This window comes from Carcharhinus amblyrhynchos, chromosome 14, assembly GCF_965287045.1.
Source record: "Carcharhinus amblyrhynchos chromosome 14, sCarAmb.v2.hapA, whole genome shotgun sequence".
Taxonomy (NCBI): domain Eukaryota; kingdom Metazoa; phylum Chordata; class Chondrichthyes; order Carcharhiniformes; family Carcharhinidae; genus Carcharhinus; species Carcharhinus amblyrhynchos.
Genome location: NC_137337.1, coordinates 59,704,528 through 59,848,706, shown reverse-complemented (window position 1 = coordinate 59,848,706; position 144,179 = coordinate 59,704,528). Strand labels below are relative to the sequence as shown.

General features: G+C 44.9%; 4 protein-coding genes and 1 non-coding gene across 6 annotated transcripts in view; 1 reads left to right on the top strand and 4 right to left on the bottom strand.

Annotated features, from left to right (window-relative positions):
• The window catches only part of LOC145352276 (serine/threonine-protein kinase PAK 4-like), a 64,984-nt gene extending 17,222 nt beyond the window's left edge, over nucleotides 1-47,762 (bottom strand). Inside the window, exons 1-6 of the mRNA XM_080202018.1 lie at nucleotides 47,701-47,762; nucleotides 30,673-30,912; nucleotides 24,932-25,624; nucleotides 8,149-8,613; nucleotides 7,110-7,243; nucleotides 4,791-4,917 (exon numbers count right to left, since the gene is read on the bottom strand). Of these exons, the coding sequence (XP_080058144.1) occupies nucleotides 4,791-4,917; nucleotides 7,110-7,243; nucleotides 8,149-8,613; nucleotides 24,932-25,624; nucleotides 30,673-30,879 (1,626 nt within the window). The 5' untranslated portion in view covers nucleotides 30,880-30,912; nucleotides 47,701-47,762. The remainder of the gene's footprint in view (nucleotides 1-4,790; nucleotides 4,918-7,109; nucleotides 7,244-8,148; nucleotides 8,614-24,931; nucleotides 25,625-30,672; nucleotides 30,913-47,700) is intronic.
• An 8,277-nt stretch (nucleotides 47,763-56,039) lies between these two features.
• trnas-gcu (transfer RNA serine (anticodon GCU)) lies at nucleotides 56,040-56,121 on the bottom strand. Its single transcript has one exon. It is a non-coding gene; the product is annotated as a tRNA-Ser (tRNA).
• A 9,606-nt stretch (nucleotides 56,122-65,727) lies between these two features.
• Nucleotides 65,728-82,983, bottom strand: oip5 (opa interacting protein 5). 2 transcript variants are annotated; one of them, XM_080202016.1, is made up of 7 exons: nucleotides 82,916-82,983; nucleotides 82,213-82,276; nucleotides 80,887-81,022; nucleotides 75,650-75,716; nucleotides 71,260-71,382; nucleotides 67,759-67,840; nucleotides 65,728-66,534 (listed from the first exon to the last, which is right to left on the bottom strand). In XM_080202016.1, the coding sequence occupies exons 3-7, from the start codon at nucleotides 81,020-81,022 to the stop codon at nucleotides 66,379-66,381; spliced, it is 564 nt and encodes a 187-aa protein (XP_080058142.1). In that variant the 5' UTR covers nucleotides 82,213-82,276; nucleotides 82,916-82,983; the 3' UTR covers nucleotides 65,728-66,378. The 2 variants fall into 2 exon arrangements, with proteins under 2 accessions (XP_080058142.1, XP_080058143.1); XM_080202017.1 differs by having other exon boundaries at nucleotides 82,867-82,942.
• A 12,262-nt stretch (nucleotides 82,984-95,245) lies between these two features.
• On the top strand, nucleotides 95,246-121,501 carry nusap1 (nucleolar and spindle associated protein 1). Its single transcript, XM_080202015.1, has 11 exons — nucleotides 95,246-95,323; nucleotides 100,448-100,516; nucleotides 104,924-105,103; nucleotides 105,239-105,434; nucleotides 106,554-106,664; nucleotides 109,083-109,189; nucleotides 114,228-114,421; nucleotides 114,777-114,949; nucleotides 118,007-118,111; nucleotides 119,952-120,039; nucleotides 120,992-121,501. The coding sequence occupies exons 1-11, from the start codon at nucleotides 95,249-95,251 to the stop codon at nucleotides 121,077-121,079; spliced, it is 1,386 nt and encodes a 461-aa protein (XP_080058141.1). The 5' UTR covers nucleotides 95,246-95,248; the 3' UTR covers nucleotides 121,080-121,501.
• Nucleotides 121,502-129,510: 8,009 nt separating this feature from the next.
• ndufaf1 (NADH:ubiquinone oxidoreductase complex assembly factor 1) lies at nucleotides 129,511-139,722 on the bottom strand. The gene is made up of 4 exons (XM_080202960.1): nucleotides 139,034-139,722; nucleotides 137,958-138,143; nucleotides 133,507-133,581; nucleotides 129,511-132,197 (listed from the first exon to the last, which is right to left on the bottom strand). Exons 1-4 carry the CDS (start codon nucleotides 139,673-139,675, stop codon nucleotides 132,057-132,059), a joined length of 1,044 nt encoding a protein of 347 aa, XP_080059086.1. The 5' UTR covers nucleotides 139,676-139,722; the 3' UTR covers nucleotides 129,511-132,056.
• Nucleotides 139,723-144,179: the final 4,457 nt, after the last annotated feature.

The following is a 144,179-nucleotide window of genomic DNA, read 5'->3' as shown; positions in this document are numbered from 1 at the left end:
ATAACCATGTGCTGCACTTCTCCGACGTTTTCTGACTCTACATTCCCCACCCCTTCAACTCTCTGGTTAAAATAATTTTCCCTTAACTCCCCTTTAATCCTTCAGCCTATCACTGTTAACCTATGGCCCCCTGGTTGACACCTCAGCTTTTGGAAATTGGTCCTTTCATATCCACTGCACAACTGTGGTGGCATGGTGGCACAGTGGTTAGCACTGCTGCCTCACAGCGCCAGGGACCCGGGTTCAATTCCTGGCTTGAGTCACTGTCTGTGTGGAGTCTGCACATTCTCCCAGTGTCCATGTGAGTTTCCTCTGGGGTGCTCCAGTTTCCTCCCATAGTCCAAAAGACGTGCTGGTTAGGTGCATTGGCCATGTTAAACGTACCTGAACAGGCGCCAGAGTGTGGCAGCTAGGGGATTTTCACAGTAACTTAATTGCAGTGTTAATGTAAGCCTACTTGTGACATGAATAAATAAACAAACACTCTGTCAAGGCTCCCTCATTATTTTGTGTACTTCAATTAAATCTTTCTTCAGCTTCCACTATCTCAAAGGTAAAATATCAGCCTATCCAATCTTGAAGCTTGTCAGAGTTTAGAAAAACACTGAAGGAAAAACAGTGATTATGAAGCTTAGGGGTTCAGTGACAAGCTTTTCAATCAAGAAAAAATACCAATTGTAAAACAAAAGGTATGAGAAAGCATATGTGCTTTCTAGGAAGGGTCGGAGACTTGAAAAAAACTACAGCATCATAAAAAGGGACCAAAACAGAATAGGTGTGGTAAAAAGAACTGGTACTTCAGGCTTAGAGTGTGAATTGGTTATCTCAACTATTAACTCTTTGATCTGTCCTGGAGCTGTAGGTCAAAAGGCTTTTAGCAGCTAATAGACCATTCCTTGTGTAAAAAATCTCAGTTAATCGCTTCTTTGATCTAATCTGGAGCTGTCAATCAAAGCAGTTCTAAAAGGTTTCAAAACTGCTGGAACTCATTCAAGCTAGAAAAGAGACTCTCCCGAGTGAAGTCGACAGCTCCTAACACTCAAAACACTTCAAAGAGGTCTGGTAACACCTGGGGCTTCTGAAATCAAACAAGGGCAATCCTTACTGTAGAATTGAGTGCTGCTGTGATTTTGACAGTGTCCAGGTGTTCAGCGGGCATAGATTTTAATGTGACCAGGCCTCTTCAAAGGTTTTACAGAAGACAGATAAGGATAAAGAATTTTACCAGCAAGGTACCTGAAATCACTGTCCTAAGAGTTATTAGCAAGTTCTTCAGGGCAACAAGCAAAAGTCCAGCCATGAGAGCCTCATCCTGAGGGGAAACCACACCCCCCCCCCCTCGCAAGGTCAATCCCTTCCTTCCAAGCCCGAGCTCCTCCAGCTTCCAGGTCCCCTGACAGACCCCCATCACCCACTTGCAGCGTGACAGGAGCAGAGGTACATTTGGAGGACTGGAGGCAGTACTTACCTCCTTTACCACCACCACCACCAGAGACCATGGTGCCTGGTTCCCATTTTTCAAGACCAAGATTAATTGGCACCTGCGGGACTTCCCGCTTGGGAGGGGTTGAGGGGAGGTAGGAGCATCCCAGGAGGCACTAATATAGACTTCCAGCCCACTAATTGCATTAAAGTGCATTCAAATCAGCTATAATCAAGTTCTCCCCTGTACAGGACAAAAACCTGATCTGGCCAGGAGACTCGCAACGGGTTCAATACCCAGCGAGAATCCCAATTTGGCCTGATTCAATGGATCATCGGAAATCTTGGCTGGGGCCAAGATTAATGAACTAGTTTGTTAATTAAATTAATGAACCAGAAAGGCAGTTCCCTCCATGAGTGAGAGTGAAAGTGTTTGAGAGAAAATGGGACACAGTGAGGTAGAATGATAGAGTATGAGGGAGAGGGAGAGAGTATGAGGGAGAAAGAGAGAGACAGTGAGAGTATGAAAGAGGTTGACAGCGTATGAGACAGCATGAGACCAGGTCAGAGAGAACGAGAGATAATATGAAAGAAAGTGAGTGAGGGAGTGTATGAGAGAGAGAGTAAGACAGAATGAGAGCAAGTGAGACATAGCAAGCATGAGAGAAAGAGAGACAGAGCATGAGAGAGAGTATCAAACTGTGAGAGAGTAGGAAGAGTGAGAGAATGGGCGAGACATTTTTGATACCTTTTCTAATTTTTTTTATGCTAGTAAACTAAAATTGTGGCAGGGACACAATACGAAGCTTTCTTCCCTGCGACAGAGTTACCCAACAACACTCTAAAAGGACAACAAGCTGCCTGGTACATTTAATTGCCCAGAAGCCCCGAGGAACAAGCTGAGATCAGAGCTGCACTCAGAGTTCTGCAGAACTGTCAACATGGAGGCACAGCGACCAATGGGGACTTGGTGAGCCTTTGCCCAACAGTGGTGTATCAGTAACAGGTAGTGGGCATCCTGTCCCAGGCCGCAGGTACAGGCGAGTCCAGCCTTACAGGCACTGGATAACAAGGTAGTGGGGTGGGAAGTAAGGGGGGGATGTTTTGCACTCAGGTCCCGTTGAATTTAACACACCGACAGCTTTCATCACCAGGTCACAGCCAGGGAGCCAAGAAGGGTGTGAGAGGGATCAGGAGGTGCAAGATTGGAAGGGTCAGGAAGAGGAGGAGTTGGGAAGAGTTGGAAGAGGAAGCAATCTGAAGAGTCGAAATGAAGAGAGATCGGAGAATAGAGGAATAGGAGATGACAGGTTAGGTGGGAGATTAGATGTGAATGGGGCATGTTCAATCGTGGGTTTGGGTTGGGGTCTGGTGAACACAACAGATTAGCTTGGTGGGCCAAGGGAAGGAGTCCAGGCCCCTCTAGCATCACAAGGCATTTCCCTGCTGCATTCAGCACTCCTCCCTTTTAACTGCCTGGTTTCCCTATTTCTGAGAAAATCAGCCAGAATTAAACCTAAAATAGAGCAGAAAAAAATCAGATGCAGACAATCTCATTAAAATATTCAATTTAGCAACCCAGCTCCAGCGAGCGAATTGGTTGCTCACACCCAATCGTGTCTCCATTAAAACTGGAAGTGGACGGGCTCAGGGTGGATTTGAGTGTTTTTACATTTTTATTTCCCACCTAACCTAAATCCACACTTTTTTTTGAGGTGTTAAAATTTCTCTCAAGAGCCATCAGTTAGTTCCCTCAGCACACCCACAGCCTTCTGTTACAATTATGGTTGATGTTACTATTGAACGGAAGGGTCTCAGAATGGAACCCTGGCTCAAATGATCGAGGCCAGAATATTACCACCCTTCAGACCGGTGGGATTTGCCCATCATACTGCAGTGAATGGAGATTTGGCTGGGCGCCAAATTTTTCGACTACGCTGCAGCAGGAGTGTGGCATGAACAGTTGGTAAGATTGTACCCCATCAGTTTTACTTTTTAAAAGAAACATAGATGAACAGAGTCACAGGACTGCCTGCCGATTAACTTTTAACAAGAGAAAAATAAATAATAAACGTGAAAAGTTTGACTATAATGCAATACCCCTTCACTCCAACTTATCTTTACAAACATATATAGATTTTAAGTTCGCCGGTTACAAAATAAGACTTGTGCTCCGATGTTCCCAGTAAAAACACAGTCCCTGTAACCCAACAGGTTAACTCTGGTCAGACAACACCCAGTCTGAAACCAAGTGATATATGTTACCCAAGTGTCTTCTCAAACTCCCCCCACACGATTGTCGCATGAATATTTCCAAACTTCACTCTCAAAAGACGTGCTTTAGAATCTTCTTTCAAACGACGTGATCTCTCAGCTGTTTTCAGCAAGGATCCACCACCAGGATTTCCACCTCTCCTTTTAGTATTCCTTTATCTTGAATTGCCACGTGTGCATTCAAGCTTCCACACAATTTCTCAGGTACTCAGTTCCCAATTGAATACTATTTCTCCAAAGACTGGTATAAGGACACCAACATTACGAATTCCTCAAATATTTCCACCTGCTCATTAGCCAACTTCACCAGGTCTGCACTTCTCAGTTGACTTTAACTTCAATGAACAACGTCCTGTTCCAATTCTAGTTCCTCTTTGTTCCCTTGACTTCAAACTTCTGGGAGCTTTTTTTTTCATTCCCTGGTTTCCAGAACTAACTACCCTTAAGTTTCCAGGATTTGTGTTCTTGCCACTTACTCCATTGTTCTGCATCTGCTTCTAACAGGGCTGACAGGGATATTCTCTCTCTAGCTGGGCACAGTAAGAAATCTTAACACACCAGATTTAAGTCCAATAGGTTTATTTGGCAGCATGAGCTTTCAAAACACTGCTCCTTCATCAGATGAGTCATCTCCACATCACGGCTCTCTCTAGTTGCTAAGCTCCTACTGCCTGAGTTCAGTTAAAATAAAAACAACAGGTACTTTTTCCTAAAAGTGGGCCCTGGTTACTAAGCAATAGGTCATTCTTCCTCCAAGCTGTTATTAATCTTTCATACTGTAATCTCTCTCTACAAACACAGATCACGTAAAATTACCTCTGCTTCCTGACACTTGGCTTGTGTTTCCACACAATCACTAAGTCAGAGGTTGCAAGCGGGTTCACTGGATGGAGAGCCCACGTTAGCCCAAAGACAAGAGGTGTAAACCAACAACCCTACAATCATCCTTCATCGGATGAGAACAGGCCAGGGAAGGTGTCTACTCCCTCTCTTGCCTGTGTCCATCTCTTACCATGCCAGGTGCCTAAAATTATGAACAATTTTTATGAATTTTGAGGGATATTATTTCATCTTCTAGCACTGTTGTCTCTTACCCGCCCATCAAGTGTCAGCAGAATGGAGTCACTCTTGATGTCTCTGTGAATCACACCGTGGGAGTGGAGATAAGTCAAGGCCTTCAATATTGACAGGCAAACAGTAGCAATCTGCTCCTCATCCATCCTGTGCAAGCAGTTAATGCAAAATAATTAGTGAATGCAATCTGTCAGATATAGATTCACAGACGTTTACAGCTCAGAAGGAGGCCATTCAGCCTTTTGGCCTATCATGTTCACGACAATCAACAAGATCTGATTACACAAATCCAATTTCCAGCATTTGGCCTATAGCCCTGGAGGCACAAGTGAATATCCAAATACTTCTTAAAATGAGAGTTTCTGACTCACCACCCTTTCAGGTGAATTCTAGGCTCCCGCCATAACCCGAGTCAAAATATTTCTCCTCAACTCCTCTCTTAGCCTTCTGCCTCTTACCTTAAATCAATGCATCCTTCTGCTAATGGAAAAAGTGCTTTCCTATCCACCCTATCTATGGCCCTCAATCTTATATACCTCTATCACATCTCCTCTCAACCTTCATTGCTCCAAAGAAAACAGTCTTTCCTCAGAGCTCAGACCCTCCAGCCCAGGAAGTATCCTGGTATATATCTCTGCACCTTCTCCAGTGCAATCACATCCTTCCTATAATGTGGTGACCAGAACTGCATGCAATACTCCACTTGTGGCCTAGCCAGTGTTTTATACAGTTTCAACATGATCTCCCTGCTCTTGTATTCTATGCCTCAGTTAATAAAGGTAGGTATCCCATATACCTACTTAACCACATGATCTACCCTCCTGCCACCTTCAGAAATTTTTGGACACGCACTCCAAGGATCCTCTGATCTTCAGTACTAATCAGGGTCCTACCATTCATAATGTAATTTTTGCCTTGTTAGTTAACCCTCCTTGCACATATGTAGAGTGTGTGACTGGATCAGACTAACACCTGCAGGGAGACAGAATGTGACTATGTTAGAGTAACATCCAGAGAACAGAGTGTGATTGATGTGGGAGTGATATCTTTTGAGGACAGAGTGTGACTAGATCGGAGTGACTCTTCAAGGGATAAAGTGTAACTAGGATCAGAGGAAGAGAGTGACTGGGTCGGAGTGAGTCCTTGAAAGGGCCAAGTGTGACTGGGTCAGGAATACATATAGTGTTGAATTGCAACCAACCCAACTGTTCAATGCTTATCCTTCATGTGAGCAATACTTCTAATTCAATCTGTTCTCCGCTTAGTTACTGAAATAGTATTTTTCTATTCAGTCAATCTCATTCCTTCATATTTTAAAATATCTTTATCAAATCAGCCCACAACCTCCACTGTGTGAATGAACAGTCCCAGCTGATCAGGTATTTCTTGGTGTTTGTATTGTCTCACACCAGTGAGGAAGCTTATATTAGGAACAGTAAATAAGCTACAGTAGCATTAGGTAATGATTAGGTTGACTTTGAGTGCAAAGAGTAAAGTGCTGACAGGGTGCCAGTATGTCTACACAGCTGGAGTAAATTCAGGATAAGGTTATGATTGTGTGTGAGAAATGTCTGGAAGGATAAGGAAGTGCTGACAGCATAACCAGCCTGACCACATGAAGCATGGGAAATGTCTACAGTGCAGTAAACAGCTGCAGTGCACACATACAAGATGGAAAGTTCTTTCGGTGACTGATGTTCTTACATGCTCACCTTTCATTGACCTTCCATATTTAACTAGATAAAGATGGTGGACACAAAGAACCTGGAAGCACACTAAATAGTCTTAAAGAGACTACTATAAATGGTACACCGATTGAGTGCATGAATATCATTTCATTAATAGCAAGACATCTATCTCATAAATCTGGCTTATGTTCATTTGATAGTCAAGGAATAAATGATGATCAGGCAACCCCATTTCAAGTCCACAAGCCCATACTGAAATAAGGACAGTCCTAACACTAGTGAACCTGTGCTGCATCCTCCATATTCCCACAGTGCAAGTTCTACATACTGAAACCTTACTGCCACTTACACCAGCAGGATCTTACTGTCCTGCCGACAGCTCACCCCTGCTATGCATTTCTCAGCAGCGAGAGGTGCGTTCAACAGGAAACCCCATGACAATGGTGGGACCATAAGATTCTGCTGTCAGCAAATAGCACACCAACTCCAGCACGGCGAAACACAGCGTGGAGGGGGAATAAAACACTGATCACCATGTGCTGGTCAAAATTACATACATTACTCTGGTTCACCATTACATTTTGACAGTTCAATTCTGATAATGGCACAAACACATAATCTAACTTAATGGAGTGGATGCTGTGAGAGTACCTGGCAAAAGTGATGATATCAGTGAGTGCCCCACCCTGCAGGAGCTCCATCACAACCCACAGTTCATCCCCAACCAGATGGCTGCTGTACATCTCCACCACATTGTCATGATGATAATCTCTCATTATTACAACCTGAAGAACAGAAAACAAAGAGGTCACTCAGTGATGGGATCTGTGAAGGAAAAGTGATACTACTGAAGAACTGATCACACCTTGCTCTCTGCCACTAACCTCCTTTCACTTGCCACAAAACAACCAGGTCAGGTGGTCAGTTTGTATCTCTCATCCACTAATCCCCTCACTCTCTCTATCCCTGACCCACCAATCACCTCCTTCTCTCTATCCCTGACCCACCAATCACTTCCTTCTCTCTATCCCTGACCCACCAATCACTTCCTTCTCGCTATCCCTGACCCACTAATCCCCTCACTCTCTCTATCCCTGACCCACCAATCCCCTCACTCTCTCTATCCCTGACCCACCAATCACCTCCTTCTCTCTATCCCTGACCCACCAATCACCTCACTCTCTCTATCCCTGACCCACTAATCCCCTCCTTCTCTCTATCCCTGACCCACCAATCACCTCACTCTCTCTATCCCTGACCCACCAATCACCTCACTCTCTCTATCCCTGACCCACCAATCCCCTCACCCTCTCTATTCCTGACCCACTAATCCCCTCACTCTCTCTATCCCTGACCCACTAATCCCCTCACTCTCTCTATCCCTGACCCACTAATCCCCTCACTCTCTCTATCCCTGACCCACCAATCACCTCACTCTCTCTATCCCTGACCCACCAATCACCTCTCTCTCTCTTCTCTGACTCAATCACTTCTCACTCTATCCCTGACCCACCAATCCCCTCTCTCAGTATCTTTGACTCACCGATCCCCCACACACAGTATCTCCAACCTACCAATCCTTTCTCAGTTCTACATGCCCCTTTCCCAGTGATTAGCATGCTCAGGTGTCTGTAAATCTGAGGTGGACATTGCCCCAGTATCCCCAGGAAACAGGAACCCTCGGCCTTACCTCATTGAAGAGCAGCTCCCGTCGCTGCTGTGTCCTCAGGTCCATCCTTTTCACTGCCACCCTCCGTCCTGTGTGCTTTTCAGTTGCGACACACACAATGCCTGTGGAGCCCTCCCCGATTTTACTGAGAGCCTCCAGGTGGTTTCTGGGATCACTCTGGTCAACCACAGTTGCCATGGCACTCCGGAATTCCTCATGTGTAACTCTGTGTCCTCGTCCAGATGGACTGATTGGAGGTTGCTGCTGCTGAGGTGGGCTGAACTGTGGAGAGCTGTGTCTGTTCAGGCGAGTGCCTCTCGGGCTTGGCTGTTGTTGGGTGATGATCCCTTTTGTTGGGTGAAGGACTGAGCTTGATGCTGAGACAACCCCTATCTCTTTTTGCTGGGTGCTTGCTGCCACAGTTTGCCTCGGCCTTACTGCACTGTTCTGAGTGATTTCTCCATTGTGCCTGGCCTGTTTGTTCATCTTTGGAAAAGATGAAAACAGATAAAGTGTTCCACCAAAAAAAAATTATCAGGTAACACAGAAAAGGCCCTTTTCAACAGGGAAGCAGAGATGTGGTGATATTCTAACTGAACCAGCAATTGAGAGGCCCATTTATGCGTATAACAAACAACAAGGGTCCTGGTCACTGTGGTATTCCACTGGGCACTGGTCTCCAGTCACTCAAACAGCCCTCTACCGTTACCCTTTGTATCCTATTACTAAGCCAGTTTCAGGTCCATCTTGCCAAGTTTCCCTGAATCCCATGTGCTTCAACCTTCTCAAATCCCAAGTGGAGCCTTGTCAAAAGCTTTGCTAAAATCCAAATAAACTGCATCGACTACACTTTCCTCATTCATACACTCAATCATATTTTTTAAAAATTCTATCATACTCGTTAGGCATGACATCCCTCTGACAAAACCCTGCTGATTATCCCTAATTAACCCATGTCTTTCCAAGTGGAGATTAATTCTCTCCTTCAGATTTTTTTCCAATAGTTTCCCTACCACTGACGTGAGGCTCACTGGTCTGTAATTTTCTGGTGCATCTCTTGAGAAACTGAAACAGATTAGCCATCCTCCAGTCCTCTGGCCCTTTCCCCCTAGCCAGAGAGGAATTAAAAATTTGTGTCAGAGCCCCTGCAATTTCCTGCCTCACCTCCTACAGCCACCTGGGATTCAATTCTTCTGGGCCTGGGGATTTGTCCATTTTTAAGCCCATCAGAACCTCTGATACCTCATCATTTCCAATATCAAACTGTGCAAGTTCCTCACAGTCCCTTTTCCTGAATTTTGTACCTACGTTTTCCCTTTCCTGAGTAAAGACTGATAAAATGTATTCATTTAACACCTTTCCAATATAAGAACTAGGAGCAGAAGTAGGCCATCTGGCTCCTTGAGCCTGCTCCGCCATTTAACAAGATCATGGCTGATCTTTTTGTGGACTCAGTTCCACTTACCCACCCACTCACCAGAACCCTTAATTCCTCTACTGTTCAAAGATTTATTTATCTTTGCCTTAAAAACATTCAACGAAATAGTCTCAACTGCTTCACTGGGCAGGGAATTCCACAGATTCACAACCCTTTGGGTGAAGAAGTTCCTCCTCAGCTCAGTCCTAAATCTGCTCCCCCTTATTTTGAGGCAATGCATTGCAGTTCTGGTTTCACCTACCATTGGAAACAACCTCCCTACTTTTGTTTTATGTATTCCATTGATAATTTTATATGTTTCTATATGATCCCTCTTCATTCTTCTAAATTCCAATGAGTATAATCCCAGTCTACTCATTCTCTCTTCATAAGCCAACCTTCTCAACTCTGGAATCAACCTAGTGAATCTCCTCTGCACCCCCTCCAGTGCCAGTATATCCTTTCTCAAGTAAGGAGACCAAAACCGTACATAGTATTCTGGGTGTGGTCTCACCAGCACCTTATACAGCTGCAGCATAATCTCCCTGTTTTTAAACTCCATCCCTCTAGCAATGAAAGACAAAATTCCATCTACCTACTTAATTACCTGCTGCACTTATAAAAAACTTTTTGTGATTCATGCACAAGGACTCCAGGTCCCTCTGCACAGCAACATGCTGCAATTTTTTAATAATAATCCATTTTGTTGTTATTTCTACCAAAATGAATGACCTCACCACACTTACCAACATTGTACTCCATCTACCAGAGCTTGCCCATTCACTTAGACTTTCTATATACTTCTGCAGACATTTAGTGTACTCTGCATACTTTAGTCTACCACACATCTTAGTGTCATCTGCAAACTTTGACACATTGCACTTGGTCCCCAACTCCAAATCATCTATGTAAATTGTAAACAATTGTGGTTCCAACACTGATCCCTGAGGCACACCACTAGTCAGTGATCGCCAACCAGAAAAACACCCATTTATCCCCACTGTTTGCTTTCTGTTAGTTAACCAATTCTCTATCCATGCCACTACATTAGCTGTAAGATCATTCTCCTTTATCTAATGCAGCAGTCATGTGTGTGGCGCCTCATTGAATGTCTTCTGGAATTCCAGATGAGCCACATCCACCGCGCTGAAAATCCTCAAAGAATCCCAGTAAATTAATTAACATGACTTGCCTTTCATGAACCCGCGCTGCGTCTGCCCAATGAGACAATTTCTATCCAGGTGTCTGGCTATTTCTTCCTTGATGATAGATTCAAGCATCTTTCCCTACTGCAAAAGTTAAGCTAACTGGCCTATAGTTACCTGCCTTTTGTCTACCTCCTTTTTTAAACAGTGGCCTCATGTTTGTTGTTTTCCAATCTGCCGGAACCGTCCCAAAATCCAGTGAATTGAGGTAAATTGAAACAGAGGCATTTGCTATTTCCTCTGCCGTCTATTTTAGTACTCTGGGATGCATTCCATCAGGGCCAGGAGACGTATCTACCTTTAGCCCCATTAGCCTGCCCAACACTATCTCTTTAGTGATAATGATCGCTTCAAAATCCTTACCTGCCATAGCCTCCTTATCATTCATTTTTGGTATGTTATTTGTATATTCCACTTTGAAGAGCAACGCAAAATACTTCTTCAATCGCTCGACCATTTCCTCATTTCCCAGTATTAAATCTCCCTTCTCATCCTCTCAAGGACCAATGTTTACCTTAGCCACTCTTTTTTGTACCATCCTTTATTTCTTTAGATATCCATGGCTGATCATCCCTTTTCCTGCAGTCTTTCCTTATCACTGGCATGTACTTTTGCTGAACACAATGAAAAACTGCTTTAAAAATCCTCCGTTGTTCCAGCATAAAACCTGCCCTCATCCCATTGTACTTTCTTTTGTTTAAACACAAGACACTGTTATTGGATTTTACCTTTTCACCCTCCATCTGTATTTTAAATTCTACTATACTGTGACTGTTCCTTCAGGAGGATCTCTAACTGTAAGATCATTAATTATTCCTGTCTCACTACACAGGACCAGATCTAAGATAGCTTACTCTCTCATAGTTTCCTCTAACACTATGTAATGGAACCTATCAGGAGTGCATTCTATGAACTCCTTCTCAATGCTGCCTTGGCCAACCTGGTTTGACCAATTGACATGTAGATTAAAATTCCCCATGAAAATTGCCATACCATTTTTACATGCATCAATTATATCTGCAGCTTCACACACACATTGCCCACTTAGTCTCTAATGGGCCCTCCTCTTTTCCCGGTTAACCTCTTTCCCTTGGTGTATTCACAACATGTCTCAGGATTCTCCTCAATCCTGTCCTTTCTCATGTCCCCTGTTTTGCTCCTCTAATTGCATCCCTCTCGCACTTCCTACATTCTTCTAGGGCCGCAGTGGAATTGCTCCCTTGGACTTGTTAAAAGCATTTTTCTTCTTCCTCATCCAGTCCCAAATTGTCCTAGATATCCAGGATCCCCTGAAAATATTGTTCCTACACTTCCCCCTATAGAGAACATATTGGGCCTGTACCCTCCCCAGTCCTGTTTTGAGTGCCACCCCTGCTCCACTGTGAACTTTCCCACAAAGTGCTGGTCTACCTCTGCCCGTATGCTGAATCTGAGAATATATTGCATTGTATCCAATAGTACAATGGATCCACCATTATATCAGAAATGCCAGCACTCAGGATTTGCTAAGATCTACTAGTATATAGGATATGTTTGGAAGCACTAGCACACCAGGTCTGTAATAAAGTGGATCCACCAGTATACTGGATCAAATAATATACTCAATCCATTAATATACTGATTCTACTAGTATACTAGAAACACTAACACATTGGATCTGTTAGTATACCGAGACCATTACTACACTTGATCCACCAGCTAACTAGATTTGCTGATACACAGGATTTGTTATGATACTGGATATAACAATACACTGGATTTATAACCATGCTGGATAAGCTACCATGATGGAAATGTTAGCAGAATGGATCTACTCATATACTGAATCCACTAGTACACTGGAACCACTAATGCACTGGATTCACATACACCAAACTGACTAGTATACTGAATTCATTAGCACACAGGATTCAATAATATACTGGAAATGTAGGTATATTGGATCAGCTAGCACACTGGAATTGCTATTGTACCAGATCTGCTGGCACACCGGATTCTCTGGTTCACAGGAAACTGCAGTGTGCCAAACTAACCAAAATAATAAAAGCAAAATACAGATGTAGGAAATCTGAAATAAAAACAGAAAATGCTGGAAAACCTCAGCAGGTCTGGCAGCATCTGTGGAGGAAGAAACAGAGTTAATGTTTTGAGTCAAATATGATTCTTCTTCAGGTCTGAAGAGAGGTAAAACAGTGATGAATTCAATGCTGTTGAAGAGAGGCGGGGGCAGGTGGAGAAAAATAGAAGGTCAGAGAAGTTGGGAGCTCAGGAGAGCTTTGACAAATATGTCAAGAACACAAGACAAAGGCAGTGGTAATGATAGTGTTAAAGATTGAGGCAAGTGCTGATAGTATCATAAAGATTAGATAGCAGTATGTGTTAAAAGCAGAACAAGGGTCAGAATTCTCTGAAAGCAAAACAGGTTACAGACAGGCCCTGTGGGGGCTGGGTAAATATATATCTATCAAAACTGAGTACAGAATTCAAAGTCTGAAGTTGCTGAACTCAATGTTAAGTCCAGAAAGCTGTAAGATGCTTTCATAAATATATTTCTTCCTCAGCGACTGTCTGTGTCTCCAACTTCCTCCACTTAAATTCCAATTGAAGTTCCATCCTTCATGCTTTGAATCCATCCAGGATAACAGGACTCTCCAGGATATATAACATTCCCACTGCATCCCGAGATCCACCCTTTGTGCCCACACTACTATATGTACGCACTCGACTTGTCTCTCTGCAGCAGCACTGACTCACCCTATCTCAAAACTGTGCTAGTTCTGGTTCCATTTCATTCTTTGTCTCTCTGACACCTTAATAAGAAACTATGGCTGGGATTCTCCAAAAAAAACTAAGTGCCCAATGGGTGTGAAAATGGGAGTATTTCCTGTCTGTTTTTTGGGGGTACTTATCAGAATGAATTCTGACACTCCGTGCATTGCAAACTGCCTCAGCATAATTCACTCTGATAAGTGGTAGCCAGGGCCTATTCCAATCTTTACCCCACTCTCATCTTCACATTCTCCGACACTTCCCTTCCTTGAATTCTGTCTCTGTTTCTGGTGATAGACTATCAATATTCATTACAAGCTCAGTGATGCCCATTGCGACGTTGACTACAGTTCCGCACACCCTTCTTCCTGTAAAGACTCTACCGCATTCACCTAGTTTCTCCACCTCTGTCACAGCTGTTCCAATGATGCTACCTTCCAAAATGGCACTAGGGACATGTCTTCCTTTTTCCTGAGCCAAGGCTCAGTGTTTGATAGGACCCTCAACCTTCTCCAATTCATCTCCCACCCTTCTGCCTTTGCCTCTTCCCCCCTCTCCCTGGTCCTCACTTTTCACCCCACCAGCCTCTACATCCAAAGGATCATTCTCTGCCATTTTGGCCAATCCCAGTACAATGCCACCATCAAAAACATTGCCACTTATGTCACCCATCAGCATTCCATAGGGACTGTTCCCTCTATGCCATCCTGGTCCATCCCAACACCTCATCCCCTATCCACAACATCCTTAAAATGTGGAGGCTGGTGCAATGAAAAGTGAGGACATAGGTTCTGTGGTGTAACACCTGCACTTATACTTCCGCCTTCCTCACTGATCAAGGTTCCTTCCAGCTTCTTTCAACTTAATCTGCTGCATTCTCTGCACATAATGCATCTCCTCCACACTGGGGAGACTAAACACAAGCTGAGTGACTGCTTTACAGAACACCCTCACTTGGTCCTCAGGAATGACTTGATCTTCGTTGCCATTTCAACTCACCATCCTGCTCTCATGTCCACACCCGTCCTTGGCCTGTTGCAACGTTCCAGTGAAGCCCAACGTAAACTGGAGGAAAGCACCTCAACTTCCGATTAAGCCTTTAACAACCTTCCGCAATTAAAGTTCAACAAATTCTGACTCTGTCTTCAATTTTTTCCCCAACCCCCACAGGGCCAATTTGTACCTTGTTCTTTTAGAGAACTCTGACCTTTGTTCGGCTATTAACACTTAGTGCGTAAAAATCAGACCTGCTTCAGTCTTTAACACTATCTTTTTGTCTTGCGTCTGTTGGCATATTTGTAAAATCCCTCCTATGCTCCCACTTATCCCTGACTTTGTATTTTGTTCCACCTGCCTCACCCCCTCTTCAACAGCATAAAATCCATCACATTTCTAGCTCTCTTCAGCTCTGAAAAGTTAAGCGACTTTGAAACATTAACTCTGTTTCTCTTTCACAGGTGCTGCCAGACATGCTGAGTTCAAACTAACCAGTATATTGAATCAATTAGTACACTGGATCCACCAGTATATTTAATCCACTAGCACAATTGTTCAATTAGTAAATTTGATCCACTAGTGCACTGAATCCACACTGGATCTGCTAGCACACTAGATGTGCTAGTGACTTGATTCCAGCAGTATACGGTTCTACTAATACCCTGTATCCACTTGTACACTGGTTCCACTATTATATTGGATTTTCCAGCACACATGATTTATTAGTACACTGAATATGTTGGGATAATGGGTCCACTAGTACATCAGGTCATCTGTACTTACTAGTATACTGGATCCAATAGCACATTGGATATTTTCATACACCAAATCCATCAGACTAACAGTCATGATTCACTATTATGCAAGATCTACTAGTATACGGTGTGTTAGGATAGATAATTGCTCATGTGTAAATCTATTAGTATATTGGATCTATTGGTATACTGGATTCACTGTTATACTGAAATCCCTATCATACTGGCTTTGCAGCACACTGGATGCAGTAATACATTGGATCTGCTAGCACACTGGAACTGACGGCATACTTAATTCACTTCAGGAGGAGAGAGTGGCATAGTGGTAATGTCAGTGGACTAATCCAGAGGCCCAAACTAACATTCTGGGGATAAAGGTTCAAATCCCATCACGGCAACTGGTGGAATTTAAATTTAGGTAAATAATCTGGAATTGAAAAGTCTCAACAACAGTTTTTATGACAGCCAACCATTGTTGGCTGTCATAAAAACGCAACTGGTTCACTAATGCCCATGAGGGAAGGAAATCTGCCATCTTTACCTGATCTGGCCTACATGTGACTCCAGGCTCACAGCAATGTGGTTGACTCTTAACTGCCCTCTGCAACAGTGTGACAAAGTCTCTCAATTCAAGGGCAATTAGGGATGAGCAACAAATTCTGGCCTTGCCACTGACAACCACATGAAAGAATAAAAAAGAACTATACCGGATTGACTTGCACAGTAGTCCCATATGTACACTGGATCTGTAAGCCACTGGATCCACCAATATATTGGATCTGCTAGCATTCTGGATCCATTAGTACCAGTTCCATCAGTACGTTGAATCCACTAGCATACTGAATTAGTTGGACACAGGTTCTGGAACACTGGAAGCACTATTGTCTGGATCTGCTATTATACTGGATCACTGCATCCATTGGTACACCATATATATTGGTATACTGAATCGATTTGTCCACTGGATCCCCAAGCATACTGGATCCATTAGTGCACAGATCTATTGGTATGCTGCATCCATTGGCGCGCACTAATCACCAAGGTCACAACTCACTTCTCTTGGATTCTGATAGATCTATTCTGATTCGTGGTTAATTCTTCACAACTTCACCTCTCAATTTTTCAACAACAACAACAATGTGTATTTATATAAAATCCTTACCATGGTGAAATGTCCCAAGGCATTTCACAAGTAGTATCCTGCAACAAAATTTGACACCAAAATTTTTTTCACAGAAGAAATTACATCCAATAACTAAAATCTTGGTCAAAGAGGTAGGTTTTTGAAACTATTTTAAACAAGGAAAGAGAAGTAAAAAGGTAGAGAAGTTTAAAGAGAGAATTCCAGAGCTTAGGGAGGTGGTAGCTGAAAGCACATCCGCCTATGTTGGAGCAATTGAAGGCGGGAGTGCACAAGAGGCCAGAATTAGAGGAGCACAAGTATCACAAAGAGTAGTGAGGCAGGAGGAGGTTACAGAGAAAGGGAGGGATAAGGCCAAAATGGGTCTTGAAAAGAAATGAGCATTTTAAAATAGAGTAATTGATGAACTGGAGTCATTGTAGGTCATGAGTATAGGTGACTGGAACTTGGTGAAAGTTAGGACGTTGGCAGCAAAGCTTTACATGACCTCAAGTTTGCAAAGTTCAAATATGAGAGGCTGACCAGGAATAAATTAGAATAGTCCAGTCTGGAGGTAACAAAGTCATGAACGAGCTGAGACAAGGGTGGTGTTGGGTGATATTGTAGAGGTGAAAAGATGTGGTCTGATTGAATTGAAACTCAACCCCTCTCAAAACTCCTGGGATCACTCACCGTCCATACCTGTCTCCAAGGTTGTACATCAGCTGATTGGTGATCCAAGCTGATTCCACTTCATCTTCAATTTCATTCCAGCCTACGCCTCTGATTTTCACTTTGGACTCTTTCTTACTGTCTCTTCACTACCTCGTCTTTACGATGCTTATCTTTGTCATGCCTAAGAGTTTCTCTATGTCCATTCACATGCTCATTTTGGCTGTCACACTGGACTCTAGTCTATATTCCTTCTCCTTTACTCTTGGGCCATTCTCCCTAACTTTCCATCACTTAGTCAGGCCGCTTTTCATTTCTCCCATCTTGCGTACTTGGGGCTCTACAAACCCTTCTACTCTACCACTGTTCAAGACCTCTCTCAATCTTGGATAAGCATCAAGCTTCCCTCTGTGCCTCTTCTGTTATGCTCCCAAGGGCTCATGAAGGCACTTACCACTGCCTTCTTACAACTGCCCATCCTAGCCAGTCTTCCAGCTCAGTGAGCTCTCATTACCCTCTACCCATCTCCCTCCAGAACGTACATTTAATTTGGAATAAGGCCCTTGCAATCCATGAGTTTACTATGGATGACTGCAACAACATCTTCACCTTGACAGAAATCTGGCTGAGGATTATGACACCTCCCCTGAAATGAAGCCTTCCAGACTAGATATACCTTCCACAGATTGCCCTGCGTCAATGAGACAGTTATCACCAAATCACTCCCTGTTCTGTCCCTTGATGCCTCAAGCACCTACTCTTTCATTGAGCTTCTTACTATTAATCCCTCTCAGCTCTCCTTCATCTTCATTCTCTAGCACCCCCCCAAGTATCACCCAAAACTTCTCACTCAATATCTAAGATTTTCCTCCCTCTGCATTGAGCAACTTCTCATCCCATCTGATTCCAATCTCCATCTCAACTCTCCTGGTTCTTCTTCCTCTGAATTCACTGACCCTCTGTCATCCTTTAAGCTCTCCCTTTATACAAGCTCCAATAGTGAAAGATGCCTCTCATGTTCACAGACAAGAGCATCTCCTGACACCTTTTTGTATCCTTTGACACTGACACTCTCCTCTCTCCTAATGTCACTTTTTTCTGCATTTGGCCCTGGAGTAAACTTTCCCTCACATCACCAACAACAGGATTAAGGACAGGAAGATGTTAGAGAGGGTTTAGAAAAGATTCATGAGAATGGCTTCTGGGATGAGGAACTTCAGTTATGAAGGTTGATTGAAGATGTTAAGATTGTTTTTCTTTGAGAAAAGAAGGTTGAGAGGAAGTTTAATTGAGTTATTGAAAATCATTAGGGGTTTGAGCATGAATAGAGAGGGAGAAGTTGTTCCCACTTAAAGGATCGAAACAGGAGGACGGAGTTATAAAGTAATTAGAAAAAGCAAAAGTGATGTGCGGAGAAACTTTTTACATAAAGAATGAAATGCACTGCCTATGAGTATGATGGAGACAGATTCAATTGAAACATTCAAAAGGGAATTGGGCTGTTATCTGAAAAGGAAGAATGTGCAGGGTTACAGGGAGAAGGCAGGGGAATGGCACTTGGTCAGTTGTTCATTTGGAGAGCTAGTGAACACATGGAGGGCCAAATGGCCACCTTCTGCACCATAACTGTGCATAACGGTAGCACAGGGGTTAGCACTGCTGCTTCACAGCTCCAGGGACATGGGTTCGATTCCCGGCTTGGGTCGCTGTCTGTGTGGCATTTGCACATTCTCCTCATGTCTGCATGGGTTTCCTCCGGGTGCTCCAATTTCCTCCCACAGTCCAAAGATGTGTGGGTTAGGTTGATTGGCCATGCTAAAATTGCCCCTTAGTGTTCTGAGATATGTAGGTTAGAGGGATTAGTGGGTAAATATGTAGGGATATGGGAGTAGGGAATGGGTGAGATTGTGGTTGGTGCAGACTCAATGGGCCAATGGCCTCTTTCTGCACTGTCGGGTTTCTATGTTTCTACAATAATTCTGTAAATACCAAAACCATCCAGCCTTTGGCACTCTATTCACCACAATATTTCTGCAGTTGTTGATCTTAATCACTCTCCTACTTACACTGTCAAAACCCAACTCAAATTCACCACCGTCTCTTTTGACTGCCTCTGATTGGTCAGACAAATTGTACAACATCCCCTGCTGGATGAGCAGAAATTTCCTTCAATTAAAAATTGGGAAGACTGGAGCTGTTGGGCGTGATCTTACAACAAAAAAATCCTACAAGCCAAACAAGCAAGAAAATGGGAGAATATTGCACTGGTTTTCTCAGTGAGCTATGGCTTGCAATCTTATGGCACTTCATAAAAATTTCTACAGTGCAGAAAGAGTCTGCACAAACAACAATCGTACCCAGGCCCATACTCCACATATTTACCCCGTTAATCACTCTAACTATGCATCCTGGGACACTAAGGGGCAATTTAGCATGGCCAATGCACCTAGCCCGCACATCTTTGGACAGTTAGTGCAAATAAAATGCTCGGATGCAATTCTCTGGGGGGGGCGGCGGGTTGCCTTAGCTCGTTGGTGAGGGTGAGACTGCTGCAGAGCGCTTAGGGTGCCATTCTGCAAGCGTCCAGATCTCCCAGTGTATTGAACACCAGGATCCCCCCACCCTCTAATTGCTCCTTGTGCCAGTCCTTCCCCTCTCCCCCGCAAATCACCACCCCTGCAGAGACCCTCCTTTACCTCCCTCCTGTCATAGCTCCAGCCCCATTCAGGCTGCACCCCCCATGCAGGGCCCTGACACAGTTATGTTGCCCGATGGGCAGTGCCAGGGTGCCCAGCCAGCTAGGCTGGCACTGCCCCATGGGCATTGCTCGGTCCTGCCCCTGGCCACCCAAGGGCTTCAATGGCCTCCGATTCCCCCTCTCATGCGTGAGTGTCTTGTAATTCTCCTTCTTCTGGTTGCTGGGGCCTCCTTGGTAGAGAAATGGGTTAAAGTTTCCAGCTGATGGTGGGACTCGAGTGGCAACTCAGGTGAGGCTGGAGATGAGTAAGTCTGATTTTTTGATGAGTCCAAGCACGGTGAGAATCCTTGGTTTATTGGCTCTTATTTTATTTGTGTCAATATCCCTTATTTTGCTTGTCTGTATAGGCAAGGTTAGCAGCTAGTTTGAAAATTCATGCTGAGAAGGTGTGGAGATATTGTAGGTTTATACCTTCCCTGTTGGAAGGTATTCTGTTCTTCTTGGGGTCCAGGGCAGGGGGGGCAGGTAAGTTTAGATACCTGGGTTTTGCGTTCTCCGCACCATTCCCATGAAGCTATATCATGCCATGTACTCATGGCGTTCTCCTGACATGCACGCCCGCACACCAACAATGACAAGGTCCTATTTGCTCCCAACCCTGTTAGTTTCAAGAAAATGGTGGGCATTGACACTTCTAAGCATTTTTTCATTTCAGTCTGCTAATTTGAATGCATGGTACCTTTTAAATTTATTTGCATAGCCACAGTACTTGAAAAGAGATATTAGTGAGTAGGCTGCACAGTGCCCTTCTGAGTGCAACACACATTTGCAGCTTAAATAAACAATGATAGTGGGCTTTCTCTAGTGTTTTTTGGCCTTTTGGCTCAGGTCAAGCATAGGATCAAGTGTGATATCAGGTGTAATGTCTGTTTTTGTCAACTTGGATCTAGAATGTCTCCCTTGCTGGGACCATAAATTGGATTCAATTTGAATTGGCTTTTGAGCAATTAAGGAGAGGGATTAAAATTGGTTTTCTAACTCTGAGAAAGGAATTTTATTTAAAAAACCCTTCTGTAGCATTGGGTTACAACTGAGTTGTTTGTTCAAAGCAAATAACTGGAGCCCATGCAGTTTCTTTAGTAAGAGCATGAGTAAGCTAGTTGAAGCTCTGCAAGAGTTATAGAATCATAGGATTGTAAAATGATTACAGCACAGGAGGAAGCCATTCAGCCCATTTTCTGTACTAGCTCTCTACATGAACCATTCATGTAGTTCCATTCTCCTGCCTTTTCCCCTTAGTTCTGTGCGTTCTTCTCTCTTTAATGACCCAATTCTCTATGAAAACCACGACTGAATCTGACTCCATCACACTCTCAGGCAACACATTCCAGCTTCTAAACACTCAGCATGTAAAAACATGTTTCCTCTTGTTGCTGTTGCTTCTTATGCCAACCGCCTTAAATTGGTGTCCTTTGTTTTTCGAACCAATGGGGACCTTTTCTCCCTAACTACTCTGGATAGGGTCCTCATGATTTTGTAAACCTCTATCAAATCACTTCAATCTTGCCAAAGGAGAACTGCTCCAACTTCGCCACTCTATCTAGGTTAACTAAAGTTCCTCATCTTTGGAAACATCTCGTGAATCTTTTTTGTACCCTCTCTAATGCCTTCACATTCTTTTTGAAGTATGGCAACCAGAACTGGATGTAGTGCCCCTGTTGAGATCAAATCTGTAGTTTATGCAAGTTTAACAAGTATAACAAGTTACACAAGTGTGATAGGAAGGGACATCATAGAATCCCTCAAGTGCAAAATCAGGCCATTCAGCCAATCAAGTATGCACCAACGCTCTGAAAGAGCATCCCACCCTCCACCCTATCGCCACAACCCCACGCATTTACCTTGGCCAATCCACCTAACCGGAGCACCCAGAGGAAACCCATACAGACATGGGGAGAACATGCAAACTCCTCATAGATAGTCACTCAAGGCCAGAACCAAACTTGGATCTCTGGCACAATGAGGCAGCAGATGTGCCACCATGCCGCCAAAATGGAAAGTAATAAGGAAGACAAAATAAATCTTGGCATTTATTGCTAATGGAATAGAATATAAAAGTAGTGAAGTGTTTCTGCTACTGTACAAAACATGAGTGAGACTGCACTTAGAATATTGTGTATAGCTTTGGTCCCCTTACTTGAGGAAGGATGTAGTTGCATTGGAAGCAGTTGAGAGGAGGTTCACTCAACTGATTCCAGAGATGAGAGGGTTGACTAACAAAGAGAGATTGGGCCTTTTAAGCCTATACTCCTGGAGTTTAGAAGAATGAAAAGAGATCTCATTAAGGTATACAAGATGTCAAGGGGATTGACAAAGAAGACATGGGGAGGATGGTTCCTCTTGTAGGGCAATCTAGAACAAGAGGTCATAGTTTTAGAATAGGGGGTGGCAGATTTAAAACAGGGATGAGGAGAAATTAGTTCTCTCAAAGGATCGTGAGTCTATAGATATTACTACCCTAGAGCATAGTGGATGCTGGGACCTCAAATAAATTTGTGGAAGAAGTGGACACATTTTCAATTAGTAAGAGTTTGAAGGGTTATGGTGAATTAGAAAGGAGGCCGAGATGAAATCAGCCTTGATTGCGTTAAATGATGGAGCAGGCTTGAGGGGCTAAATCGCTTACTCCTGCTCCCAGTTCTTACGATTCTTAACAAACCTTCTATTATATTCTATGCCCTAATTAATAAAGCTTTATTAACTGCTCTGTCAAGCTGTCCTGCCATCTTCAAGGATTTACGCACATATATTCTCAGGTTTCTGTACTCCTACATTCCCTTTAGAATTGTACCCTTTATTTTACAATCTCCTTTGGCATTCTTTCTACCACACTTCACATTTCTTTGCATTATGTGCCACTTGTCTGCCCACCCCACCAACCCGTCAATGTGCTTTTGAAATTCATCACTATCCTCATAGCTTCCAAGTTTTGTGCCATCTAGAACTTTTGAAATTGTGTCTTCACAAGTCTGGGTCATTAATATATATCAGGAAAAGAAAAAATCCAAACACCAACCCCTGAGGAATCCCAGTATTAACCTTCCTCCAGCCTAAAAAGCAACTGCACTTTGCTTCCTGTCACTTAGCCATATCCATGTTGCTACTGCCCTTTTTATTCCAGTTTTCTTTCTTCACCCCACTGGAGCCAATAATTTTACCATAATTATTAAATTCAACTTCCTTCAGTAGGATTTGAACTCACAACCTCTGGTTTGCAGGCCTAGAATGGCTGATTTAATGCAATTTATGATTTAATGCATTTAATGCAATCAAGGCTGATTTCATCTCGGCCTCCTTTCTAATTCACCATAACCCTTCAAACTCTTACGAATTAAAAATGTGTCCACTTCTTCCACAAATTTATTTGAAGTCCCAGCATCCACTATGCTCTGGGTTAGTGATATCTATAGACTCACGATCCTTTGATGGATGTGGTCTTTCTTGATTTTCAGAAGGCGTTTGACAAGGTACCTCACAAGAGGTTATTGCAGAAGGTCAGGGGGCATGGAGTTGGGGGTAGGGTGTTAGCGTGGATAGAGGATTGGTTGTCAAATAGGAGGCAGAGAGTGGGGGTCAATGGGTGCTATTCGGATTGGCGGTTGGTGACTAGTGGAGTGCCCCAGGGGTCGGTGCTGGGGCCTCAGCTATTTACCATTTATATAGATGATCTGGAGGAGGGAACCGAGTGTATGGTGTCGAAATTTGCTAATGACACCAAGATTGGTGGAACGGCAAATTGCGCGGAGGGTGTGGAGAGTCTGCAGAAGGATCTAGATAGGCTGGGCGAATGGGCCAGGAACTGGCAAATGGAATTTAATGTTGGCAAGTGCGAGGTGGTCCACTTTGGTAGGAATAATGGTAGGAAGGACTATTACTTACGTGGCGAAAAACTGCAGCAGGCGACGGTGCAGAGGGATCTCGGGGTCCTTGTGCATGAGTCGCAAAAACCCAGCCTGCAGGTGCAGCAGGTGGTCAGGAAGGCTAATGGGATGCTGGCCTTCATAGCGAGGGGGATTGAATATAAAAGTAGGGAGGTCTTGCTGCAGCTGTATAGGGCACTGGTGAGGCCGCAGCTGGAGTACTGTGTGCAGTTTTGGGCGCCGTACTTACACAAGGATATTTTGGCCTTGGAGGGAGTGCAGAGGAAGTTTACTAGGCTGATACTGGAGTTGAGAGGGTTGAACTATGAGGAGAGGCTGAATAAACTAGGCTTGTACTCGTTAGAGTTTAGAAGAATGAGGGGAGATCTCATTGAGACATATAAGATGATGAATGGGATGGATAGGATAGAGGTGGAGAGGCTCTTCCTGCCCAGAAAGGACAGTAGAACTAGGGGGCACAGCCTCAAGATAAAGGGGGGGCGGTTTAGAACGGAGTTGAGGAGGAACTTCTTCACTCAAAGGGTGGTGAATCTCTGGAATTCTCTGCCCGTTGAAGTGGTGGAGGCTGCCTCGCTAAATATTTTTAAGACGCGGGTTGATGGGTTTTTGATAAGCGAGGGGATTAAGGGTTATGGGGAGAGGGCGGGAATGTGGAACTGAGCCATGACAGATCAGCCATGATCTTATTGAATGGCGGGGCAGGCTCGAAGGGCTAGATGGCCTACTCCTGCTCCTATTTCTTATGTTCTTTGAGAGAACTAATTTCTCCTCATCCCTGTTTTAAATCTGCCACCCCCTATTCTAAAACTATGACCTCTTGTTCTAGATTGCCCTACAAGAGGAACTATCCTCCCCATGTCTTCTTTGTCAATCCCCTTGACATCTTGTATACCTTAATGAGATCTCTTTTCATTCTTCTAAACTCCAGGAGTATAGGCTTAAAAGGCCCAATCTCTCTTTGTTAGTCGACCCTCTCATCTCTGGAATCAGTTGAGTGAACCTCCTCTGAACTGCCTCCAATGCAACTACATCCTTCCTCAAGTAAGGGGACCAAAACTAAGCTACAAAGGCCTATCTCCTTCTTGGGCCTACCTCCAACTATCAATGGAAAATAAAAAGCACTTTTAGAGCAAGTTGACATAATCTGTCTCATATAAATGTAATTGCCTTAGAGGTAAACCGAAGCACTGATATTCATAACTTCAAATCCAAGCAATCCCAACTTCCATACCTGAGTTTGGATGACTGATGTTACCCCTGCTGAGGTTTCTGGTGAGGGGACTGCTGTTGGACCGGTGTTGAGCGGATGTTCTGTTGTGCCATGTTCTGGAAGGTTAAAGGAGGTGCATGAGCTTGAATCTGAGCCACGGTCTCTTGCCCACTTTGGGCTGGACTGAACAAAGAGGCAGGACATGGGTCTCCAGCCAAGACTGTTCCTTCTCCCTGATCTCAACCTGCTTGCCACATGTGACTGGGCAAGACCTGCAGAGATTCCATTTGGTAGGACAGCGGTGTTCTGGGATTCGAGTGAAAGACTTGGTAAATGATGGATCGAGTTTGTCTTCTGTCGTTCATACTCCAATGAGGGGATGGACAAGTTCATGTGACCCTCGTTCCCATTTTGTTGCAAATTACACTTTTGGAGGCTCAATCTATTTGTGAAATTCCCATTCTCTCCTTTACTCCTTCCAGGGTGACCCCTGGAAAAGATCCTGCTCCAGCGCCCTGTGGAATTTCGCTGCTTTTGCAGCATCTCTTGGGGGCTGTTTTCCTCGATGCTCCTCAGTGAGCGCTCTTTTCTCTGGGACGAGCACACAGTGTTTCTCCGTAAGGAGTTGGACCTTGTGACTGAAAGTTTCTGCAGATCAGATATCAGCCCTGTGATGTAACCATTGATTCCAGGGGTGTTTCCTCGGACGATGGGCTGTGCAAGAAAAAAAAACAATTTAATTGAGGGAGGAAGCTTGCATCATAATCAAAGTCAAAGTTGAGGGATAGTTTGCATTTGCATTTCCAATCCACAGGTCTAAATTCAAATTGGATTGGTTGAATCTTAAGATTTGACGTTGCTGGGTTGTAACAAATTAGAAACTGTCTGTTTAATGGCCTAAACAGACCAGAGGGGGAATGTGTCCAGTGAATTTTAATACAAAACAGGCCATTCTTTCCTCATTTGGTTTTCCAGTTGTTGGGCAGATATGAATATCCACGATACTGCCCCAACTAACAGGGAAACCCCCACAGGACGAAGCCCTGTTTAATTGGTACAGAGAGACACTCACTCCCTGCAGGTACACACATTAAACCCCCACACAGCGAGACTCTGATCAGTATAGAGTGAACATTTCCTTCCTGGAAGAACAATCACTTACATAAATCCCTACAGGACAAGGTTTCGCTGAAAACGGTGGGTGAACTCTCTCTCCATTGTGGCCACACATAAACCCCCCCCAGAGTTTGATTCGTACAATTAACTATTCACCTTCCCCAACCCTGACACTGATTTTCAAACGCCCACCGTTGGGAACTCACCTTGGCCTCTCCCCTCACGCTCAGATTATCAGCCGCTAACTTTGTTAAGAACAAGATTACGTACTTCACTGATGGTGCTGAAACAGGACTAGCCTCCTGGGTCGGGGGATGCTGCGATACTGGAGTCTGTGACACATACACATTGTACTATTCCACGCTGAGCAATGAGGTGTCAGTACTTGAGCAGCCCTCCAATCCTTGCCTAATCCTCCCACCACAGGCATGAAGCATGAGGAAAACAACCTGAGTCACTGTAAAATTCACACTCAGTTCTAGGTTGCTCCTCCACCAATGGTGTCCAAATAAAGGAAAAACCTTCCCAGCGAAGGAAGAATCTCATCAACCCTACAGAATTCATCCACGTACTTGCACAGAGTGCATACTTACACATAAACACATTTATATTCACACAGGGTCACATGCTCGCATGCACTCACTCACATGCACTCATACATACTCACATCATAAAAAACGTACAGACTCAATCATGCTCATAATTCACAATCTTCCAAACACAAGCTGATTCAGGCATAACTGGCACATGCCCAGAGATTGTCATTCACATTTACACATGCACACTCATGCATTACCACACCCCACAGCGACACTGATACACATTAATACTGACACACACTGACACATAGAACCATCGAATCCCTACAGTGCAGAAGGAGGCCATTTGTCTGCACCAAAGCTCCAAAAGAGCATCTCACCAAGACCCTACCCTTCGCCCCATCCCTGTAACCCTGCACATTCACCACAGCTAATCCGCATAATCTTTGGACATTAAGGGGTAATATAGCATGGCCAATCCACCTAACCTGCACATCTTTGGACTGTGAGAGGAAATCAGAGAAAACCCACACAGACACGCGGGCAATATGCAAATTCCACACAGACATTTACCCAAGGCCAGAATTGAACCTGATTCTTGATGCTGTGAGTCAGCAGTGCTAACCACTGTACTACCCCATGTACCTCCACACACACTCAGACATTCCATTATGCTGAATTTTTAGGACAGCGCGGTCTTGGCTCTCAGTGACTTCAAAAGCCCCGCTGCAATTTTACGTTCTAATGAGCATTGATTGGCAAAAGGTGGGATTTCCACCCCCCCAGTCCGGAAGGATTTCTGCTTCAGAAAGCTGCCACCCAATCTGATTAGTCATCAGCCCTCTAATCCTTCCAGCAATGGCTGGAAATGGCACTGCATGTAGCAGCCAGATTCAAAGTCCCGGGCCCAGGTATACGTCAAGGGATCCCAAAGCAGGGAGGATAGGGAAGGATTGGAGGGTCAGGGAGGTGATTGTAGTCTTGGAGGATAGACCGGGATGGTGGGGGTCACTGAGCCTTAAGCAGAGGGAGTGCCCTGTCAGAAGGGGACTTCTGAGGTTGTTTCTCTCTCTCTGCTTAAGCTTTTCTCCTGTTTAGCGTATGTTGACCACTGTCGAAAAGTGCACTGAAGGTATAGGCCTGGTTGACGAGCTGAACTCCGAGCTTCAGACACTGAGACAAATCAGGGAAGGGGAGTGTTACCCAAATAACGTGTTACAAGAGAAAGTCACACCCCTTAAACTGACAAACTCTGAGGGTCAGGAAAAAGAGGGGGTGGGGGGGGAGAGGAAGAGGAAGGAGGGGGAAGGAGGGGGGAAGAGGAAGGGGGGGGGTGGGGGGGGGAAGAGGAAGGAGGGGGGGTGGGGGGGGAGAGGAAGGAGGGGGGGTGGGGGGGGAGAGGAAGGAGGGGGGGTGGGGGGGGGAGAGGAAGGAGGGGGGGTGGGGGGGGGAGAGGAAGGAGGGGGGGTGGGGGGGGGAGAGGAAGGAGGGGGGGTGGGGGGGGGAGAGGAAGGAGGGGGGGTGGGGGGGGAGAGGAAGGAGGGGGGGTGGGGGGGGAGAGGAAGGAGGGGGGGTGGGGGGGGAGAGGAAGGAGGGGGGGTGGGGGTGGGAGAGGAAGGAGGGGGGGTGGGGGTGGGAGAGGAAGGAGGGGGGGGTGGGGGGGGAGAGGAAGGAGGGGGGGGTGGGGGGGGAGAGGAAGGAGGGGGGGGTGGGGGGGGAGAGGAAGGAGGGGGGGGTGGGGGGGGAGGAAGGAGGGGGGGTGGGGAGGGGGAGGAAGGAGGGGGGTTGGGGGGGGGAGGAAGGAGGGGGGTTGGGGGGGGGAGGAAGGAGGGGGGGTGGGGGGGGGAGGAAGGAGGGGGGGTGGGGGGGGAGGAAGGAGGGGGGGTGGGGGGGGAGGAAGGAGGGGGAGACCCAAAAGCCTCAGCCCCTGAATCTGTACAACAGGTTTGAGATTCTTGCTCCCAGTGTGGACCAGAACAAGGACTGCAAGGTGGACGAGCAAACTGCCTGTGGTTCAGTGTTGCAGGGAGAGGTCAAAGCAGAAGTAAAGAGAAATATCGTGGTAATTGAAAAGAACAGTTTGATCAAGCAGACGCAGCACAGATTCATGAAGGAGAAGTCGTGTTTAACGAATTTATTGGATTTCTATGAGGATGTGACTAGTACGGTAGACAGAGGGGAACCGGTGAATGTGGTGTTTTTAGATTTCCAGAAGGCATTCGATAAGGTACTTCACAAAAGGTTGCTACAGAAGGTTAGGGGGCATGGAGTTGGGGGTAAGGTGTTAGCGTGGATAGAGGATTGGCTGTCTAATAGGAAGCAGAGAGTTGGTATCAATGGGTGCTATTCTGATTGGCGGTTGGTGACTAGTGGAGTGCCGCAGGGATCGGTGCTGGGGCCTCAACTGTTTACCATTTATATAGGCGATCTGGAGGAGGGGGCTGAGTGTAGGGCGACAAAATTTGCTGATGACACGAAGATAAGGGGAGAAGCAAATTGCATGGAAGGCGTGGAAAGTCTGCAGAGAGATCTGGATAAGCTGAGTGAGTGGGCGAGGACCTGGCAGATGGAGTACAATGTTAGCAAATGTGAGGTTATCCACTTTGGTAGAAATAATAGTAGGAGGGATTATTATTTAAAAGGCGAAAAGCTGCAGCATGCTACGGTGCAGAGGGACCTGGGGGTCCTTGTGCACGAATCGCAATAACCCAGTCTGCAGATGCAGCAGGTGATCAAGAAGGTGAATAAAATGTTGGCCTTTATAGCGAGGGGGATAGAATATAAAAGTAGGGAGGTCTTGCTGCAACTGTACAGGGCACTGGTGAGGCCGCAGCTGGAGTACTGTGTGCAGTTTTGGTCCCCTTATTTGTGAAAGAATATATTGGCCTTGGAGGGAGTACAGAGAAGGTTCACTAGGCTGATACCGGAGATGAGGGGGTTAGCTTATGAAGAGAGATTGAATAGACTGGGTCTGTACTCGTTGGAGTTTAGAAGGCTGAGGGGGGATCTTATAGAGACGTATAAGATAATGAAAGGGATGGATAGGGTAGAGGTAGAGAGATTCTTCCCGCTTAGAAAGGATAGCAGGACTAGAGGGCACAGCCTCAAGATAAGGGGGGGGGGTGCAGTTTAGAACAAGAGTTGAGGAAGAACTTCTTCACTCAAAGGGTGGTGAATCTCTGGAATTCTCTGCCTGTTGAAGTGGTGGAGGCTACCTCGCTAAATATATTTAAGTCACAGGTAGATAGGTTTCTGATAGACAGGGGAATTAAGGGTTATGGGGAGAAAGCGGGAAAGTGGAACTGATCCACTTCAGATCAGCCATGATCTTATTGAATGGCGGAGCAGGCTCGAGGGGCTGGATGGCCTACTCCTGCTCCTATTTCTTATGTTCTTATGACTCACAGTTTGATTTTCTCAGTCACACTGCTGTTGTTCAACACTCACTCACTCAGCTTGGAAATCCTTCACTCACACCCAATGACAGGTACACATACTCACACAAAATCCCACTCAAACTCTCCACCATTAGAAGATATAACAGTTTGGGGCCAGGAAGAAACTTATTATATTACTGTAATGATTAGATTCAGCTTACAAATGGTTAACTAACAGATGTAAAGCTTTTAAACCTCACAACTAGAATACTAATTTGGCAACAGTGAAATGCTGTTTACTGCAGGTAAACCTTGGTGATAGAAAAGTTGCCTGAGGCTAAATCAGACAGACCAGCCATTCACTTACATGTTACGTGTTTTCAGGCACGGTGCTTTCCTCAGTGCCATTGTCCCTTCCCTTCAATCGTTCACCTGTTAGATCCCTCAACCACAGAGCCCCTCATCATCAGTGCCCCTCACTCTCAGTGCCACACAATACTCACCCTCAGCACCTTCACTATCCATTACCTTCATCCTTTACCTGCAATGCCCCCCATGCCATGCCCTCCATGCCTCTCACCGTCTGTGCTCTTGGCCTTCAGTGCCCCTGACTGTCAGAGACCCTCACTGTCAGTGCCCTTCACCATCAGTGCCCCTCACCATCAGTACCCCTCACTATCAGAGTCCCTCACCGTCAGAGTCCCTCACCGTCAGTGCCTGCTGGCCTTACCTTCAGTGGTATGAGTTCCATTGGTGTGACCCGGGATGGATCCACCAACGGTTTTGGCCGTTTCACGTTCTCCGCCAGTAGCCCCTGCCATTGTTGGGGCAGACCAACAAATTTCTGGTCTTGTGCGTCAAAGGAGGTGTGGACCCTGTGCTGGAAATTGAGAGGAGGTGAAATCTCCAGCCGGTGGGCTCTCCTCTTCTTCCACATATCGAACTGGTGGAGGGAGCTTCAAGAATGAACCTGCAATTCAAAGAGACTGAGATTAGTTGCATGTTGGGAGGAATGAACAAGCTAGGGCTGGGGGCCTGCCAGCATATTACCAGGTGCTCACATTCTTTGGTCTGCCTGTCTCTGAAATCAGCCAATGGTAAATAAAGGTGTGCAGCCACACCTCAGAGAAAGCTGCAGCCAGCAGCATTACAAAGGGTGATTTTTAAAATTATAGACTATCCCACTGCCAGTGTGTAAGCTCAGCACTGGGCTGAACTGAAGCTAGCTTAGAGTGATGAGCCCATAATAGCAATGTGTGTACTTCCCACGAAAACTCCTTCTTAGCAAACTTTCCAAACTTTTTTTGTTCTGAAAAAATACTTATTCGGATGGCTTCTAAAAGCACATCACATAACAGTTCAAATTTGCTATTCCTGAAATAGCACTCAATTTCTGTAAATCCAGTATGTGGTGTTCTAAGGTGCTCATAATTATAGGTTATATTTACAATATATATTTCACGTTAAACATTCTCTGGTGCGTATAGCCCAAGGGGTATTGCACAGGGTTCAGCCCCTCAGTGAATCATGGTGAGGGTCTTCGACAGCGGCCTCTCACTTTCGAGCCTATGCTGCCCCAATCTTTGGCGTGTCCTTCAGCGCAGAGTCCTCCACCTTCGAATGTACCCGATTGTGGACAACTTGCTGCCCGGGAAAACCAACAGGTTTGGGGCTGACCAATGAGTATCTTTCATTGAGTTGATGGTCCTCCAGCGACAGTTGATGTTTATCTCGGTGTGAGTCTCTGTGATCAGCCCAGAGGGCGCAGGATCCTGTCTAACGGAACCAAAATCAATGCACCTCTTTCCAAACCTGCTTTGCAAGGGCACATGGCAGGAGGAAGTTGGTAACAGTCTCTTTCTCCGGTGCAGCTGCCTCGAGCACAGTAGTCATGATGTGGAGATGCTGGCGTTGGACTGGGGTAAAGCACAGTTGGACTGGGGTAATGTTGGACTAGCCTCGAGCACAGTACACAGTGGAGGTTCTCTCGCTATCAGCCAAGATACATCCTGGGGGAGGGGCACTCGTCTGAAAGTTCTGGTGATGAGGCAGTCTGCCAATTGACTTTGGCAATCTGCTCAAAGAATCCTTCAAACGGATCATTTCCTGCAGAGCCTGGAGGATGTTACATACAGGCGACTGACTGCCTGATGGGCCCACGATCAAAAGTGTTTTTATGTACAACTTTTTCCACAAGGGACAATTAAACAGAGGGTTTTGCAGCAAAGTGACCAGACCGAACCATCCTAACATCAGGACAGAAGGAATGATGGCATTGGTGTTTGCAAACCAAGGATCAGCACACAGCTTATTACAGCCACACCAATGTGGCCAGCAGGATGAGAGTGATACTGGACATGCTTTTCCCTCTGTTATGCAGAGATTTGTCGATGAACGTGGTCCATTTTCAATCTCCAGATAAAGCAGAAAATGGATCGGGTGACCACCATGGATCAGAGGTGTACCACATAGAGCAACACAGAGAGTGCCTCACACCTGATGACCAGGCTCTTCCCAGCAATGGGGAGTGACCATCCCTCCCACAAGTTCAGATTTGCCATTGCTGCTCACCCCTTCCAGTTTTTGGTGCACAGCAGGGGAGATAGTGGGGAAGTGGTATTGTCACTGGGTTGGTAATCCAGAGACCCAGAGTAATGCTCTGGGGACACAAGTTCAGATGCCACCACAGCAAATGATGACATTTGAATTTGGTAAAAATCTGGAATGAGAAGTCTAATGATGACTATGAATTATTTGTTGTAAAAATCCATCAGGTTCATTATTGTCCTTTAGAGAAGGAAATCTGTTATCCTTAATTGATCTGGCCTGCATGTGGTTCCAGATCCACAGCAATTAGGGATGGGAAATAAATGCTGGCCCAGCCAGCAACACCCACATCCCATAAACATATCTTCGAAAACCCCAGCCCCTCCAAATGATATCCCAAACACCTTCAGTTAGTCTGACTTTACGATGAAGTGGACAAAGGCCCAGTTCACAAAAAGAAAAATCATCTCACTCTTGCTATGGTTTACTTTGGTTCCCATCATGTAGGTGTGTGATGTCTGCCAAAGGCCTTCCCCTGGTCCAAGCCGATCAGGCAGATATCCATCCTCATGTCCTGCCTGTAGGTCATCTTATTCTTGAGTAGAGCGAGTGTATCAGAGATTTTTTTTGCTGGGCACAGAGCTTCGCCATCTCCAGAGCAGTCTTGACCTGATTGGCTATAACCATGGACAGAAGTTTGTAGTTCACATGAAACAGTGGAAATGAGTCACCAATTTCTCATTTGTTCCCCCTCCCTCTCATAGAAACACAGTAACTAGAAGCAGGAATAGGCCATTTGACCCTTCAAGCCTGTTCTGTCATTCATTTTGATCATGGGTGATTATCCTGATCCTGTCTCCCCCCATATCCCTTCAGCCCTATCAGCTTTAGAAACTATGCTTGTACTTGAGCATGATGATGCTTTTCTTCATGGATTCTGGAATGTTCTGGGCCAGAGAGACATTCTCATACACTTCCAGCATTTCAGGGCAGATCCAGACCCAAAGAATCAAACACAGCTTGGAAATAAACCATTCCTTCCCGAGAGTTTTGCTTGTCTTCAAAGGCCTAACCCAGCGGTCAAAATTTTTTTTTTTCTTTCCACGGTTTCTTTTTGAGATTTTCTCAAGGGCTACATTTTGATTTTTGTTTCATTTTATTCTCAGGAGTTCCTTAGATTAAGATTTCAAGTTAGCAACCAAACAATACACAAAGCAGGAATTTACAAACTTGCTCTGAGCCTCCATTAAAGGATATTAAAGAAACAAAAGAGACTCAGGTGCTGGGCTCATGACCAACGACAATTAAACAGTTTTTCTTCACTCACTACCATCCTACCCTACCCTTCCATCTTTGTCCTATTGCTAATACTAAAGCAACCTCAAAGTCTGGAAGAAAAGATATTATTTTCCGCTTTTGCTGAACCAGAAAACTATCTCTCAGAGCTGGGCACCTTAAACTGGTTGTGGTAATTATGTGCTGAATTTAGCTCATGTACTTAATATTGGATGTTGTTTGGGAAGAGGGGTGTATTCGAATTCAAGAAAATTTAGGGATAGTTTCACGTAAAATGATATGTATGTAGCCAGCAGTATCCTTCAGTGCTGTAGTGTATGAATTATAGTCCTTCTTGTGTTTTTGTTTTTTTCTTTTAAGTTAATGAATATTCTTTACTAATTGTTCACCCAACAACTGGACTGTTTCCTCACTGGGTTGTACATCATTCCTGACATAATACCAAAAGAAACTTACAGCACTACAAACCGATATTCCAAATTAATCTTCTGTTTTTGGGATATCTTCGTACTTAACATCAACGTGGTTTGTAACAGGTAAGCAGGATGTTATCATAGCCTGGCCTTGGTTAAACTGTTTGCAAAAACTACAGGTAAACAGGAACCGATGTCTGACCCTCCGGGGTAAGCCTTTGCCTTTTGCGAGCCTGCGTGCATCCATCTGTGGGATGTGTTGGTTACTGGAGACCTTTGCCTCGTGAATCTTGTGCAATGACACAGAGGGAATAGCAAAAGGCAGATCCTCAAAACCTGAGAGTTTGGAAACCCACTTGTCATCCATATTGCCCACCACCTTCCCAATCAGAAACGAAACAGGTTCTTTTCTACCCAATTGGATGAATCTAGACTGTCAATCAAACAGCAGTTCTCCCCTTTAAGCATAGGAGCAGGAGGAGGCCACTTCATCACTGAGCCCCTTGTTCCACTGGTCAATGAGATCATGGCTGATCTGTGGCCTAGCTTTGCACTTACCCCTGAAAAACTTCAACTAAAAAAAAATCCATCAATCTCAGACTAAAAATTAACAACTGATCTAGCATCATTTGCAGAAAAGTGTTCAAACTTCTACCTCCCTTTATGTGTGGAAATGTTTCCTAATTTCATTCCTGGAAGGTCTGGCTCAAATTTTTAGGCCATGCATCCTAGTCCCAGAGTCTGCATCCCATAGAAATAGTTTCTCTCTATCTACTGGATCTGTTTTTCTTAATAACTCAAAAATTTTGATCAAATCAATCCTTACACTTCCTTCCAAATTCAGGGAAACTCTAGTTTGTGTAATTGCTCTTTGGGATTCACTCCTTGGAGTTCCGGTATCATTCAGGTAAATCTGCACTGCAATCCTGCCAAGGCCAATACATCCTTCTGAATGAATGGCATTCAGGGTTGCTCACAGTGCACCTGATCTGGTAAAACCAGGACCTTGTATAGCTGAAGTTCCAGTCCCATAATCTAGCCTTTTAGATATCAAAGCCAGCATTCTATTAAGCTTTTTGATTGATCATGATATTTTAATATCCATGATCACTAGTTAATGAGAGCACCCATCTTTGTCCCTATGCTCTGTTTCCTGATTTGCCTTCAATAGCACGAGTTTTAACTTGAGCAAACAGTCTCTTATGAAAGATTTTATCAAATACCCTCTTTATCCATAGACATTTTTCACCATCCACAATATCAAAAAATCCAATCAGGTTCATTAGGCCTGACATTAGGGATTTTCACAGTAACTTCATTGCAGTGTTAATGTAAGCCTACTTGTGACACTAATAATTAAACTTAAACCTGTTGCAATGTCTCCCAAATGTTTATAAATAATAAATCCAAGTGTTCAAAGAAGATGAAAATTAAACACACAATTTCTTTTAATGACCTATCATCATTCTCCTGTTTTTGTTTTGCAGTTGGACATTGATCTTTAATTCCTGGAAAATCCATTTATAATGCCCCACCATGGTGCCATCCACAATTTATTGAACCAGGCTTTCCCTGCACTCACTGAAAAAGGGGCTCCTTTTCTGTGTTCTTATAAAGTGCATTTATTTTCTCAGTGGGTGCACTAGATTAGGACTGGTGTCTGCACACATCATCCTTACATTAGTGACAAGTGATTCATCTATACCACACTCTGAGCTTTTAGGAAAAGCCAAGAATCACCTCATCCACTTCCTGCTGACTCACACATTAGCCATGTGTACTTCAACAAAATGCTCATAAGTGACTCATGTTGGTTATTTCTGTGTCCTGTACAGGTAGACTGAACATGATATGACTGTCATCCTCTCCAACAGAATATCTTAGAAAGTAACAAAGGCTCCATTCAGAGCAAGGGACCCAGTGTTCGAGGTGTGTATCTAAGTGGTCTAGTCTATCTCCTCAAGTCTCACTCTTTGCTCCAGACTCCCCATCCTGTCTTGTATGATAGTCTTCCGTCCTTTCACGTTCTGTCCTGTGACCCTCAGGTTCGGGCAGAACTGTGACACAGCAGCTTGTACTGCTGCCTCAGTGCCAGGGATCCCGATTCAATTCCAGCCTCGGGTCACTGTCTGTGGAGTTTGCACATTCTTCCCATGTCTGCATGGGTTTCCTCCTAGTTCTCCCCACAGTCCAAAGATGTGTGGGTTAGGTTAATTGGCCATGTTAAATTGCCCCTGTGATTCAGGGAGGTTAGCAGGGTAAATATGTGGGGTTATGAATGGGATTGTTGCTGGTGCAGACTCGATGGGCCAAATGGCCTCCTTCTGCACTGTAGGGATTCTTTCCCCTGACCTTGTTCTGTTCTGTGACCCTCAGCCTTTCCCCAGATCCCATTCTGCCCTGTCACCCTCAGCCTGTCTCCCGACCCTGTTTTGTCTGTTACCCTCAGCCTGTCCCCCAACCCCGTTCTGCCCTGCGCTCCTCAGCACTTTGCCATCCCTTTCTTGCACTGTGACTCTCAGTCCTGCTCCAATGCTGTCTTGCACTGTGACTCTCAGCTAGATGTTAAACTGATAGAATTTAAAGGGAAAAATTTTTTTTTTTAAATTTTCCAAACACTGAATATGATGCTTAATTTAAACAAATTCTGCTCCAGAGGAGCCTCCTTTCACAGTGACTGTATCAACATCAGAGATAAAGAACTGGACTTCATGGGGCTAAAATTTCAGTTGGACCCATTAGTGGGCATAGATGTGTAACTACTCCTTGCCCAGTCCCATTGATGCAGAATGCAAACTTTATCTGTCCGTTCATCAACACGATTGTAGCATTTAGCCCAGCTTGAAACGTACTGCTAATTGGCTGCACATTCAGCTGGGGAGCCACAGTGCGTGGCTAGCACAATGCACAGTCACTGCACGCTTCTTGAAGGCGGTCCATCTCTCTCAATAGGGGAAGCGCACTCAGGCTACAGCTGCTGCCTCAACAGTGCGACGAAAGCCAGGATGGAAGGAAGAGGATTGCAAATGGTGCAACAAGCCAGAGAGATAACTTGAATGAGGAGATGGAAGCCTTGGTCCAGAAGGGCAAGAGGAGGAGAAGAGAGGCCAGGAAGCCTTCAAGGCACACAGTCTGCAAAAGAGACAAGCACAGGTAGCCAGAAAGATCAATTCTCAGAGTCTGGTTCCAAGGAATGACTACACTACCAGAAAAGGCACTGGGATAGCACCAAGGGGAGTTGGTGGCACGAGACAAATAATCCAGAGATTCTAGGGATATGGGTTCAAGTCTCACCACAGCAGCTGGTGAATTTAAATACACTTCATAACTCTGGAATTAAAAGCTAATGACCATGAGACCAACGTGTTTCTTCAAAAGGAACTTTTCAAAAATGCAGATAACAAAAATACAGCAAAACTTACTCCAACTTATAAATCAAAGAACAGGCTTAATAAAGAACCATCATTACTCCAAACTTAGAACCTCACCCTGAACCTTTCCAAGCTCTCAGCAATACTACATGGTTTCTTATTTATAGTGAATCAGCTGGTCAGCTGACTATTGCAGCAATCTGTAATTGGTTCCATGGTTTACTGGGTCAGCTGACCCTTACATCTTGTTCCCATTGGTCACATTACAACCAATACAAAGTTGTCACTGGTTACACGCTAACACAAGCTTCATTGTTGCAATAAAAAAAGTCTTGTTCACTAATGTCCTTCAGGGAAGGATATCTGCTGTCCTTACCCAGCCTGGCCTACATGTGACTCCAGACCCACAGCAATGTGATTGACTCTTAAATGCCTTTGAAATGCCCTTGCATGTGTCTCAGTTGTACCAAACTGCTACAAAGTCTAAAAGGAATAAACTTGGACCACCTGGCATCAGCCATGGCAAACCCAGCCCTGTTAACTTTGCAAAAGCTTCCTTACTAACATCTAGTGTCATGTGACAAAATTGGGGAGAGCTGTCCCTCAGATTAGCCAAGGCATGACATAGTCATATGCACCAAATCATACCAGACAATCTCTCAAACACCACCATCACCGTACCAGGGTATACCCTGTCCCACTGGCAGGACAGACCCATCAGAGGTGGTGGCACAGTGGTATACGTCAGGAGGGAGTTGCCTTTGGAGACCTCAAAATTGATTCTGGACCCATGAAGTTCCATGGCATCAAACATAGGCAAGAAAACCTCTTGCTGATTATCACTTACTGCCCCCAGCACCCCCCACCCCCCTCCCACTATCAGCCTAACTCTAATCCTAACTTCGCCCCCAACCCCACAATCTCAGCTGATGGATTAGTACTTCTCTATGTTGAACACCACTTATGTGCACTAAGGGTGGCAAGGGTATAGAATGTACTCTGGTGGAGGACCTCAATGTCTATCGCCAAGAGTGGCTTAGTAACTCTGCTACAGATTGAGCTGGCCAAGTTCTAAAGTACAGTAAGAAGTCTCACAACACCAGGTTAGAGTCCAACCAGTTTATCCGATAGAAATCTCACAAGCTTTCGGAAACAGTGTCCCTTCGTCAGATGTGTGGAAGGAACATCATTTCCGAAAGCTTGTGAGATTACTATCAAATAAACTGGTTGGACTCTAACCTGGTATTGTGAGACTTCTTACAGTGCTTACCCCAGTCCAACGCCGGCATCTCTACATCAAGTTCTAAAGGACATAGCTGCTGAACGGTGTCTGCTGCAGGGAAACAACAAGAGGAAAACCCCACTTTACCTCATTCTCACCAATGTACTAGTTGTAGATGTATCAGTGCATGAAACCTCCCCACAAACATTGTGGAGACTAAATCCTGCCTACAAATTGTGTGGCACTACAAACGTGCTAAATGGGATTGATTTCAAACTGATCTAGCAACTCAAAACTGGGTATCCATGAGTCACTGTATGCTACCAGCAGTAGCAGAATTGTATTCAACAACAATCTGGCCCGAAGTATCTCCCCACACTACCGTTACCATCAAGCTGAGGGATCAACCCTGATTCAGTAAAGAGTGCAGGGAAGGCATGCTAGGAGCAGCAACAGGCTTCATTACAAATTAGGTGTTAACCTGGTGAAGCTACAACATTGCACACGATAGAAAAAAACGATCCCACAACCAATGGCTCAGATCAAAGCTCTGCAGTCCTGTCAATCCAGTCGTGAATGGTGCTGGATAATTAAACAATCCAGAGGAGGAGACTCCATAAATATCCCCATAATCGATCCCCAATAATTCCCCAATGGGCTGGGAAAGCCCAGCATATCAGTGCAAAAAGTTAAAGCTGAAACATTTGCAACCATCTTCAGCCAAAAATTGCCAAATAGATCTTGGCCCCTTCCTGAGGTTTCCAGCATCGCAAATGCCAGTCGTCAGCCAATTCAATTCGCCCAACGTGAAATGAAGAAATGGCTGGAGGATGGTGAAGCCCTGACAATATTCCAGCAATAGTACTGAAAACTTGTGCTCCTGCATTGCTCCACTCCTGGCCAAGCTCTCCTAGTACAATTACAACACTGGCACCTACCCAACAATGTAGAAAATTGCCCAGGTATGTCTTGTCCACAAAAATCAGGACAAATCCAACCGTCTAATTATCGCCCTGTTAGCGTACTTTCAATTATTTAAGTGATGGAAAATGTTGTTGACTGTGTTATCAAGTGGCAATTGCTCAACAATAACCTGGTCTCTGACACTAAGTTCTGCCGGGGCCACTCAGCTCCTGATCTCATGATAGAGTTGCTCCAGACATGGACAACTGTGATAAATCTAAGGGGTGGGTGAGGTGAAAGTGACTGCCCTTGACATCAGGGCAGTATTTGAAGGGGTTTGGCACCAAGAAGCCCTAACAAAATTGAAATGGGAATGAGGAAAAACTCTCCACTAGTTGGAGTCATACCGAGCACAAAGGAAAGTGGTTCTAGTTGTTGAAGGTCAATCAGTTCTGACCCAAGACATTGCTGCAGAAGATCCTCAGGATAGTATCCTAGGCCCAACATCTTCAGCTACTTCATCAATTACCTTCCTTCCATCATAAGATTAGGAGTGGGAATGTTTGCTGATGATTGCATTATCTTCGGTGAGATTCACAACTCTTCAGACACTGAAGAAGTCCTTGTCCATATGCAGCAAGACATGGAGGTTTGGGCTGTTAGGTGGCAAGTGACATTTGTATCACACAAGCTGAAGGCAATGATCATCTTCAACAAGAGAGAATCTAATCTCCTTTTGACATTCAATGGCAATACCATTGCTGAATCCCCCACTATCAACATCTCCAAAGATGTGTGGGTGAGGTTGAGTGGCCATGATAAATTGCCTCTTAGTGTTGGTGGGCTTAACAGGGTAAATACAAGGGTTAATACAGGCATAGGGCCTGGGTGGGATTGTTGTTGGTGCAGGCTTGATGGGTCAAATGGCCTCCTTCTGCACTGTAGGGATTCTATGATTCTATAACAGCAGGACAAGTAGATAAGGTGGTTAAGAAGGCATATGAGATACTTGCCTTTATTAACAGGGGCACTGAATATAAGAGGATGGAGGTTATGATGGAGCTGTGTTAAACGCTGGTTAGGTCACAACTGGAGTATGTAGTTCTGGTCGCCACATTATAGGAAGGAAGTGATTGCACTAGAGAAGGTACAGAGGAGATTCACCAGGATGATGCCTGGGCTGGAGTGTTTCAGCTATGTAGAGAGGCTGGATAGGCTGGGGTTGTTTTTCTTGGAGCAGAGAAGGCTGAGGGGGGACCTGATTGAGGGGCATAGATAGGGTGGATAGGAAGGAAATTTTCCCTTTCCCCTGATTAATAACCAGGGGGCATAGATTTAAGTTAAGGGGCAGGAGGCTTATAGAAGATGTGAGAAAAATTATCTTCACCCAGAGGACAGTGGAAAAGTGGAGGTCACTGCCTGAAAGGTAGTGGAAGCAGAGCCCTCACAACATTTAAGAACTATTTAGAAGAACAGTTGAAATGCCATAGCATGCAAGGCTATGGACCAAATGCTGGGAAATGGGATTAGAATAGATAGGTGTTGGATGGCTGGTGTAGAAATAATGGACCAATGTACCTCCTTCCATGCTGTAAAACTCTATGACTCTAAGGTCCAGACTTCCAAAAGGATGGAATAGACTCGAGCGAGTGGCTCAGAGGTAGCAAGGCCAAAAACCAGGGCAGTAAAATTAAACAGGGTGCAGAGAAACTCCCTCAAAACTGAAATAGAGTCCACAAATATCCCCAAATTAAAAAGGCACCAGACAACTCCTAAAAGCTGGGTAAGAAGTAGAGAGTGAGAGAAGATCGTAAGACATAGGAGGAGAATTAGGCCACTCAGCCCATCAAGTCTTCTCTGCCATTCAATCATGGCTGATATTTTTCTGATCTCCATTCTCCTGCCTTTTCCCCATAGCCATTGATCCCCCTTTTTAATCAAGAACTATCTCTGTCTTAAATACACTCAATGACCTAGAGATACAGTAAGAGCTGACCATCCCCCAGAGACAGCAGTGTCACAAAAGATACTGAACCTATCACACAGCAGAGGGATTCCAACCAGACTGGACCCCAAGCTCACCTGCCATTATGCAGAACTGCAAGAGAATGGGACAGAGTTATCCACCCCATTTAAAATGGGCATCCCAGCCCAGAAAGGCTGGCCCAAGTTCATGAGCAAACTGCCCACCTACTGCTATGTCAACCAAAAGCTCCTAATAAATAATTGGGGCTGGAACTCTCCAGTTGTGCTAATGCCCAAGCCAGACCCCAAACCAAAATCCCCAAATAGGCCAAGATCCCTTTAAAACACCCCGCTCTCTGAATCCTCAGTTGAACCCACAATCTCTGGATCTGAACAACAGAACGCCCCAAGTTACTCAAATGAACAAGCAGGAGCTAAGATCCCAGGGTCTGGAGCCCACAGAGTGAGATGTCCAATGTTGCCGTGCATATAATCTAGAGCATCTTAGCCATCACTCACCCCTGAGTGCTAATCATCCAGTAAAATTCCTTCAGAGGATGCTTAATCAGGTGGCTGAAATTACATGGCCCCCTGTCCCACTCATCCCAACAGAGAAGTCAGAACCTTAGCACTGAACATACTTCCCCAGGCAGATGAATGTCAAATCCTCCCATCTACACCTTCCCATATCCCAGGACTGGACTATGTCCTTGAGACACCTTGTCCTGGGTTTAAACCACTAAACATAAAATGTAGCAATGGGCCACAATTTTCCCTGCTAGTCGTGTGTCCGATGTGCCAGAATGAATGAGAGAGTGCCTGTAAAATTCACCACTTCCTGTTCTCCCTTCCCTAAAGAATTACAGAATCCCTACAGAACAAACGATTTGGCCCATCGAGTCTGCACCGACCATAATCCCACCCAAGCCCTATTCCCATAATCACATATATTTACCCTGCTAATCTCCCTTCGTTCAATTTAGCATGGCTAATCAGCCTAATTCACACATCTTTAGACTATGGAAGGAAATACACACAGACATGGGGAGAATGTGCAAACTCCACACAGACAGTGACCCGAGGTCAGAACTGAACCCAGGTCCTTGACACTGGTTAGCACCGCTGCCTCACACTGTGCCACCGTGCTGCCCATAAATACCACATTAAAAATAAATGAAGTGGAACTCATTTCATTTTCTCCAATTGGTGAAGTGTGTTCCAGTCAAAGGACAAGAAGAAAATTTCGTACCTACCTCAACCTGGCTGCTCTATAAAATTATTTTTATTTTTAGAATGGACAGGGCTTACCCTGTCTAGCCATGACTCACTCTGCAGAGATTTCCAACCTTCAGAAAACCAGCAGGGACCTCATTATCTTAAAAGAGATGCTAATACCATCTGTGACTGCTAACAGTCAAAGTCCAAAGAAATTCACCAACAACCTTTTACATTTCTATGGCAGGGCTCTGGCCAATGGAGACAGAATGTCTTCAAGGGATAAAATGGCCCCTGCCTCTCTTATTAAACACCTCAAGGTTCCAGTCCTGGGTGAAAATGTCCTTTGTCCAACATCTAGGGGAAATAGTGGGAGGTATGACTAGAACGCGTAATATTGCTATGTGGAACTGAACCCAAGGAGTCTACCATTTTATCATTGAGCAGGTAGCAGCAGGAAGAGCTCTGTCCAGGTAAATTGCCTGGCCCTCATGCGCACTGTGAATTACAAACATTGAAACATTGAACATTGCCTTCAAGACTAATTCAACTCTACATACCTTCTCCCATTGTGGAAGGTCTCACTTCTGGAAAGACAGATCACCCAGCCTACTAACCTCTGAAGGAGTTGGGCTTTTGATTCTGGACTCTGGACTTGTGTGAAACCATAATGCTTATTTCCATCATAGTCTTGCCCTATAGCCCCTTCTTTTTCTTATCCCTCTTTTACTGCATGAGTGTAAAAGGGTAGATGGTGCACATTTTGTGGGTGTAAAATAAACCAACCTTTTTATTTAATCTTATCTCAAGCTTGTTGTGGGATTATTAATCGAGATTTGAAACACTTCAAACTGAAAGGTCGAGGAAAATAGCATACTATTTATATAAGAGAAAATTAGAAATCAAAACACCTTTCTGTTTATGGACAGGTCATGGGAGGAGAAATCAGTGCTGTTTAAATAAACTCCCTCCTGTTCATAGCAACATATTAAAAAAGTTCAATGACTTCAAGGTCAGTGAATGCATTGTCACATGATATCTCTTACTGAATACACTCCAATCTCTCCCACTCCACCATTATCCTTGTTATTGCCTTTCTGCCAGCCTGTTGCCCCACATGTAAAGGTAGTGCAGTCTGAATGTGGATTCTGAAGGCCAAGAGTGATCCAAGGGTGCCCTGCAAGTCCATCTGCAGTCTCCCCATTGGAAAGTCAGCAGTCTTTCACCAGTCATGCTGCAGGCACTGTGTTAGAGCACTTGACTATGCAAAGCAAGCACCCAAAAGACGGTAAGGGAATGCACAGGATGAATAATTCAGTTTCATAGGTAATATTGGAAATGTTCAGTTGCTATATCCTTTCTGTGGCGTATTTTATTTCAGGATTTTCACTAAGAGGATTCTGTGATAACCTGTAGCAGAGGGTTGGAAAGGTGGGGAATAGTGGAGTAGTGTTGATGTAGCAATGAGATTTTTGCTAGATGAGTAGCCTGCCTTGGACATCTTGTCCAAAACAAAGGGGGAATCGTGTCCTGCAGATTTCATAGAATCCCTACAGTGCAGAAGGAGGCCATGGAGTCTGAATTGACCACAACCCTACCCAGGCCCTACCCCCGTAATCCTCATATTTACCCTGCTAATCCCCCTGACACCAGGATTAATTCAGCACGGCCAATCAACCTAATCTGCACACCTTTGGATTTTATTAAGTCCATTAAGTTTCTCAATACCTTTTCCTCTGCTGACGTTAATTACTTTAATATCCTCAGTCTTACTAGGCCTTTGGTAACCCTCTCTTTCTGGTATTTACTTTATGAAGTATATACCAGATTCATATAATATTTGTTCAAAGTCTCTGCTACTTCATCACTTCTCATAATAATTTATCCAGATCCTGCCGCTAAGGGACCAACATTTACTTTAACTACTCTCCTCCTTTTTACATATTTGTTAAACCTCTCACCATTTGTATTTGTTTTCTTGGCTAGGTTATTTTCATATTCTTTTTATCAACCTTTTGGTAACTTGTTTCTATAAGACTCCTAATCTTCACTTGCTCCTTTGCAATTATAATCCGCCAAACAGGCTGTACTGAAATTGCCCAGAAGCAGCCCAGCCATTGGGTCCTGGGAGTGTTAATATTTAGACAGAGTTCCCAGATATTTCACAGTGTATTTATAGGAGACTATCAAGAGTGTTTGTAGTGATTACAGAAATACCCCAGAAATGTGTACCTCAGGGTGTGCCTCAGGGATCTGTTTTGGGGCCACTGTTGTTTGTAATCTTTATTAATGATCTGGATGAGGGTATAGTTGGGTGGATTAGTAAATTTGCTGATGACACCAAAGTTGGAGGTGTGGTAGATTGTGAGGAAGGGTGTCATAGTCTGCAGGGAGACTTAGATAGGTTGCAGAGCTGGGCCGAGAGGTGGCGGATGGAATTTAATGCGGAGAAGTGTGAGGTAATTCACTTTGGTAGGAGCAACAGATGTGTCGAGTATAGGGCTAACGGGAGGACTTTGAATAGTGTGGATGAACAGAGGGATCTAGGTGTATGTGTACATAGATCCCTGAAAGTTGGGAATCAAGTAGATAAGGTTGTTAAGAAGGCGTATGGTGTCTTGGCGTTTATTGGTAGGGGGATTGAATTTAGGAGTCGCAGCGTCATGTTACAACTGTACACTACTCTGGTGCGGCCGCACTTGGAGTACTGTGTGCAGTTCTGGTCCCCGCATTACAAGAAGGATGTGGAGGCTTTGGAGAGGGTGCAGAGGAGGTTTACTAGGATGTTGCCTGGTATGGTGGGGAGGTCCTATGAGGAGAGACTGAAGGATTTAGGGTTGTTTTCGTTGGAAAGAAGGCGGCTAAGAGGGGATCTTATTGAAACATATAAGATGATTAGAGGTTTAGATAGGGTGGATAGTGATAGCCTTTTTCCTCGGATGGAGAAATCTAGCACGAGGGGGCATGGCTTTAAATTAAGGGGGGGTAGCTACAGGACGGATGTCAGGGGTAGGTTCTTTACCCAGAGGGTGGTGAGGGATTGGAATGCCCTGCCTGCTGCAGTTGTAAATGCGCCTAGTTTGGGGGCGTTTAAGAGATCTTTGGATAGGTTTATGGACGAAAAGGGATTGGTTTAGGCTAGTGGGTCATTGTTTTTTAACTGGTCGGCGCAACATCGTGGGCCGAAGGGCCTGTTCTGCGCTGTAATGTTCTATGTTCTATGTTCTATGTTCTATGTGTAGGTATTCACGGAAGGTACCAAGGAGTGTGTAGTATTTAAAGGGCATACCAAGGAGTGTGTCTTTATTTACAGACAATCCCTGGTCTGGCCCATGTTTACAGGAGGTCTCCAGAATGTGTCAGCATTTACAGTGGACTCTGGGAGTGTGTAATTATGAATGGCTGGATTATAGAGTTTGTCAGTATTTATGGGAGATCTCTAAGGCATGTATCAGAATTTACAGTGTGTTCTTCAGAATGTGTGGTATTTTCATGGGATCCCCATGAAAGTGTCAATAGTTATAGCAGTTTTCCGGGAGTATTTTTGTATCTACAGGACTCTCTGGGAGTATGCCAGTATTTATAACAGATTCCCAGGAAGATGCCAGCATTTATTGGGGGTTTCTGGAATGTGTCAATATTTACAGGGAATCTCAGTGGTGTGTCAGTATTAATGGATGGGGATGAAGGATGAGCTGCTCACGCAGTATATCTGTATTCACGGTGATTACTCAGTGATTTACCGGGGTCCCGGGGAGTGTGTCAGTAATTATTGAGAAGTTCATGGGAGAGTATCTACGAGGGGGAAGTGGTATCCCAGGAGTACTGTCAGCATTTACAAGGTTTCCCTGGAAGTCTGTCTGTAGAGGGGTTTAGAGGCATTCCTGAGAGTGTGCCAATATCTGTAGGGAGTCCTGAGTGTCCATATTTATAGAGGAGTCTCTGGGAATGGGTCAATATTTACAGTGTCCCCAGGAGTGTGTCAAAATTTCTAAGGGGTCTCTGCAAGTGTGCTGACAGTACAAAGCTAAATGTGAATGTAAGCTTTTAGCAGGGCACAAAGCAGCTGCAAAGAGATAGACTGGCTAAGTGAGGGGACAACAAGGTGGCAAAAAGAGTATAATGTGAAGAAATGTCAGGTTATTTGTTTTGATAGTAAGAATAAAAGAGCAGAATATTTTTCAAAAGATGTGAAACTTCTAAATGATGATGTTGAGAGACACAGGAATACTCACACAAAGATCACCACGTGTTTGCATACAGATACAATCCAGCAATTAAAAATCCAGCATATTCATTAAGTACTGGCAGACTCTTGGGAACCTGTAAATACTGACATACACCAAAAATCCCTGTACATACTGGTAAAGTCCCAAAGACATATTTCTAGAAGTTCCTTTACATCCAGACTAGTCATAAAGACCCCTGAGCAATTTCCAAAAAGGTTGGAGCCATTTCCCTCCCTAAAAGTGTGATAGCTGGATACAAGTGAAGGTGTACTAACTGGAGGTCTGGTAACATTCTCCCCCCCACTCAACTTCCCCAGAGTTCAACATGGAGTGTGGTAAAGTGGCACCATGAGGGGTGCTCTTACACACTGGGCTTCCCAGCACCAGGCTCCTATCGGCGATGATTGAAACAGAACTACAGCTATCAGACTCCCAAAGCCTAAAGCACAGTTACCTTGTATTGCTGCCTGGAACTTTGAACTAAACCAAATCCCCCGACCCCCACCTTCCGTCCCACCGCCTCTATATTATTCAGATATCTGCCACAAACTGTTTTCTTTTGTATATATTTGTGAGGTAAAGAGAGAGTTTACTTACCATTCGATACCTGGCTCTGGAAGTGTGCTCTAGGAGTGCATGACGATTCCTGGTTATAAGCCGTGACTCACAGCAAGCTGCTGCTTGTTCAAACATTTGAAGATAGAAACCTCCTTGCAGGTTTGAAAGCTGAGCAACTAGTTCACCAACGGGCAATGGTTTCTTAGCAAATTCCTTTAGATACTCACAAGAAAGCCCAATGGGGTAATCTCAGCTCAGGACCCTCACCCAATGCCCTCTCACATTAACTTTATACCTCCTCATTTTCTGTTGACTTTTTCTAAACTGTATGAGATAGAATCCCTACAGTGTAGAAGGAGGCCATTCAGCCCACAAGCCTATACTGACAACAATCCCACCCAGGCCTTATCCCTGTAACCCCACCTATTTACCCTGCTAATGTCTCTGACATTAAGGGGTGCTTGGCCAATCAATTTAACCAGCACATCTTTGGAGTGTGGGAGGAAACCAGAGAGCTCAGTGGATATCCAAGCAGACATGGGGAGAACGTACAAACTCTACACTGACAGGACCCTAAGGCTAAATTGAATCCGGGTATCTGGCACTGTGAGACAACAGTGCTCACCACTGCCATCATGCCGCCTACATAAATGTCTCCTGTATTCAGCCAACTATTTGATTCTGATTTCCTTTCATTTTTAATTCATGCCCTTTTTAAAGGTATGATTGTCACAAAAGATCAGCCTGGATCTTGCTCCTGGTCACTCACACACTGACCTCCATGGTCAACCTTGGTCCCAGCTTCTGGTCACTCACACTGACACCAATGGTCAGCCTGGGGCCCTACACTTAGTCACTCATAGAATCATACAGTGCAGAAGAGGCCTTTCAGCCCATCAAGTCTGCACACCTGACTCGTAATGAAAGCAAATACATATGGGTAAGTTGATCATTGAGGCAGTTGTAGGAGACAGAAGGTAATGACAAAAGGCTGCTTTAGTGATTGGAAGCCTGTCTCCTTTTTATATATATAAAAAAAAGATGACTACGTGGGGGGGTAGGATTACACCTGACCCCCCCACCTAATCCTACTTACCAGTCCTGAGCCCATAGCCCTGAATGTTATGGCATGCCAGGTGCTCATTCTGGTACTTTTTAAAGGACGTAAGGCAACTCACCTCCACTTCCTCCCAAGCAGCGCCTCCAGACTGTCACCACCCCCTGGATAAAAATGTTTTTCCTCACATCCCCTCAAACCTCCATCCCCTCACCTTGAACTTGTGTCCCCTCGTGACTGATCCTTCGACTATGGGGAGTAGCTGCTCCCTTATCCACTCTGTCCATGCCCCTCATAACCTCAATCTGGTTGCTCTTCAGTCTTCGCTGCTTCACCAAAAACAACCCAAGTCTATCGAACCTCTTTTCATAACTTAATGTTCCATCCCAGGCAGCATCCTGGTGAATTTCCTCTGCACCCTATCTAATGTAGTCATATCCTCCTAAAATGTAACAACTAGAACTGCACACGGTGCTCCAGCTGTGACCTCCAAAGTTCTAAACAATTCCAGCATGACTTCTGTAATCTATGCTTTGATTGATAAAATTGATAAAGGCATTGATTGATAAAGGCAAGTGTTCCATATGCCTTTTTCACCACTAAACTAACATGCCCTTCTGCTTTCAGAGTTCTGTGCATGCATGTGGGTTTGCTATCGGACAGACTCGTTGGACTTTAACCTGGTGTTGTGAGACTTCTTACTGTATCTCATAGAAGACAGAGGATAAAGGTGGATGGAAAATTCTCAAGACTGGAGACCAGTTATCAGCGATGTACCACAGAGATCCTCTGCTATTTGTGATTTTTATCAATGACTTGGAGGAGGGGGCTGAAGGGTGGGTCACTAAATTTGCTGATGACACCAAAATTGCAGGAGTAGTGGATGAGGTGGAGGGCTGTGGTAGGCTGCAAAGAGACATTGACAGGATGCAGAGCTGGACCGAAAAGTGGCAGATGGAGTTTAACCCTGATAAGTGTGAGGTGATTCATTTTGGTAGGACAAACTTGAATGCAGGTTAGAAGGTCAACGGCAGGGTTCTGAGGAACGTGGAGGAACAGGGAGATCTTAGGGTTCGTATCCACAGATCTCTGAAGGTTGCCATCAAGTGGATAGAGCTGTGAAGAAGGCTTATAGTGTGTTAGTGTTTATTAACAGGGGATTTGAGTTTAAGAGCCATGGGTTTATGCTGCAACTGTACAGGACCTTGGTGAGACCACATTTGGAATATTGTGTGCAGTTCTGATCACCTCACTATAAGAAGGTTATAGAAGCATTGGAGAGAGTGCAGAGGAGATTTACCAGGATGCTGCCTGGTTTGGAGGGTAGGTCTTATGAGGAAAGGCTGAAGGAGCTGGGGCTTTTCTTTTTCGAGCGGAGGAGGATGAGAGGCGACTTAATAGAGGTTTATAAGATGATGAGAAGGATAGATAGAGTGGATGTGCAGAGATTATTTCCTCAGGTGGATGTAGTTGTTACTAGGGGGCATAACTATAAGGTTCATGCTGGGACATATAGGAGGTGTTTCCAAAGTAGGTTCTTTATTCAGAGAGTGTTGAGGTGTGGAATGGGTGCTTGTTGTGATAGTGAAGTCGGACATTTTAGGAACTTTCAAGTGGTTATTGGATAGGCACATGGAGCACACCAGAATGATAGGGAGAGGGATAGCTTGATCTTGGTTTCGGACAAAGCTTGGCACAACATCGAAGGCCGAAGGGCCTATACTGTGCTGTACTGTTCTATGTTCTAAATACACCAAGGTCCCTTCATTCCTCGGAACTTCCTAGTGTCATCCACCTGAGGAAATAGTCTCTGCACATCCACTCTATCTATCCCGCTCATCATCTTATAAACCTCTATTAAGTCACCTCTCATCCTCCTCCGCTCGAAAGAGAAAAGTCCCAGCTCCCTCAACCTGGTCAAATTGCTCCTTCCAAAATGTATCACCTCACACTTTTCGGGACTAAACTTTATTTGCCACCTACCTGCCCATTTCACCATCTCATCTATATCTTGGACACTCTTTGAGATAGATGTTCTCCTTTCGAATTTTCTCCAATAATTTCCTTACCACTGATGTGAGACTCACTGGTCTGTAGTCCATGGCTTGTCTCTACAATCCTTCTTAAATAGCAAAATCACGTTAGCTGTTCTCCAATCCTCGAGCACTGTCCCCATGGTGAGAGAGAAATTAAAAATCTGAGTTAGAGTCCCTGCAATCTCCTGTCTTGGCTCCCCCGGCAGCTTGGGACACAATTCATCCGGACCTGAAGAAATGTTCACTTATAAGCTTGCCAACACATCCAATCTCTTGTCTTTCCCCATGTCAATTTGCTCAAGAACTTCACAGGCTCTCTCCCTGAATTCATACTGACCCCCATGGTCAGCCTGGGGCCCTGCTCCTGGTCACTCACACTGATGCCCATGGTCAGCCTGGGGCCCTGCTCCTGGTCACTCACACTGACCTCCATGGTCAGCCTGGGGCCCTGCTCCTGGTCACTCACACTGACCTCCATGGTCAGCCTGGAGCCCTGCTCCTGGTCACTCATACTGACCCCCATGGTCAGCCTGGGGCCCTGCTCCTGGTCACTCACACTGACCTCCATGGTCAGCCTGGGGCCCTGCTCCTGGTCACTCACACTGACCTCCATGGTCAGCCTGGGGCCCTGCTCCTGGTCACATACTGACCTCCATGGTCAGCCTGGGGCCCTGCTCCTGGTCACACACAATGACCTCCATGGTCAGCCTGGGGCCCTGCTCCTGGTCACTCATACTGACCCCCATGGTCAGCCTGGGGCCCTGCTCCTGGTCACTCACACTGACCTCCATGGTCAGCCTGGAGCCCTGCTCCTGGTCACTCACACTGACCTCCATGGTCAGCCTGGGGCCCTGCTCCTGGTCACTCACACTGACCTCCATGGTCAGCCTGGGGCCCTGCTCCTGGTCACTCACACTGACCCCCATGGTCAGCCTGGGGCCCTGCTCCTGGTCACTCACACTGACCTCCATGGTCAGCCTGGAGCCCTGCTCCTGGTCACTCACACTGACCCCCATGGTCAGCCTGGGGCCCTGCTCCTGCTCACTCACACTGACCTCCATGGTCAGCCTGGGGCCCTGCTCCTGGTCACTTACACTGACCTCCATGGTCAGCCTGGGGCCCTGCTCCTGGCCACTCACACTGACCTCCATGGTCAGCCTGGGGCCTTGCTCCTGGTCACTTACACTGACCTCCATGGTCAGCCTGGGGCCCTGCTCCTGGTCACTCACACTGACCTCCATGGTCAGCCTGGGGCCCTGCTCCTGGTCACTTACACTGACCTCCATGGTCAGCCTGGAGCCCTGCTCCTGGTCACTCACACTGACCTCCATGGTCAGCCTGGAGCCCTGCTCCTGGTCACTCACACTGACCTCCATGGTCAGCCTGGGGCCTTGCTCCTGGTCACTCACACTGACCCCCATGGTCAGCCTGGGGCCCTGCTCCTGGTCACTTACACTGACCCCCATGGTCAGCCTGGGGCCCTGCTCCTGGTCACTCACACTGACCCCCATGATCAGCCTGGGGCCCTGCTCCTGGTCACTCACACTGACCCCCATGGTCAGCCTGGAGCCCTGCTCCTGGTCACTCACACTGACCTCCATGGTCAGCCTGGAGCCCTGCTCCTGGTCACTCACACTGACCTCCATGGTCAGCCTGGGGCCCTGCTCCTGGTCACTCACACTGACCCCCATGGTCAGCCTGGGGCCCTGCTCCTGGTCACTCACACTGACCCCCATGGTCAGCCTGGGGCCCTGCTCCTGGTCACTCACACTGACCTCCATGGTCAGCCTGGAGCCCTGCTCCTGGTCACTCACACTGACCCCCATGGTCAGCCTGGGGCCCTGCTCCTGGTCACTCACACTGACCTCCATGGTCAGCCTGGGGCCCTGCTCCTGGCCACTCACACTGACCTCCATGGTCAGCCTGGGGCCCTGCTCCTGGTCACTCACACTGACCCCCATGGTCAGCCTGGGGCCCGGCTCCTGGTCACTCACACTGACCCCCATGGTCAGCCTGGAGCCCTGCTCCTGGTCACTTACACTGACCCCCATGGTCAGCCTGGGGCCCTGCTCCTGGCCACTCACACTGACCTCCATGGTCAGCCTGGGGCCCTGCTCCTGGTCACACACTGACCCCCATGGTCAGCCTGGAGCCCTGCTCCTGGTCACTTACACTGACCCCCATGGTCAGCCTGGGGCCCTGCTCCTGGTCACACACTGACCCCCATGGTCAGCCTGGAGCCCTGCTCCTGGTCACTCACACTGACCCCCATGGTCAGCCTGGGGCCCTGCTGCTGGTCACTCACACTGACCTCCATGGTCAGCCTGGAGCCCTGCTCCTGGTCACTCACACTGACCCCCATGGTCAGCCTGGGGCCCTGCTCCTGGTCACTCACACTGACCCCCATGGTCAGCCTGGGGCCTTGTTCCTGGTCACTTACACTGACCCCCATGGTCAGCCTGGAGCCCTGCTCCTGGTCACTTACACTGACCCCCATGGTCAGCCTGGGGCCCTGCTCCTGGTCACTCACGCTGACCCCCATGGTCAGCCTAGGGCCCTGCTCCTGGTCACTTACACTGACCCCCATGGTCAGCCTGGGGCCCTGCTCCTGGTCACTTACACTGACCTCCATGGTCAGCCTGGGGCCCTGCTCCTGGTCACTTACACTGACCCCCATGGTCAGCCTGGGGCCCTGCTCCTGGTCACTCACACTGACCTCCATGGTCAGCCTGGGGCCCTGCTCCTGGTCACTCACACTGACCCCCATGGTCAGCCTGGGGCCCTGCTCCTGGTCACTCACACTGACCCCCATGGTCAGCCTGGGGCCCTGCTCCTGGTCACTCACACTGACCCCCATGGTCAGCCTGGGGCCCTGCTCCTGGTCACTCACACTGACCTCCATGGTCAGCCTGGGGCCCTGCTCCTGCTCACTCACACTGACCTCCATGGTCAGCCTGGGGCCCTGCTCCTGGTCACTTACACTGACCCCCATGGTCAGCCTGGGGCCCTGCTCCTGGTCACTCACACTGACCTCCATGGTCAGCCTGGAGCCCTGCTCCTGGTCACATGCGACCCTCATGGTCAACCTGTAGCAGCATGATGGCACAGTGGTTAGCACTGCTGCCTCACAGCGCAATTTCCTGCTTGGGTCTGTGTGAAGTTTGCACGTTCTCCCCCGTGTCTACGAGGGTTTCCTCAGGGTGCACCAGTTTTTTCCCACAGTCCGAAAGACGTGCTGGTTAGGTGCATTGGTCATGCTAAATTCTCCCTCCGTGTATCCAAACAGGCGCTGGAGTATGGCGACCAGGGGATTTTAACAGTAACTTCACGTTTGACAAAGTCCCTCACGGTAGGCTGGTAGAAAAGGTTAAGGCTCATGGGATAGAGGGACAGGTATCTAGATGGATTGAAAACTGGCTAGGCAACAGGAGACAGAGAGTAGAAGGGTCCTTTTCTAGCTGGTGGTCTGTCACCAGTGGTGTGCCGCAGGGCTCAGTACTGGGACCTCTTCTATTCGTAATATACATAAATGACTTGGAAGAGGGCGTACGTGGTGTGATCAGCAAGTTTGCAGATGACACAAAGATGGCAGGATTGGTGGATATAGCGAGGAGGATTGTCAGGTGACACAGCAGGATATAGATAGGTTGGTATATTGGGCAGATAGATGGCAGATGGAATTTAATCCTGATAAATGCGAGGTGATGCATTTTGGAAGGAATAATGCAGGGAGGAGTTACATGATAAACGGTAGACCGATTAAGAGTATAGAAACGCAGAGGGACCTGGGAGTGCAAGTGCACAATTCTCTGAAGGTGGTAACTCAGGTGGAGAAGGTTGCGAAGAAAGCTTACGGTATGCTAGCCTTTATAGGAAGGGGTATAGAGTATAAGAGCTGGCGTCTAATGCTACAGTTGTACAGAACGTTGGTTAGACCGCATTTGGAGTACTGCATCCAGTTCTGGTCACCTTACTATCGGAAGGACGTGGAGACCCTGGAGAGAGTGCAGAGGAGGTTTACCAGGATGCTGCCTGGTATGGAAGGATTGGGTTATGAGGAAAGATTGGGTAAACTGGGGCTCTTTTCCTTAGAAAGACGGAGATTAAGGGGGGATCTGATAGAGGTGTACAAAATAATGAAGGGTATAGATAAACAGTGGCAGGCTTTTTCCTAGATTGGAGACAAATATCACAAGGGATCACAAGCTAAGGGTGAGGGGGGAGAAGGATAATTTGGATACTAGAGGGAGGTTGTTCACACAGAGGGTCGTGGGGGTATGGCATGCACTACCAAGTAAGGTGGTGGAGGCAGGCACACTGGACTTGTTTAAGGTTTACTTAGATAGGCACATGAGCGAAACAGAGATGGAGGGTTATAGGAGACGGTTTTAAATAAGGGTCAGAGTCTCGGGACGTTACTGGAAATCTAATGCTACATGTGTTGATGTTTTGTCTCTCTTACTCCGCAGGTGTGTCGGTCCACCTTGTTGTCAAACAAGGGGCATGCACACGGTGGGTCGTGCGTGGGCTGCTCTTGGATGTTTCGAGAGTGGCCTAGTACTTTGCGTCGTTGTGTGCGCTTAAAACTGGACCAGCAGATGGGCACCACAACAGCTCAGTGACTATCACTGATTGCTGTGCAGAGACATGGATTTGGGCCAGTGTCTGTGGGAGTTTGAGCATTCTCCCTGTGGTTGCGTGGGTTTCCTCCGGGCGCTCCGGTTTCCTCCCACACCCCAAAGATGTGCTCTTAGGCTGACTGGTGTAACAAATTGTCCCTAAATTATTCTCCCCTAAATCTGGTTTCCAATGGGGGTACCATAAGCATAGACACGGGTCGAGGGTGGAGGAGGAGAAATGCTTTGTTAAGATGGCGGCGCGGGCTCGTTGGGCCGAAGGGCCTGTTTCCCGTGCTGTATTGATCTTTGTTCATTGCAGTGTTATGCCTACATGTGACACTAATAGGTTGCAATGTAAGCCTACTTGTGACTCTAAATAATAAACAAAACTGCTCCTGGTCACTCAGCTGACCTTCATGGTCAGCCTGGGGCCCTGACCACTGAGGAAGGCCTGGATTAAGTCAGGGAGAACGGCCCCTTGGGAACTAACACTCGGTGAGACCCACTGAATTGAAAGGTAGCAATGGGAAAATTAACAAATCATTAGTTCCTGCGAATAACAATAACAAATAATATTGGTCACTGCGCAGTGCTCTTTTTAAAAAATCGGCCTAAACTGCAGCGCTTTTTTTGAAAAAAAATCGGTCCAAAAACCGAGCCAGGGCGCGACGAGGATGGGATTCGAACCCACGCGTGCAGAGCACAATGGATTAGCAGTCCATCGCCTTAACCACTCGGCCACCTCGTCACCGGCTGCAGACTGGCGCCGATTAGATTCCTCATAAGGAGATCCGGCCCCCAGCATGCTTTCTGATAACCGTCAACGGGAAACCCCGCGCTCCCAACCAGCACAGCGAGCATGCGCAACTGCGGCGCCGAGCCGGGAACTGCAGCCGCGAGAGGGCGGCATTGCGGATTGATTCATCAATGCAGGTTGTTGCAGAGTGTTCATCACTGCTCATGCGCAGGCACCACTGCACATTAATATGGACCATCGCACTCCTGCATGTACCATTATACCATGCACTTTTACTCACTGTCAATATGTATTATAAACTTCTCCCTATTACCCATTACTTACAACACCTATTCACTGCTACATCAATGTGTGCAACCACACCCTAGGAGGAGGTTTGAATAAATACAGTAAGCTGCAACAATAACTTGTATTTATACAGAAAACCTAAACCTTAAAAGAAAATAATACACAAATCTTACCTGGCAAGGGAGCATCAATGGTCAGGCGGGTAACGAGGCTAGCGCATTGCACTTGGGGTGTACTGATGCCTGCGATGGCGGTTTGCCCAGGCTTGGGTAGAGTCAATGATGAGTTTGAACCAAGGCATCGCCTGAAGCAATTTTTCAAACCCATCTCAGCCTTTTGGTTAAGATGAAATTTAAGATCAAGTCCAAGATGGGGTGCAATGCCTCATCTTGTTAGCTTGGAACTTGTTTGTCTTTCTTGTGGGGACCATGAATTGGATACATTTGGAATTTGGATTTGAATTGAACAAAAAAATTGAAAAAAATATATATGTGCCGGCCAGACCAATGTTTATCACTCCTGCAAAAAATCTGGCTAAGTGGCGGCCAACTGCAGCACTCTCACCTGCAAGCAAGCATTAGACAGACTAAATGCTGCAGCAATTGTGGTGGAGCAGGCCATCTCTACCAGACTTGCCCCAAATGCAGCCTTACTAATGCACAGGCATTGAAAGCCAACGATAGCCAAGCAGACGAAATAGTCAGCCTGGCTACTGCCAAACAGACGTGTAAACCTCGAACCAGCTGAATGGGACAAAGGGGGACGAAGTGGAAGACAAAGGAAAAGGAAAGAGGGAGGTAGCAGACGGCTAAACAACATCACTGCTCCCCGCACTTCTCACCTCTCAGCAGACCGAACAAATGGAGGAGAGACCATCCAAGGACTAGTCGGTGGGGAGTTGGCAGTTGGTGAGGAAAGGCAGGAAGAAGGTGGAAAGGGACAAGCCACTTTTCAAGTGAGCAGCCAGAGACCGCCCACATCTGATGATGGGGTGTCTGCACTTTGGATGAGGATGAAAATGGGCATTGACAAAAGAAGCAGCAAAACTCTAAGGAGTTGGAGGAGGAGACACCGAGCTCCAGAGAATCTAAACTATGGGGTGACCAGCGTACTCCAACTCCAACCCAAAGTGAGGACACCAGCACATCCCAACTTCAGGAAGTTGGGAACAGTAATGCCCCTGGAAGTGGGTGGATGGGAAAGACCATTCCAGCACAGGAAGTGACCTCCACTTGGAAGAAGCAATCCCACTGGGGAGGGGAGTGGAATTCAGGACAGTTTCCTCAGCCCTTCCAAAGTGAAACAGTTTATGGATGCTGCTGACATGCAGGAGCTGACCAAAGGACAGGAACTGTCAAAGGCAACAAGTCTGGTAAGTGACAAAACATTTTAAAATAGGGATAAAGATTGCTTCCATTAATGTGCATAGTGTTGAACCCACTGTGCAATGTATGACTACCTTGCCAAGGTCAAAGCCGACCTGCTGATTCTGCAGGAGTTTGTAATACTGCATTTCAGCTCCCACAGGCAGTGGCCACATTGGTGGTCACAGGGACCATCAACGTAGTCAGGAGGAAATGATTCAAGTTCTTCCAGCCAAGGTATTCTGTTGCGGGGAAGGGGTGGGAAGAGGGGCAAATTCACCACCAGCTGCCACCTACAGGAGGACAGTAAAAAGTCTGACAACACCAGGTTTTAGTCCAACCTATTTATTTGATAATATACCCACAAGCTTTCGAGGGGACTGCCTCTTCGTCAGGTGAATGGAGAGTTCTGGCCTCAGACAGAGCATATAAAGCACAGACAGTTTAGAGATTACTGATTAGAATGCAAATCCTTACACCTAACCTGCTGTTCAAGACCTGAAGTGGCTGATAATGTGAGTGGAAGGAGCACTGATCACAGTTTAAAGAGATGTGTATTGTCTCCAGACAGTACAGTAAGTGAGGTTTTGCAAACCCAGGCAAGTCACGGGGGTTACAGATAGTGCGACATGAACCCAAGATCCCTGTTGAGACCGTCCTCATGTGTGCGGAACTTGGCTATCAGTCTCTGTTCAGCGACTCTGCGCTGTCGTGTGTCGTGAAGGCCGCCTTGGAGAATGCTTACCCGAAGGTCAGAGGCTGAATGCCCGTGACCACTGAAGTGTTCGCCAACAGGAAGGGAACAGTCTTGCCTGGTGACTGTCGAGCGACCAGAGGTTTGGCAGGGGGCACGGAAACTGACTGTGAAACTGTTGACCATAGAAAACATTGAGGAACTCGAGAGAGATTACAGAGGTTGGAAAACCATGAAATCCCTCTTTGATTTCCTGACACACTGGTGGGAGGCAACAAAGGTGAACATCAAGAGGTTTTTCGTCCTCAAACATGTTCAGAAGGCAAGAGAGAGAGACAGAGATGGGGGAAGTGTCCTGGCTCCAGAAAAGCATGCAGAATTTGATTCAGCTGCAATCGATGGGGATTGATGTCAAGGAGGTGAAGGACCAGTAAGCCTCTCTCTTTGCCTCAGAGGTTTCCAGTCCAGAGTCCATTCCATGGAGCAGGATGAAACATGCTTACAACTTCTTACAAAAAGCACAGAGAGAGCTCTGTGGTAAGCAGCCTGAAGGAAGATGATGGCTTAGTAGAGGCATCACAGTCTGATGTTTTGAAGATCAGCAATTCCTTTTATGCAAGACTGTATAATGTGAAGCTTCCAGTCCTTCCTGTCTTCTATCACGGAGGTCATAGTGGACAGTGAGCCAGAGAACCCGGACAAATCACTAACTCTGGATGAGTTGACTAAGACCCTTGAGAAGAGTAAAACCCCCAGAAATGACGGATTACTAGTCGAGTTGTATTTGACTCTATGGGATTAGATCGGCCCAGACCTGCTGGAAAGATTGCATATGTGCGAGACAGGGGTGTAGACACCTGCCTTATCAACCCGAACCAGGAAAAAACCTTTCACAGAATATCACACACCTACATGATGGATGTGCTCTCCAAAATGGCCTCTGGGGAGGGAATCTGCAATTGGATTCAACTACTCTACACCAACATCAGCAGCGCAATTTCAGTCAATGGGTGGCAATCAGAAAGCAGGGCTGCCCTCTCTCTCCTGTCCTGTTTGTGTGTCGTATAGAACTCTTTGCTGACTCCATCAGGAGGGGTTCGGGCATGAGAGGAATGATGATCTCAGGAGCAAAGGGACTCAGGTCAATGCCTCCCTATATATGGACATCTTTTGCTCAGATCTGCTGCCAGCGTGCAGACTGATCAACATCTGCGACCAGTTCAAACTGACCTCGGATGCCGAGGTAAATCATAGCAAGAGCGAGGCCAGGTTCATTGGGACCTAGGTAGACTGACACCTTGTTCCTTTTACTATCAGGTCAGAAGGCTTGAAAATGCTGGGGATGTGGTTTGGAGGGGCCAGGGCACACATTAGAAACTGGGAGGAGCGAGTAGGTATAATGAAACAAAAACTGAGTATGTGGGAGTGACTCTTCCCCTCTATTGCAGGTAAGAACCTGGTCATCGAGTGTGAGGCACTCTCAGTGTTGCTGTATGTTGCCCAGGTCTGGCCCATTCCTCGCTCCTGTGCTGTGCAATCACTCGAGCCATTTTCTACTTCATCTGTGGGTCAAAAATGGACTGCGTTTGAAAGGACGTGATGTACAAACCTCTAGATGAAGAGGGAAAAGTGCCCAACATCACCCTATTCCTGATGACACCCTTTGTATGTGACTGCATCAAGATGTGGGTAGATCCTCAGTATGCATACACCAAATGTCACAATGTGCACAGGTTCTACCTGTCCCCAGTGTTGTGAAGGATGGGTCTGACTATGCAGCTGCAGAACACTCCAAGTAGTCGGACCATGGCAGACCGCCTGTCTCTTATGCAAAAGAACACCTTCAGCCACAGGTCCATCAAGCAGTGCTCTGCATGTAATGTCTTAGGAACCCTATGTGAAAAGGAGATGGTGGATCTGTTATGTTCGTTTTTCGTGAGACTCTTCCGTCCCTGATACAAAGGCAAATACCAACTGTTGTCCAATTCAAAAGTTCTTTATTTGTCTTACATATGCAAGCTGGCAAACTCTTGCTACATAACTTCCACTCAGTGTTGGAAGTCAGTTAGCAAAAGTCCCCCGAAGAATCAAGGCTGATCCCTTTTATGCAGTTTACAGTCTCATCAGGTAGATATGATTTCCAACAAGACTTAAACACACATCATCTGATTCAATCAAAAACTTGTAGTTACAGGAATTGCTGTATAAGAACATCCTATTAAATACGCATTTACTACTTACAACCCCCACCCATCAGAACATAAGCATAATGTCTTTAGGATACGCCATTTATTTGAGCAAAAGAGAACATTATCACGTACTCAGCTAGACTCACACCCCAGCCGGATTCAGCAAGCTGGAGCCTGTGGTTAATCTGTTTTGCCAGTTTGCTCCCATGCACTATTTCTCTACCGTTCTTGCAAGCCCAATAGTTCACCTTGCCCTCTACAGTGGACATTAGCTCTTTAATTTCTTAGATCCTGTTAGATGATTCTCTGAGCAGACTGTCAAGATCATTTGTCAGGATGCTTCATCAAAAGAACTTTCAAACAAGCAATAAGATCTCGCTTGGTGGGTGGTGAGTAAATCTTCAACGTCAGATCCCTCCTACATGCCTAGAGTCTCATCCCGTCCACACATTGTCCTTGAGGTAGCTATAGTGGGGAAGAGACCATTGTTCACTTCTTTGTAAATATGCCTTTGCAAAGAAGATCTAGAAAGAGATGAGGTAGATTTTGTTGATGTTCATCCCTGGGTAAATCAGATTGACAAATATGCTCAAATTCTTTGAGAATGGGACAGGGAGAGTAAATAGAGGGGAACTAAGGGTGTAATAAGATTTCCTAAAGGCATTTGACAAGGCATTGGTAAGTAGTTAAGAAGGCAAATGGCATTTTGGCCTTTATTGCAAAACGGTTGGAGTTAAAAAATAGGGAGGTTTTGTTTCAATTGTACAAAATGTTGGTAAGGTCTCATCAGTAATACTGCATACAGTTTTGGTCCCCTTACCTAAAAAAGGATAAAGTAACATTGGAAGCAGTCCAAAGAAGATTCACCAGGTTAATTCCTGAGATGAGAGGGTTACTCTATCAAGAGAGACAAAATAGACTGGGTCTGTACTCTTTGGTGTTTAAAAGATTGAGCGTGGCCTTATTCAAACATATAAGATCCTGAAAGGGCTTTACAGAGTAGATGGTGAGATGTTTTCATTAGTGGGACAGTCTTGAACAAGGGGACATAGCTAAAAAGGTCATTTAAACTGAGATGCACAGAAATTTCTTCTTGCAGAACATGGTGAATCTTTAGAATTCTCCACCTCAAAGGGTGGTGGAGGCTGGATCTTTGGAAGGATTTAAGATGGAGAATAAATATTTGATAGATTGAGGAATAGAGGGCTATGAGAAAATGGCACAGAAAGGGAATTGATGCCAGCATAGATCAGCCATGATCATATAGAATGGCCACTGGACAGCTTGAAGAGCCTGGTGGTCTGCTCCTACTTCTATTTTTTGTCTTCTTATCTCTCCATACATCTTTCCAGCACCTTCTTCCCATTCTGATCTATTGATTGGCTCAATTATCAGCCTCTTCCATATGTTGATGAGCTAACTGCAGCTTCAGTATTTATATTTTTAATTTCAGATTTTCAACATGTAGTTTTCACTTCCATCACTTTATTTCTCAATCTGAAAGAGACCAATGCACTTCAGCATGTAACTTACTAATGTTGCCCTGCATGCACCCTGTCAGCTATTTTTAAGACATTTGTTCCTTGAAAATATCAACTAAAAAATATAAATAATATCCCACACTCATTAACTATCACCATTTAAAATCAGGCAAAGATAATTAAAACTACTTGACTGCAAGGTAACAGTGGGTAAATGAGCCTTTCTGCTGCTAACTTTAACCCTTTAGCACTGTATAAATACTCAGTTATCCTTCAGTCCCACTTTAGTTAGAAACAAAAAAACACTAAGGGGATTTTCTGGGCCTGTGAGCCCAGAGTGTGAATCATAATGGCTCGGAGAATCAGGAGTGGGCGGGAAAGCATGTTTTGCACCAGTCACCAAGGCCACTGCTACCCTCACAGGTTATGCTACGACCACTAATCGGGCTCCCAGCCAGAGCTTATGCGGTGCATATTAAAAAACACAAATTTCAGTACAATTAGGTTTGCAACCCTCACCATTTACCCATGTCCCCTGTAAGATCTGCACTGGGTGGCACGTTGGATGCAGAGGGTCGAGAAAGCACCCTCGAGTAAGCAGGCACGAGGTTTATCCAACCCGATCGCTTCACTCAGGTTCCTTCCCCCGCCCTTGGACCCACTTTCCCAACCCCCTGATCTGCTCCCCCCATCCCCCAACATCCCTTCCCTCCCAGATTCCCCCACTCAGTTACCCTTCCCCCTCAGCTTCCCTTCTGTGTAATGTCCCCTGGCACCAGTACCCTGAGGAGGTAAGTTCAGTGGTAATTTGCTCCTCTGCTGCTGCCAGGCTGCAGTGGAAATGTCCTCAGAGACTGGGTGGGTTTGGGCGATGGTTGACCTTGCCAGGATTGGGTGTCATGGCTGGACTATTGTTCCCAGCCCTGGCAAACCTGAAGATCACCCTGGCATAGTAATTTCAGTAAGAAATCTCACACCAGGTTAAAGTCCAACAGGTTTATTTGGTAGTTAGCGCCACTAGCTTTCAGAGGACTGCTCCATCAGGTGAGTGGGGAGCCTCAACTGGGATCTTGGGTTCATTTCACACTATCTGTAACCCCCATGACTTGCCTGGGCTTGCAAGATCTCACTTCCTGTCCTGTCTGGAGACAATACACATCTCTTTAACCTATACTTAATGCTATCTCCACTCACATTGTCTGCACCTTTAAGATTTGATTAGCTGTAAAGACTCACATTCTAATCAGTATTCTTGTAAACTGTGTGTGCCTTTATACACTCTGTTTGTGATCAGAACTCTCCACTCACCTGACGAAGGAGCAGCGGTCCGACAGCTAGTGGCATTTACTACCAAATAAACCTATTGGACTTTAACCTGGTGTTGTGAGACTTCTTACTATGTTTACCCCAGTCCAACGCCAACATCACCACATCATGGTGATTTCATGCAGCCCTGTCTTCAATATCTGCATTCTTGCCTGTCAGTTATCCCATGGTCACTAAGCAGGATATCAGTGCAGCACTCCTTTCTCCCCGTCAGAAGCTGCTGGTGAAATCAGACCCCTTTAAGGTCCTCTGCCATGATGTCAATTTCAGAGAGGTGGGGGTTGGCTTGTCTGACCAGCTGTGCACTCAGCCCCCATTGTATGCATAAAGCTTTGATTTTGATTTCCCTTCATGACTGACTGTTCCTCAAGTACCCTATTGATCCTGACCCAATGTAGACAGGGAGTGAAACTACAGCCTGTCAATCAGGATTAAACTGTCCACATTGTCTTCAGGATCAGATACCATGGAGTGAAATCAAAATAAACACAGATGGCTTGATGATGATCTGACAGCTGAATCTTTTATGCCTTACCATCCATCAAGTGCAATGGAGAGGGGCTGAACAATTTCTGCTTGCTGGGAAGCCACAGCAACTTCAAATCAGAGCCAGTGCATACATTGGGCCCAAGGCGCTAGGTCAGGGTGTCAATGCAATGGTGCCAGTACTCTGTTGGCACTGCTAAATGTGCTTGACCTAAAGAGAGGCTGAGTGGAGGAGGAGGTTGGGTCACCCTTGTGCCTGTGGGGTGTGGGTGTCACCATTGTTTGGTGAGGTTGGTGGTGTTCCCCTGGTTGGTTCGGGGTGGGGGCACATTTCCTTTTTTCGGGGGAGGGGGAACCAATAAATTAGCACAGAGATCAAGTCACCACTTAAAAAGGGCGGCCCAGTCTTGGAACAGCAGGGCAGGCCAGTGTTTTGTTTGCTATGAATAATTTAGCAGCCATCAGCTGGGAGAATTTCGTCTGATAATACTAACCTGGATGGTTTCCCACTGCATGGGCACAGTCCCAAATCAGGAGAATCATGGCCGAAGTTAGATTGGTTGGTAGCTACTCTTTTCTAGAACCCCCAAATCTAAAGTCATGTCCAACATCCAGTCGGTTTGGGCATCCATCCTTCTGCGGGTTTGCAGCATGGAATTCCTGGAAATTGACATGGGAGGTAATATCCTGTCATCCTCTCACACAAGAGTTTACATGGAGTCTGCTCCAGGAAATGTACAGTGCATAGCAACAAGGATTTGTAGTATAGAATCTCCATGTTCAGAGTAGACACACTGCCAATAGTGCAGTCTCCCCTTGCATTGGAGGAACAGCCAGCCTCCAAAGATTTACAAACAAGGAAGAGCAAGTAACTTTGCTACTAAAGAGACAGAAAGCTGAGCCATACAAGTGGGCCATACACTCTTTCCTCATGTAATAGCTTGCAAGAAAGAGTTTTAGCTTTGTTAAAGATGTATGTACATAATCTCAAAAAAACTCTGCATTAGAGAAGGTGATTGCTTATCACTTGGGATGTCAAGGACATCGCCTGAGCCAATGGAATGAAAGGATGACAGACATTCACACTTATCTCGCAACTCCAAATCTACTGCCAAATTGAACTGGAACACACACAAGTAATCAAAAAAAATCACAAAAGCATTGAGAGCAACAGGCAGAAAATACACAAAAATAACAAACCTGACCCATCCTATTTATTGCATGGCTTGTTACAGTAATACACAATAATTCCAACAACAAAAGGATACAACAGTTAATTCATTAATTGGACAAGTTACATGGAGTTTAAGACTTGCACTGCGAAGATGTAGAATGGAATCCTACTGGATGATGGATTCAGGCAGCAGTCCACGCTAGGTGACAATAAAGTAACTAAACAAGTTTATCACAAAGGAGAACACTAATTGTGTACTTCACAGTGCAACATTCATTAATCTTCGAAGTGGCATGGAACTTTAACGCTGGAAAATAAGGGTCATTGCTGAGTAGATCATCATCTACTTGTTTGAAGCACTGTTGAGGATAGCTTAGGCTTGGGACCAATACAGCTTTCTCCAACTACTTAAGGTTAACCAGTTTACTGGTTATTTAACAGTCCAATAGTGCCTGTGCTGGTTAATAGCTCAGGTTTAATGAGATTGAGGGTTATAGATAGGTCTGTAGGTTGGTAGGTGATGTGGTCGGCGCAACTTGTGGGCCGAAGGGCCTGTTTGTGCTGTAGTGTTCTATGTTCTATGTTCTATGTAACTGTTTTTCAAAGACAGGAAATCAGCTTTAATTAGTGAAACTTCCTGCATCTTATAGATGATTCCAATGCTTCTACCATATGGATTGAGAATTTGAACACTATGTTTTGATCATTGGAAGTGACCGATCACTACAAACAGCAAATGATATACCTGTAACATGAATCACTGTAAAATTGTAAGTGGTGATGACTTAACATTTTAGATTGCATTTCAAACATAATGTGCACACAAACTGACCAGGCACATTTCTGGTACTGGTTATGTTGATTTATGTGGACTCTATATGCCATGGGGTTGCAGTATAAAGATGAACTGCAGCCGTAGATAACATATTTCTGGCTAATCCTGACTTAATTTAACCAGATGTAGTATTGCACAGGTGTTGTGCAATTCTGTGATCAACTGATGTGGATGCGATTTGAATACATGTTGGACTATATAAGTTCCGAATATTAGATAGCTGGTACACAATCCAAATCTCAGTATGAGCGTGTAACTGAAGGTGCACATGAGCAATTCCAAATTAGTGACTCTTCATCCACTGATTCAACCTTCAACTAAGAAGTTCAGCATTTCTTTGAAAAAAGTGAAGTTTATTTTCCAAGGTAGTGAAGACTGCCAATCCAGAGAATGGTTAACTGTGGCTGGATCTTAATTCTTGCAGGCAACATAATACCTCTCTGGTTCACACCTGTGTTCCGAATCAAGGATGCTGATCCCTAGGCCACTCTCTTCTCCAACTAATTCATCCAGCTTCTTAACTGCTGCCATCAGTCGACAATGAGCAACCACAAGCTGCCTTTTCAGCTGGAAGTTAGAAGGAAAGCAGTCAGAAGGAAATTCAATACACAACAGACAGAAACAAACACTTCCTAGAAAGACACTGGGTAGTGCAAGATAAAATGGATAAGATACAAAACTGATCAGGTATCCTAAAAGCAACAAAGACTGCACAGTAGGCCATATTTACAGGAGGTCCAGCTGTGCACAGCAATAATGAGATAAACAAAAATAATTCCAAAATTATTTATACTGAAAATACTAATCCAAGATCACTGTGTTGATGGATTATTGACTGAATGCTGATGAAATTAACTGGTCACATTAGTGCAATAATTCTAGGTTTTTTAAAAATTTGTTCATAGGACTTTGGCATCACTGGGTAGGCCAATATTTATTGCCCATCCCCGAGGGTGGGGATGGGGAATAAATACTGGAGTCAGATGTAGGCCAGACTACGTAAGGATAGTTAACGTTCTTTGCTAAAAAGACATCAGTGAACCAGATAAATTTTTATTACAATTGGCAATGCTTTCATGGTCATTATTGGACTTTCAATTCAAAAACTTTATTGAATTCAAATTTCATCAGTCGTCATTGTCATCGCAGTGGTGATGGGCTGGCAAGGGAGGGGTGGGGCAGGGGTCCTGGGAAAGAGCGAGCAGTGAGTGAACAACATTTGTAACAAGGGGGTGGAAGCTGGGGTTGTGAGAAATGCCAAAGAAAGCAGGCAGTGGGTGGGAGCCAAAGTTTCAGGGTACAGTAATGAAGTAAGGGCTGGAGAAATTGTGCATATACCTCTCAGTGACCAAGGTGGAAGAGAACTTCCCGGTTTACTTATTCAGCAGTGACAGGAGTTACAATGCAGCTACTTTTCCCTCTTGCTTTCCTGCCTTCAATCTTCCCACACTACATTATGAACATTAGTCCTAATTGTATATTTTATTACTTCCAGCGAAGGCACAATGAGGATCAAAAAACGTGAGCCACCATTGAGATTATGTGCACAAGCCCTTCCTAACAATATCTACAATCCGTTGCAACAAACAAATCCACTGTGGGATGAAAGACCACAGTTCTATGGTCTCCCCAGCACCTTTTACTTTGATCATTTAAGTTTCCAATGATTTAAATGTGAATTATTTTAACCAAGAGCTTCAAAATGATTGAAGCCATAATTTCTTCCAAATGTAACAGTGCAATCTTATTTTCTGAAGGTTAAGAACATCAAAATATTTAACAGAACCCTACCTCTCCTATATGCTGAGTTAAGCACTGTGGGTAGAGGTTCAGGGCTGTAGCTTCCACTTCAGAATTGCTCTGCAACATGTAACTGAAATATGAAATAGTTATACAGATCGATCATTGGGAATTTGTAGCCTTGTTTTTAAAATCACATGCACTTTAATTTATAGCTAGAGCATCGCAAATCAACCAATTTGAAATATTGCCAGTATTACATAGAAAGTCACATTGTGCAAGGTCACAGAAAAAGTAAATAATCAAAAGACAGGAACATCAGAATTCCCTTTCTCTTCAAATACTATAAATGCCCACTTGAACAAGGCCTCATTTTTACCAGAATTTAAACTCAAGATGGTGCAGCATTCCCCTGGCATTGCACTAAAGTGTCAGGCTAGATTATGTGCTTAATAGCCAAACGAGGTTTGAATTCACAAAATTTGATTCAGGCATGAATGTTACGACTTAAGCCAAGTTGATACTTGTGAGCAACAGGTAAAGATGCTGTTAACACATATATCTGTACACCATAGAGAAATAGCCTAAAGTTAGGTAGACTGGATATAGTCAGGCACATTGATAACCCACATTATGGAAACAACTGTGATCTTAGTCGCAAACATAGGACATAAAATTCGCTGCTGCTAACAGAGCAATAGTCAGGGACAATAAAGAAACTGCCTGTGGTGTAGGAATAACACCAGATGCGTGGTGTGCAGTGAAGCATACACCACATCCTGAAGGAATGTACGAGGTCCAAGTTATAAAAAGCAAATGGTATACAAGATATGTTGTTTCTACAACTAAGCCTAAAAGGGGGAAAAAGGTCACTGAGATAGTTGGGACAGCAGTGATTAAGTTGGCAAAGGATTGATTACCGCCAATCTGAACTAGGACATGTAACAGTGTTAGATAAGATGGATGAGTTTGCTAATGCACTCTTGTGATAACAGGAGACATTGTTAGATTGGGAGTAGAGGGGATGGAAACTTGGGGTACCTCGAGCCAATAGGGGAATGACAACACACAGATGGGACAGGGACCACCAATTAGGGGAGAACAACACATTGCCAAGCCATTATAATGCTTGTAAAAAAATATAAAATGTGCTGCAAATCTATGTAAGGTGTGCCTATTTTATTGGACACCCGGTCTTACAAGAACGTTAAATAAAATATCTTGCTCCTTCAGAACTTGACTTAACTAAATTGTTTGACTGTGAGCTGCGTTTCTCACAATAAAATGACCAGCACACACCCCAACTGTTTAAAGCACAAGCCCAACCTAAGGCAGTCAAAATGACATCTATATCCATGAATGAGAGTAAGCCTGTACACCCCAGCCCTCATGATCCCTCAGTTACCCAACCCTCATGATCCCTCAGTTAAAAAACTAAAACTGAGGCAGGGAAACACCACAGACTGATTTTCAGTAAAAAAAATGCACTGAACTCTAACAGAAACAGGTTAACTTAGTAAACAGGGCCAATGATTGGCAGCTGGAGTGAATATATTATCTCTTGCTAACACTGAACAGGTAAATTTAAGCAAGGAGGAGTTCCAAAGAAAACTATCCTAAAAAGGTGTGAAAAGATAGCAAAAATAAATGCAAAATGCTAAAGAAATCCAGAGAAATAGTCAAGGTGAAATAAAACAAACAGGAGAACCCCTGTAAGTATTGAAATTAAGTGGGAACCACCTAGATAGACCAGAATTAGAAGGACAGGAAGTTAAACATTAAATTCTAGTTTTTAACATGCTTCAGAATAGACCTAAAGAAATTAGATTTACAAGAGTGACCAGTCTTTAATTACACAGAACATACAGTACAAAAACAAGCCAATTAACCCAACCAGTCCATTAGGAACAGTGGGTCTTTCAGCCCCTGGAGGTTGTTCCACCATTCAGTGCGACAATGGCTGATCTGCATCCCAACTCCATTTCAATCTTAGGTCCACATCCCCATGTCCTAGATGCCTCAGCACCAGAAAAAGCTTCTATCTATCCTATTAATTCCTGTCAAAATCCTAAAATTCTCAGTCAAATCTACCTACAATCTTCAATATTCCAGCGACTACAAGGAACCCTATCTCCAGTTGAGCAATGCATTTTAAATTCTGCAGTTTATTCAAAATCATGAGAGGCATGGACAGAGTAAATAGGGGAAATGTTCCCATCCATGAAAAGATCAAAAATGAGAGAGAGCACAGCTTTGAAGCAATTTGCAATAGAAACAAAAGCCATGAGAAAAAAAGCTTTTTTCACAGCAAATGATTAAGATTAGGAATGCACTGCTTGCGAATGTGGCAGAGGGAAGTTAACAGGCATTCAAAAGACTGCTGTTTAAAAAGGAACAATGTGTAGGGCTATGGGGAGAAGGTGAGAGAATGGCACTAAGTAAATGGCTCTTTGGAGTACTGGTGAGAATGCAATAAGCCACGTGGGCATTCTTGGGACATGGGCATCGCTGACTAAGCCAGCATTTACTACCCATCCCTAATTGTCCTTGAACTGAATGGCTTGGTAAGCCATTCAGAGGGCATCTAAGAGTCTCCCACTTAGCTGTAAAGTGACAGATTTGCTTCTCTAAAGAACATTAGTGAACCAGATGGGTTCTCATGGTTATCATTAGGTTGAATTCAAACTTCTTGATTGGCAGATACTGAGGAAGACTGTCTGGTGACACAGCAGGATATAGATAGGTTGGTATATTGGGCAGATAGATGGCAGATGGAATTTAATCCTGACAAATGCAAGGTGATGCATTTTGGAATTCCTCCCACACCCCAAAGATGTGCTCTTAGGCTGATTGGTGTACCAAATTGACCCTACACTATTCTCCCCTGAATCTGGCCACATTAGGGGTACCATTCACATACACACAGGGCAGGGTAGGTGTAGGAAAATGCTTTGTTGAAATGGCGGCGTGGGCTCGTTGGGCTGAAGGGCCTGTTTCCTGTGCTGGGTTGTTCTTTGTTCTCCATCTACCATGGTGGGATTCAAACGTAGGTCCCTAAATATTACCTTGAGTCTCTGGATTACTAGTGGTAAAACCACTACACCTCTACCTTCCCTTATTACTAGTATTGTGGAAATTCTATGATTCTGTGATTTACTGACAGAGCTGCCTTGTCCCACACAGTAGAATTCTTACCAAATTCTGGAGTTTTCAAGACAAAAGTGGCCTGTTGCACAACTTTGTATTTGTATTAAATCACAAGAATATCGTATTCAACTCAGATCAAAATTTTTCAGGGTAACTTTTCACCGAGTGTTGAAAGTCTTTGGTGGGGATTTGGGAGAAAGAGCTATCTAAAATAATTTCAATACTTTCTGGTTAGATTCTCCTTAAAAGACCAGATCTGTTAAATCCACTTCCACCATGTCAATCTAAGTAGAGCTATTATGGACTGGGCTTGAACATGGATAAGAAACAGATAGGACCATTGGTGTGAAAGTATTGTTCTCTACTGTGCCTCGACTAAGACACCAGGATATTGTCTCTACTCACCAGTCTAAGGCATGCTTGTCCAAACAGTATAGTCCACGAAGGTGAGACAACGAGTCAGTTGTAGAGAAAGGAACAATACCAACGTTGGCTCTGCAGTAACTGCAATATAGGGACTTGTAAAGGCTACAAACAAAGAACATTACAGAGTGGAAAAATGCTCTTCAAATAACTTTGAAACCGGACAACAGGTTATTTGTTACATGAAGTCATTTGACTACATTGCAACACTCAGATATATTTTCAGCACTTTTATTTCAAAAAATGTTAAACATCAAGAAGTTGTGCAGACATTAAGAAACAAGCACTGTAACTGTTATTTTTAGTAATGTACTAATTGCAATTTCCATTTCCCACCCAACCCACTTCTCTGCAAGTCCACATGCACACCACGCATCTCCCATGATAGTACAGGTAGCAGAAGGATGTCTAAATTACTGCAACAGTGGTTAAAAACAAAACTCTTTAGCAACCAAATGCTGCCAGTCTCACTTCTTGAATAATCAGCTTCCTTGGAATACCACCATCATCAGCCCTCCAGTATCTCACATATCACCCTCAATTCCAGTTATATAGAGACTTCAGTTCCCTCAGAAAAATAGCTTCAACACAGTATCTTCACACTTAAATTCTATCAAAAGGAACATAGGATAGCACTGTTAGATCTCAGAACTCCCAGTTTCTCCTTTAAAGAACTTGGCAGCAGTTAAATTTATCCTCCATCATCCAATACAGTTATCTGTACCCAAGTTACCAAACATAAGAACATAACATAAGAACATAAGAAACAGGAGCAGGAGTAGGCCATCTAGCCCTTCGAGCCTGCCCCGCCATTCAGTAAGATCATGGCTGATCTGTTGTGGCTCAGTTCCACTTTCCCGCCCTCTCCCCATAACCCTTAATCCCCTTGCCTATCAAAAACCTATCAACCAGCGTCTTAAATATATTTAGCGAGGTAGCCTCCACCACTTCAACGGGCAGAGAATTCCAGAGATTCACCACCCTTTGAGTGAAGAAGTTCCTCCTCAACTCCGTTCTAAACTGTCCCCCCCTTTATCTTGAGGCTGTGCCCTCTAGTCCTACTGTCCTTTCTGAGCGGGAAGAGCCTCTCCACTTCTATCCTATCCATCTCATTCATCATCTTATATGTCTTAATGAGATCCCCCCTCATTCTTCTAAACTCTAACGAGTACAAGCCTAGTTTATTCAGCCTCTCCTCATAGCTCAACCCTCTCAACTCTGGTATCAGCCTAGTAAACCTCCTCTGCACTCCCTCCAAGGCCAAAATATCCTTGCGTAAGTGCGGCGACCAAAACTGCACACAGTACTCCAGCTGCAGCCTCACCAATGCCCTGTACAGTTGCAGCAAGACCTCCCTACTTTTATATTCAATCCCCCTCGCTATGAAGGCCAGCATCCCATTTGCCTTCCTGACCACCTGCTGCACCTGCAGGCTGGGTTTTTGTGACTCCTGCACAAGGACCCCGAGGTCCCTCTGCACCGTAGCATGCTGCAGTTTTTCGCCACGTAAGTAATAGTCCTTCCTACCATTATTCCTACCAAAGTGGACAACTTCACACTTGCTAACATTAAATTCCATTTGCCAGCTCCGGGCCCATTCGACCAGCCTATCTAGATCCTTCTGCAGACTTTCCACACCCTCCGCACAATTTGCCGTTCCACCAATCTTGGTGTCATCAGCAAATTTCGACACCATACTCTCGGTTTCCTCCTCCAGATCATCTATATAAATGGTAAATAGCTGAGGCCCCAGCACCGATCCCTGGGGCACTCCACTAGTCACCAACCGCCAATCCGAATGGCACCCACTGACCCCCACTCTCTGCCTCCTATTTGACAGCCAATCCCCTATCCACGCTAACACCCTACCCCCAACTCCATGCCCCCTAACCTTCTGCAATAGCCTCTTGTGAGGTACCTTGTCAAACGCCTTCTGAAAATCAAGAAACACCACATCCACCGGCTCTCCTCTATCCACCGCCCTAGACACATCCTCATAGAACTCCAATAAATTCGTCAGACATGACTTCCCCTTAATGATATGTGCTGCATCTGCTCTATCAAACAATTATCCTCAAGATGCCTCGCTATTTTCTCCTTGATCACGGATTCTAACATTTTACCTACAACAGACGTTAAACTAACCAGCCTATAATTCCCTGCCTTTCGCCTGCCACCCTTCTTAAACAACAGCGTAACATTAGCCGTTTTCCAATCTTCCGGCACTTCCCCGGAATCCAGCGACGTTTGGAAAATAATCACCAAGGCATCCACTATCACCTCCGCCATTTCTTTCAGAACCCTTGGATGCATTCCATCCGGTCCTGGGGACTTGCTCACAATCAGTCCCTCCAGTCTGTCGAGCACTGCCTCTCTAGTAACAATAATGTCATTCAGGCCCTCCACTCCTACCATCTTTCCATCGCTAACACCCGGCAAACTATTTGCGTCCTCCTCCGTGAAGACCGAAACAAAAAAGTTATTCAAGGCCTCAGCCATTTCCCCATCCCCCACCACTAAGTCCCCCCTCTCATCCTCTAAGGGTCCAACGTTCATACTCATACATTTTAACCAGTTTTCTTAACTGCTGCATTATAAACTGCTCTCTTCTCTCCATTTGTTATCTGAATTTAACCAACTTCCATTCCTTTGTACTCAGGTTGTTTAGATTAAAAGCACGTGAGGCCTTCAGCACATTTTCATGTCCCACCACACTTATGCTAGTTCCTGTTGCTTCCTCTGAATCAACACATTATCTACTTGCAAATTTGATCCAGGATTCCCACTGCATTGAGTTTGTATAGCAGCCTTTCATGCACAGTAAGGGCCTTTGGCCCTCCAAGCCTCTGCTGATCATGATGCCTGCCTAAACTAAAATTGTGTGCACTTACGGAGTCCGTATCGTTCCATTCCCATCCTATTCATGCATTGTTTAGATGCCCCATAAATGCCACTATCATATCTGCTCCTACCACTTCCTTAGGCAGCGCATTCCAAAGATTCACCATACACTAAAAAATACTTGTCGCATACATCTCCTCTAAACTTTTCCCCATGCACCTTAAACCAATGTGCCCTTGACTTTTCTACCCTAGGAATAAGTACCTGACTATCCACTCTGTCCATGCCACTCAATCTTGTAATCTCTATCAGGTCGCTCCTCAACCTCCATCGTTCCAGTAAGAATAAATCAAGTTTATCCAACCTCGCCTCATAGCTAATACACTCCATACCAGGCAACACCTTGATAAATCTCTTCTGTTCCCTCTCCAAAGCATCCACATCCTTTAGTAGTGTGACGACCAGAATTGTCCACAATATTCCAAATGAGGCCTAACTAAGGCTCTGTACAGCTGCAGATGACCTGTCAATTTTTATACTCAAAGCCCTGACTGATGAAGGCAAACATGCCATATGCCTTCTTGACTACCTTATCTACCTGCATTGTCACTTTCAGTGATCAGTGGACTGGCACTGCCTGTCAATACTCTTAAGGGTTCTACCATTTACCAGTTGGGAGAGTTGGGCAGAGAAATGGCAGATGGAGTTTAATCTGGACAAATGTGAGGTAATGTATTTTTGAAGGTCCAATGCATGTATCAGAGAATCCTTATCCAAGATTAATGAAGACCACTCTTGATGAAGTAGGGAGTAAGGATATGAGCTGAATTTTCTTATTTGTTCATGGGACGTCAGCATCCCTGGCTGGGCCATCATTTATTGCTCATCCTTGAGGGTATTTAAGAGTCAACCACATTGCTGTGGGTCTGAAGTCACATGTAGCCCAGACCAAGTAAGGACAATAGATTTACTTCCCTAAAGGACATTAGTGAACCAGATGGTTTTTTATTACAATTAACAATGGCTTCATAGTCATCAATCATTAGACTTTATTTAAAATTTTTATTGAATTCAAATTCCACATCTGCCGTGGTGGGATTTGAACCCAGCACATTATCCTAGGTCTCTGGATAACTTGTCCAGTGACAATATCACTGTCTCCCCATGAATATTTAATTCATTCTTTTAGTGGTATTGTTTGAGGAAATTTCAGAAAACCTTCTGTTTCTCTCAAATATTGCATTATTTGCAATGATTCTTTTCACTCTAGTAATCTGCAACTGTAGTAAAGAATTACCTTATTTTTAACCTCAGCTTTCAAATAAATAAAATTTGCATTATAAAAACTGACTTTGGCACCCATTATTCCCAAATTGAATTCTGATATGGGAACAAAACCACAATTTAAATTTCAGCAAAGAGGTGTAATGGCAGTACCATAACACTGGAGAGATAGCAGAAGCAGAGTTTTCAGAAATACTTGGGGTGAATGTACCAATCTAAAATGTGTTAAGTGCACTTATGTACTCACCATTCAGATAAGGGACCTTCACACCCTATTAAGGTGGTGGGATCCAGTTCCACATTCTCAGTCACCCCTGAAATCAAGAGAATTTTCTGTTAATGACATTGGAAGAAAATACAAGAAGCATCCAGAAAATCAATTGCAAACTGGTAGATAAGGAATTAGTTGTCCGCTGGGAGTGTGGAGTCACATGTTCTCAATAATAGCTATATGCTCAATATTTAAGAAATAATTCCCAGTAAAAATAAGAAATGTCATTACCTTGAGCTACACTAAGACCAAGTGTTCAGCCAATGCTTATAGCCATAGAGACCAAGATACTGCAAAAGGGTCCAACACCAAGGACCTGCCACATTTGAAACTGTCCATGGAATATTGACTAATTTTTCATCCCTGAAGATCCTCTGCAGTAGATCTTTCTAAACTTACTAGGATACTTGGATCACTATATTTTAGGCATGTCTTCATTACACTAACCAACGTGGCTTTCTGCAAGATGTTGATTAGTATAATGGAAACTTGCCTTAAATATAATAATCCACTTGTTCTGACCAACCAGGGGGTTGGCAAAAAGGAGAGCCAACTCACTGCTCCTTACCCAATCATAACAAAATTGGGGACCCATTGCCAGAACTTTTCCCACAGACAAAACTAAAGAATTGGAGTAGGGAAGTAAATTGTTCCTTCAAAACCTGTCTTAAAAACTGCAAAAAAGGTTTTCTAAACTCTGTACCACTAAAAGTGTTGAAATAACACCTTGGATGCCAAGGCTTTTCTCAATGGAAGGGATGTTACAAATGAGAAATTGAAAATTATGTGCCTTGGAGAGTTAACTGCAATAGCCAGGCACATAGAATTGGAATTTTGCCAAAAGCCAGAAGACATGAAACTTAAAAATACCCAATCTTGAGGAAATTGAGGATGATGAAATTGATAAAATAGTGGCAGAAAACGTAAGATTGAAGGAACAGAAATTGGCACTGGAATGTCAGGAAAGGGAAAAAAAAGAGAGGAAAAGAAACTGTTATGTATTTGAAGTGGTTGCATTTCTGCTGGTATAACATTAACATGACATAAGAACATAAGAAGTAGGAGCAGGAGTAGGCCATCTAGCCCTTCAAGCCTGCCCCGCCATTCAATAAGATCATGGCTGATCTGAAGTGGATCAGTTTCACTTTCCTGCTTTCTCCCCACAACCCTTAATTCCCTTGTCTATCAGAAATCTACCCACCCGTGACTTAAATATATTCAATGAAGTAGCCTCCACCGCTTCAATGGATAGAGAATTCCAGAGATTCACCACCCTTTGAGTGAAGAAGTTCCTCCTCAACTCCGTTCTAAAGTGCCCCCTCTTATTTTGAGACTGTGCCCTCTAGTTCTGTTTTCCTTTCTAAGTGGGAAGAATCTCTCTATCTCTACCCTATCTAGCCCCTTCATTATCTTATATGTCTCAATAAGATCCCCCCTCAGCTTTCTAAACTGTAACGAGTACAGGCCCAATCTATTCAGCCTCTCCTCATATGCTAACCCCCTCATCTCCGGTATCAGCCTGGTGAACCTTCTCTGTACTCCCTCCAAGGCCAATATATCCTTCTGCAAATAAGGGGACCAAAACTGCACACAGTATTCCAGTTGCGGCCTCACCAGTGCCCTGTACGGGTGCAGCAAGACCTCCCGGCTTTTATATTCTATCCCCCTCGCTACAAAGGCCAACATTCCCCCCTACCCTCCAGGTCGTCTATGTAAATGGTAAACAGTTGAGGCCCCAGCACCAATCCCTGCGGCACTCCACTAGTCACCAACTGCCAACCAGAAAAGCACCTATTGATTCCAACTCTCTGCTTCCTGTTAGATAACCAATCCTCAATCCACGCTAAAACTTTACCCCCAATTCCGTGTATCCTAACCTTCTGCAACAACCTTTTGTGAGGCAGCTTATCGAACGCCTTCTGGAAATCTGAAAACACCACATCCACCAGTTCCCCTCTGTCTACTGCTGTCGTGAAAAGCAGAGAGTGGCACCTCATTACTTTTCTCTTTGCTAATAATCATTGCTTAGCAGAAAGGAAAGGGAAGGGAAGGAGGCTTGGATTGTTTTCTCTGGATGATGATTATAAGCTGATCCACAAACCTTTGTCCCAAACAAGACTCTAAAGAAGACCTTTCCCTAGTTACCATCAACCACCTGATTCACAGAATACTACAGCCAGATGAGGCCCTTCTGCCCATCAAGTCTGCACCAACACATTGAAGGTCTTGACTTGCCCACCTAATCCCACTTGCCAGCACTTGGCCCATAGCCTCGAATGTTATGGCATGCCAAGTATTCATCCAGGTTCTTTTTAGAAGTATGTGAAGCAACCGGCCTCCACCATCCTCTCAGGTAGAGCATTCCAGGTCATCACCACCTTCTGGGTAAAAGCATTTTTCCTCAAATCCCATCCCCCAAAGCCTCCCACTCCTCACTTTTAACTTGCGTCCCCTCATAACTGATCCCTCAACTAAGGAGAGCAGCTGCTCCCTATCCCCCTGTCCATGCCCCTCAATCTTGAACACCTTAGTCAGGTTGCCCCTCAGTCTTCTCTGCTCTAGAGAAAACAATCCAAGCCTATCCAATCTCTCGTTATAACTTAAATGTTTGATCCCAGGCAATAGCCTGGTGAATCTCCTCTGCACCCCTTCCACTGCAATCATATCCTTCCTATAATGCAGCAACCAGAACTGGACACAGTGCTCCAACTGTGTCCTCACCAAAGTTCTATACAACCCCATCATGACCTCTCTGCTTTTATTAGCTATACCCCATTGATAAAGGCGAGTGTGCCATATGTCTTTTTCACCACCCTATTAACCTGCCTTTCAGCCTTCAGAGATGTATGGATAAACAGACCAAAGTTCCTTTGTTCTTCGGAACTTCCCAGTGTCAGACCTTTCATAGTATACTTCCTTGTTAAATTACTCCTTCCAAAGTATATCATCTTTTATTTTTCAGGGTTAAATTCCATCTGCCACTTAACAGCCCATCTGACCATCTCATTTTTATCTTCCTGTAAGCCAAGACATTCAATCTCACTGTTAACCATCCAGCCAATTTTTGTATCATTGGCAAACTTACTGATCCTACACCCCCCTCCCCCACATCGTCATCTGTGTCATTTATGTAAATAACAAACAATAGGGTGTCCAGGATGGATCCCAGTGGTATGCCACTGGTCACAGACCTCCAGTCACTAAAGCAGCCGCCTGTCATCACCCTCTGTCTCCTACCACTAATGATGCGCAGATGCCAGCGTTGGACTGGGGTGAACACAGTAAGAAGTCTGACAACACCAGGTTTAAGTCCAACTGATTTATTCGATAGTAAACTTGAAAGCTTGCAAGTTTACTATCAAATAAGTCGGTTGGACTTAAACCTGGTGTTGTCAGATTTCTTACTGTGTCCTACCGCTAAGCCAATTATGAATCCACGTGCCTATGCCTTCTTATATATCCCATGTGCATATGCCTTCTTAATAAGTCTCCCAAGTGGGACTTTGTCAAAGGCTTTGCTGAAATCCACACTACCCTCATCTACACATTTGGTTACATGCTCAAAAAATTCAATCAAGTTTGTTAGACATGACCTCCTTCTGAAAAACCGTGCTGACTATCCCTGATTAAACCTTGCCTCCCCAAATGCAGATAGATTTTCCTTCAGAATCTTCCAGTAGCTTCCCACCTAGAAAGGATAGAGTGATAAAAAACTGAACAGATGTCCTGAATGCTGACAATGAGCAGGCAAAAAAAGCTGTTCAGACTCTTGCTCTTTGCTGCAGAGAACAATAGCAAACCACATCACTATACAGTCCACTATCACTGCATTCCTTTGTCGTCGTCCCCCCCCAGTTGAATGGCTTTCTGTACCACATTGTCATAAGTCAGTTCATCCAACCTGTAGCCTTCACTCTCAAACAAGCTGAGAGAACTTCATTTGGACAATTGCAAAAGCTGAGGCTTCTGCACTCCTACCCACTGGGTCTCCTTACCAGCCTCACCTACAGTCATATCCTCCTGTCCCTGACCGTTGATCAAAATCAGAAGTCCCTATCCTCAGGGGTGTGATTGCCTCCTCGCACAAAGCATCAAGGTAACTTTCTCCCTTCCTGATGTGTGCGAAACAGGAATGGAGGGTTATAGGAGACGGTTTTAAATAAGGGTTGTTACTGGAAATCTAATGTTACATGTGTTGATGTTTTGTCTCTCTTACTCCGCAGGTGCGTCGGTCCACCTTGTTGTCTAACAAGGGGCACGCACACGGTGGGTCGTGCGGGTGATTCTCTTGGATGTTTCGAGAGTGGCCTAGTACTTTGCGTCGTTGTGTGCGCTTAAAACTGGACCAGCAGATGGGCACCACAACAGCTCAGTGACTATCATTGCTAGCTGTGCAGATACATGGATTTGGGCCAGTGTCTGTGGGAGTTTGCGCATTCTCCCTGTGGTTGTGTGGATTTCCTCCGGGTGCTCCGGTTTCCTCCCACACCCCAAAGATGTGCTCTTAGGCTGATTGGTGTAACAAATTGTCCCTAAATTATTCTCCCCAAATTATTCTCCCCTGAATCTGGTTTCTAATGGGGGTACCATAAGCATAGATACTGATCAAGGGAGGTGTAGGAAAAATGCTTTGTTAAGCGTGGGCTCGTTGGGCCAAAGGGCCTGTTTCCCATGCCGTGTTGTTCTTTGTGTCTGCAGCTCTGTCTCCAGTATAATGACTCTAAGCCAAAGTTCCTCGAGCCACAAAAACTGCAAATGTATTTGTCCTCGATCACTCAAGGAACCATGACACATCACCTCTCTTAACATCCTTAATGTGTTTTAATTAACTACTTAGTTATATTATTCAATTAATTAGTTTTCTTTTTATATATATGGTTAAATTTACCACCAGTTTCTGTACTATTTTAAAAGTAAGGAATGAAATTGACCTTAACCACTTATCAGATACTCACCAAGTAGCTAAGTTATTTTGCTGTGGGTGAAAAGGTTAGAAGAATCCCCAAGGTGGTTGGCTGTCCATCATTTAATTATTTTCCAGGTAAATGGTTCTGGTGCCCCCCCCCCCCCCCCACATCCCGATAGTCAGTATCCTGGGGGGCACAGAATTTTCTCCAACACTTACCCCAGGTCCCACAGACCAAGTCTAAGACCTGCACACAAAGTTGCAATAATGCTGGAAATCATGCATATGTAGCGAATCAAGAACTCACTCAAACATATCAGCAGGTTGAGAGTTGAACTGCTACCACAGTATTGCAGAGAATCTCCCAGCACAGTGTGACATATCTTGCATTGCATAATCATACAGTCTTTTGCATTCAAGGCTCCAACCACCACTTCATCCATCTAGACAGGGCATGCAGGAAAAGAAACATTCATCAGAACAGCCAATTGTAACACAGATCTTCAAATTAAATAATTGTTAAAATATTCAGATTCAGGGAATCAAGAGGGACAGGGAACTGACACAAAAGTGGAATTGAGGCCAAAAAAATCAGCCATGATTGTATTGAATGGTGGGGCAAGCTCAAAGGGCATATGGTCTACTCTTGCTAATTCTTAGGTTCTTAAAACAATGAAAATGACCCTGCACTGGAATCATCAACTTAAAATGTTCCTTGAAACATGCTAATGTTGTTATTAAATTTGCCCTTGGCAGCTCCCAAATCCCAAATTTGCAAGAGTTGCAGCTAGATCAATGTAAAACTACTCGGTTGTTTTTCTATTGGCATTTACAGTCTGCCATCAGGCAAAATTATAATTCTGGAGCTGTGCCATCTACAATCATTGGCTGAATGATCTCCTCCTGTCCTAAAATTCAGCCAATCTACCATTCGCTTAGATCATAGCTGTACCTGCACCCACCTACCTGCTTTGCAGTTTTTTTAATTGACCCAATCTCATCAGCTTTTGGGGAGTATTACATATTCCCACTGCCTTTTATGGGAAGAAGTGCTTCCAGACAGATTACAGTATTGTCAACCACATGGACTGTTAAAGTTCATTTTTTAGTCACAAGTAAGGCTTACATTAACACTGCAGTGAAGTCACTGTGAAATTCCCCTAGTCACCACACTCCAGCACCTATTCGCGTCAATGTACGTAATTAGTACTTTCCTCCCTTGGAGGATGGTGTGTGCTGTGTTGGAAGGATCTGTAGACTGAATAACGATGTGGAGATGCCAGCATTGTACTTGGGTAAGCACAGTAAGAAATCTCACAACACTAGGTTCAAATCCAAAAGATTTATTTGGCAGCACAAGCTTTCGGAGTCTCACTCCTTCATCAGGTGTCTCACCAGAGACTCTGAAAGCTTGTCCTGCAGGACTTGAACCTGGTGTTGTGACACCTACCACTGGACTGAATAACAACCAGTTGAACTATATTGTGAACACTCTTCCCAACAAGTCCTGAAGTGGAATAAAGGCAGAAAATGCTGGAAAGACTCAGCAGCTCAGAGACAGGAGGTGTGCTACCAACTGAGCCACAAGACTTCCATGACCAAGAGTCTGGTTTCTGTGCAAGTTTTTACTTACGATTGCAATATTGAGCCAAAGAATATGATTAGATCTTGCCTTAGAAGTTCAATTTTTCACCAACCTGTTAAAATAGATCAGAAATATTATATGATGTAATAGTATGTTTAACACTTAAACATATAAAGTACTATATAATTCCATTCCATATAAAGTACCTTGTATGAAAATCTCAATTACAAAACAGCGAGGGAAACAGGTAAAAGAAAACTAGTGCAACACTGGTTGTATTTACAACAATGGAAAACAAAGTTTGCACGTCCAGAAAACAAAATGTGACACCGAGCCAAAGTAAGGAAATAGGGGCATGACTGAAAACAACTTACTTAAAGAAGTAGGTTCAAGTCTAGGAGAGAAATGGAGGAACAATGGTTTTAAACAGTGAAGAAGGTACCAAAATGGCAACATCGGTGACTGCGAAAAGGGGCAGAAGGAATCTCATTCCTCCTTTAAGGCTATTTAAAGATTTTGGTCATCTGCCCTAATATTTCTTAATGTGCTAACACTCCTGAAGCGCCTTGGGAGTGACGAGAAATGCATGTTTTGTCGACAGATAAAAGTGGAGCGCTTTAAGGATAAATGTACCAGAAATAGTAATGCAACCCATCGCCTCAATAACGTTCTAACCCCTCCCCCCTCTTCCCTGCAACTCACATAATATTTCTAACAGTCTTTCCAACAGTAAGGAAAACACCCCACTCACCTCCCGCAAACCGACTTGAAAACGCGCTCGCCGCATTCAAAAAGCTGCGCACGCGCCGTACGGAGCGCTATCCCAGACAGCGGCTTGTCGGGGCGGGGGGCGGGGCGGGGCGGGGAGGGGAGGGGAAGAGAAGGGGGGCGGGGCGGGGCGGAGCGGGAAGAGAAAGGGGCGGGGCGGGAAGAGAAGGGAGCGGGGCGGGGAAGAGAAGGGGCGGGGCGGGGAAGAGAAGAGGGCGGGGCGGGGCGAGGAAGAGAAGGGGGCGGGACGAGGAAGAGAAGGGGGCGGGGCGGGGAAGAGAAGGGGGCGGGGCGGGGAAGAGAAGGGGGGCGGGGCGGGGAAGAGAAGGGGGGCGGGGCGGGAAGAGAAGGGGGGCGGGGCGGGGAAGAGAAGGGGGGCGGGGCGGGGAAGAGAAGGGGGGCGGGGCGGGGAAGAGAAGGGGGCGGGGCGGGGAAGAGAAGGGGGGCGGGGCGGGGAAGAGAAGGGGGGCGGGAAGAGAAGGCGGGGGGGGGGCGGGGCGGGGAAGAGAAGGGGGGGCGGGGCGGGGAAGAGAAGGGGGGCGGGGCGGGGAAGAGAAGGGGGGCGGGGCGGGGAAGAGAAGGGGGGCGGGGAAGAGAAGGGGGGCGGGGAAGAGAAGGGGGGTGGGGCGGGGAAGAGAAGGGGGCGGGCGGGGAAGAGAAGGGGGGCGGGGCGGGGAAGAGGAGGGGGGCGGGGCGGGGAAGAGAAGGGGGGCGGGGCGGGGAAGAGAAGGGGGGCGGGGCGGGGAAGAGAAGGGGGGCGGGGGCGGGGAAGAGAAGGGGGCGGGGCGGGGAAGAGAAGGGGGGCGGGGCGGGGAAGAGAAGGGGGGCGGGGAAGAGAAGGGGGGCGGGGCGGGGAAGAGAAGGGGGGCGGGGCGGGGAAGAGAAGGGGGCGGGGCGGGGAAGAGAAGGGGGGCGGGGCGGGGAAGAGAAGGGGGGCGGGGCGGGGAAGAGAAGGGGGGCGGGGCGGGGAAGAGAAGGGGGGCGGGGCGGGGAAGAGAAGGGGGGCGGGGCGGGGAAGAGAAGGGGGGCGGGGCGGGAAGAGAAGGGGGGCGGGGCGGGGAAGAGAAGGGGGGCGGGCAGGCGAAAGTGGGGGAAGGAGAGGCGGGGCGGAGGGGGAAGGGAAACGGTCGGTGGGGGAGGGTGGAGGGAAAGGGGGTGTTGGGGGGAGGGTGGGGGGAAAGGGGGTGTTGGGGGGAGGGTGGGGGGAAAGGGGGTGTTGGGGGGAGGGTGGGGGGGGAGGGGGGGGAAGGGGGGGTTGGGGGGAGGGTGGGGGGGGTTGGGGGGAGGGTGGGGGGGGTTGGGGGGAGGGTGGGGGGGGGTTGGGGGAGGGTGGGGGGGGGAAGGGGGGGGTTGGTTGGGGGGAGGGTGGGGGGGGGAAGGGGGGGGTTGGTTGGGGGGAGGGTGGGGGGGGAAGGGGGGGGTTGGTTGGGGAGGGGATGGGGGGGGGAAGGGGGGGGTTGGTTGGGGGGAGGGTGGGGGGGGGAAGGGGGGGGTTGGTTGGGGGGAGGGTGGGGGGGGAAGGGGGGGGTTGGTTGGGGGGAGGGTGGGGGGGGAAGGGGGGGGTTGGTTGGGGGGAGGGGGGGGAAGGGGGGGTTGGTTGGGGGGAGGGTGGGGGGGGAAGGGGGGGTTGGTTGGGGGGAGGGTGGGGGGGGGAAGGGGGGGTTGGGTTGGGGGGGGAAGGGGGGGTTGGGTGGAGGGTGGGAAGGGGGGGTTGGGTGGAGGGTGGGAGGGGGAGGGGGAGGGGGGGTTGGGGGGAGGGTGGGGGGGGAGGGGGGGTTGGGGGGAGTGTGGTGGGGGAAGGGAAGGGTGGGGGAAGGGATCGGTGGGGGGGAAGGGATCGGTGGGGGGGAAGGGAAGGGTGGGGGGTGGGGGGGAAGGGTGGGGGGGTGGGGGGGAAGGGATCGGTGGGGGGGTGGGGGGAAGGGAAGAGATCGGTGGGGGGGGTGGGGGGGAAGGGAAGAGAACGGTGGGGGGGGGAAGGGAAGAGAACGGTGGGGGTGGGCTGGGGAGAGAGCTGGAGGCAGGGAGAGAGAACGGGTGGGGAGGGAGAACAGGGAGGGAGGTGGAGAGGTGGAAGAAACGGGAGGGTGGGAGAGAACAGGGGAGAGAATGGGGGAGGGAGAGAACAGGGGAGGGAGAACAGGGGAGAGAACTCCATCTGCCCCCACCCCCGTCTGCCCCCACCCCCGTCTGCCCCCACCCCCGTCTGCCCCCACCCCCGTCTGCCCCCACCCCCGTCCGCCGCCGCCGCCCCCACCCTCCGTTCGTCCGCCGGCCCCCACCCTCCGTCCGTCCATCTGCCCCCTAGCCCATCTGTCCTCCCCCCTTCCGGTCCATCCATCCCCAACCTGTCCATCCGTCCCTCCCCACCATCCATCTCTCGCTATGTCCCCTGTCCCTCTGCCTGTCCGTTTGCCCGTCCATTGGTCATCCCATCCTTCCGTCCGTTCCCTCCATCCGTCCCCGTCCGTCTGCCTCACCCCCCCGTCCGTCTGCCTCACTCCCCCCCGTCCGTCTGCCTCACTCCCCCCCGTCCGTCTGCCTCACTCCCCCCCGTCCGTCTGCCTCACTCCCCCCGTCCGTCTGCCTCACTCCCCCCGTCCGTCTGCCTCACTCCCCCCCGTCCGTCTGCCTCACTCCCCCCCCGTCCGTCTGCCTCACTCCCCCCCGTCCGTCTGCCTCACTCCCCCCGTCCGTCTGCCTCACTCCCCCCCGTCCGTCTGCCTCACTGCCCCCCGTCCGTCTGCCTCACTCCCCCCCGTCCGTCTGCCTCACTCCCCCCCGTCCGTCTGCCTCACTCCCCCCCGTCCGTCTGCCTCACTCCCCCCCGTCCGTCTGCCTCACTCCCCCCGTCCGTCTGCCTCACTCCCCCCCGTCCGTCTGCCTCACTCCCCCCCGTCCGTCTGCCTCACTCCCCCCCGTCCGTCTGCCTCACTCCCCCCCGTCCGTCTGCCTCACTCCCCCCCCCCGTCCGTCTGCCTCACTCCCCCCCGTCCGTCTGCCTCACTCCCCCCCCGTCCGTCTGCCTCACTCCCCCCCCGTCCGTCTGCCTCACTCCCCCCCCGTCCGTCTGCCTCACTCCCCCCCAGTCCGTCTGCCTCACCCACCCCGTCCATCTGCCTCATCCCCCCGGTCCGTCTGTCCTCCCACCCCCGCCCATCTGTCCCCCGCCCCCGCCCATCTGTCCCCCCGCCCCCGCCCATCTGTCCCCCCGCCCCTGCCCTTGCCCATCTGTTCCCCATCGATCCGTTCCCCCCCCGCCTGTCTGTTCCCCCTCCATCCATCCATTCCAACCGTCCGTGCCCCCCTGTCCGTCCATCGCTCCCGTCCGACCATCCATCCGTCTGCCTCCCTATCCTCCGCCACCCCTGCCTGCCCCTCCATCCACGGAGGAAGGGGAACATAGCGGAGGGGGCAACAGGAGGGTGGGTGAGGAAGAATGAGTGGAAGGGTTGAGGGGTGGGTGGGGGGAATGGGGGAGTGTTGAGGGGTTGGAGGAATGAGGGAAGAGTTGAGAGATGGGTGGGGGGAATGAGGGAAGCAATGAGGGGACGGGGATGGTTTGGGGAAACGGGAAGGGGAAATGAGAATGGGAGGGAACAGACAGACAGATGGGGGAATGGGGAGGGCATGAAGAGGGGGACGGACAGGGAGGAATAGGCAGATGGGTGGGGGGAAACAGATGGACAGACGGGTGGGACGGACGGGGGACTGTTGGACGGGGGGTGGACAGCGGTGGGGAAGGATGGGGCGGGCAGGGGGTGAAGGTCGGACAGGGGGAGCAAAGGGCGGATGGGGAGATTGAACAGGGGGACGAAGGTCGCACAAGTGGGACGAAGGACGGATGGGGGCAATGGACAGACGGACGGGGGGAGCAAAGGATGGATGGGGGGGTTGCGAAGGATGGATGGGGGGGAGCAAAGGATGGATGGGGGGGTTGCGAAGGATGGATGGGGGGGTTGCGAAGGATGGATGGGGGGGTGCAAAGGATGGATGGGGGGGTGCAAAGGATGGATGGGGGGGTTGCGAAGGATGGATGGGGGGGTGCAAAGGATGGATGGGGGGGTTGCGAAGGACAGGAAGGGGGGATGGAGAGGATGTGGAGGCAAGTGGGGGAGGAGGGTGGGTGCGAGGGGAAGGACAGGGGCAGTGGGGGAGGGAGGGGAAATGGGGAGGATGGAGGGTATGGGAAGGCAAGGGTGGAAAGGACGGTGGGGGTGGAGGGAGAGAACAAGTGGGAAAGCAGGGAAGGACGGTAGGGGATGGGGAGGCAACGGGGGGACAGTGGGGGAAGAGGGAGGACGGTGGGGGAAGGGGAGATGGTGGGGAACTGGGGGGTAACGGGGAGGGTGGGGGAGGACAGGAGAAGGTGGAAGGGATTAAGGAGGGAAGGATGGGGCAGAGGGGGAAGACGGAGGGGAACAGGGGTGATGGGGGAAAGGGGCGATGGAATGGGACGAGATTGGGGGGCAGGAAGGAGGAGACGAGGGGTAGGAACGAGGGAGGGGACCGGGGAGAATACAGAGGGGGGAGAGGGGGATGGAGGGCGAAGGGGGACGGAGGGCGGAGTGGAAGGGGACAGAGGGAAGGGAGGTGGGGCGTAGGGGAGGGGTCGGGGGAAATGGGATGGGAAAGGGGGGAACGGGGCTGGGAGGAGAACAGTGAGAGGGTAGGGGAGGGGGAATAGTGAGAGGGGAGGCGAGGGGAGGGGGAAATGTAAAAGGGAGATGAGGGGAAGAGGGAACAGTGAGAGGGGAGGCAAGTAGAGGGGGAACAGTGGGAGGGGCTGAGGGGGGAACAGTGGGAGGGGAGGGGGTGTGGTTGTGGTGGGTGCAAGGGTGAGCAGTGGATGTAATGGGTGAGGGGAGTGGTGGGTGCGAGGGGATGCAGTGGGTGTTTGGGAAGTGGTGAGTGTGAGGGCGAGTGCTGAGGAAGCAATCCAGAGAGGGAAGTAAATCTGTGCGCAAAATGCAGCATGTTAACAAGCGAGTATGGAAGGTTAAGAAAATAAAGGCTAGAAAATAGACTATAAGGAGTTTTCAATGGTTTGTTTAAGTTTAGGAATCTAATTAATTATTTTACTTATTATTGTCACATATTGGGATACAGTGAAAAGAATTGTTTCTTGTGCAATACTGACTGAGCATACCATTCATTAAGTAGAGGGGAGAAGGAAAGGATAGGGTGTAGAATAGTGTGTTGCAGTCACATAGGATGAAGAGAAAGATCAGCTTAATATATGGTAGGATCATTCAAATGTCTGATGGCAGCACGGAAGAAGCTGTTCTTGAGTTGGTTGGTACGTGTTCTCAAACTTCTATATATTTTTCCCAAAGAAAGAAAGTGGAAGAGAATGTGTCCTAGGGTGCCTGGACTCCTTGATTATGTTGGCTGCGATTTAGTTTAGGAGGCAGAAGACATGGGCATGACCACACCCACTGCTCCCCTCACCATCCCCATCACACTGACTGCCCCCCTTGCACCCACCACATCCACTGCTCCCCCTTGCCTCCATTGCTCCCCTTGCCCCATCGCACCGATCATTACCCTTTGCTCCATTACCCCAACTGTTCCCCTTGCCCCCATCACACCGAACATTCCTCCTGATACCTACCGCACCCATCACTCACTCTTGTGCCCATTACTCCACCTTGCATCCACCAGACCCACTGCTCACCCTCATATCCACCACATTCACCGCTCCCCCTTGCCCCCATCACACCAACCGTTCCCCCTTGCACCAACCACACCCACCGCTCATTCTCATACCCACCATACCCACTGCTCCACCTTGCACCAGCCATGGGTCTTAGTGAATACTTTGAGACTGCTTTCAGAAAAGGGAGGGAGTGAAGCAGAATTGAGCTTGAGTATGAAATATTGGTTGAGATAAACAAAGTGAGGGGCAAGTATTATGGTGTTTAACATTCTTGGATGCCGCCAGGTCCAGATAAAATGTATCCCAGGTTACAAAGGGAAGCTAGGAAAGAGATAGAGGAATAAAAACAAAATATACTGGATAAACTCAGCAGGTCTGGCAGCAGTAGAGGAATTAGAACGGCATGGAATAATTAAGAATAGTCAACATAGGATTGTTATGGGAAGGTTGTATATGACTAACTTAATTATTTGAGGAGGTAACAAGAGAGGTGGATGAGGGTAACATATAGTTTACATGGATTTTAGAAAGGCCTCTGACAAGATCATATATGGCAGGATGGTCAGAAAATTAAAAATTCATGGAACCTAAAGCAGGAAACAAAAGGTTAACATCGAGTATTTTTGTGTCTGTAGACTGCTCCCCGTAACATTCCAAAAGTCTCAGTATTATTTGTGCCGTGTATCAAGGGTTAAAGACCAACGTAGATGGCATAATTAAACAATTTACAGATATTATGAATACTGATTAATAGTGCAAAAAAGTTGCAGACCACAGATATTAAGGACTGGTCAGGTAGACAAAAAATTGGCAAATGAAATTCAGTCTTAGAATTACAAGGTAATGCATTTGGGAAGAACAAACAAGGCAAAGATTACACAATAAATGGTAGCATACTGAGAAGTGCAGAGGAATAGAAAGACAATAGAGTGAATGTTTACATTCCCTGATAATAGCAGGACAGATAGACAAGGTGTACAAGCAAGGACATTAGATATTTTGCTTTATTAGGAAAGGACTAGAACTCGAGGTGGGAATTCTTCATAGTTCTGGTCACTGCATTACAGGAAGGATGTGATCACATTTCAGAGGATATAGAGGAGACTTACAAAGATGTTGCCAGAAATGAAGAATTTTATACAGCCATAGATGTTTACAGCATGGAAACAGGCCCTTTGGCCCAATTTGTCCATACCACCTTTGTTTTAGACCCCTAAGCTAATCCTAATTGCTCGCAATTGGCCCATATCCCTCTATACCCATTTTACCCATGTAACTGTTAAAATTGTACCTGCCTCTGCTACTACCTCTGGCAGCTTGTTCCAGACACGCACCACCCTATCTGAAAAATCTGCCCCTCTGGATACTTTTGTATCTCTCCCCTCTCATCTTAAACCTATGTCCTCTAGTTTTAGACTCCCCTAGCTTTGGGAAAAGTGGAGTCACAGGTGGACAACGTGATAAAGAAAGCATTCGGCACGCTTGGTTTCATTGGTGAGAACATTGCATACAGGAGTTGGAACATCTTGTTGAAGTTGTACAAAACATTGGTAAGGCCATACTTGGAATATTGTGTACAGTTCTGGTCATCCTATTGTAGAAAGGATATTATTAAACTAGAAAGAGTGCAGGAAAGATTTACTAGGATGCTACGGGGACTTGATGGATTGAGTTATAAGGAGAGGCTGGATAGAATGGGACTTTCTTCTCTGGAGCGTAGAAGGTTTCAGGGTGATTTTACAGAGGTCTATAAAATAATGAGAGGCATAGATCTGCTAGATAGTCAATTTTATATCCATTTAGATATCTCATTCTGGATCCTTTCAGATTTAATGTTATGCAACAACCTCTCATCCTTCTACGCCCTCATCCAGGTCATTTATAAAAATGACAAATAGCATTGGCCCCAAAACAGATCCTTGCGGTACACCACTAGTAACTGAATTCCAGGATGTATATTTCCCATCAACCTTCACCCTCTGTCTTCTTTCAGCTAACTAATTTCTGATCCAAACGGCAAAATCTCCCTCAATCCCATGATTCTGTATTTTCTGCAATAGCCTACCATGGGGAACCTTATCAGATGCTTTACTGAAATCCACATACACCACATCAACTGCTTTACCCTCATCCACCTTTTTGGTCACCTTCTCAAAGAACTCAATAAGGTTTGTGAGGCACAACCTACCCTCCCGAAGAGTATTAGCAAATTTATCCCCCAAGATACCCCTTTGGTCCAGGTGTGGACCAACATATATGACCTAGTTGATCCTTAAGAGCTCTACTCTCTACCTTGTTACCCTTTTGCCTTTTAAGTATTTGTAGAAGCTCTTTGGATTCTCCTTTGCCTTATCTGCCAAAACAATCTCATATCCCCTTTTTACCCTCCTGATTTCTCTCTTAATTTTACTCCTGCACCTCCTATACTCTTCAAGGGATTCATTTGATTCTAGCTGCCTATGCATGACATGTGCCTCCTTCTTCTTCTTGACCAGGGCCTCAATATCCCGAGTCATCCAGGGTTCCCTACTTCTGCCAGCCTTGTCTTTCACTCTAAGAGGAATGTGCTTACCCTGAACCCTGGTTAACACACTTTGAAAGCATACCACTTACCAGATATCCCTTTGCCTTCCCACAGACTGTCCTAATTAAGTTTTGAAAGTTCCTGCCTGATACCATCAAAATTAGCCTTGCCCCAATTTAGAATTTTAACTTTTGGGCTGGACCTATCATTCTCCATAGCTATCTTAAAACAGAATTATGGTCACTAGTCCCAAAGTGACCCCTCACAAACACTTCTGTCACCTGCCCTTCCTTATTTCCCAAGAGGAGATCAAGTTTTGCCCCCTCACTAGTTGGGCCATCCACATACTGAATGAGAAATTCCTCCTGAATACTCTCAACAAATTCCTCTCCATCCAAACGTCTAATACTATGGCAGTCCCAGTCAATGCTGGGAAAGTTAAAATCTCCTACTATTACCTCCCTATTGCAAGGCCAAAAGAAGTGATAATGGGACAAGTAAACAAATGAGTGTATAGAGTGAATCTCAGAATAAAGTATATTGCTGTCTGAAAATAAAAAGCACGGTAAAAAAGAGAGAAAGGACCAAACCAGCAAAGTAAAAGGAAACAAAATCAGGGCAGATATTACAATCAAACATTTGTTGAACTCAATGTTAAGCCCAGAATACCATAAAGTGCCCATTGAAAAGGTTGATGTGCTACTCCTCCTGTTTATATTGATCTTCACTGCAACACTGGAACAGGCCAAGGACAAATATGTCAGATGCACGGTGGAGAATTCCAGCAGCAGGTGACTGAAAGCTCAATGTCATTTTTACAGACTGAATGGAAGTATTCTGCAAAGCAGCCACATAATCTGCATTTGGTATCCTCAGTGTAAAGTCTAGCGTGAACAGCAAATGCAATGTACTAAATTGAAAGAAGTAAAGTAAATCGCAGTTTAACCTGGAAGGAATATATGAAGCCTTGTTGCAAGATGTAGGTAACAGGGCTAATACAACATTGAGATCAACAATTTCAGACCATACTCACTGCCCACTTTGTTTCCTCTTCTTTGCATGTTTCTGTTTTTCTCTTTGTTTGCAGTCAACAGCACACTTGCTCTAGGCACAATCTTTCTTTTCTTGTCCATCACTATTTCCTTTGACCCTTGCCTGCCTGTCTTCCATTATATCGCAGGCCTTCCTTTTGTCCTTGTCCCAACCGCCCAATGCTCAAAATCTATTCCATCTCTAACTTTCCCCAGTTCTGATGAAAGGTCATAGACCTAAAACATTAACTTTCTTTATTTCTGCGCAGATGCTGCCAGACCAGCTGAATGTTACAGCATTTTTCAGTTTTTATTTCAGATTGAAGATCAAGATGGTACCGGAGCAAGGGGACTTCTTGCAAGATTGTCCAGCATACCTTCAAATTCCTTTTTTCCTCCGATGCTTACCCCATGCATCCTGGACATTCTGTCTTCCATCGGGAAAAATATGTAAAAGTCAAGTACCAACCGACTCAAGAACAGCTTCTTTCCTGCTGCCATCAGACTTTTGAATGGATTTATCTTGCATTAAGTTGATCTTTCTCTATCCTCTAGCTATTACTGGAACACTACGTTCTGTACTCTTTCGTTTCCTTCTCTATGAATGGTATGCTTTGTATAGTGCACAAGAAACAATATTTTTCAATGTATGCTAATACATGTGACAATAATAAATCAAATCAAAATTTCCAGCATCCAAAGTATTCTGATTTTTGAATTTCATCTCCTATATACTTTTATACTATGAACTTATCTTTTACTGTCCCCCACTGGCTTTCTACTTGGAATCTATGAATGGCTAATCAGCGTTCTGAAAAATGGCCAATCGGGGCACTGAGAGAAGAACCACCTGTAGTAAATGCAATGCAAGGGATGCGGAAAAGAGAAAGTGCTGAGCATTTGCCAGAAAACAGCAGAATGCTCAGTCAGTGGGAATCCCAGTCCTGGCTAAACTGGTACATCTTATTCCCCAAAGAGAAGGGGAATCCTCGTGTGGCTCTACTGGGGAGCAGAACAAGTGCAAGCAGAAAGGCTGGAAATCAAGGGCTCTGTCAACCATGCCAGAATGGAATTTTCATAAGGAAAATATATCAGAAGTGTTCTTATGGAAGCTTGCATTATTGGGTGAGACGCAACAATGGAGAAATTGGGAAAATGGAATCAAGTCTTACAGGAAGAGCTGTGTGAGGAAATGTTGCCAAGGTAGCTGTGGGAATTATAAGGGTAGAGCTCAGAAACAGGAAAGGGGCAATCACTATGATGGGGGTGTACTACAAGGCCTCCCAACAGCCCAGGGAATTTGAAGAATGGATATGTAAGCAGGTTCTGGACAGATGTAGAAATAATAAAGTTGTTGTGATGGGAGACTTTAATTTTCCTCAAATTCCTTAGGGCTAGGGGGCCGGTTGGTGAGGAATTTGTTAAGTGTGCCCAGGAAGGTTTTTTTGGATCAATGTGTAAATAGTATGAATAGAGGGGGGAGCAGTTGATCAGAATGCAAGTCAGGCATGTGCCTGAGAAAAAGAAGGACAGGAAAGGCAGGAATCGAGAACTGGATGACTGGTGAAATTGCAAATCTAGTCAAAAAGAAAAAGGATGCATATGTAAGTTCGAGGCAACTAAAAACAGGTGAAACACTTGAAGAATACGAAGGACACAGGGAAAGTAGAAAGTAACTCAAAAAGGGAGTTAGGGCAAAAATGTCCTTGGCAGGCAGGATTAAGAATTTCAAGGCATTTTATTCATATTAGGAACAAGAAGGTAGTTAAAGAAAGAGTTGGTCCACTCAAGGAGAAAGGAGGGAAATTATGTGTAGAACCAAAGGAAGTGGGTGAGACCCTTAATAAGTATTTTGCATCGGTATTCATAAAGGAGAGGGACGCATTGTTTGATGGTGTCTTGGAGGGATATGTAAACTCTCTAGAGCAAGTCATCATTATGAGGGAGGAAGTGTTAGGTGTATTAAAAAGCATTAAGGTAGACAAATCCTCAGGACCAAATGGCATCAATCCCATATTACTGAGGGAGACAAAAGAGGAAATTGCTGGGCCTCTAACAGAAATCTTTTTTTCCTTGTTGGTCCAGGTGAGGTCTCAGAGGATTGGATGATAGCCAATGTAATCCTATTATTTAAGAAGGGTAGCAGGGATACCCTAGGTAATTATAGGCCAGTGAGCTTGACATCAGTGAAATTGTTGGAGAAGATTCTTAGGGATATGATCTATATACATTCGGAACTGAATGGTCTTATTAGAGTCAGACAGCATGGTTTTGTACGAGGGAGATCATGTTTCACTAATTGAGTTTTTTTAGGAGGTGACAGAAATGATTGATGAGGGAAGTGCCATGGACTTCAGTAAAGCATTTGACAAGTTCCCTCATGGCAGGCTGGTACAAAAGGTTAAATGACGTAGGATCAAGGCTGAACTAGCTTGGGTGTTGCAGTCTCTGAGTTATGTATCCTGAGGTTATTCTCCCAAAAGAGAAAAATGCTGGAAAATTTCAGCAGATCTGTCAGCATTTGTAAGGAGAGAAAAGAGCTCATGTTTCAAGTCCAGATGACCCTTTGTCAGAACTGGCTTGGCCATAGTAGACAGACGGTAGCAATGAAATTGTGTTTTTCTGAATGGAGTTCTGTAACTGGTATTTTTTGTTCAAAGCAATCTGGTGCTTAAAATCTGAAATAAAATCAGAAAGTACAGGTCTGGCAGCATCTGTGAAGAGACAATGGGAGGTAATGCTTTGAACGGAATAGGACTTCAGAATAAAAACAGAAAATGCGGGAAAGACTCGGCATGTCTGACAGCAAAGTTAACATTCCGAGTCCCTACGACTCTTTGGAACTTCAATGTGGGGAATCAGTGGATTTGTAGTGGATCAGAGTAACACATGGTAATGTCATTCAAAGGGAGCTCTCGGTTTCCATTGGCTGTGATGCAGGGGAGAGGCGGGTAACGGAATTTGGTAACCAATAGAAATGGAGTTTGATTGTTTGGCGCCGTTTTCTTGCAGCCAATGGGTGGGTTGGGGAGAAGATTTTGAATCTGAGCGGTGACCGTTAGCGGCAGCGGCAGGAGGAGCGCCGAGGAACAGCACAGGGCCATGGAGCTGGAGGGACTCAAGTACAGTGAGCTGCAGCGGCTCGCTAAGCGGCATGGACTGAAGGCCAACATAAAGGTGAGCAGAGTGGGCGACGGAGGCGGCTACTCCGGGGGTAGAGAAGGACCCGCCGCCGGAGCAGAGGAGAAGTTGCTTGGGGTTTGGGAAGAGGAGTGGAGTAGGGCAGTGGACTCTCTGCGTTATTGTATCCTGAGGTTATTAATGTCGATCCCACAAAGAGAAAAATTTCAACAGGTTTGGCAACATCAATAAGGAAGGAAAAGAGCTGATGTTTCGAGTCCAAGTGGCTCTTTGTCGAAGCTTGGAAGCAAATTGATTAAATTTAAGTCACAAATTTAAATAACTATTAATAAAATATTTTTTTGAAACATCAGCTCTTTTTTCTCCTTTATAGATCTGCCAAACCTGCTGAGATTTTCCAGCATTTTTCTCTTTTGGTTTCAGATTCTAGCATCCGCAGTAATTTGCTTTCATTAATGTTGATGCCCTGACAGCAAGAACTGTAAAAAGTCTGACAACACCAGGTTTTAGTCCAACCTATTTATTTGATAATATTCTCACTAGCTTTCGAGGGGACAGCCTCTTCGTCAGGTCGAGGCTGTCCCCTCGAAAGCTAGTGAGAATATTATCAAATAAATAGGTTGGACTAAAACCTGGTGTTGTCAGACTTTTTACTGTGTTTACGCCAGTCCAACGCCGGCATACCCACAGCAAGAACTGTTGCATTATAGCCTCGTTGTGAACTCTATTTCCCAAAAGTGGGATATTGCATAGGGGGGAGGGGCAAATCCTGAGAGATGTCTGCAGAGCATTTTTAATTATCCTGTTGAATAAAGCGTGTCAAATAAATGCAATCTGCACCAATGTAATGTTACTGATACTAATATGCCAATAATCTTGGTGACACTCAGATGTGATTTGTGTTGATCACTAAAAATGGAGTGAAGTGGGTATTCCTTTTAATCAGTTATTTCCATCCCCAAGATGGAAAACATCTCATCCTTAAGAGTTGCTGGAAATGCCAGTCTGTTTTTTCACTTACTGTCAGTCAGATCTCAAAGTAGTCCAAAATGATAGTACCTAACTGACTTAGTAAACACAAATTGTGGCTTTCCTGCAATGCCAATGTTAAAAACAATGTCTGTGTGTAACTTTTAGCTAATGCAAGTTAATAAACAAAAACAATGTGCTGGAAAATCTCAGCTGGTCTGACAGTGGAAAGAGAATGGATCCAATGTTTTGAGTATAGTATAATCGAGACTTGGAAATAGTTCACAAGTTTAAGCAACCAACAATCTAATTCAACTGAAGTTATATAATAATTAAAACTGAAGCCTAACTTTGAACATGATGGGTGTGCTCAATGTCAAGTTATAGCCAAAGAATATATAAACAATAATTATAAACTGAATGTTTAGTGTGGTCTTAAGAGTTGTTTGTTTGGGTTGCAGTTCAGCTTAGACTTTGTAGTGAAAGCAAACACTGAGCCAGTGGTAAATTGGATGTTGCGTTGTTTCTGAGAGAGTGTTGTGGTCTGGTCATCCAAAATGAAATTGTTTCCCTTTACAGCCTTGAGTTAATCATATAAGCAGTATAGTATTTGTTTGGTGTGGGGCTTTGCAAAGTGAATGTATTTGTCAGTTATGGGGCCTATAATATCAAATGAGTGCACTATTCTTTGTCTCTCAAGTTCAATTCATGTGTCCTCATTTAATGCTCTTCCTTGTTTATCATTTGTTCCTCACAGCTTTTGAGCGTTTCTTTAACTATTATTCTGATTCCCTTCTTTGATTTCCTCCATCCTGTCTGAAAACTCTGTAACCAAGAATATTAAGCTGCCTTTCCTACCCTCCTTTAAATCATGTTTCAGTAATAGCTATTACATCATATTTTGAGATATCACTCTGTCCTTAGTTCATCTGTCTTATTTACTCGCATTGAAATATATATAACTAACCACCAAACAACTCCTGCTTTCCAGCCTTTTGTTCCCAGAATCCATTCACAAATGTATTTGGGCTGTCATTAAAGGCCCAAGCCCTTCAACTCCTATTTCCACTTCTTCCTAAACGTTTCTCTTTACCCCTCTTAGATTCCTCACCTTTCACCCCCTCCATTCTCAGGTACTCAGCTGTCCCAATTTGCTACCCCAGCAGTAGGTCAATCAGGGACATTGGTGCAAGAGTTCTTCAGAGTAATTTCCTAGACCCAACAATAGAAAAGTTAAGGCACGGAGAGGCTATTCAGCTCATTATGTCTGCACTGACTGAGGAAGAAACAAGACTGCCCATTCTAATCCCACTTTCCAACATCTGGCTGGCTGTTATAGGTAACCTTGCAGGTTACAGCACTTGGGTGCAGATCCAAGTACTTTTTAAACGAGTTGAGGGTTTCTACCAAACCAAGCAATGTGTTTTAAAACTACCCACCTTCCTCTAGATGAAGAAGTTTTTTTCTCATGTCCCCTCCAATTCTTCCGATCACCTTAATAATCTTCCCTCCATCATAAAGTCAGGAGTGGGGATGTTCACTGCATAATGTTCAGCACCATTTGTGATTCCTCAAATATTTGAAGCAGTGTGTGCCCAAGCATCAAGAATTGGGCAACATTCAAGCTTGGACTGATAAGTGGCAATTGTCACCATCTCCCCATGACATACAATGGCTTTATCATTGCTGAATTTCCCCACTATCAATATCCCGTGGATTATCATGTACCAGAAACGGAACTGGACCAGCCATGTAAATACTGTGGCTACCAGAGCAACAAGGCCCATAGATGCACGGAAATACCACTACCTGCATGTTCTTTTCCAAGCCCCATACTACCCTGACTTGGAATTGCATTGCTGTTCCTTCACTCTCACTGGGTCAAAATCCAGGAATTCCCCCTGAACGTGGTGTGGGTATGCATACACCACATGGCAGCAGTTCAAGAAGGCAGCTCACCACCACCATTGCTGAAGGGCAATTTGGGGTGGATACCCACATTCCATGAAAGAATATGAAAATGACCATGTGGTTGATAGTAAGGAAGTGATCACTTGACTGATTTAGATGAACATAAAATTGGCAAACAGAACTTAATCTTTGAAGTGTAAGGTGATGCATTTGTGAAGTGTAAACAAGGCAAGGGAATACATAGATGTTATGAATTGTAGAACAGAGGGACCTTGGAATGGATCTCATCAAAGTCACAACTGACTGCCTACCAAAAACCTATCTACATGTGACTTAAATATATTTAGTGAGGTAGCCTCCACCACTTCAACGGGCAGAGAATTCCGGAGATTCACCACCCTTTGAGTGAAGAAGTTCCTCCTCAACTCCGTTCTAAACTGCACCCCCCCCCCCCCCAAATCTTGAGGCTGTGCCCTCTAGTCCTGCTCTCCTTTCTGAGCGGGAAGAATCTCTCCACCTCTACCCCATCCATCCCCTTCATTATCTTATATGTCTCTATAAGATCCCCCCTCATTCTTCTAAACTCCAATGAGTACAGACCCAGTCTATTTAGTCTCTCTTCATAGTCCAACCCCCTCATCTCCGGTATCAGCCTAGTGAACCTCCAAGGCCAAAATATCCTTGCGTAAGTGCGGCGACCAAAACTGCACACAGTACTCCAGCTGCAGCCTCACCTGTGCCCTGTACAGTTGCAGCAAGACCTCCCTGCTTTTATATTTTATCCCCCTCGCTATAAAGACCAGCATCCCATTTGCCTTCTTGATCACCTGCTGCACCTGCAGACTGGGTTTTTGTGACTCATGTACAAGAACCCCCAGGTCCCCTTGCTCCATAGCATGCTGCAGTTTTCCACCCTTTAAATAGTAATCCCTCCTACTATTATTCCTGCCAAAGTGGATAACCTCTCACTTGCTAACATTGTCCTCCATCTGCCAGGTCCTCGCCCACTTGCTCAGCCTGTCCAGATCCCTCTGCAGACTTTCCACACCCTCCGCACAATTTGCTTTTCCACTCATCTTTATGTCATCAGCAAATTTCAACACCCTACACTCAGCCCCCTCCTCCAGATCATTTATATAAATGGTAAATAGCTGAGGCCCCAGCACCGATCCCTGCGGCAATCCACTAGTTACCAGCCGCCAATCAGAATAGCACCCATTGATACCAACTCTCTGCCTCCTATTAGACAGCCAATCCTCTATCCACACGAACACCTTACCCCCAACTCCATGCCCCCTAACCTTCTGAAGCAACCTTTTGTGCGGCACCTTATCAAACGCCTTCTGAAAATCGAGAAACACCACGCCCACCGGTTCCCCTCTGTCTACCGCACTGGTCACATCCTCATAGAATTCCAATAAATTTGTCAAACACAACTTCCCCTTAATGAATCCCTTAACTTATGCCAAGTCCCATTCCGTTTTTAGCTCTGTGCTTGTTGACCTACATTGGCTCCAGGTCAAAGAATCTCTTAATTTTAAAATTCTCATCCTTTTTACAATTCCCTCTGTGGCTTCATCTTGACCATCTCTAATCTCCTCCTCTAGCCTTATAACCATCAAGATATCTGCTTTCTTCAAATTCACGCCTCTTATGCATTCCCAGTTTTGTGTTCATTGACTTTCAGTTGCCAAGGCCCTAAGCTCTGCAATATTTTCCTTACACCTGCCCACCTCACTACCTCATTTTCCTCCTCTAAGAAAGTCCTTAAAGACCTACCTCTTCAACCAAGCTTTGTCATCTGACCTAATCTCTCTTTATGTAGACCAGTGTCATACTTCGTTTCATAATGCTTTTTTGAAGTGTCTTGGGACATTACATTACATTCAAGGCTCTATATAAATTTGCGAGGCATGGCATGTCTTGTGGTGCAATGGGCGGAGTCCCTGTCTTTGAGACTCCAGGTTTGAGTCCCACCCCAGGACTTGACGCTGAGCTGTGAATCTTCCATTGCATGCTAATGGCAGGTGAGAAGAGTGGGGTCAGTGGCCACTCCAGCACTGTAAAAGTTTTCTATCTCTATTAAGGCTGCAAAAACTAATTGTTCAGCCCAAGGAATTGTGACGTTTTAGTTTTGGGTTGTAAATCTTTACAGTTTGTTCCAAAGAACATTATATGCGAACACTACATATGGTTGCTATCATGTTTATAAAAATGCAAAATTTTCTCTTGACATTGTTTAAAGTCTCTTCATTGTCTTACTTCCTGTTTCTAATTCAGACAGATAAGTTACTGAAAAACTTGCAAGAGTACTTCAAACAAGAGCAGAAGACTGATTCTGATCTGAAGGTATGAATGTGAAAATAAAGTTTTAAAACTGAATAAAGAATAGCTTATACTTATGTAGCATCATTAACTTAGTGAAACATTCTAAAGAGCTTCACGAGGCTTTGATACTTGAAGATGCAGTTGCCAGTGGTGGTGAGAATAAAATTGGGAATGCACAAGAGGCCAAAATTAGAAGTAGAGCCTTTAATTTTATTCTTGATCAGTACTGTTTCTGACCTGGGGAAAAAAAGGATTAAATGTTGAATGACAGTCTCGTTCTCTGTGTGAACCATCAATAATGCCCAGATCCAGAGATGGTAGAGGTTGGGCACTTTATCCATTTGGTATACAAGTGTGAAGTAATGATTAATTATGTCGGATTTGTGGAAAACCCCTTATAGCCTCAGGCATGTAAATAGCCTAGCTTCAAGCAGCAAGAGGCACATTGGTTAGCACTGCTGCCTTACAGCACTATGGAACCACATTTCAAACTCCTGGATTGAATCACTGTATGTGTGGAGGCTGCACGTTCTCCCTGTGTCTGCGTGGGTTTTGACCTACAGTCTGAAACGTGCTTGTTAGGTGCATTGGCCATGCTAAATTCTTTCTCTGTGCCTGAGTAGGTGCCAGAGGGATTTTCACACTATAAGTTAAGGCTGTCGCTTCATTGTAGTGTTAATGTAAGCTTACTTATGACACTACTAAGTCAACTTTTAAACTTAAGTGAACTAGTCATTTAGCTTGTGTTGATTGGTCAGTAGTGATGCCAAGGCAGAGATTTAAGGGGATATTTCAGAATACATAGAAGGTTTGCATTTATTGCCCATCCCTAATTGGCTTTCAGAAGGTAGTGGTAGGTTGCTTTCTTGAACCACTACAGTCCATGTGCTTTGGTATGCCTACAGTACAGTAAGGGAGGGAGTTCCAGGATTTTGACCTAGCAACTGTGATGAATGGGGCTTGGGAAAGGTTCCTTAGCTTGAAAAATAGTTAATGTAATTCCTTCATTCAAAAAGGGAAGGAGATAGAAAGGAAACTACAAGCCAGTTAGTTTAACATTTGTTATAGGTATTATTATAGTGGGGCAGTTAAAAATCAGGATAGTCAGGCAGAGTTAACATGATTTTGTGAAAGGTAAATCAAGTTTAACGAATTTATTGGAGTTCTTTGAAGAAGTGACATATGCAGTGGATAAAAAATAAGAACATAAGAAATAGGAGCAGGAGTAGGCCATCTAGCCCTTCGAGCCTGCCCTGCCATTCAACAAGATCATGGCTGATCTGTCGTGGCTCAGTTCCACATTCCCGCCCTCTCCCCATAACCCTTAATCCCCTCTCTTATCAAAAACCCATCAACCCGCGTCTTAAAAATATTTAGCGAGGTAGCCTCCACCACTTCAACGGGCAGAGAATTCCAGAGATTCACCACCCTTTGAGTGAAGAAGTTCCTCCTCAACTCCGTTCTGAACAGCCCCCCCCCTTTATCTTGAGGCTGTGCCCCCTAGTCCTACTATCCTTTGAGTGGGAAGAGTCTCTCCACCTCTATCCTATCCATCCCATTCATCATCTTATATGTCTCAATGAGATCTCCCCTCATTCTTCTAAACTCTAACGAGTACAAGCCTAGTTTATTCAGCCTCTCCTCATAGCTCAACCCCCTCAACTCCGGCATCAGCCTAGTAAACCTCCTCTGCACTCCCTCCAAGGCCAAAATATCCTTGCGCAAGCATGGCGCCCAAAACTGCACACAGTACTCCAGCTGCGGCCTCACCAATGCCCTATACAGCCGCAGCAAGACCTCCCTACTTTTATATTCAATCCCCCTCGCTATGAAGGCCAGCATCCCATTAGCCTTCCTGACCACTTGCTGCCCCTGCAAGCTGGGTTTTTGCGACTCATGCACAAGGACCCCGAGGTCCCTCTGCACTGTCGCCTGCTGTAGTTTTTCGCCACGTAAGTAATAGTCCTTCCTACCATTATTCCTACCAAAGTGGACCATCTCACTTGCCAACATTAAATTCCATTTGCCATTTCCTGGCCCATTCGCCCAGCCTATCTAGGTCCTTCTGCAGACTCTCCACACCCTCCGCACAATTTGCCGTTCCACCAATCTTGGTGTCATCAGCAAATTTCGACACCATACACTCGGTTCCCTCCTCCAGATCATCTATATAAATGGTAAATAGCTGAGGCCCCAGCACTGACCCCTGGGGCACGCCACTAGTCACCATCCACCAATCCGAATAGCACCTATTGACCCCCACTCTCTGCCTCCTATTTGACAACCAATCCTCTATCCATGCTAACACCCTACCCCCAACTCCATGTCCCCTGACCTTCTGCAATAACCTCTTGTGAGGTACCTTGTCAAACGCCAGGGTTGCAGCCTGTTTGTCTCTATCTTAAAACTGCAGCCTGTTGATTTAGTTTCTTGTCCAATTGTCCCAGAATGCTTTACAAAACACCATTTTAAATGGTCTGTTTGGCTACACAGGATAAGCCCACAGTTTTCTACTGTGTTACTCTTGGCATCTGCCAAAGGACCGACTGAGGCACTTGTCACTTCTTCCTGACAAATTGCAACCCAACACCTAAAGGGATAAAGGGATAGATATACTGTTTTTGGATTTCCAGAAGGCATTTGGAAAAGTGGCACAAAGGTTATTGCAAAAAGTGATAAAATGTATAGGGGATAACATATTTACATTGATGAAAGATTGGCTGGCTAACAGGAGTAAAAAGTCTGACAACACCAGGTTTTAGTCCAACTGATTTATTTGATAGTAAACTCACAAGCTTTCAAGGGGACTTCCTCTTCGTAAGGTGAATGGAGAGTTCTAGCCTCGGACAGAGCATATAAAGCACAGACAGTTTAGAGATTACTGATTAGAATGCGAATCTTTACACCTAACCTGCTGTTCAAGTCCTAAAGTGGCTGACAATGTGTGTGGAAGGAGCACTGATCACAGGTTAAAGAGATGTGTATTGTCTCCAGACAGCACAGTGAGTGAGGTTTTGCAAACCCAGGCAAGTCACGGGGGTTACAGATAGTGCGACATGAACCCAAGATCCCTGTTGAGACCGTCCTCATGTGTGTGGAACTTGGCTATCAGTCTCTGCTCAGCGACTCTGTGCTGTCGTGCCGACACAGTCCGTGCCAGTCAAACGCCGGCACGTCCACATCATGGCTAACAGGAAACAGAGGATAGGCATGAATGCTTTCCTGGATGGTAAGATGCAACAAATGGTGTGCACACGGATCAGTGCTAGTATACGGTACAGCAAATAATTAGGAAAGCTAACAAAATATTATCATTGTGAGGTGAATTGAATACAAAAGTAGGGAGGCTATGCTTCAGTTAATCAGGTTGGTGAGATCATATCTGGAGAACTGTTTATTGGCCTCCTTATTTAGGGAAAGATCTAAATGTGTTTGAATCAATTCAGTAAAGATTTACTAAGCTCATACCTGGGCTGGATGGGTTGCCTTATGAGAAAAGGTTGGACAGCTAGACTTGTATTTGCTGGTGTTTAGAAAATAAGAAGTAGCTTGATTGAAAGAAACAAATTCCAGAGGAGTCTTGAAGGGTGGATGTGGAGAGGATACCTTTTGTGGGGAAATTCATTACTAGGGGCCACTTTTTAAAAAAAAATCATCCAGTTACAATAGTTGAGTAGTAATTTTTTCTGAGGGTTATGAGTCTTTGGAACACCATTTCAAACAGCATGATACAAAGACTTTAGATATTTGTAAGGCACTGGTAGAGAGATTATTGATAAGGGGGAAGTTGGAGATGATGGGAGGATGGCGTTAAGATTACAATCGGATCAGCCTTGATCACATTGAATTGCAGAGCAAGCTCGAAGGGCTAAGTGCCCTACTCCTAAATCAAGAATTCAGCTTTGCATTTTTAAAGAGTGAGTGTGACTTGCTGAAACTGTGCGCCCGATTGTTGTAAATGGTATTTAAAAGAATTTAGTCAAAACTTTGCCACTGTGAGCAGAGATGGCAACATCTGCCTTTCAAGTGTGCTGAGCTATTAAACAATCAGTGAGGAGCACAATGTCCCTAACAGTCTAATATTGAAAGCACATAATGCTGAATTGATAGGTTAGCCCTCTTTCTAAAAAAAAATGTGCATTATACCACAGATGGTAAGAGTCCATATTCCAGCATTTCTGTTTATCTTGGGAGTGAGAGACCCACATCAAACACTTATATTTGCTCTGTAGATATTGCTGCTTCCAAAACTTAGCTTTTCCTTGTGTTCCCACCAAGTTGTAAAAGGCAAAATAACAGTGAACAAGATGAAATTTGCTATATTTGTTGAATATTGTCATGCAATGCAAGGAGTTTTGCCTGCTTGTAAGCAGAACTATTGTAAGTGATGTTGATTTGTGTTGCTGAAGCATATTTGTTTGTTTGTAGGCTCCTTCAGAAGAAAAGTGTGATACACTTAATATAGTAAAATGGGAAGACTTTAATGTGACTAAACGACGGGGCAAAGGGAGATTGTCTAACAAAGGCAAGGAAGGACCAAATGAAAATCTGAATGAATCCGTTCACCTGCAGGCTGTCACAGTTTCTGATAATGAACAGCCTTCAATGGTATAGCATCTCTACAGCTGATTTACTATCTGCACAAGTTCACATACTGTCCTGCTGTCTAACATGGAATTTTATTTGTTACGATTCTGTTTCAAGATATTTTAAATGCTACTTTATTATGAAATACTTGTGTAGGAACCTTCACCTCACTTGGAAAAGTATGAAAAAACAGGCAGTCCAGACTCCAATAGGAGACAAAGAAAACGTCATGCTGAATTTGAGAATGTGACGGGAACTGGAGCTGAAAGTACAGGAAATGTGGCTGATGGAAGTGCTACTGTGACCCAATGCACACATTGCTCATCTGAGACAGCAACTAATACAGCCAAAGGTAGTGCAACTGTTTAACCTCACCCCACACATACTCAAATCTATGGAATTTAATGAATATAACATTGGAATGGATCACTATTAGCTTTTTTGTCACAGCACTTTTTAAACTGAATGTACTTAAATTAATTTTTATTTGTCAAGCCAAAAACATTTTTAACCAAAAAAGGTTTACACTTCAGCTTTACTTTCTGAAGATGTAAGCATTTGGTGTTTAAACATTTGAAGAAAGCTGGTAATTCAAAAATTGTCAAAATGTCCCAAATTCAATCATGCTTTATATTGAGTTATCTGGTCTTCACTGGATAAGAACCCAAGGCAAAAGAAAGGAAAGAATCAGCCAGTGATCCCTGTAGGATGTGTGTATTTTAGTAATTGTATTTTGTTTACAAGGCATGATGTGCAAACTCCCCTCTCCCTTTCAGTTTGTCCCATCTTTCATGGGTTGCTGCAATGTTGGTTGATCACCCTTGTCTGTCCCTTTCATATCAACCATATATTTTAGATTTAGCATGTGGCTTTACAGCCTAATAACCTTTCTGCCATTTACTCCTTCAATTTTTCCAGGCTGGGGACCAGCATTGATGTATGCTGGTCTGCCTGCACCAGTGGCTGAATTTTTCTGTAGCCAACAAGCTACAGAATCTTCTTCTGTAGTCAACAAGTGGGACTACTCAAACCCAGAAAATTTTGATTTGGAGGAAGGGTAAGTTTTCTTGTCTGCACAGCAGTCATGATTAGGTGGCAAGCACTGTAGCCTGGTATTAAGTGATCACACCACTTCCTGTACAATCAAATGTTTTGTAGATAAGGGGCTTTGCTGCAATGGCCTATCTGAAGAAGAGGAGAGAGAGAGTGGCTTTCTTTGAGAACTGCTTATTTTCTTGCTCAAGTTCAAGCAATTGGTTTATCCTCCACACCACCCAATAGTTTGTGAAATTAGCTCTTTTAGAATGCAATATCAAACTGCACAAAGCACCTTAAAATTGCATTGTGTCTGACTTGAAGTGCTGTCAGGAATTTCATTTTTGTTTTTTCTCTACAAGTCCAGTTCCGAAAATGAGAATAGTTGGGGGACACTGATCAAAAAGTTATTGATCCTGTCTTTACTTGATTTTAGGAACTGCTGCTCGATCAAAGGCTGGCAAAATTCCACGTTTCGTTGGATCAGTTGGGAAACCTGGATTCAAGTCTCCCATTGGGAAAAGTGCGCTAAACCGTGTCACTCCTGGTAAGAAATTGTAATTGCTTCTGTAAAGTGAAGTAGTAATCTGATTTTGGGATATTGTCACTTAATCCTACACTGCTGTATCTGGTATTTCTTACAATATATGACAATCTTGAGAGCATCATAGTATGTAATTCCTGTTGATTCTGACACTAGAAATACATGATACTGGCTCTGAATACAAAGAGTAGATGGTTTCCTAGTCCCCAGTACTGATATCATCTCAGCTTAATTACAAATATCATTTAGTAAATTTTGTGTAAGCTCCATATATGTGTCAGTCCACCTGCATATTATTTGTACCATATTTTCTGAAGAGGCTACTAATTCGGTAATAGAAATGATAAATATATAGTTCAGGTAGATGGATAAACATAAGAACATAAGAAGTAGGAGCAGGAGTAGGCCATTTAGCCCTTCGAGCCTGCCCCACCATTCAATAAGATCATGGCGGATCTGAAATGGATCAGTTCCACTTTCTCCCCGTAACCCTTAATTCCCCTGTCTACCAGAAACCTATCTACCCGTGACTTAAATATATTTAGCAAGGTAGCCTCCACCACATCAACGGGCAGAGAATTCCAGAGATTCAACACCCTTTGAGTGAAGAGGTTCCTCCTCAACCCTGAACTAAACTGCCCCCCTTATCTTCAGGCTGTGTCCTCTAGTCCTGCTAGCCTTTCTAATTGGGAAGATTTTTTGTTGTAGCAACCTTGTCTCATTTGACCCCAAGATGCTTGACTTCCCGTCATCACTAAAACTGTGTTTATTTCCACTTCCTCTGCCATTGTCTCTGTTTCAGCTCATCTGCTGAAACCCACATTTGTCTGTTACCTTTAGACTATTCCAATGCACACCTGGCTAGTCTCCCACATTCTACCCTCAAGTCGTTCAGAACTCTGCTGCATCTTAACTTGCACCATGTCCCATAGAGATTTGGAATGTGATGTCGTCATATGGTGGTAAAATGAAAAGATTAAGTAAACATAATTTTATTCAACTGGGTAGTAATTAATACAGTGTAACAAGTTAGACATCCTGTTCCAGCCAAGAACAGCAGAATGAGCAAAAGCCTGGGCTGGGTATGTCTTGAAGACTTCTGAGGCTTTGACTTGAACTCCAGGTCTCTTTGGGTTTCTTGTACTTCTTGGATCCTGGGTAGACATATTACCTCTTATTGGATCTGTTTTATCTCTGCTACAAAGAACATGGTTTTGTTCTTCATTCTTATATCCTAGATGGTTTACAAGCCATATGATCCAATTGACCAGTTACTAAGACACACAATTGATTTTTAATCAGCCCAGAGCATCTGGTGTTGGTTCCCTTTATCTACTACGTTCCAAAGAAAACTCTCATGCATCCAACACACCTTATAAATTCATATTGGATCTAACCAGGCTGTTTCTGGTTCATGCAGTTAAGATCAGTATACAGGCCAAGGTTACAGAAGTTCACTTTATAGACATGTATTGAAGCTACTGTATTTGAATATGTGGTTTAATTCCTCTAAACTGTAATTTTTTTAAGGCTTGATTTTTCTCCAGTTAACTGTAACCTATGCTCACTGACCTACATTGACCACTGATCAAGCAATGTCTTCATTTTAAAATTCTTGCCCTTGTTTTCAGATCCTTCCATAGCTTTGCCCTTCCCGATCTCTCTTCTCTACTCTTGAGCCCACAATCCTCAGAAATCTGTGCCAAACTAATTCTGGTCTTTTGAGGATCTCACCATTCAGTTACCTAAGTCTCAACCTCTATATTACTTTCCACACATCTTTCTGCCTCTTTATCTCGCTTTCCTCCTTTTAAGATGGTCCTTAAAACCTGCTACTTTGACTATGTATTTGGTAATCTGCCCTAGTATTTATTAATGTAGCTTGGTGTCATTTTATTTTATGATGACCCTGTGAAGCACCTTGGGATATGTTATTACATTAAAGGCACAGTATAAATAAGTAGTAGATAATCAGAGCACCAAGGTTAACACATAAAGCTTTATTAAATAAAGGGAATAGTGACACCACATGTTGCAAACCTCAATGTTATTCCTATCTTCATGAAAGGAGAAACTTCTAGACTGTTGGTTTAATGTTAGTGGCAGGAAATATGCTAGATCTGCACAAAGAGACAAGATAACTAAACATCTGGCAGTGAAGAATGTCAGCTTGGATTTCAAAAAGGAGGTGCTATTAATTAATCTTGTTGAATTCTTCAAAGAAAAGTAACAGAATAGACTAGGAAAATGCAGGTAGATGTAAACATATCTTCTAAAAGGCCTTTGATAAGGTGCCACAAAGAGTCTCATGCATTCAGTGTTATTAATTCAGTATGTTAATTGGAATTCTAGGATTTTTGTGATGCTGTGTGATTTTTGGGATTGAGATCTGGGTATTAACTCAGAATTTGATATTTCTAGACTGGAAAAAGATTCATCAAGCTAATTTCAACAAAATGGAGTCAATTGACTTGTATCTTGAACGAAAAAGAAAACGCATTGAATCTGTTGGTAACTCTATCAAACAGGTGAGGATACGTCTACAACTAAATGGTGTTTTGACATCTGCTATATGCATTTATACTGATGTTTTAATAAATAGGTAATCTTCAGTGCCCTCCTTATGAGGGGTCATTTTATGACCAATGCCACCAGCTTTAACCAAGTCCACTGGTTGCCAATGAACATGAACTGTATCTAAAAGTAGGCAATTATAGACATGCTTAATTTCCTGTGTGCACACTCAGATGAATGATCATGTTGTTACGCCATGTAAGAAAACAGCCTATCTATTGCAAAATGAATTCCCAAATGTGTGTTCTGTTTTCCATACTCCTGATTATCAAGTGTGCAAAAAGGTTTGCTGGGAATCTTAATTTGGTTGCTGCTTTTCACATCTTACTACAATTCTAATTCAATTCTAATAACTAAGATTACTATGTAGTGTGATAGATAGCTTTCCAGAACATGCTGGCCATGTTGCCGTCATGCTGGTTAGTGTAAGCAGTTTTCAGTCAGATTGCCTTAGAGTCTTGAATTTCCCACAGAGCTTGAGTTTCTACTGCAGATGTCTATACAATGACCTATGTTGGGAAATGAGCTTGTAAGTATTGGATAATTGGGTTTGACTGTGAGACATTCTGTGGGCAAAAAAAATTGCTAATGTTGCTAAACTATTGACATTCAAGAAAGCAGCTTTGATTTATGGGATTGTGGACTGAATTTGGGATTTTTTTTTAAAAACTTATCCAGGGTTTCATTTATATTATCCATAGTGCTACAGAATGACTTGCTGATTGGCTGGGAAGATTAGAAGATTACAGACTCTAGCATATTTTGTATTGTCCAACTCTGCTTCCTGGGAATGTCAATCTGCAGCCCTCTTCGCTGGAACTGTTCCCTCAATGCTATTTTGGCCCATCAAGTCTGCACCGAACACAATCCCACCCAGGCCCTACTCCCATATCCCTACATATTATACCCACTAATCCCTCTAACCTACGCATCCCTGGACACTAAGGGGCAATTTCTTAGCATGGCCAATCAACCTAACCCGCACATCTTTGGACTGTGGGAGGAAACCGGAGGAAACCCATGCAGACACGAGGAGAACGTGCAAACTCCACACAGACAGTGACCCGAGCTGGGAATCGGACTCAGGACCCTGGAGCTGTGAAGCAGCAGTGCTAACCACGGTGCTACCGTGCCACCCTTTTGTTTTTTTTCACTTTATTATTTCCTTATCTGCTTATCATACATCATAGAGTAATTACAAGAGACCATTCAGCCCATTGTCTCTGTGCTAGTGCCTGGAAGAGTAATTTTGCCTAGTCTGACTTCCTGCAACAGCTGTGGACTCTGACATACCTGTGCTCAAGAACTTGCAGTGCCAAGTTGTTTCAGTAGAGTTACGTACCCAGCAGTGTGGGAAATTGTCCAAGTATGTCCTGTACACAAGAAACAGGACAAATCCAATCTAGCCAATTACCCCATTAATCCACTCTAAATCATTGGTGAAGTGATGGAAGGGGTCATCAACAATGCTATGAAGTAACACTTCCTCAGCAATAACCTTCTCACTGATTCTCAGTTTGGGATCCACCAGAGTACTCAGCTCCTGACTTCAGTACAGCCTTGGTTCAAGCATGGGCAGAAGAGCTGAATGCCAGAGGTAAAGTGAGAGTGACTTCCTTTGACACCAAGGCAGTATTTGGCATCCAAGAGCTCTAGCACAACTGGAGGGGGGGGTGGTGGGGCAGGGGGGAGTCATTTCTGCTGGTTGGAGTCACACCTCGCACAAAGGAAGATGGTTATGGTTGTTGGGAGGCTAATCATCATTAAAGAACATCATTGCAGGAGTTCTTCGGGGTAAGCCCAATCATCTTTGGCTGTTTCATCAATGACTTTCCAACATAAGATCAGAAGTGGGGACATTGTGCAAATGTCCAGCACCATTTGAGTCCTTACATAACTAAGTAATTCATTTTCAAAATATAGCAAGACCTGGACAATATTTAGGCTTTAGCTAACAAATGGCAAGTAACATTTATGCTACACAAGTGTCTGCCAGTGACCATCTACAACAAGAGAGTATCTAACCACTGCTCCTTGATATTCAATGGCATCATCATCCCCATTATTGATATCCTGGGGAGTTAATATTAACCAAGAACTGAACTGGAACTAGGCATATAAATACTGTGGCTACAACTGCAGGATAGAGGTGAGGAATCTTGCAACAAGTAGCTCATCTGAGTTACCTGTCCACCATCTACAAGGCACATCAAGAGTGTGATGGAATATACTCCCACTTGCCAGGTGGATTTCCAACAGCACTCGAGGTCAATACCAACTAGGACAAACCAGTGCAGTTGATTGGACCCCATCTACCACCCACAAATATTTATTATTTCCATTACTAACACATAGTGGCAGCAACGTTACCATCAGCAAGTTGCATTGCAGAAACCCAATACTCTACACTCAAACTCACGACATCACCGTCCAGAAAGAAGGTGCCAGCAAATATATGGGAGCTCATCATGTGGCAGTTCCCCACCAAGCTACACACCATCCTGACTTGGAAATATATTATCATTACTACATTGTGATTGCATCAAAATTATGGAACTCCCACCTTGACTGTTGATGTACATACACCACATGGAATGCAACAGCTCAAAAAGGCAATGTGCCACCACCTTGAGGGTAATTAGGGATGGGCAATAAATGCTGGCCTAGCCCATGTCCCATAAGTTTTTATATATAAAAATAAAGAGCAGTAGGAACTAAAAGTACAATCCATTTGATGGAAGCAGATGGCATGGCTGAAGAATGAAAAATACTTTACATTACTCTTTACCAAAGCTACAATAATTGAAACTGTTGGGATATTGGATGAAAAGTGGATTAAAAGGGTGTTACCAGAAAAGCTGATAGCACTTGAAGTCACCCAGCTTGGATGGGTTGCACCCAGGTGGGAAGCAGCAGAGCAAATCAGTCTTTGCTATGGAAGATACTTCAAACATCTTATTAATACCTAAGGTCCCAGTTGAGGCTGTCCTCATGTATGTGGAACTTGGCTATCAGTTTCTGTTCAACAATTCTGCATTGTCGTGTATTGTGAAGGCTGCCTTGGAGAATGCTTACCCAAAGATCAGAGGCTGAGTGCCTGTGACTGCTGAAGTGTTCCCCGCTTGGAAGGGAACACTCCTACTTGGTGATTGTCGAGCAGTGTTTGTTCGTTCATTGTTGTACGTTTCCTCAATGTACCATGCTTCAGGACATTCTTTCCTGCAGCATATCAGGTAGACTACATTGGCCAAGTCGCAAGTGTATGTACCATGCACTTGGTGGATGGTGTTCTCATGTGAGATGATGGCATCTGTATCGATGATCTGGCACATCTTGCAGAGATTGCTGTGGCAGGGTTGTGAGGTGTCATGGTCACCGTTCTCCTGAAGGCTGGGTAGTTTGCTGCAGACAGCGGTCTGTTTGAGATTGTGTGGTCGACACGTTCTGGATAAGTGCCAGAGAATTGGAAAACTGCCAGTGAGACATCCCTCGTCAAAAAGGGAGACAAAATGTAGGCCAACTAGCTTGATATGTATTGTTGGAACCCATTATTAAGGAAGTAATAGCAGCACATTTGGAAAATCATAACCTAATTAGGCAGAGTCAGCATGGCTTCATGCAAGGGAAATTTTGTCTGACTAGTTTTATGTTTTTTTTGAGGTAGTCTCAACCAGAGTGGATAGAGGGGAGCCAGATGTGTTGCATTTGGATTTTAACAGGGTACCTCAGAAAAGGTTAAGTCATAAGAACTCATGGTGTTGGAGGTGGTATATTGGCATGGATAGAGAGTTAGCTAATGGGCTGGAAACAGTTACTGGGGATAAGGGGTTCTTTTTCGGGTTGGCAACCTGTAACAAATGCGGTTGAAGGGGGTCAGTGCTGAGACTGCAATTGTTTACAATATATGTTAATGACTTGGAGGAATGAAGCGGATGTACTGTAGCCAAATTTTCAGACAACACAAAAATGGGTGGAGAGACAGGTTGCAAGAGAGATAAAAAGAGATATTGAAAGGTTACGTAAATGAAATGGGCAAATGAAGTATAATGTGGGAAAATGTGAAGTTTATTTGGAAGGGAGAACAAAGGAACAGCATTTTTTTAAATGGAGAAAAGGCGCAGAAACCTGCAACACAAAGAGACTTGTGCACAAAATGCAGAAAGTTAGCACACTGATGCAGCAGGTAATCAGGAAGGCTAATGGAATGTAGGTCCTTTATTGCAAGGGAGTTAGAGTATAAGAGTAGGGAAGTCTTGCTGCAACAGTACAAAATACTGGTGAGAAAATCTGAAGTATGCACCTGTGAGCAGTTTTGGTCCCCTTATTGATATTTTATTGGAAGCAGTTCAGAGGAGTTTCACTAGGATGCTCCCCAGTATGGAGGAAACGTTAAATGGGTTGGGACTTATTAGAATTTAAATGAATGAGAAATGATCTCATTGATACATGCACAGTTCTTAAGGGGTGTGATTGGGTAAATACTGAGAAAATGGGAGAGTCCAGGACCAGAGGGTATAGTCTCAGAATAAAGGAGTGTCAATTTAAGACTGAGATAAAGAGGGTTGAGAGTCTTTGGAACTCCTTGCCACAGAGAGTTGTGGAGGCAGAGTGTTTGTGTATACTTAGAAGTTGGGATAGATACTCAGTAAAGGAATCGAGGGTTATAGGGAAAGGGCAGCAAAGTGGACATGAGGAATGTTGGTCAGTTCAGTCATGCTCCTACTGAATGGCCTACTGCTGTTCCTATTTCTTATGGTTTTCATAACCTTAGGAGAAAATTAACAGCAACTTAGACAAAATTTGGACTAAAAAGGAAATCGTATTTCACTTTATTGTCTTCAACATCAATGAACTCTGTAGGCAGGGTCTGAAAATGTTCTTTATTCAAAATTGTATCTGGTGCTAGATTAAACAGGATGCAGCTGTGTTTTAATATTTTCCCTTTTCTTCTAAGCAATGTAAGGTTTATCATTTTCCCCTTCTCTTTTGTAGAAGTCAGCAAATGAACCAAAAGCTGTGACAAGTACACTCCCTTTTATTAGCCCAATACATCAGACATCAAAAATTAACCAATTATCCACACCTGCCAACCAGCGTAAATCACCACGTTGCTCTGCTGCTGCAGCCACCATGAATGAAAAATCAGTCTTGCCTTCTGTGAGCTCTGTCACCAAAATGAATGTCAGGTAATGTCCTCAATCATTTTCAACCAGAGAAAGCTTTAGGCTAACTTAAGCTCTTGTGTTTTTTTTAACATCCATTTCTGTGCACTTCAGCCTTGAATATTGTGCCCATTTAGAAAACTGGTCTAAGGAATATATGAATTGAAAGCCTATCGAGAGTTGGGGTGGAGGTACATTCTCAAAATAATTTGGTGTTCTTGACTGTAATAATTCTCATTGTCCTAATTATTCACTTCTTTTGATCCTCTATATGTCCTGCTTTTTTTTTAAAACCCTTCCCCTTTCTCCCTGCCCACCATTGATGTGCATGTCTAATTCAATTAATGTGTGTAAATTTAATACCCATTCTGCTGTACAGGTTTACAGACATTGTTAAAGGCAATGATGGACGTAGTGCAATGAAGACACCAATCAGGAAGTCTGCTTACACAGAACTGTCCAGTAACTCGGGCACTGAAGTGAAAAAAGTCAAACCAGTGGGATTTGAAAAACAAACCAACATCAACACTAGTAACCCTGATCAGACTAAAGGTACTGCTTTAATAGTGTCTAAGTTTGATTGTTTTGTTTTTGTACACTGCATCTTGTGGAGGTCAGTTAGCCCCATTGGTTAGGTAACTAATGTGTGGATCAAATTAGTGCCAGAAACATGAGGTTATAGGGTATTTATTGAGGTTTTGCCTCCTCACCATGACACTTTGCTGTAGCTTGTGGATAATCGTGAGGAGCTGTCTTTGAACAGTGAACTCAACAAGAAGAATGCTAAATCCAGCATTCAAAAATCAGCATTGAAGTACTAATGATATGTGATTCCTGAGGCCAGTTCCAGTCACCAATGGTTCCTTTTGGTAATGATCTACCTAAACCATGAAAAATAATAGACTTGATTGGGAGTAAAATTATTTAATTTCTGTATAATAACAAAGTAAATAGCTGTCACAATGCATTCAGAAGACGAAAGAAATCCTGTTTACCTGTCCTTGGAATTTAATATTCCAACTGGATATTGGAAAGCTTGTGATGTAGGCCAGACTTTCAGAAAATGTCATATAAAACTCAAAGCTGTGGGGATTCCTGATAAACCCTGGGAATGGACAAGATGTTGGTTGCAGAAAGAGAGCTTATTTGAAAGGATGGGGCAAGCAATTGTGACAACCTGATGGGCTGATGTTGGTTAATCAATGACTGGGATGAGCTCAGTGCCAACCAGTCCAACTTTAATGGAAAGGATTGTAAGAGAAGAAAACTTGACCATGAAAATGGGTTGGACCAATTATGTTAATAGGTATAATAATGGCAAATCAAATTGTAACACTGCCCATCAAAAGGAAAAATGGATGATATGTACCCTGAATTATATTGCAGTTGCAGGGAATGAAGTTATCATAGACCTGAGTGTTTTGTTAGAGTTGACTAGATACAATCAACTTGGTAGTAATCAATAAAGTGCATAAAATACAAACACAGAAGATGCTGGAAAATTTCCAGCCTGACAGCATCTGTGGAGAGAGAGCGCAGTTAACATTTCAAGTCTGGATGACCCTTCACCAGAGCAGAAAATAGGGTGAGATTTGTACTGTTTTGGGGGAGCTGTGGGGCTGGATAGCTAATGTGTGGATCACATTAGTGCCAGAAACATGGTTGGATAGAGAACTAGCAGTTGGTGGAGATGGGAGAGAGAGACAAAAAGACAAAGGGAATGTAAATAGTGGTGATCGTGGCTAAGAAGGGTGCTGATAGTAGCACATTCTCCTAATGTGTAAATGGCAGAACAAAAGTAAGAAGTGTGTCAAAGGATGACGTGAAACAGGTAACAGATGACCCCAGCGGAGTTCAGGGGTGGATGGGAGAAAATGGTAACACATTAAAATGAGATGAATTGGGGTTTGGGGGCGGGGAGAAGAAACATTAAACTGATGGAAATAGGGTGAAGTTGGAGGAGAGTTCATGGTCTGAAGTTGTTAAAATTAAGTCCAGTAAGCTATAAAGTGCCTAATGTTCCTCCAATTTGCATTGGTGCTCTTCCTCCAGTTTGCATTGGTCTTCACTGGAACATTGCAACAGGCCAAGGACAGACATGAGAGATGGATGGTCTGTTAAAGCGACAAAAATTTGGGTCATGCTTGCAGATGGACCAAAGGTGTTCTGCAAAGTGGTCACCCAGTCTGTGTTTGGTCTCCAATGTAGAATGGACTGCATGGTGAGCAAAGAGGAGGTACTTTCTGTAGTTGCATGGAAATATGTTGTGGGAAGGGTGTGAATTGTTGGGTGTGATGAAGGAGTGGATCAGGGTATCCTGGAGGGAATGGATCCTGCTGAATGGGATTGGAGGTAGATGTGTTTGGTGGTGCCATCATGCTGGAGATGGCAGATGATGATCCTTTGAATGCAGAGGTTGGTGAGGTGAAAACCGAGGACAAGGGGGAACACTATTCTGGTTTGAGGAGTGAGGGCAGAGGTGCAGGAGATGGATCAGACAGGTTGATAGCCCTGGCAACCAAAGTGAGTGGGCAGCCATGATTAATGAAGACATCAGCAACACCATTTTTGGAAAGTGGCATCATCGGAACAGATATCACAGAGATGGAGGAGCATAAAATATTTGCATACAAGTCAGTGGTCACGTCATCCCACTATTTAAGAAAAGTAAAAGAGGGAATTCTAAATTAGTTAGTCTAATATCTATTGTCAGAAAATTGATTTGAGCCTCAAAGGATAGGGTGACTGAGCACCTTGAATTTATAGAGAAAGCCAGCATGGATTTGAAAATGTCTCTGGCTGTTTACTTCCTGAAGACATTTGATAGTCCCTATTTAAAGTTTGAAGCTTGTGGAATTGAAGGCAAATTATTAATCTATTAGGAAATTAGCCCTACTCTGTCTCCTGCTTACCAGCTATTGAGCAAGTACTCTTACTTGGCAGGATTTGACTTGATATTCTGTAAGAACCTGTGTTGAGGCCTCAACCGTTCATTTTACCTATTTAACAATTTACAGTAGCCCTGGATATGTGGTTCTGTAAAGGTGGGGGCAGCAGTATCAGTGGAAACTAGAACTGACAACAGATTAATAGGAGTGAATGGACAAAGCTATCAAGTGGATTCCAACATAGGAAAGTATGAAGTCATCCACTTTGAGCCCAAAATAATAGAGCAGCGTACTTTCTAAGTGGCAATCCAAATAAACAGATAATTAAAATGTCATGAGATACAGAAAACCCAAAAAAAAGCTAATATAAAGGCCAGCTTTCTATCTCGAGGGCTAGAACAGAAGGAGGGTATAAATCATGCTTCAGCTATTGAAAGCCTTTATTGGACATCTGGAGACTAGTGAGCAGTTCTGAACACCACATATTCATAGGGATAAATTAACCTTGGAGTGGATGCAGTTGTGCTAAGTGTACCCAAGATCTGAGCAGAATTATTGAAGAGAGCTTGACTTTTCTGCTTTTAAAGGTGATGTATAATTTTACAGATCTATCTTTTCTTTCAAATTGAATTTTCAGTAGAGATCAAGGGGATACAAGATCAAATTAGCCAAAGGCATATTTCACTTTGTTTTTAATGGTCTTCTCATTCCCTGTTTTCAGTGGTTACTCCATACTGGTTCTCTGGCAGCACCACTCCTGGAACCAACAAAAAGTTTGACCTGAAGGCAAGCTTGTCTCGCCCTCTTCCATATAAGCCACATAAAGGTCAGTAAGCATCTTTTCACCTAGACTTCTGCAAAATTTCCTGTCAGGCCAAAGTACAAATATTGGTAAAGCATGTTTTCTGATTTTTACAGCACAGACCATTTTGTTCATTGCACCCATATCAATTCTAGAAAAAACAGTGAATTTAATGCCATTGCTCACATTTATTGAATTGCTGACTTCACATAATTATCCAATTCTCTTGAAAGCTGGTGGGACATGCCATCTATTATCCTGCTAACTTCTTATTTATTGCCAAAAGAGCAAATTATGCCTTAGCTCATTCGCCAGTCAAAGAGAAAAGTACTTCCTAGTTTGAGCTCCTGTAAACCAGAAGAAATTCCCTGAAATTAGAAGCATGCAACCACCATGGGTAGTTTCTCCTGGCCTTGATTTTGAAAGTAAGGAGGCATAATTTGATAGTGTTCCAGATAAACTAGAGAAAGAGCAGGATTGTGGCAATAATTGAATAGATCTGTCAAGCAGCTGACACAGATGATGGGCTTAATGGCCTGTGTTGCAGGATTCTGATTCAACTACAGGTTGAGCAACAATTTGTGCAGATTTACTGTATAAATATTGCCATTTGCTTTTTTCCCTCTCCCTCTTATGAGCTACTTACTCTTGTTGGCCTTTAAATCCATAAGTGTTAGGAGCCCTCTGGTCCCTTAACCAAGTGGCCTTTCTTCATGTGTAACACCTACACGGTGGAAATTGACATGTTATTTGCTCACAGTAATGTTGGCCAAATGTAACCCTGTCTTCACTTGATGCCCATATGTAACAGTAGCTAGTGAAAAGTACAAGGCTGGGATTCTTCCCACTCAAGTTCAGGATACCTGGCAAGAAATGCCCTAAAAGACTGAGAGGTCTTACTTCAGTTATGGACATGCAGCTAACTGTTGCTTTGTGCCATTGTGATGCCTGGTTTTAGCTGGTTAAAATTCCAAAATCCGAGTGTACATTGAGGGAGGGTGGAACTCTAAGTAACATGTTACTGACCAGCAAGACAAAGGATTTGTTTGTGAATATCTCCAACTTAAACATGGACCCCAGCGTGTGTGCACAAGACAAGGCGGATGTATTTGCAGGCCTCTGCAATTCATTTCAAAGTATCCAAAGATTGATTCTGCTCAGTGTCTTCTTGATGTCTCTTCCACTATGTACACCTGTATCCAGCTAATTAGGGATTGACTTGGGCATGGCAAACACTTTTTTCAATGTACTTATGGGCCTTGATAATCCTAGTGTGACGCTGAAGAACTGTGCACCAAAACAAACATTCCTGAGCCAAGCTGTTCCAAAACAGCTATGTTACTGTCATTAACACATTGAAAAGTTGCCCAGATATATCTTACCCACAAAAAAAAGACAAATCTAACCTCCATCAGCATCCTCCAATCCTAAGTAATGGAAGGAACCACCAGTGCTGCCAATAAGCACTGCTCACAAACGTTTGCCACTTGCTCTGTGGAATAGCACAGTAACTTCAAATAGTCCCCAATTATGGGTAGAAAAGCAATAAGCTGAATTCTGTTCTCCCAATAGATGGATTCAGGGTGCCTTGATTCATCACCACAATATGCTTCTGTGCTCTCTATAGCCACCTTGTTAGAGGGTTGGGTGGAATTTATCCACCTGCCTGAATCAACTGGAGCTGAAAGGGATGGAGTAGGAAGAGACAGAGATCAAGGAACCTCTCTTTGTGGCACTACTCTATTAGTTGATGCCATGAGTTTCCCTTTAACTTCTTGTTTTTAGTTTGGAGTGCACCTCCACTTGAATAGTTCTGAATTACCACAAACTCTCTCCATCTAATGACTCATAATTTGCTTTGTAGGAAAGCTGAAAAGTTGGGAAGAGAAGAAAGAGAACAGGATGGCCCATTCTCACAAAAAGGATCCTAAGCAGCCAAAATTACAGACCAGGTGAGGGTTCACTCAGTTGAGTCTTTAATATATTTACCAGTGTTTTAGTTTGCTGATGTGCTGCAGTTAGAATCTGGTAAACCAGGTATGAGGCCCTTTGACCTTCGTCTTTCAAAGTACCAGGATTAGTACTGATGTGGGAACAAACTTGGTGAAGAGCGTAGAATAATACATACGTTTCAAATCTCACCTAGAGTTCTGAGATAAATAAAAGGGGTGTGTGTGAGAATGAATTTTGGACTCATCGGTGGGGGAGCAATTGTGTTGCTTGTCCAGGATGAACCATTGCAAGTTCTGGGTTAATTGAAGGCAAATCTGGAGAGAAAAAAGTGGGAGAAAGTATTAATTTCTTTTTTATTGGTTCTGTGTTTCAACAGTTAGTTGGCTAGATGATTCTTATCTGTTATATCAACTTGAGAACAAACAGAAGAGTTGATGTTGCTGCAAAAAGTAGATTGTTTTTTGATGGGCACTGTCAATTGGTCTCCCAATGAACTCATTTAGTTGAAGATTTGAAATGTTTTGTTTTCGGATGTGGAAAGAGATTCCTTTTTCTGACCACTTCCCCACACCTCCAGTAGCTGTTAGCTGTACAATTCCATAGGCAGTGGTAACTAATACAAAGGCCGGAATCTTATGCTGGCAGGATTTTCCCATCTCACTGCAGTGAATGGCGATTTGGCTGGCTGCTAAATTCTCTGACCTCGCTGCAGAGGGAGCATAGCATGAACAGCAGATAAAATCGCACCCAAATTCTTCCCATGTATGAGCTGAGACTAAGTGTTAGTAGGCTATTCAGTTGTGGGAGAAATCAGAACTTTATCCACTATACAGCCTGGGCCATTGGATAATGAGCATGACATGATCCTTGACTTGGTTTTACATTTTCTTTGCTACCCACCCACCACCACCACTGCTTTGGGGATTTTAACCGAAGCTTTTCTTTCCACAGGGAGAACCGACGGGAAGCGTTTTTGGAAGAACGGAAAGTGAGAAAGAACAATGTGATAAGCACAAGGCGAGGACTGGTCATGGCGTGAAAGGAAACAATGTTCTGTGCTGTCTACTTCTTTCTTATACGTGTTTATGGTTGAACTTTCCCATATTTTAATCTCTCATTTCTTTTCCTCTGTATAAAGTACTGTCCACTCCAAGCTTTGGTTCATGTGGTTTTAACCTTGAAACTAATAGATTTTGCAATTAAATGTCTTCCTAAATCAACTCAGTGAGACCATTATTCAATAATTTCCTTTCACGATGAATGTCACTGTTAAAACCCTCTGTTTTTCACATACCATCTTTGGTTTTATCTATTGAATTGAGTGCTAGTGCTTGCATCAAAATAATAGCTAGCGTGGAAAGTGTAAGTGCCTCACTGCTGCATATCGAAGATGTAGAGATGCCAGCGTTGGACTGGGGTAAACACAATAAGAAGTCTCACAACACCAGTTTATTTAATAGTAATTCCACAAGCTTTCGGAAATGGTGATCCTTTGTCAGGTGTGTGGAAGGTTCTGATCAGAGAAGGGCATATAAAGACACACACAGTTTACAGAATACTGATTAGAATGCAAGTCTTTACAACTAACCTGCTATTCAAGTCTTAAAGATGCACACGATGTGAGTGGAGGTAGCATTAGCGTAGTTTAGAGATGTGTATTGTCTCCACAGATCCTGCCTGCAGCCAAACACATGTCTTTAATCTGTGCTAATGCTATCTCTACTCACATTGTCTGCATGTTTAAGACTTGTATAGCAGGTTAGCTGTAAAGACTTGCATTCTAATCAGTATTCTATAAACTGTGTGCGACTTTATATGCCCTTCTCTGGTCAGAACCTTCCACGCAGTTGACGAAGGAGCACCGTTTCCGAAAGCTTGTGGGATTACTATCAAATAAACTGGTTGGACTTAAACCTGGTGTTGTGAAACTTCTTACTGTGCATATCAAAGATCCCAGTGATATGCAGCTTACTGTGACAGAATAAGGGAGCTGTACTACACCTGGATGTGTTTAACACTGGGCAACAATAATTCTGACACACACTGACGTTCCTTACCTGCATGAGCGTTAAATTTCACTCAGGATGCATCTTGCTTAAAGATCTGATCTTCCTGTTATTTACCCAATTACCAGCTTTTAAATGCTTTCTTTCTACTTTGAAGATCTTGAATTGTCTCCAGTAGTGAAACTTCATTAAAGACCCTTCAAATTCTAACTAGCAGACCATTGATTAAAGCATTATAACCAAGCAAAATCTATCTCATTCATGTTTTTGAATATTTGCTTCCATCAATCTTTCCATCTTTTTTGTTTTGAAGCTTTATCACATCCTATTGTAGAAAGCTTTATTTCAATGGTATTTCTTTAAAACTCAATGTTTATAATGTTTGGAAAGCTTATTTTTCTTCCCAAGTTACTGCTTTACAACCTGTAGACTATCTGCTTCTTTTTACAAAAATCATTAGCTGGAGCTAGGGAATGGGAAGGAGGGAGACAAGATGAGCAGTGTGTTCATTGCTGATTTCTTTGCCAGTTTTGGGACAGGTTCGATTTTAGCTTGGGACAAAAAAAACATAAAAGTGGAGAAAGAGAAATTGGTTTGTTATTGTCAGACAGTTTTAGCGTTTTAAATGAAGGTTTAAAATCCAAAAGGTGAATAATTTGTAGCACTTGGAGTAACATTCCAGGGCTTGTAATGAGGTGCTTTTTTTATCCAGCTTTATTGTTAAGGTCACTGTATCATCTATTAAGCAGCAAATCTGCTGCCTATGAGTTGGAGCAATAAAAGGGTGTTGGAGGCACCCAGAGATCTATCACCATCTGAATTAGGAAGGTCTGGTATTACTTTACTTTAGGTTGAATCCTTTGTCTTAGTTTAGTGCCCATTGAGGTACCAGTATTTTCTAACTTTACTCCAGATTTTTTTACCATTCTTACGGTGCTATTGACACTGCTTATAGCCTGGTGCAGCCCTGAATAGACTGAAATTGGCATGCTTCTCGTTCAAATCTTTACAGTGCCATTAGATCCTGCTGGCTCTGCTCAAACTGAACCTGAGATATGAGTTGTTATCTAATCATATGTTCTGTACAATTTAGTCATTGCTTTTTGTATTTACTGTGTCCTATTGGTGTTTGTTTGTCTGTCTGTGCTAATCTATCTTTAGCGCTTTCTGTATGTTGTACAAACCGTAAATCGATCCTTCTCTTGCATGTAGTCAGTCCCCTCTCCTATGTAGAATTGAGAGAATCACATATGATTACCTCAGATACTTGCTCAATTAGATCTAGTCAAATAACTGGGACTTGAGTTGCTGTGGAAATCTTTGAGTTGTACTTCCTTCCATAGTTTGGTGATCAACATGAAACTTTCTAATATTTTTGTAGTGTTTTTACCATAAAGCCACCAAATACGAAATTTAATCAAATGCTGGAAATACTCAGGTCAGGCAATGTTTTATTTCACATAAGTATTACCAATACTTTTCTTTTGAGTTCCAGCGTCCATGGTGTTTTATTATTCATTAAGTACGTGCTTGTATTTGAAGTTATCCGTACCTGTAGTGACACTGCGGGAAGGTAAAAGAAAATTGTCCAAATGGCCACTCCTGGTTGTGTGGTTGTCTGCTGCAGATGCCATACATGGAATGTCCTGACAAAGCTCTCAACTGGATTTGACAAAGAAAAGCAGCTGTGGAAATATCGCACAGCATAAAAAGCACCTTCAGTGGAGGGATTAACTAGCTAATTATGAGGGATGATTATGGAAAAGTACAACTTTATATTTCTTTCTTGACATCTGATATTTACCAGTCTCTTTGAAAAGATTTTTTTAAAAAACTATGCCTTAATTGATCTTGCAATGTAATTAGTTGTGCTTTTGTAACGATAGAATGCAAATTGTTAAAATAAAACTTACTTTGCTACTTGAGAACTGGGATTTCTTTTCTGATGTTTCTATCGGCAAAGGATTGCACACAATCTCCATGAATAGCAATACTCTTGCTAATCACTTTTCCCAGCAACTGCTGCTGTGCCTCCTTGTATTGCATTCCACATGTGCTCACTCTTTGAACCAAAAAGACAAGTGTTCGGGATTAAACGTAGACATAAGTAGCTTATCTCAGGAAACCAGCTGAGCACTGCTACAATAAATTGGTTAATAAATAAACAAAAACTGCATATTTTAAAACGCTCATGTACCATTTGGATGTCCTAGCATTAATTAGCTCTAATGTCCATGTAACAATATCAAACCTTGAAAGAAGTGGCTATAGTAATTTAAATACAAGGTAAAAATAGGACTGAAGCAAGTAAAGGGCTATTAAACACTTGATACACATCTATGATGTGGGGCCCATGGTAGTCAGAGATTGGCAGTGAGGAAGAGCATGATTGTGGGGGGAGATGTGGGGTGGCAGATCAAACCAGGACAGATTAAACTTATGGAACTGGAGGACTAGAGCATTGTTAACTAGGGCAAGTGCAATGGTTTCATGTAATCATGGAATCATACAGTGCAGAAGAGGCCTTGCTTTGTGTTTGCATATGTTATAATATGCCAAGTGCTCATCCAGGTACTTTTTTTTAAAGGATGTGAGGCAACCTGCCTCCACCACCTTCCCAGGCAAGTGCATTCCAGACTATCACCACCCTTTTGGGTTTTAAAAAAAGTGGAAGTAGCCACTTTTTGCAACAGAGCAAATAAGGAGCTTGAAATTGAGCTTGGACTCAATTGAGTTTAGTCAGGTTAAATCACAAATGTGAAGTAATGCACTTTGGAAGTTCTAATATGGATAGGAAAGATACAGTAAATCGCAGAACCCTTAAGAGTATTGATGGGCAAAGGGATCTGGGTGTACAGGTCACAAAGTGGCAATGCAGGTGGTGAAGGTAATCAAGAAGGTATACGGCATACCTACTTTCATCGGCCTGGGAATTGAGTTTAAAAATTGGCAAGTCATATTGCAACTTTATAGACTCTTAGGCCGCACTTGGAATATAGTGTTCAATTCTAGTTGCCACACTACCAGAAGGATGTGGAGGCTTTGGACAGGGTACAGAAAAGATTTACCAGGATATTGCCTGGTACAGAGGACATTAATTATGAGAAGTTGGAGAAACTTGGTTTGTTCTCACTGGAGTGACGGAGGTTGAGGGGTGACCTGATAGAATTCTACAAGGTTATGAGCGGTATGGACAAAATGGATAGTCAGAAGCTATTTTCCAGGGTGGAAGAGTCAATTACTATAGGGCATAGTTTTAAGGTGTGAGGGGCAAGGTTTAAAGGAGCTGTATGAGATTTTTTTACAGATTGGTGGGTGCCTGGAACTCATTGCCGGGGGAGGTAGTGGAACTGGATATGGTTGTGACTTTTAAGGAGCGCCTTGACAAGTACACGAATAGGATGGGAATTGAGGGATATGATCCCTGGAAGGGGATTTTAGTTAAGCCAGGCAGTGTGGTTGGTGCAGGCCTGGAGGGCCGAAGGTCTTGTTCCTGTGCTGTAATTTTCTTTGTTCACATGATGAAAGTTTTGACAGGCTAGGTCTCCAAAAAGACAGTTCAATGGAGGTTTTTAAAATGATGACAGGTCTTTCTAATGTGCATATAGAATGTTTCTCCTTGGGGAAGAGAATAATTAAAGGCCACGTACAAATTCAGAAGTCACTGCAACAGGAAGTAAGTAGTTGAAAGGAATGCAATTAAGAGGAAGTTTGACAAGCATCTGAGAGAGAAGACACTCAATAATTATGATTTGTTTATTTAGGTGGGAGCAGGCTTGAATGGAAGATAAAACAGCCTAATTATATCATTGTTTCAGAGCTGTATATCCTACACAATCCAATGTAATGGTTGTCTGGATGGGGAACAATGTTTAGCATAGGCATGAGACACGATCTTTCCAGTCTGCTGTGCCAGTTATTGGCACTGGGAAGATAGAGCATGAGGCTTCCTGACTGTTTTGCTGGCATGATTAGCTCACACACAAAAAGGGTGCAAAGCCAATTTAATTATTAATGAGATGGGGAGGCAAGTGGATGAAGACTGTATGGGAGGGATTGGCAGGGGGGAGCTCTGCATTGGGGGAGTGATCGACAGGGAGCGATCAGTAAGTGGGGGGGTGGCACTGGGCATGCAGCTGGCTTCGCCAGCCAGCTTAGGCTCTGCCCCCACCCACCTCAGGTGAGAATCACACATCTGTCCAAAAAAGTGAAGGAGTGTCATAAGATTGCATTTTCAAACTTGCTCAAAAACAGGTCCGAAACTTTTACACTTTCTCGCTCATTCATCACTTAAAATTTTTTTTGGTAAGATCTCACCTACAGAATTTGCAGTAAGGCTGAAGACAATCTATTCAATCATGATTGAATGGCGGAGCAGATTCGATGGGCAGAATGGCCTAATTCTGCTCCTCTTTCTTACGGTCCATTAGTTCCTGTCTCACCTTTTAGCTTGAGGTAATTAAGACATCAAGACTATAATCCCCATATTCTAAAAGCAATTTCTTAATGCATAACAGTACTTACAGTAGATTTTAATTGTAGTATTCTGATAATCTTTTCATAGATAAAGAAGACTAATGCCCAGTAGGGACCAAACTGCTGAGTAAGACAGATCCCCACGTAAACTGTCACTGATGATAAACCTTTTTTCAATTGTGAAAACAAGGAGGAAGAGCTGATGCCAAAAGTATAGAGCTTTAAAAAAAAACCTTTTGGATTTAATAAAGTTAAAAAGTCTATTTAAAAAAAAGGTCTATTTTAAAAAAACTTTAGCACACTAGATTAAAGTTGCACAGTTAAAACAGTCTTACAATATCCCCTGCCCCTCAAAACACCTGCTTGGTTAAATGTACACAAGTAAACTACCTTCTTGGCAATAATCCCCTTAGAGCTTTTTAAATGTAAAAATCCAGTAATATTACCCTAAATCAAGGAATTGTTCTCTTTTAATAAAGGTGTAAAAGTACACAGCTATTCAAGCATTTTCACTCTGATGTGAAATTCCAGAAAGGAGGTTCAGAACCAAACCTTTCCAAAAAGAACTCTTCTGTTTAATTGGGTGGCTGCCTCTAATTCAAAAGAACAAAGAAAATTACAGCACAGAAACAGGCCTTTTGGCCCTCCAAGCCTGCACCGACCATACTGCCCGACTGAACTAAAACCCCCTACCCTTCTGGGGACCGTATCCCTCTGTTTCCATCCTATTCATGTATTTGTCCAGATTCACAATCGTATTTGCTTCCACTACCTCCCCCAGCAGTGAGTTCCAGGCACCCACCACCCTCTGGGTAAAAAACATGCCTCGTACATCTTTGAACCTTGCCCCTCACACCTTAAACCTATGCCCCACAGTAATTAACTCTTCCGCCCTTCCTCCATCCATGCCTCTCATAATCTTGTAGACTTCTATCAGGTCGCCCCTCAACCTCATTCCAATGAGAACAAACCAAGTTTCTCCAACCTCTCCTCATTACTAATGCCCTCCACACCAGGCAACATCCTGGTAAAACTTTTCAGTACCCGCTCCAAAGCTTCCACTTCCTTCTGTAGTGTGGCGACCAGAATTAAACACTTGAAACTTTTAGTTTCTCAGCATAAAGCAGCTGATCTTCGGAGCTTTTCCCCATAGCCACAACTCAGCCAAACATTCTTCCTGAACTATCTTTTCCCCCTTTCTTCTCAGGTTCCATGATCCTCAAATACCTTTTTGAACTCAACTAACCCAAATATACAACTCTTCAATGTTTTTCTATTTTGTCTCTGCTTTTAGGTCAATAAAATTTAATATGCCTTCCCCTACTTAGTAAGAAGTCTCACAACATCATGTTCCCCTACTTGCCCATGGAAGCTTTGTAAGATGCAGATGTTCCTATCACCTCGAACTCCCTTTTGAAATTCAATAGCTGAAAAAGCAAGTTTCCCGTTTACCCTACAATGCAAATTTTAGATCCAACCTATTTACTTGTAACTTAAACAAGAACAAAGAACAAAAACAGCCCGGGAAACAGGCCCTTCAGCCCAATGAGTCCACAATCTCTTATTTTCAACTTAACATCTTTACCTTTTCATTTCATAGCACCCACAGACAGCCTGTTTCTGGTAAGCTTCCTCCTGTTTAAGATCTGATCATGAAAGTAAAACCCTATGGGATCTAAGGCAAAGTGATAGATTAGATCCAGAGTTGGCTCAGAGGCAGGAGGCAAAGGAAGGTTGGTGGGTGCTTCTATGACTGGAAGGCTGTTCCCAGTGGGGTTCTGCAGGGCTCAGCTCTAGGTCCTTTATTTGTTGTGATATTGTTGTTGTGAACATAGGGAGAAATGATCATGAAGTTTGCAAATGATGAAAAAATTGGCCATGTAGTTGATCATGAAGAAGAAAGCTGTAGACCGCAGCAAGATATCAATGGATGAGTTACACTGAAGCAGTGGAAAAATGAAATTCAATATGGACAAATGTGACAATGCCTTTGGGAAAGAATAATAAGGCAATGAAACGCAATAAATGATAGAATACTGAGAAGTGTAGAAAAACAGAGTCCTGAGAGTGCATAAATCCCTGTAAGTCATTGGACAGGGAGATGAAGTGGGTCAAGAAGGCAGTATGCCTTTATTACCCAGGGCACAGAATGTAAGAGCTAAGAGATTATGCTGGAATTGTATAAAGCTCAGTTAGGCCACTGCTAGAATACTGCATGGTAGGAAAGATGTGATTGCATAAGAAGGTACAGAGGGTATTGCAAGAATGTTATTTGGACAAGAGAATTTTAGTTATGTGGAAAGATTAGATAGGTCATGGTTGTTTTCTTTTGAACCGAGGATACTGAGGGGAGACCTAATTGAAGTGCTTAAAATTGAGGATCAAGATCTAATAGATAGCAAGGCTCTATTGACGTGGTTTAAGAGGTCCATTACTTAGGGCCAAAGATTTAAGCTGGGAGATTTAGAGGAGATTTGAACAGAAATTCTTCTACCCAGAGGGTATGAGAATCTGGCCTAAAAGGCTGGTAGAGGCAGAAACCCTCAACTTTAAAAAAAACTTGGGTTTTTGCCCAACATGCCTATCTATTTCCTGTTAGCCAGCTTATCTTTTATCCATGCCAATATATTACCACCTACACCATGAGGTTTTATTTTCCACAATAACCTTTGATGCAGCACCCTATGGAATGCCTTGTGGAAATCTGAATACAGTGCATCCACTGGTTCTCCTTTATCCACAGCATATGTGAATTCTTCAATTCAAAAGTTCCAAACTCAGATTGGTACATTCATGCTAGAGAAAAGTATTAAGTGCTTCAGAACCAAGGCTGGTGGATGAAGTTAAAGTTCAAATTAGTTATGATCTAACTAAATGCGAATATTTTCAAAATACTGGTATAAAATAATGACATAGAAGATCAAAATTCAAATTTACTAAAGCAAACAGGGAAGAGTTTCATTTAATTCTTCAAAAACTTCACAGTAACTGAATAGCAAAAAGATTTATTTTGAATGCCAAGTTTACAAAATATGCATTTTAACACACCCAGTGTTAGGCAATATTCATTATTTGGTGTCCTCCAATGACCATACAAGCCTGCAAATAATATTCTTTTCTACAACCTCATGTTAAAAGACTCCAGACACAGGCTGTTGCCACAGACTCCTTGGCAAGTGCCATTTTTGTTCTGTGGGATTATTAGAGGTCTATGTCGATAGAATGCTGTTTGAAATGATAACTTGAATTATATCATCAAACTTTCTTTTATATATCAGCACATTGCTGGAGGAGTTCCTGAGGATAGTGTTCTAGGCTCAACCATCTTCAGCCGTTAGTTTCTTGATGGGTGGGTGGCCCTTGCAGATGGAACCTCATTCCCAACTGGGGTTGAAGTTTTGCTTCAAGTCAGTTAGTGGCTCACTGACTGTTAATGGCAAACTATTAGAGGCGATAGAGGGGTAAGAGAGCACCGAAGCTCCTGTTCTCATTCCCTTACTTTACAAACCAGCAGTAAAGGGAAAGGTTTCTTCCTATCTCCCTATCAATGACCCTCATAATTTTGTACACCTCAATTAGGTCCCCCCTCAGCTTTCTCTGCTCCAAAGAAGAGAACACCATCATAGCCAACCTCTCTTCATAGCTGAAACACTCCAACCTGGCAACATCCTGGTGAAACTCCTCTGCACCCCGTCTTGTGCAGTTACATCCTTCCTATAACGTGGTGACGATAACTGTACTCTACTTGTGGCCTAACATGCGTTTAATACAGTTCCATCATAATCTCCCTGTTCTTGCTCTTATAATCTATACCTTTTGAACTCCTTATCGAAAAAGGATATCATTATATTAGAAGCAATTCAGGGAAAGTTCATTCAACTCATTCCTGGGATGGAGGGCTTATCTCGTCGGGATCATTTTCCTTGGAGCAGAGAAGGCTGGGGCAGGGTGGGGACACTGACTGAGGTTTACATTTTTGGATGCCACTTTTTAGTGCTCATTTTTGAGGAAAACAGGGTCACATATATATATTCTATTAAATGTAAAACAATTCTAATGCCCCTTACATTCATATCAGGTCAATTTTAAACTTAACAACCAGCATCTCTGCAGCATTGAAAAATATTTACATGATCTAACTGATGGATCATTTATATTCCAAGGCTGAGATCAACAATCAGTTTAACTACAGGGAATCAAAGGTTATAGGGGGCAAGCTGGAAAGAGGTGTTAAGGCCATAACCACATCAGCCATGATTAGCTTGAGTAGGTTTGAGGGACTAAATGGCCTCCTCCTGCTCCTATGTTCTGTGAGATCAAATGGCCATCTCCTGTTCCCATGTGGTGATTTTATTCATTCTTTAACCATTTTACGGACACCAGGCTGATTATCTGTTCTGCAGACAAAATTAAGGAATTATTTCTATTCTTTATATAGTGTTAGAAGTTTCAACCCATTGTACTTTCTAAAGTAGCATCTCCTCCATTACTGAGATCATCTTTGGTACTTGGTGAAAAGGGGATCTCTTTGTAGCGTAATGCCTGGGCTGGCCAAGTTCAACAAAGAGGGCTTGAACAGCATCAAGTGGGATGCTCAAGGCCTTCTCTGGCTAACAGGCACCACTGAATACAGGTTATTTGATTGCCAGAGAGAATAATCTTATCATTTATTTCAGTTTCTTTAGCTCCCATTAGTAGTGCATTCCTGTGGGGAGGACTCCTGGAAAACGTATGCTCTTGTTGCAGCCACTGGGTTAACTCCCAACCCCACTTCCCAATAACCTACTAGCACATCAATGAACCCATCTTATACATGCTTGCATCAGTTTCTGTATTTACTCCTCTTTCCTTTCCCACCACCCACTTTTTTCCTGTGAGCTCCTCTTCCTTTGCCCTGTGTTTTTTTCTTCCTTCTATTTTCTTGTAAAATTGATGTTGTGTAAGAGGTCAGAATTTGGAGAATGCTGATATCTTGAAGGGTTTAGGATTAGGGGATGTTAAATAGGGAACCACAGAAGGATTCGAAAATAGTATCTCCTTAGTTGGCTTGTTTCAAATTTTAGCTGAATAACGCTGTGTGAAAGCACCTTGGGATATTTTATTGCAATAAAGGTGCTATATGAATATTCCTTTTGTATTCTCTCATATTGCAACCACACATGCTTTCTGGTGGTTAAATTCAACAATTCATAACCTTAAAGTGCTGGTCCAGGACAATCAACAGGATACCCCTGAATGAACGCTGTGATTCATCACCAGCTGGTGCCAGAACAGGAGCCACCTCCCACAGAGAATGCGAGCTCTTGCGTAAAATAATAATTACAAAGACAAACTTTATTACAAGTTCTCGAAATATATTCAATGTTCCAAGATCCAGCTGAGATGATATTGCCGGGCACAGTCATCAATGCTCTTCTCAAACGGGCTGAGGAAGCGCACAGTCAGTCTGTCCACCAGAGGGATCTTCGCTCAGCACAGGCAAGTCCTCCTGTGTACAGTGATCTGTCGGAGGTTATACAGCCCTGTGAACCTATTCATACCTCTGGGTTCCTTTTGTATTTCTCGTAGGCAAACTCCTCAGTGTGAGCCCGATCATTGCACACAGCAATGAAGTCGATTTCCAGTTGGAACGGCCCATTTACTTTGTCACCCAGTGTGAAGCCGATTGTATGGATCTAGAACAAAGCAAAACATTTTAGTGACGTGTCTAAGGCCCTATACGTTCTGTTGCTTTCTTATCGCCGAGATCAGTAATCCCGCCTCCCCAACCCTTCCTCCAGACCCTCTAATTACAGTCATTTCAAATAGAACATGATGACCTTAGGCAGCCAAAGCAACTCAGCTGTCTTTTTCAAAAGGCTGTTAGTTGAATGTAGTGCCATTGGCACCTCGTGTTGTTCCCATTGCTCATTCTACATGTGAGCAGACAGAATGCTGCTGATTGGAGGGGAAGGACTTCCACCACAGATTAGTTGTTTCCCTACCTTTCCCCATCCTGGGAGCCCACTGTTCCAAGCAGAGGATCATCTGAACAAGGAAGACGCTTCAGAGAGCTGTGAGAGGCTTAAAGTTCAGGAATTAGGCCCCAGCATCTAATGCTCCATCTGTACAAATGGAAGGTGCCAAGTTCCTCTATTTGTATGTAATTTGCATGCAACCCCCCCTCACTTGGACACATTTTATGTCACTAACATCAACCACTTTTCCAGCCTTGGCCCATGTATTGGTTTAAGTGGATTCCTCTGCAGACAAACTGTACCCCCACCGTAAAGGGATCCCCAGAGCTGCAGGAGGTCACTGGACAGAGTTACCAACAATCAGCACACGATATTTTATTTACATGACACCTCACCATACGATGCCTATTCACATCATCTAATCATGTGACATTTGTTCATGTGACTTCTATCAATGCTGTTTAATTTACTGTAAAACGGCTGGGTCCATAGTTGAGCATATCTGCTTATGATCCCAAGATCCATGGGATCACTAAAGTGCAGGAGAAGAGGGAAAGCTGAGGGCAAAAAAAAGAGAAACCCAAGTCTCCACAACCAAATGCTGAGATTCCCCAAATTCCCTTTGATTCCTCAGCCCTCCCAATTATACACTGTCTAGGCTCCCACATACGAATCTAGGATGGGGGGGTGGTGGTGGTGGTGGTGGTGGGTGGTGGTGGTGGTTCTGTAATGGGACATTTAAAATTGCCCTTAAATCTCCCAAGTGCTAGAGGCACTGTTCCAGGGAGCTACTCACAATTGCAGAAAACTTTCAGTCACTCAGAGGGTTGGGAAGCCAGCACTGGACACAAGCACCACAGCCCAATAGAAACTGCTTTGGCCAATGTTCACGTCACTTGCTGGAAATACAATTAGTGATATGTAACACAAGAGAAAGTTCTGCTGATCATTGGCAAAATTGTCTGAGTAGAATGGGGCTCTGTTTAAACACTCCAGCTAGTCACACAGTTCAATAAAAGTCTCCAACCTTGTCCAACCACAAAGGGTGCTGGTTATCCTGGATTCGACCCCGGCTGGACAGGAAAAACTTGGAAAATGGAATCTGGAAAAACACAAGGATCATTGATATTTAAACATGGTTTCCATGGCCTTCAGGTAAAGTCAGGTCAGGTAGAGGCCAAGCTAAGAGACTTCCATCTCCACAAACTGCTCTCTAATTTAAGCTTCATTGATGGGGTGGGGACAATCACAATGGGAAATCACACTAGAGTAAAAGGCATTTTGGGATTCTAGTGGGATTTCCCATTCCCACCACCAATCCTCCCCCACCCCAAAAGCAGGAGCAGGAAATTCCTACAGTATACATAGAATTCCAAAATGCATTTGATGAGGTACCACACTGAGTGCAAGATAAGGGCACATGAAGTTGTGGGTAATATATTAACATGGATAGAGGATTGGTTAACAGGCAAGAAACAAAGAAAAACTAGTGGGTTCCCATAAGGATCAGTTACTTAATATCTATATTAATGACTTAGACAAAGGATCCAAAAACAATGCGCCTTATGTGTGCTGAAGATACAAAGCTAGGTGAGAACATAAGCTGCAAGAGGACATAAGGATGGGGGTAAGGCAGTGGACGTGGTGTATATGGATTTTAGTAAGGCGTTTGATAAGGTTCACCATGGTAGGCTTCTGCAGAAAATGCAGATGTATGGGATTGGGGGTGATCTAGGGAATTGGATCAGGAATTGGCTAGCGGATAGGAGACAGAGGGTGGTGGTTGATGGTAAATATTCATCATGGAGTTCGGTTTCGAGTGGTGTGCCTCAGGGATCTGTTTTGGGGCCACTGCTGTTTGTAATTTTTATTAATGATCTGGATGAGGGTATAGTTGGGTGGATTAGTAAGTTTGCTGATGACACCAAAGTCGGAGGTGTGGTAGATAGTGATGAAGGGTGTCATAGTTTGCAGGAAGACTTAGACAGGTTGCAGAGCTGGGCCGAGAGGTGGCGGATGGAGTTTAATGCGGAGAAGTGTGAGGTAATTCACTTTGGTAGGAATAGCAGATATGTCGAGTATAGGGCTAATGGGAGGACTTTGAATAGTGTGGATGAGCAGAGGGATCTAGGTGTATGTGTACATAGATCCCTGAAAGTTGGGAGTCAAGTAGATAAGGTTGTTAAGAAGGCATACGGTGTCTTGGCGTTTATTGGTAGGGGGATTGAATTTAGGAGTCGCAGCGTCATGTTGCAACTGTACACAACTCTGGTGCGGCCGCACTTGGAGTACTGTGTGCAGTTCTGGTCCCCACATTATAGGAAGGATGTGGAGGCTTTGGAGAGGGTGCAGAGGAGGTTTACCAGGATGTTGCCTGGTATGGAGGGGAGGTCCTATGAGGAGAGGCTGAGGGATTTGGGGTTGTTTTCGCTGGAAAGAAGGCGGCTAAGAGGGGATCTTATTGAAACATATAAGATGATTAGAGGTTTAGATAGGGTGGATAGTAATAGCCTTTTTCCTCTGATGGAGAAATCTAGCACGAGGGGGCATGGCTTTAAATTAAGGGGTGGTAGTTATAGGACGGATGTCAGGGGTAGGTTCTTTACCCAGAGGGTGGTGAGGGATTGGAATGCCCTGCCCGCTGCAGTTGTAAATGCGCCTAGTTTGGGGGCGTTTAAGAGATCCGTGGATAGGTTTATGGACGAGAAGGGATTGGTTTAGGTTAGTGGGTCACTGTTTTGTAACTGGTCGGCGCAACATCGTGGGCCGAAGGGCCTGTTCTGCGCTGTAATGTTCTATGTTCTATAAGTGATATAGACAGATTAAACTATTGTGCAACAAGGTGGAGTATAACATGAGGAAGTTGAGGTTATTTATTCTGGTAGAAATAACAGAATTTTAAAAAAGTGAAACTTCTAATTATTGGCATACAAAAGATGTGGGTGTACTTGTACAAATAACACTGAAATTTGGCAATAAAATAAAAGTAAAATACTGTGGATCTCAAGATCTGAAATAAGAACAAAGTGCTGGAAAAAGATTTGGTAGCATGTGTGGAGAGAAACAGTTAATGTTTCGACTTTAATGTGTTTTTTTTCAAAACGTCAGAAATCTGGCAGATTGGTACAGCAAGCAACTCAGAAAACAAATGGCATGTTCATAGAATCTCTACAGTGCAGAAGGCAGCCATTCAGCCCATCAGGCCTGCACCGACAACAATCCCACCCTATCCCTATAACCCACTTCATTTACCCTGCTAATCCCCTGACTCTAAGGGACAATTTGTTGACCTTTATTGCAAGGGAATTGAAGTACAAAAATCATAGAACTAAAGAATTATCACAGCTCAGAAGGAGGCCATTCAGTCCATTGTGTCTCTACTGGCTCTCCAAATGAACATTGCACATAATGCCTGCCATTTCTCCGCCTGCTCTTCATAAGCCTGCACATTCTCTTTTTCAGATAATAATCCAATTCTCTCTTGAACCTTCCTCCACCACATCACTTTCCTAATCTTAACCAGTTGCTGTGTAAAAAGGTTTCTCCTCAAGGTTGCCTCTTTTGCCTTGAATTTGTTCGCCCTCGTTGTCGATCCTTCCTTCAGTGGGAACTGTTCTTCCCCATCTACTATGTCCAGACTCTTTGTGATTTTGAATACCTCTACCAAATCTCTCCTCTAAGGAGAACAGTCCCAAATTCTCTCCAATCGATCTAACCGTTCCTCATCCCTGGAACCATTCTCACAAAGCTTTCCTACACACTCTTCAATGCTTTCATATCTTTCCTAAAGTTTGGCACCCAGAACTGGACACAATACTCGAGCTGAGGCTGAATCAGTGTTCTATACAGAATAATCGCCTTGCTTTTGTATTCTACATACATATTAATTAAACCTAGGATACTGTATGCTTCATTAGCTGCACTCTTAATTTATCCTGCCACCTTCAATGAATTATACACATATACACACAGGTCCTTCTGTTCTTGCAACCGCTTTAGAACTGTACCCTTTTATTTAATATTGTCTCTCCAGTTTTTTTCCCTGTCAAAATGAGTCACTTTACACTTCTCTGCATTGAATTTCATTTGCCATTTATCTACCCATTCCACCAGCCTGCCTACGTCCTTTTGAAGCTTGACACTATCCTCTTCACAGTTCATAATGATTCCAAGTTTTGCATTACCTACATATTTTGAAATTGTGCTGCATATACTAAGGTATAGGTCATTACTACACACCAGGAAAAGCAAGGATCTAGACACCTACCCCTGGGGAACTCCTTTACAAATTTTTCGTTAAGTCTGAAAAACATCCATTTACCATTACTCTCCGCTTCCTGTCACACTGCCCATTTTCCATGTATTACTGTATTTAATGCTAATTGGAAGTTATATCAAAGGCATTGTCCTTGTCAACCTCTCTGTTACCTTTCAAAAAATTTCAGCAAGTTAGTTAAACAGGATTAATTGTGACAAATCCATGTTGGCTTTCCATGATTAACCCTCATTTGTCCAAATAAAAAATAATTTTGTCCAAATTGCTAGAAGATTCATCATCACCAAAGTTAAACTGACTGGTCTACGGTTGTTGAGTTTACCTTTACACCCTGCAATTCTCCAGTCCTCCGGCACCACCTGAGTCTAAAGATAACTGAAGAAGTCCAAGAAAGATTAAGATGATCTTGCTCCAGTTGTACAGGGCTTTACTGAAATCACACCGCGGGTATTGTGTGCAGTTTTAAGTCTCTATTTTTAAGGAAGGACATGTTTACATTGGAGGCGATACAGCAAAGGTTGACTGGATTAGTTCCTAGGATGAGACCATTATCCAATGATGAGAGGCTGAGTAAAGTGAACCTATACTCTTTGGAGTTCAGAAGAATGAGAGACGAACTCTTTCAAATATTCAAGATTTCTGAAGGGGTTTGACAAGAACAAAGGTTGTTTCCCCTGACTGGGGAAATCTAGAAATGGGGTCACAGTCTCAAGATGAGGGGCTGATCATGTAAGACAGATGAAGAGAAACTACTTCATTCAAAGGGTTGTGAATCTTTGGAATTCTCTCTCTCAGAGGGTTGTGGATGCTCCATCGTTGAATCCATTTAAGGTTGAGATTGAGAGATTTCTGGGTGCAGAGAATCAAGGAATCTGGGGAGGGGGGGAAAAATGAAGTTGATGCAGTAGGTCAGCCACGATCACATTGAATGGTGGAGCACTGGTGGCCCAGTGGTCCACCTTTTGCTCCTATTTCTCATATCTTTACGTTGTTTTGACTCTAGCCCCTGCCTCAGGGAGTAGGTGCCTCCCACAGTACAGTTTTGCAGTGATAGCCTAAATAATGAGCACAAATTTCTGGCATGGAACCACATTGACTCAGGGGAGGGGCTGTTGGCTAATATGTGGATGGAATTCCAGTGGGTTCCTACACCCAAAGGTGCACCAGAACTTTCAGATGACTGGAGAGAAAGACTGTTCTACCTTCACATCCTGCCAATAGGGGCCTCCCTGGGTGAAGAGGAAATAATTGTAGAGGTCGTCTTTCTGGTGGGTGAAGTACATCTGACTGCTGATGTTCACCATCCAGGGCCGGCCGTCCCCTCGGACCCGCAGGTACAACGTGTTGAAATTCGACAGATCATAATACTTCTTGAGGTCAAAGGCACCCTGCAACAGAGAAAAAGGGAGCTGTGTGATTGGAGGCAATGGTAAATTCACTGGATACTCACAAACACTGCGGAAGTGTCAAAACATGTCTACGGAGCTGTGACAGGAGGAACAAGGATGGGGAGCAAGAGCTCGGTGGGGGTGAGGAGGGGTATGAGGGCTCGGTGGGGGGGGAGCGAGAGCTTGATGGGGGAGCTCGAGTGGGTGGAGGGGATCGGGGGGGTGGAGTGAGGGGATCGGGGGGGTGGAGCGAGGGGATCGGGGGGTGGAGCGAGGGGATCGGGGGGTGGAGCGAGGGGATCGGGGGGGTGGAGCGAGGGGATCGGGGGGTGGAGCGAGGGGATCGGGGGGGTGGAGCGAGGGGATCGGGGGGGTGGAGCGAGGGGATCGGGGGGGGGTGGAGCGAGGGGATCGGGGGGGGGTGGAGCGAGGGGATCGGGGGGGTGGAGTGAGGGGATCGGGGGGGTGGAGTGAGGGGATCGGGGGGGGGTGGAGCGAGGGGATCGGGGGGGTGGAGCGAGGGGATCGGGGGGGTGGAGTGAGGGGATCGGGGGGGGTGGAGTGAGGGGATCGGGGGGGTGGAGTGAGGGGATCGGGGGGGGTGGAGTGAGGGGATCGGGGGGGTGGAGTGAGGGGATCGGGGGGAGTGGAGGGATGGGGGGAAGTGGGGGAGTGGAGCGGAGGGATGGGGGATGGAGCAGAGGGATGGGGGATGGAGCGGAGGGATGGGGGATGGAGTGGGGGATCGGCGGGGGATGGAGTGAGGGGGATGGGGGGTGGAGTAAGGGGATCGGGGGGGGGGGGTGGAGTGAGGGGGATGGGGGGTGTGGATGGGGGATCGGCGGGGGTGGAGTGGGGGGGATGGGGGATTTTCGGGTGCGGACCCTGACCTTGAGCGGGCGGCTCCTCAGGCTGCAGTAGCCGCTGTACCGGGTCTCCCCGTCCCGGGGCGGCTCGGTGTTGAGCTCCCCGGTCAGCAGCGCCGTCCGCCCGTTACTGCCCACACTCAGGCGGGCCCGGCTCCGGCCGCCGATCTCCTGGTCACTGGAGAGCAGCCAGTACTTGAGGCTGCCCGGGCCCTGGGCCTGCCACAGGACGCGGTTCTGCTCCAGCAGCTCCTGGCGGAGGGGGCGGCCCCCGGGGCCCCGCAGCCGCCCCAGGGCCTCCTCCCGCAGGAGGCCCCAGTGCCGGGACACACTCTCCAGGCCTTTCCGCCAGTCCCAGTGCAGCCGGCTCCAGGGGGGCGGATTGTCCACGGGAAGCCCGGGCCTGCGGTACCCGCGGCTGGGCACGGCCCACCCGGCAGCCAGGCACCCGGGGCCGGGCACGGCCCACCCGGCAGCCAGGTACCCGGGGCCGGGCACGGCCCACCCGGCAGCCAGGCACCCGGGGCCGGGCACGGCCCACCCGGCAGCCAGGCACCCGGGGCCGGGCACGGCCCACCCGGCAGCCAGGTACCCGGGGCCGGGCACGGCCCACCCGGCAGCCAGGTACCCGGGGCCCCGCCGCGCCAGCAGCCCCCGGGCCGCCATCTTGAGAGGGCTGTGTGTGGAGAGCGGAGTTGCCAACCCTCCAGGATTGCCCTGGAGCCTCCAGCAAGTGAAGATTAATCTCGACATCGCTGCGAGAGACAGAACATGAATAATCTAACCTTTTAATAATAATTTCCCTCAACGCCTTTGTTAATTATGTGAAACGTGGTACGTGGGTGCTGAGGAAGGCTGTTTTACTGGGAGTAATGGGTTGAGAGGTGACAAAGTTGGCAACCGCAAGCAAATCTGCAAGTGACCCTCCCAAAAATCCTCATAATTCCAAATCCCCCAATCTGCCATTAACCCCAAATCCTCCAGTAACACCCAAATTCCTTAGCAAGCCTAATCTCTGGCATTCCCTGCCCGTTGAAGTGGTGGGGGCTGCCTCGCTAAATATATTTAAGTCACGGGTAGATAGGTTTCTGATAGGCAAGGGGATTAAGGGTTATGGGGAGAGAGCGGGAAAGTGGAACTGAGCCACGACAGATCAGCCATGATCTTATTGAATGGCGGGGCAGGCTCGAAGGGCCAGATGGCCTACTCCTGCTCCTGTTTCTTATGTTTTATTATGTAATCTCCTCAAAGCCTCTCCCTCAATAACCACAACCCAAATTTCCCCAGGCCCTATTCTTCTAGTTAATCCCAATTTGATTCTCTCCACATCAGTGTCCAGCTCTTGTCAGAGTCCTTGACCGATATGTCCAGTTTGGTTACAAAGTTATGTTTTAAGTATATTTATTAGTATCACAATTAGGCTTACATTAACACCACAATGAAGTTCCTGTGAAAATCCCCTAGGCGCCGCACTTTAGCATCTGTTCGGGTACATTGAGGGAGAATTTAGCATGGCCAATGCGCCTAACCAGCACGTCTTTTGGCTTGTGGGAGAAAACTGGAGCACCCAGAGGAAACCCATGCAGACACAGAGAGAACATGTCTGCACAGACAGTGAGCCAAGCCAGAAATTGAATCCAGGCCTCTGACGCTGTGAGGCAGCAGCGCTAACCGCTATGCCATGATAGAAGACAGTTTAGAGCAACACCAAAGGTTGTCCTATGTTTCAAAGAACTTAAAAATAGAAGAGAGACTTGCATTTACAGAACACTTTTCTTGACCTAAGGACATCCTAAAGCACTTGGCAGCCAATGAGATGCTGACAGTGTATGAAAATGGGATAACCAATCCCACAAACAGCAGTGTGGTCTTGACCGGTGGGTGATCTGTTCAGTTGAGTAACTTACCTGTTAAGTAACAGGATAAACATTGATAGATATGAAAAAAGACTGGAGGAACTTGTGCTTTTCAGCCTAAAAAGAAGATTTCATCAAAGAAGAAATAGTGAGGCACCTAGAAAGGAATGGTTTGAAAGAGCGGATGCAGCACGGATTCGTTAAGGGGAAGTCGTGTTTGACGAATTTATTGGATTTCTATGAGGATGTGACTAGTGCGGTAGACAGAGGGGAACCGGTGGATGTGGTGTTTTCAGATTTTCAAAAGGTGTTTGATAAGGTGCCTCATAAAAGGTTGCTACAGAAGGTTAGGGTGCACGGAGTTGGGGGTAAGGTGTTAGCGTGGATAGAGGATTGGCTGTCCAATAGGAAGCAGAGAGTTGGTATCAATGGGTGCTATTCTGATTGGCGGTTGGTGACTAGTGGAGTGCCACAGGGATCGGTGCTGGGGCCTCAGCTATTTGCCATTTATATAGATGATCTGGAGGAGGGGGCTGAGTGTAGGGTGACAAAATTTGCTGATGACACGAAGATGAGTAGTAGAGCAAATTGTGGAAAGTTTGCAGAGGGATCTGGATAGGCTGAACGAGTGGGTGAGGACCTGGCAGATGGAGTATAATGTTAGCAAGTGTGAAGTTATCCACTTTGGCATAAATAATAGTAGGAGGGATTACTATTTAAAGGGCGAAAAGCTGCAGCATGCTACGGTGCAGAGGGACTTGGGGGGTCCTTGTGCATGAGTCGCAAAAACCCAGTCTGCAGGTGCAGCAGGTGATCAAGAAGGCGAATGGGATGCTGGCCTTTATAGCGAGGGGGATAGAAAATAAAAGCAGGAAAGTCTTGCTGCAACTGTACAGGGCACTGGTGAGGCTGCAGCTGGAGTACAATGTGCAGTTTTGGTCGCCGCACTTGCGCAAGGATATTTTGGCCTTGGAGAGAGTGCAGAGGAGGTTCACTAGGAGATGAGGGGGTTGGACTATGAAGAGAGACTAAATAGACTGGGTCTGTACTCATTGGAGTTTAGAAGGATGAGGAGGGATCTTATAGAGACGTATAAGATAATGAAAGGGATGGATAGGGTAGAGGTAGAGAGATTCTTCCTGCTTAGAAAGGATAGCAGGACTAGAGGGCACAGCCTCAAAATAAGGGGGGGGGGGCAGTTTAGATCAGAGTTGAGGAGGAACTTCTTCACTCAAAGGGTGGTGAATCTCTAGAATTCTCTGCCCGTTGGAGTGGTGGAGGCTACTTCGCTAAATATATTTAAGTCACGGGTAGATAGGTTTTTGACAGGCAAGGGAATTAAGGGTTATGGGGAGAAAGCGGGAAAGTGGAACTGATCCACTTCAGATCAGCCATGATCTTATTGAATGGCGGAGCAGGCTCGAAGGGCTAGATGGCCTACTCCTGCTCCTATTTCTTATGTTCTTAAAAGGGTGTATTATATACAAAATATTCTTTTATTCATCTCATTAGTATTGACATCCCAACACAGCTCCCCGAAGAACATTACTTATCACAACCAACCAATTAAGAGTACCTACTTTTCATCATGCCTCTGTCTCTTATCTACCAATTGGTTGCTGTTGTGAAGTTGAGTAATTATAGATTGCTGTTTGTAAAATTGTAAAGTGTTAGGGAGAAAACATTTCATAGTCCCATTAAAAGGTGGTGCTTTTCTGTCCTTAGAAAGTTAAAAAAATGCAAGTACATGTAGAGTGCCCAAAATGAAACATTTGTATCAGAAAGCCAAGCAGCAGTGTTACCAAAGAACGTAAGAAATAGGAGCAGGAGTAGGCCATCTAGCCCTTCGAGCCTGCCCCGCCATTCAATAAGATCATGGCTGATCTGTAGTGGCTCAGTTCCACTTTCCCGCCCTCTCCCCATAACCCTTAATCCCCTCGCTTATCAAAAACCCATCAACCCGCGTCTTAAAAATATTTAGTGAGGCAGCCTCCACCACTTCAACGGGCAGAGAATTCCAGAGATTCACCACCCTTTGAGTGAAGAAGTTCCTCCTCAACTCCGTTCTAAACCGCCCCCCCTTTATCTTGAGGGTGTGCCCCCTAGTCCTACTATCCTTTCTGAGCGGGAAGAGTCTCTCCACCTCTATCCTATCCATCCCATTCATCATCTTATACGTCTCAATGAGATCTCCCCTCATTCTTCTAAACTCTAATGAGTACAAGCCTAATTTATTCAGCCTCTCCTCATAGCTCAACGCCCTCAACTCCGGCATCAGCCTAGTAAACCTCCTCTGCCTCCCTCCAAGGCCAAAATATCCTTGCGTAAGTACGGCGCCCAAAACTGCACACAGTACTCCAGCTGCGGCCTCACCAATGCCCTATACAGCCGCAGCAAGACCTCGCTACGTTTATATTCAATCCCCCTCGCTATGAAGGCCAGCATCCCATTCGCCTTCCTGACCACCTGCTGCACCTGCAAGCTGGGTTTTTGCGACTCATGCACAAGGACCCCGAGGTCCCTCTGCACCGTCATCTGCTGCAGTTTTTCGCCACTTAAGTAATAACCCTTCCTATCATTATTCCTACCAAAGTCGACCACCTCGCACTTGCCAACATTAAATTCCATTTGCCATTTCCTGGCCCATTCGCCCAGCCTATCTAGATCCTTCTGCAGACTCTCCACACCCTCCGCACAATTTGCCGTTCCACCAATCTTGGTGTCATCAGCAAATTTCGACACCCTACACTTGGTTCCCTCCTCCAGATCACCTATATAAATGGTAAATAGCTGAGGCCCCAGCACTGACCCCTGGGGCACTCCACTAGTCACCATCCGCCAATCCAAATAGCACCCATTGACCCCCACTCTCTGCCTCCTATTTGACAACCAATCCTCTATCCACGCTAACACATTACCCCCAACTCCATGTCCCCTGACCTTCTGCAATAACCTCTTCTGAGGTACCTTGTCAAACGCCTTCTGAAAATCAAGAAAGACCACATCCACCGGCTCTCCTCTATCCACCGCCCTAAACACATCCTCATAGAACTCCAGTAAATTTGTCAGACACGACTTCCGTTTAACGAAACCGTGCTGCGTCTGCTGTATCAAGCACTTTCTCTCAAGATGCCTCGCTATTTCCTCCTTGATGACGGATTCTAACATTTTACCTACAACAGACGTTAAACTAACCGGCCTATAATTCCCTGCCTTTTGCCTGGCACCCTTCTTAAACAACGGTGTAACATTAGCCGTTTTCCAATCTTCCGGCACTTCCCCGGAATCCAGCGACGTCTGGAAAATAACCACCA

Coding starts and splice junctions, on each gene's coding strand:
- nusap1 (XM_080202015.1), top strand. CDS start 95,249: ATGGAGCTGGAGGGACTCAAGTACAGTGAGCTGCAGCGGCTCGCTAAG. Junction 105,435..106,553: donor AGCAACTAATACAGCCAAAG/GTAGTGCAACTG, acceptor ACTTGATTTTAG/GAACTGCTGCTCGATCAAAG. Junction 106,665..109,082: donor GCTAAACCGTGTCACTCCTG/GTAAGAAATTGT, acceptor TGATATTTCTAG/ACTGGAAAAAGATTCATCAA.
- oip5 (XM_080202016.1), bottom strand. CDS start 81,022: ATGGATGAAGTGGTGGTTGGAGCCTTGAATGCAAAAGACTGTATGATT. Junction 75,717..80,886: donor CAACCTGCTGATATGTTTGA/GTGAGTTCTTGA, acceptor TCTTGATTTCAG/GGGTGACTGAGAATGTGGAA. Junction 71,383..75,649: donor GAAGGTCCCTTATCTGAATG/GTGAGTACATAA, acceptor CTTTGTTTGTAG/CCTTTACAAGTCCCTATATT.
- ndufaf1 (XM_080202960.1), bottom strand. CDS start 139,675: ATGGCGGCCCGGGGGCTGCTGGCGCGGCGGGGCCCCGGGTACCTGGCT. Junction 133,582..137,957: donor CCTATTGGCAGGATGTGAAG/GTAGAACAGTCT, acceptor GTGTTTTTCCAG/ATTCCATTTTCCAAGTTTTT. Junction 132,198..133,506: donor ACCCTTTGTGGTTGGACAAG/GTTGGAGACTTT, acceptor GCTTTGTTCTAG/ATCCATACAATCGGCTTCAC.